A 144,179-nucleotide genomic window follows, 5' to 3' on the forward strand; every position below is an offset into this window, starting at 1 on the left:
TCCAGTCTAGCGTTTCTCATGATGTACTCTGCATATAAGTTAAATAAGCAGGGTGATAATATACAGCCTTGACATACTCCTTTTCCTATTTGGAACCAGTCTGTTGTTCCATGTCCAGTTCTAACTGTTGCTTCCTGACCTGCATACAGATTTCTCAAGAGGCAGGTCAGGTGGTCTGGTATTCCCATCTCTTTCAGAATTTTCCACAGTTTATTGTGATCCACACAGTCAAAGGCTTTGGCATAGTCAATAAAGCAGGAATAGATGTTTTTCTGGAACTCTCTTGCTTTTTCCATGATCCAGAGGATGTTGGCAATTTGGTCTCTGGTGCCTCTGCCTTTTCTAAAAGCAGCTTGAACATCAGGAAGTTCACGGTTCACATATTGCTGAAGCCTGGCTTGGAGAATTTTGAGCATGACTTTACTAGCATGTGAGATAAGTGCAATTGTGCATCATTTTGAGCATTCTTTGGCATTGCCTTTCTTTGGGATTAGAATGAAAACTGACCTTTCCCAGTCCTGTGGCCACTGCTAAGTTTTCCAAATGTGCTGGCATATTGAGTGCAGCACTTTCACAGCATCATCTTTCAGGATTTGAAAGAGCTCAACTGGAATTCCATCACCTCCACTAGCTTTGTTCGTAGTGATGCTTTCTAAGGCCCACTTGACTTCACATTCCAGGATGTCTGGCTCTAGGTCAGTGATCACACCATTGTGAAGTAATGCTCAAAATTTTCCAAGCCAGGCTTCAGCAGTATGTGAACCATGAACTTTAAGATGTTCAAGCTGGTTTTAGAAAAGGCAGAGGCACCAGAGACCAAATTGCCAACATCCTCTGGATCATGGAAAAAGCAAGAGAGTTCCAGAAAAACATCTATTCCTGCTTTATTGACTATGCCAAAGCCTTTGACTGTGTGGATCACAATAAACTGTGGAAAATTCTGAAACAGATAGGAATACCAGACCACCTGACCTGCCTCTTGAGAAACTTGTATGCAGGTCAGGAAGCAACAGTTAGAACTGGACATGGAACAACAGACTGGTTCCAAATAGGAAAAGGAGTACGTCAAGGCTGTATATTGTCACCCTGTTTATTTAACTTATATTCAGAGTACATCATGAGAAACGCTAGACTGGAAGAAACACAAGCTGGAATCAAGATTGCCAGGAGAAATATCAATAACCTCAGATATGCAGATGACACCACTCTTATGGCAGAAAGTGAAGAGGAACTAAAGAGCCTCTTGATGAAAGTGAAAGAGGAGAGTGAAAAAGTTGGCTTAAAGCTCAACATTCAGAAAACGAAGATCATGGCATCTGGTCCCATCACTTCATGGCAAATAGATGGGGAAACAGTGGAAACAGTGTCAGACTTTATTTTTGGGGGCTCCAAAATCACTGCAGATGGTGACTGCAGCCATGAAAGTAAAAGACGCTTACTCCTTGGAAGGAAAGTTATGACCAACCTAGATAGCATATTGAAAAGCAGAGATATTACTTTGCCAACAAAGGTCCGTCTAGTCAAGGTTTTCCCAGTGGTCATGTATGGATGTGAGAGTTGGACTGTGAAGAAAGCGGAGTGCCAAAGAATTGATGCTTTTGAACTGTGGTGTTGGAGAAGACTCTTGAGAGTCCCTTGGACTGCAAGGAGATCCAACCAGTCCATTCTGAAGGAGATCAGCCCTGGGATTTCTTTGGAAGGACTGATGCTAAAGCTGAAACTCCAATACTTGGGCCACTTCATGCGAAGGGTGACTCATTGCAAAAGACTCTGATGCTGGGAGGGATTGACGGCAGGAGGAGAAGGGGATGAGAGGATGAGACGGCTGGATGGCATCACTGACTCGATGGACGTGAGTCTGAGTGAACTCCGGGAGTTGGTGATGGACAGGGAGGCCTGGCGTGCTGTGATTCACGGGGTCTCAAAGAGTAGGACACGACTGAGCGCCTGAACTGAACTGAACTGAACCCCACCTCCCTCACCGCCCAGGGGCCTTCCTGTAAGGATTTGATGCCTCAGGTGTGTTCCCACGATACAGGGCGACGCCATGTTTCGCGCACAACTTTGCCTCCTGCTCCGCCGTTCCCTGACTTCAGTCAGCGCTGGGCTGAAGAGGCCGTACCTTCAGTCCGCCAGCCGGTGGCGTGGAGGCCGGGCGACAGGTGCCCGGTGCCCAGCGGAGGAGCCGGGGACGACGAGGGCGAGCTGCCGAGGGACGGCTGAACCCCTCTCTTCCCACAAACACCAGAGGAAGAGGATTCTGGCAAGAGTGACAGCTTGAGGTACTCTGAAGCCGCCTCGGAGCCCGCGACGTGCAGGACTCAGGCAGCATCCAGAAACCTGCCGGAGAGAGCGGTCTCGCGCGCCGCGGGGTTTGGACGCGCTCCTTTTCCGCCACCTATCGGTGACCGCGGCTCATTGCAGTTTCCAAAGCTAACCCCGACTCCCCTGTGATGAGGACCAATGCAGGATGAGGACCAAGCCAGGAAAACTGAAACCATTCAAGGCACATTTTTCTGCCTTCTGATTAATATAGATTTATTGAGCCCGCGGGGGAAAATACATATTCTTAAAATCTATATGGTTTATAGTGAAGTCGGTCAGTCGTGTCCGACTCTTTGTGACCCCTTGGACTGTAGCCCACCAGGCTCCTCCGTCCATGGGATTCTCCAGGCAAGAATATTGGAGTGGGTTACCATTTCCTTGTCCAGGGGATCTTCCCAACCTAGGGATCGAACCCAGGTTTCCCTCATTGCAGACAGACGCTTTAACCTCTGAGCCACCAGGGTAGCCCAATATGGTCTATGCTGCTGCTGCTGCTAAGTCGCTTCAGTCATGTCCGACTCTGTGCGACCCCAGAGACGGCAGCCCACCAGGCTCCCCCGTCCCTGGGATTCTCCAGGCAAGAACACTGGAGTGGGTTGCCATTTCCTTCTCCAATGCACGAAAGTGAAAAGTGAAAGTGAAGTCGCTCAGTCGTGTCCGACTCCTAGTGACCCCATGGACTGCAGCCTACCAGGCTCCTGCGTCCATGGGATTTTCCAGGCAAGAGTACTGGAGTGGGGTGCCATTGCCTTCTCCAATATGGTCTATGATACTGGGTAAATTAACTCTGAGTTTCAGCTACCAAAATAATTATATTTGGGGTTAAGAGATAGGCAGAGTTTTATCTTCTTTCTTACAATTAGGTTAATGCTTTAGAATGCTGCTGCTGCTGCCGCTAAGTCGCTTCAGTCGTGTCCAACTCTGTGCGACCCCACAGACGGCAGCCCACCAGGCTCCGCCGTCCCTGGGATTCCCCAGGCAAGAATGCTGGAGAGGGTTGCCATTTCCTTCTCCAATGCGTGAAAGTGAAGTTGCTCAGTCATGTCCGACTCTTAGCGCCCCCATGGACTGCAGCCTACCAGGCTCCTCCATCCATGGGATTTTCCAGGCAAGAGTACTGGAATGGGGTGCCTTCTCCATGCTTTAGAATACATATGTGTATTAAGTGTTCTTTGTTGTTGCTCTTTTCAGAAAAATGAAGGGATGTTAAAAAGAGAAATAGTATAATAAGACTTGCAAGCAAGAAAGTGTGTAATGTGTGCAGAATTAACAGAGAGCTCCGTGGGGAACAAACTAGTGCAAACATAGCATGAGAGATTGTCCGTATGTTGTAGGGGTCTGTTCCTTAGCTGGAAGATTGATGAGGTCCTACCAAAAGCCAAACCGTTCATATCCTTTAAGTCAGTAATCCAACTTCAAGAATTCTATCCCAAGAAAAGAATCCAAAAATATGAAAAAAGTAAAATGGATGAGAGTCTTCATAAGATTAGATAGTGTTCAGCAAGAGAAGAGTTAGTTCTTGTTCATTCAGAATATGGAGTATTGCAGGCATTAAAATTATTTTAACACATAGCAAAATAAAAAATGTATACCCAATAAAATAGAAATATTGAATAAAACCGGAAAAAATATTTAAAATAGTAGAACTGAGTTAGAGGGTGGATTTAGAGTCTACAATACTATGTATACTAATGTTTGTTTTCTTAATTACATAATAAATACAGGAATGCTTTCTTGTTAATACATTTAAACTACGCAAAAGTATATTAATCAAGAAATGAAGGATCCTGTTACCTGCCTTCTCCTAGCTTGTCTGCTCCCTGTTAATAGACTGATGTAAAGCTCTCTAAATCTTCGTTAGGGTCACACACACACACACATTCATGTACACATTACTATATGTAGTGGCTTATTTTTAAGAAATTTTTTTTGGCCATGTGACTTGTGGGATCTTTGATCCCCAACCAGGGATCAAACCCGTACCCCCTATAGTGAAGCATGGAGTTCTAACCCCTGGACAACCAGGGAATTCCCTGTAGTGCTATTTTAACATAAAACTCATAATATTGTATTCTTTGCAAGTTGATTCTTTTTAAAATCTGTATCATAAGTCTTTCTGAATCAATAATATATCTTTACCTCATTGTTTTTAATCACTCTTAGTATGATTTACTCTGATACATTTAATTATGTCACAATTGATACTTATTTCTTCTCATTTTTAAAATGTTAAATAATTTTGCAAATGAGCCTTCTTGTAAACTTATCCTGGTACACCTTATTAATGAATTTAAGCTTCTTCTAATTCATTCATTGGCCACTTGTATATCCTTAGAAAATTTCCTATTCATATTTCTTACGTTTTTCTATTTCATTGTTTACATTTTAATAATTTATTTGTTGGGGTTCTTTATGAATTTTAGATTTTTATTGGGATTTAACTGTATTTAGAGATTTGTACAACATAAAATATTTCCATCCGGACAATAATATACTTTCCCATTTGTTCTAGTTTTCTTTTATATCCCTTGACAAAATATTACTGTTTTCTTTAGATCTTATTCACTTCTTGTTGGAATGTATATTACATAAGGAAGACATTTTCAATGGCTATAGAACTGAAATCATTTTTAGTTACTAGCTCTAGTTGAAATCACAGCAGTTTCTTAAAGCTATAATGGTCTGTCAAATAACTCAAAGAAGTATAATTATTAGCCTACAATTTACTTGTAAACAAGGGACATCAATTAACAGGTTTTTTTCATGTCTTAACACACATCCTTTCTTTGGCAAGTTACTTATTACCTGGCAGTAAACAAGGAGGCCAGGTGGGTATCCAGCCTTGGGCATCAAAGAAAATAATTCTAGTTACTTAATGGTCCTTCAAAATCTTTATGTGTTTAAACTGTGACGTCTTCAGGACAGGATGTCTCTACCACGTCTATATGTATCCTTTCTTCTGCACCTCCACCTGCAGCAGGCCAGGTCTCAGCATTCCCTCACTAGAATGTCTCAGATACTTAACAGATGTTGAAATTAAGTGGTCGATAGTAAATTTTTTCAAAAGCAAGTTGGAGCATGATAAACTGATCTTAAAATTCTGAAGAGATATACAAGAATAGGCTTGAATGTGTTTTTTTGGCTTATCGTTTACTTACTGAGAAGGGTGTTTTCAATTATCTTTGAGTTGAATTTATGTATTTCCTCTTTTAGTTATGTCATTCTTTTATACATTTGGAGGCTTTTATTATGTGCATATACAAATTTTTATAGCTTCCTGATTCACTAAAACTTGTAACATGATGAGGTATTCATCCTTGTCTGATGTTAGAAACCTATGCCATCTTTTTAATGAGAATTTTCATGGTATGTATTTCCTCTGTTTTTTTCTTTCAAGCTTTTAGTGTACTTATCTTTTAAGTATATGTCTTGTTAGCAGTGTTTTTTTTTAATCCAGTCTGTCAATCTTTTAATGACAGCATTTAATTCATTTACATTTAATGCAATTATTGATATAATCTACTACCTTGATTTTTGCTTTTGATTGTCCCATTTAAGCTATTTTTTCTTTAATTGATTTCTTTCACAGGTAATTTTTTAAATGATTTCATTTTTCCTTTACGACCTTTGTGGTTATGCATTCTTTTATAGTTCCTTAAGTGATTATCCTAATTACCCCAGAGATAACAAAATATCTTCTTATCAGGTGCATGTCAGTTATCAATTTATTGGCTTTCAACTTCAAGTCCACTCTCTATTGCCAGCTATGCAAAAAAGAATTATTTCTCCTTTGCTAGGCTTCCCTCGTGGCTCAATGGTAAAGAATCCACCTGCCAATGCAGGATATGCAGGTTCTATCCCTGGGTCGGGAAGATACTCTAGAGAAGGAAATGGCAACCCACTCCAATAATCTTGCCTGGGAATTCCCATGGACAGAGGAACCTGGCAGGCTACAGTCCATTGGGTCACAAAAGTCTGGACGCAACTTAGCAAGGAAACGACAGCTAGTATGAAGTTAAGCTTTGTCTGTAGAGGGCACTAGAGGAGCACTAGAGAAGGAAGTGGATTTCAGTTCCTTCGTTTCTTCAGAGTTGGGCTCCTGAAATACGAGATGAGCAACAGCTCCCAGCTGCTAGCTGTTACCCTGGTACCCTCTAAAGTGGCTTTAGGATTGTGTAGTCTGCAAGTCACCTCCCTAAAGATGGCTTTCCCAGCATTCCCTTGAATGGCTCTGAGCTTGTTTCAAGGCATTCGGCTTGTTAGCCTTTCTTGGCAGGAACAGATGCCTATCCATTCAGTTCAGTTCAGTTCAGTTCAGTCGCTCAGTCGTGTCCGACTCTTTGCGACCCCGTGAACCACAGCATGCCAGGCCTCCCTGTCCATCACCAACTCCCGGAGTCCACCCAAACCCATGTCCATTGAGTCGGTAATGCCATCCAACCATTTCATCCTCTGTCGTCCCTTTTTCCTCCTGCCCTCTCCATGTCATAAAGAAAACCAGCCCCTAGTGCCAAGATTATCTCTGTGGGTTTCCGTTTTCTCCTGATGTTGATAGCAGTGGAGATGGTGGAAAGTGGTTATACTCTGGGTATTTTTTGAAAGTAAAGGTGATGGGATCTGCTGATGCAGTGGATGTTAGGGCAAAGTATAAAGAATGATTTCATAGTTTGGAAGTCATGGAAATGAGATCTGAGATATGAGAGAGGGAAAGAGGGCAGGTAGGGTAGAAAAATGACAGAAGAGGGTGATGTGGACACAACTAGAAAAGAATCTAAGATGACTAAGAAGAGAAGTGAGGACATGCAGGGTCAATGGACTAAAGGTCTTATAATATCAAAGAATTGCTGGAGTCAGGGTATCAGAAGATGATAGCTAGGAAGACAGCATGAAAATAAAGATAGGCTTGGTGTTAAGAAAACATCCATATTTTAAAATAATCTTTTATTTGCTCATCATACACATTTTATCATATATTCATATACTGATACACATTACATTTATTTTTCAGTAATAATTGAAAAATTTACTATATAGCGTAAATCACAAAACATAGGTAGAATGTATGAAGTGAATCAGAGACATCAAATATCATATTATTATCTTTGTAAGAAGTAGATAATCATGAGATTTAAGGAGAATCTTAAATCTTAATCCTCAGAATTAAAGAGGTAGTAAACACAATTAGGAAATCAGTTTTGATGTTCAGATCAATGAGAGGTTTTTGTGTGCTGGAAACATCAATATTAAAATAGAAACGTAGTCAACAATCACATATTCCTAGAGATAGTGTGATAATCACAGGAAAATCATCAAAAACTACAGACATTAACAGAAACAGATAAATTAGTTGTGGATTTTAACCATTGCAACAGTGTTTTCAAGTGTTCAGAAGAGGACTTCTTAATTTTTTCAAGATATAGGTCTTGACTGTTGATTATCCTATTGACCTTGAAAGATTTTTGTCTATAGGACTCACTTTATCATTAGCTAGTGTTCATGTATTTTATTCAAAGATACCACTATTTGTTAGAATTTATAATATACATTAAGTAATAAATTTTGTCACTGAACCAAAATTATTTCAGTCCCAATGAAATTTTACATCTTGGGTAGCCTCTGCAGCCTTGTTTTGGTAAATATATGATTTCAATGAAACTTTTTCAAAAACTGAAAACAGCTCATGAACGCTTCTTACTCAGTTATATTCATGGACTCTATCTGGGGAGTCAAGCTATTAGGGAACAAAATGTATGTTTACATTTTTTTAAAGTTCCATTTTAACCTTTTATCTTTCTTATTTTCTTCTTATAGCCTTTCATTTATCTATTTCTCTCCTTTCTTCTCTTCTTCTAACCCAACATCTGCTCCCCCACCCTTTCTTTTCCTTGTCTTCTAGGAAACCTTTTCTCCTCCTGTTCTACTTCTTCTGTACTTGGATTTACATCTCCTGTTGTCTTTATTTTCCATAGAGAATTTGTTCCTATTGCATTCATGGGTTCTTTTACATAAAATTATGGACAGAATAATTAAAATATTAATAATCTGGCTATGTAGTGATCCAAAAACATAAGATATGTGAACATTTCACAAACACAATATTTGATTATCCATTGCTGATGTCAATAAGGCATAGTCTCTTTGGTATAAGCTTCATGTTCAAGATACAGCATCAATGAATACTTGAATTTTTCATGTAGCTTAGTATCCCTGTGAATTAAAGATATTACTAATGAACAGCAGTATGAAACTCTTTTCAATATTTTTTAAGTTTTTATTGCACTGAGGTGAATTTTTATTTTTAGTTTTTAGTTCAGGTTATATAGTCTATGATGCTTTAAGGTAAGCGAGACTCTAAAGCTGGGCAGTAAACTGAAATGACTCTCCTCCAAACTTTTTATAGATTGGCCCTATGAATGGTTATAGTCCCATAATTCTCCTGTTTCTTTCATAAGGCTGTTATGGTCAACGTTTATTGTACACTTACCATGCGTCACTCACTCTTCTAGAAGGACCTGAGGAATACGACATAACCCCATGAGATAGGTGCTATTATTATGTTCACTTCATAGATGAAAATCTGAGACACAGATTCCCCAAAGGTCACAAAGTAGGTGACAGAACGAAGATTTTAATTCAAGTGGTCAGTTTCCAAGTCTCATGTGTTGACCACCATAGGCCTGCTTCCTTGATAAGGCAACTTGGAAATGCACGCATCAACCTCCCGACAGCTGAGATCTTCATCTCTGCTCCCTTTCATTATACAGATGTCCTTTCACCTATCTTTATTCAGATCTGCTCCATCAGCAAGACCTTGGACTTGGCAATCCCTCATTCAGCTGCCTCCTTACCTTGAACACTTCCCACTTTTTCACAACTACAGAACCTCCTCAGCATCCCCATTGAACCTCCTGACTCTTTGTTCTCCAGGGCCATTCATGCCTCATTCCTGCTTTCCCTTCCTTCTTTACCACACCAGGAGGACCTGCCATCATTCTAATTCATCTTATATTTTACAACCTTTTAACTTTACTCACTCCTTCTGTCTGGATTATTCTATCATCTCTCCCTCCATTTCAGCATATTAAAAATATTCCCCAACCTTCAAATGCCAAAAACAAATGTGATGGGATGGAAATAAATGTGTCTCCCAGATCCACAAGCTGCTTTACCTGGGAGATCTCAGGTCCTCTCTACCCACAGTACATCAGGAAGGACTTCCAGTCAGGTGGTGTTAGGGGGAGTTTTATTTGAAAATGGTTCCAAAACCTGTGAAAGGGATAAAGCAGAAAAATATGTTTTGGAAACGTCCATGCCCATTGTTTTGCCAAGATCTGTCTGGTACCTGGTACTCTGCTCTCCCTGAGACAGCATTTGTTGTACTGTTTCAGATATTCGTGTAGTTTCACATTTCCAGTACATTGAATGCAGTCCCTTAAAATGTGACAACTGTGTCTTATTTTTATTTGTCTGTGATAGGCCTTGCTTTAAGGAATTAGCATATGTAAAATATAGATTTGTATTCTATACACAAAAGCATTAGGACCCAGTATTGGTGAGGGTGCAGGTAAGCAGGCTGGTACACTATTTCTGGGAAGGTGAGCTGGCTTCCTCAGAACAATCTGGCAGATGCATCAAAAGTCTTCAAGCTGCGTGTGTGTTGGATACTAGCAGCTGCACTCCTAGGAATTTATCCTAAGAAACCACTATGAAAGTATGCACGCCACATCAACAAGTTTATTTGCCAAAACATCATTTCAAATAATGAAAAGTTAGAAACTTACAGGGTGCATCAAAGATTGTTCAGTAAACACGTAGGTACAAAAGTATATATAGTACCGTCCTATTTTTATTTTTAAAAAAAGTGCCTGTGATGAAAGATTAACTAGATGTGTGTGTGTTAGTCGTTCAGTCGTGTCTGACTGTTTGTGACCCCATGGACTGTATAGTCCATGGAATTCTCCAGGCTAGAATACTGGAGCGGTTTGCCATTTCCTTTTCCAAAAGGAACTAGATACCAAAATACAAATTGCCTCTCTGGATGGTGGGGTCATTTGTTGTTTTAACTGTTTTTTGTTAAGGAGGGTTTTTTTTTTAAACATTAAAAAAAAAAATTCCTGCAGTAGATATGTATTGGTTTTATGACCAGAAAAATATTTAATAAACTCATAAATCCCATTTTGAGAACAACAAAGATAAATTGGGCTGTGACTGCTTTCCAAGATTTATTATGGAATTCTCTTACACTTACACTTCTCTTACATTTATGACCTGTGTTATCAAAACAATATAACAAAATAGTCTTCAGCATCAGTATCCCAGAAACTTCCAAGTGAAAGTGAAAGACTCTCAGTCGTGTCCGACTCTTTGCAACCCCATGGACTGTATAGTCCATAGAATTCTCCAGGCTAGAATACTGGAGTGGGTAGCCTTTCTCTTCTCTAGGGGATCTTCCCAACCCAAGATGGCATTATTTTTTTAAAGAGAAGTAACCTTCAAATCTCCACCAAAATTGCTACATTTCCTTTTTTTCCAGAACAAGAAGTATAAGTGCTGCTGAAAATGAGCAAAACTTGGAATGTTTTTTAGCAGGTAAAATGTTTGAGGTTGATCTATGTGTCCCAACACTAGGGACCCCAAAGATAAATGAATGAGTAACAATGCAAAGTATATATGTACTAGGATGACATTAAAGAACAACAGCAACAATAACCTCCCCTCCCCAACTATGTGGGATGTTTTATTGAGAACAAATGAAATTACTGAAGTGCTGATGCACTCAGAAATAGGCCTGGGATGATACACATTGTAGTCTGATCAAGTGTTACCTGGGAGAGTGGGTGGAGGGGACAGCAGAAAACAGATACAGTTTTTGGGGAGGTGTGGGCAGGATAGGTTTATTTCTTTTTATGAAAAATCACTTCAAAACATTCAAAAAGAAATAAAAAAGAAAATTCAAGACATGCCTGTGCTTTCGAGCTCAAGGCAGAAACTAGATAGTAGGCTTTGCTTGTTTAAAATTAAATTCCTGAACTTTTCAGAAGGTCAGTGGTAATGATAAGAAAGTATTCTCCCTCTTGCTGTTTATTTTTGTAAATATGAAGATAGCAAGTGGGCCTTCCTGACCCTTAGCTCAGCTAGTCCAACAATAGTCTCAAAGACATATACAGTTTTGCAGTGAGAAACTTGCACGGTTTTAAAGTGTAAGCAGGTAGAGATTCAGAGGGCCATTCCCTTAACCAACTAGCTCACCAAAGTCATGCTCAGAGCTGGGCACTGACAAAATTGTGACATGGAAAATGATTGTTTTCAATGATCAAGTCTTTGCACATAAACAGCCCCTCCTTGTTCCTGTCTCGGCCAGGCACACCCTTTCTCTCTTATAATGCCCTTCCCTTTCCTGTACCAAGAACCACTTTTAAAAGAGACTGAAACACATTTGCATGAATGTAGAAACAGTGACTCTTTAAAATGTTATTTTCCTAACCAGATTCGCTTTTCAACAGATTAACAAAGAAATAAAGCGCTGCTGGTGGAATCGCCCACATCCATCAAAATTTGGGTGCAGAGTCAGCCACTGACTCTGCTTATACCCACAGCATCCTCTGCAGTGGCCTAGGGCACGGCAGGCATTTTCAGACTTACAGATGATGGTATATATCAGGATCTCGCTGGAGCCGGGTTTGGAATCCTATATACAGGTCGTCCCAGAGCAGACCATTCTTCACCACGTGTCTGATGACGTCAACCCGGCTCCGAATCTGAAACAGATAGGGAACAACTAGCAGGAGCGCCCCAGCCAGCACAGAGCTGGTATCGGTATCAACCCCTTGTGTCCCTGAAAGAGGCAGCTGTCTATAAGGCAGGGCTCTGAGAAGTCAAGGAGAAGAGCCTACTGAAGTTGACATCACAGGCTGAGGTAAGTGGGGAGAGGACATCTGAGTGCAGCAGAAATTGAAGGAAAGAAAATAGGAAGTGTATCCGGAGCTGGGGGAGCAGAGTAGAGGGGAGCAGAGTGACAGAGAGCACAGACAGAATCAGATTGCTGGGCTCAAATCCATGGTCTAGCTGTGTGATCCTGGCCACCATTCCGTGCCTCAGTTTCCTCTTCTATAAAATGGAGATAATAGACCATCCCTCAGGGGACCATGGTGAAGATTCACTGAGTCAATGTACATAAAATGTGTAAAACAAGGCCTGCCACTGAGCAAGAGTACCTTAATTCAGTGGCCAAGGCCCTTACCTTTCAAGAATCCCAACTCCTGACACAGGATCTGTTGACTAGTCAAAAGTGCCCAGGGTTAGGAGACAAGCAGAGATGGTTTTGAGTCTCAGGTCAGCACTTACTAATCATGTGACCTTAACCTTGCTAAGCCTCGGTCTCCTGTGTTACTGTTGTGAGAAAAAAAGAGATATTTATGAAATAAAAAAAAAAGCATGAAGTAGTGTGATGGGAAGTTACTAAGGTTGGACATGGTTTTAACACTTCATTAGCATCCTTTTTCAGTATCCGGCATCACATTTTTTCTCCTGACAAATATGCTAATGCCAGTACAGGCAACTTTATCATAAATGACAGAACGATCAGAAGACTGGTGTTTGGGTTTATTTCTCTTTCCCACACCATTTTGACAAAACAGTGACATCCACTGTGAACTGACAAGGCAAACACAGGTCAAAGGATCTCTTATTTGGCCAACAGAGACTCCGAAACATGACTGTGCAGCTTGTCAAGTTGAGGACTGCCCAGCTAAGGTGCAGTATCAAAACCAAATTCCTTGCAGTGGAGGAGAGAAGGTCTTTCGTGATCTTTCAAACTAGAGACAAGCACGTGGAAGAATCAGGCAGGCTTTGAGAAATGTTTGGACTATAAAATGGAAAGGTCTTGGTGGTTTGATTAGATCTGGGAATGAGGAGAAAGGGAAAAGGTGAAAAGCTCGGCTTCTAGCTGGAGTCACTGGTGGGTTGGGAAGAGGGGGCGGAGGCACTAACATTGCCAATGATCAGACAGAAAACAAGAAAGAGCAGTTTTAAGAGAACAACGACGTGTTGAATTTTGAACAATGAGGTACAAGGATTTGGAAATCCAGGTGATATTATCCAGTAGGCAATTAACTCTAATGAATCCAAAGCTAGACAGTGTTGGTGGGAGCTGGGCAAAGTCTGGGCAGGACATACAGGTTTTTGGAGCCATTAGCAGAGAAGTGGTGCTAGCAAATGTGTTCACCCAGATACAGGCTTGAGAAGATGAGTGGGTTGAGCACAGAACCCTGATGGAAAACAGGAGATGTAAGTGGTGGCTGGAGAAAGAGACCCCCAAAGAATACAGAAGAAGAGAAGTTAGGAGGCCTAGTGTCACTGGAGCTGAGAAAGGACTTCTACTTCAAAATGATGGACAGATCCCATGCATAACCTGCCTTCCACCCACTTCTGGATGCAACTGAAGTTGCTGACAAAGCAACTACACAGGTATGAGCCGCCACAATGAAGAAAAAGTGAAGTGAGTCATTGGCAGGAGATTTCAACTAATGAATGTGAACGTGGAAAGCAGCTAGGTGAGTGGCATTAAAGAACAGGCCAGAGGCTGCAGAATCCAGGAGAGTATGAGAAAGGACATTCGGATTTGGAACGAGAAGAGGTAGGTACTGTGGATAACAGCAGGGACACAAAGCACAAAATTAGGTATATGAAACAGTGAGCACCCACTTCCCTAGGCTTACACATGGTTCCAGGGCCAAATACCTTCAGACAGTTCTCTGACGAAATGGAATCAACTTTACAGGAAGAATGAAGGCAGGGAGTGTATTTGTGATGCCTTATCACAAATACAAGGACCTCCACATTTTGATATTTAGGAGCCCCTCAGCCTAATAGCTGGCTCCTCACCTTCATAAACTTAAATGAGTGCTCCCTTGTCCACATACAATCTAGGTTATAGTTCATAGCCTACTCCCTTTTAAAAAACCGAATTGGCCTTCCACATTTATAAATCTAGATATTTCACATGAAAATCCAGATATCCAAGTTTTCTGGAAAATTCAGAGGATCAGCTGGAGCTCAGTAGGGGCTCCTCCCTTCCCATGCTTTCCACTTGACCCAGTCCTCACTCAACTCTACCTAGTTAAAGATCTGCCTGGGGTCCATCTGTGAGCATTTAAGCATGTAACCCCCACCTTCAAGTAAAGCCTGCTGGATAATAGGTCTTACCCATATACAGAGAGCCCTGAGTCAGCTTGAAAAGGTCTTTTTTTTTTTTTGGTAAATATAGACTAATCCCTTGATTCTTAAAAGTCACCACAGTGGAAGGAAGGTCAGCCTGGGATAAGCAGCAGTGCATGCAGCTAGAAGCCAAAGGAGCAATGCCTTCAGGCGTCCGTGGAAAGTGACTGCCACCCAGCATTGTATGTTCAGCAAGCTGTTGTGCAAGATTAGGCAGGAAAATACTTAAAGAGTAGCTCCTGTGCAAACTTTCTTCAGCAGATACCTAAGCAGAAAATACCACAAAGGAGGAAAGCAAAGAAGTGAAGACATGGGTGGGGTCTAGAAGAGGCTGAGGGAGGTCACAGGGTGACAGATTGGCAGCAGACCTAGAGAGGAGCCCATCCAGCCCAGAGCAGGAGCTCCTGAGAGCGCTAGGAGCCAGGCATCTAGGAAAGATGGAGAGTTGGCATGATAGAAAATACATTCATGTGTTTGAAAGGTAGTGAATGCCTCCCCTCCAAAAAAGGCAATATGAGAAGGCTCCAAGTGGCAAGAGATGGAGCTCTTCCAAGGATAACCTATTTAAACAAACCTCAACATACAGAAATATCACTAATATCCTGAGATATAAAAGCACTTGAGTCAAAACAGGGACCACCATGTATGTGGCAGGCACGACGATTTGCCCCATGGTGTGGCAAGTCTCCTCATTTGTATTAAAGAGAGCTGTTGCTAGCTGTATTCAACAGAAGCAATGTGAAAAGCTGTAAAAACAAGCCTTTTTTTTTTTTTTTCAATGATGTATTTTAAGGGAACTTGTGATTTTAAAAATTCCAAAGAAAAATCTCCCTGATGGTTAACAGATACCTTAATTTATAAGTTTCGTTAAGTTCAGATTTAAGAAGCAATGCAGTGGCTAAATACACAGACTCTGCAGTTAGACCCCTTGCTGCTAAAGCCTTCAGCATGATTTACAAGCTGTATGACCTTGGGCAGATTATTGAACCTCTCGGCATGGCATTTTCCTCATCTGTAGGGGAGTATAGTAATATTGATTCATATCATGGTTGTTATATTAAATGACTTAATATTTATGAATCTGTGTTATGTATGTGTTTGGTAAAAAAAAAAAGCAATAAAATATCAGGTTCATTTTGCTTAAGATCAGTGTTTCATGTAGTGTTTTCCTATGTGTGAAAACTCAGTTTTTTAAAACCCCCAAAGCAAGCAGTAGATTATCGGTTTTACCAAAGTTTCATCATAGGATTCTCTTCAACAGCAAGTACTAAACATAAAAATACAAATTCAATTATTAAAATGTAGTTTAAGAACAGGCCTATTATATAAAGGTACATTTGCTGCTGCTGCTAAGTCACTTCAGTCATGTCCCACTCTGTGCAACCCCATAGACGGCAGCCCACCAGGCTCCCCCGTCCCTGGGATTCTCCAGGCAAGAACACTGGAGTGGGTTGCCATTTCCTTTTCCAATGAATGAAAGTAAAAAGTGAAAGTGAAGGTAACTCTATAATTAAGGCATTACACATTTATATGGCACATGTTTAATATGCTTAAGGGCAGACTATACACCCTCCTAATTTATTTAGTGATTCTTACATGTACATAGAATTTAAAATTATAATCCATGCTCATATATATTATGTCATTTGACTATCATAAAAACATTATAAAGTACGAAGAAGCCCCACAGAAGGGGGAGAAAAAAAAAAAAAGACTTGAATGGGGATTCAAAGGCTCATAGTCAGTAATCCTAATCAGCAGGGGTAGGGAACCCATACCAGTCTTGACATTGTGTCCAAAGCCCCAGCTCTTAACATCATGCCTGACTTGGGCTAGGTATCTGCTAAAAGTTGGAACTCAAAATATGCATTGGTTTATGTTGACAGTTTTCTGTAGAAAGCCACCAACAGGGTTTGTTTGCGGAAGGAGACATTGCTGGAGAAAAGGTAAAGGGGCAGACAAAGATCAATGCTTGCAGGTCTGCTAACAGCACAGGCGGGCCAGCTGTTTGGAAGGAAGCAGGTAGAAAAGCCAGTCTTTGCAAATGACTCAAAAAGAAGCAAGTATGGAGTTTAGTTAAAAATATTCTTTCAATACCGGCATATTAGTTGTGACAAATGTAGCATGTTAAAGTAGTATGTTAACATTCTCTGTAGTATCCCTGTGACTTTACTGTAAATCTAAAGTTACTCCAAATTTTTTTTGGAGTAAATTTAAAAATTTATTTATTTAGGAAGGAAGGAAAGAAGGAAGGAAGGAGCATTTCCACTGGTGTTGCTGCTTACTTCCTCATATGGATGTTCCCGGCTTGGTCTTTCTTTTGGAAAGGATAAATCTAGAAAGTCAACCAAATAGTCATATCCTCCAGGAAAAGGGCTGAAGTCTTCATCTGTCTCAATCATCTGTGCAAATGACAACATGGTAAAGGGAAGAAGCATATCAATCTGGTTGTCAAGATCCTCAAAAAATTCTAGAATGTGCAAGCAAATGATAGCAATCAAGTGGAGTAAATATAAAAAGAGGCTTGCCTCTCTGTCTCCTGCTCTCCCTATCACTCTACGTGGCTCTCTAACTCTCTCTTCTCTTTCCTGAATTGAATTCTAATCCTACTCTTCTACACTAGCAAAACTGCTTCATGTCACTAACTTCATTCAAATTTACAGAGAAGGTTATCACTGTCTTAGATATATGTATAATTAGTATACTTAGTAATTAGTAAGTATAATTAGTAATGAGCTATCAAATACCACTGTAGTTTGCAGGCTAAAAGATAAATAAAACGTGGACTGTTTCTCACCATCACCTAGCAGCCAAACATAAAGAGTGTCACTGAAAATTCCAAATATTTTCTCTTTTTCACATTAATCACTCAACTGAAAATCTCATTTAGACCAAAGTTTGTCAGGTCTTCAGGTTTCAATTTTCTAAAAAAATATTTGGGAGCTAATAGAGGCATCAATATTTCATTTTGCTAAGTGAGGACTTAAAACAAATTCTTACATCTACTATTCTTTTATTTCATTAAAGGAAGAATGCTTTCATGCCTCAAAAATAGAAAGGACTAATCTTGGAAGCCTGGCATGCTGCAGTCTATGGGGTCGACAATTTGGCAACTGAACAACAATCTTGGAATAATGACAATTCATCCCAAGAAAAGAGAGTTGACATCTTTGTAACAATACTCACGTGCATACTCATACTTGTTTCATTACTGACCAGCAAAAAGTTTGCACAGCCTGGCACTGACCCTTGGGTAGGTTTTTAGGACTTACTGATTTTGAGAATGCTAAGTATTGTGTGCTACCAAGTATTAATGTTCAGGGGTTGAAAGGTAAACTTGAAACTAGTCCTCACCCCGAGGGTAACCAATCTTTGTTTCCAAGGGTATAATGTTGTCCATTTCCTGATGTGTTCCCTAAACTTTGCTCCCCATGCACAAATTCAGGCACTAAATATAAGTGGGATAAAATATACAGATAAGTGCTGCAGGGATTTCCAGCCCATTTCAGACCTCCTCTTTCTCTTTGACCCCCTGCTTTTCAGGACATATTTTGTTTTTGGATACATCCTCAGTTTTCTGGTGACCAGCTTACAGCATGAACCACTTGAGCCTATAAGCTCTCTGTGTATGTGTCACGGCTAATTTAAGTTCCAGGCTGACCCTGTGGTTGGTGCACCTCACTCCTTACCACGGCTGCAGATAAGAATTACCCACTTCCTGCTGCTACAGGACACCACCTCTCTGGTGGGATCCACCTGCAAGTTTCACAGTTTAAGTAGCTTTTTCCGCCATACAACCACAACACCGCAAAATATCGACAAAACAAAAGCAACTAACACAGGGTGATGGGAAGAAAAAGAATCCTCCCAAAGAGAAACTGAGCTGGACCTCAGACTGCTTCCTACGAAAACATTTTCAAAAAGGGATTGTTTAAGCACATTGTCCCATCGATTCTCTGTGAGGCAAATGGTAGGACTTAAAAAATGCTTATTGAGAAACAAATTGGAATACGAAGGGGTTTTCATATACTTCTATAATACAGGAAAGCAAAGACAAATGGCACTTCATAAGCATACCCTGACCACCAGGTTATAATCCTTAAATCCAGCCCAAGTGAAGTACTCTTTCATCCAGGATGAGTGACGAAATATTTCATCTCCTACAGCAGCATTCAAGATTTTCAAATATGGTCCAAAGTCCCAGGAATCCTTGTAAATTTTAGTCCCCTCCGGAGGCTCAATGATGCCTTTGCTTAAAGACAAAAAGATGAGAGAAGAAGGAAAGAAGACAGCAATAAATAAGGAAGGAAGACAAAAGTTAGCACTTCAATTTCAGCAGTCAATCAGAGGAGCAGCTTTTCGATCATTCAGGTGGTACCCAGGGGTCCCACAGAAGTGCCTTGGGGGACACCTCCCCAGCCTTAATGAGAATAGCTCCTGTTAATTGTTTAGTGTGATGGCTCTCGAAGTCAATACATTTAAAGATAAAAGTCCTTGTCTGGAAAAAAAAAATTGGAAAGCCACTGATGTGGACCCTTTCAGCTCAAATCACTAAATTATGGGAATGTTGAATATAATATGGTCATGTTGATTTTGTAGAAGCCTGCTCACACCTGCCCTGCCCCCCCCCACCTCCACTAGAATATAAGTTTGATGAGAGCAGCATCCGTGATTGGCACACAGAAAGTGTTAGTCGTGTCCACCTCTTTGCTACTCCATGGACTATAGCCTGCCAGGCTCCTCTGGCCATGGGATTTCCCAGGTAAGAATACTGGAGTGGGTTGCCATTCCCTTCTCCAGGGGATCTTCCTGACCCAGGGATTGAACCCTGGTCTCCTGCTTTGCATGCAGATTCTTTATTGTCTGAACCACCAAGGAAGCCCAGCCATAGAAGGGGTCCCACAAACATTTGTTGAACATAGGAATGACTTTAGCCTGTCCTAGAGATATACCCATAATTTTGTGTCTCTAATATATGGTCATCTTTCTGTACTAATCAAAGCTGACAGGGCAACTCTACCTGGAAACCCAGTCAGCAATATGGATGACAGTTCTCTGACATTCCTAAACCTGTCCATCCAATGTGAGGATGGATCATTGCATGGGACATGGAAACTCGAATCCAGGCAATAGAATAGAATGTGATCAGGATGAGGGAATGGTGATGAGGAAATGGGCACCTGGCTGGTAGAGATTAGGCAACTCTGTGGCACTTCTCAAAACAACACTTTTAGTCCATTGTTTGACCAAAGCTAGAAATGCACTGGTTTTGGTAATAAATTACTTGTCAAATCCTACAGTTTCTAACTTTTAAATGAATCTCAAATTTGCTTCCTCAACTCCTCGCCTCATCTCAGTTTATAGCCTCACTAATCTCTTGCTAGCTAGAGCCTCAGCCTCCCAGTTGGCCTTCCTGACTCCAGTTTTTCCCACTGTGGCCTCTTCCCCCAGGAAATGCTCCTCTGCAAACTGAAATGGGTTTTTAAAAAAAAAAAACAAAACAATGCAGTAATGTTCCTTTCTCACTTTATAACTTTCTCAAGCTCTCCTTACTCACAGGCAAGTTCCTTGGACTGTTTTGCAAATTCTTTCTAGCCCTGGCTGGATACGGAATTCCTGTCTCACCCTTTCCTTCCCCTTTCACTTACCGCCCCTACACTGGGGTGGATTTGACTTCATGAGGGAAGGACCTCTTCACAGCTGTTTGCCTGTACCTACTATGATGCCAGGTTTATAGAAGGAGCTCAGTAAGTCCTTTCTGAATGAATGGCATACTATTCACTTACTCAAAGAAAATATATTTACTAACACAACATTGTAAATCTACTATATTTTCAATAGAAACATTTTTTTAGAAAACAAACAAAAAAACAAACTATCTGCATTCACCAAACTCATGACATTATTTGCACCTCCCTTCTCCAGCACGTGCCAGAATCTCAATCTCTCTCACTCTCTTAATTACTTTCTGAAACCTCCTCCTGGTTTCTAAGGCACAAATGCCTTCCTGGACACATTTACTGTTCTCTCCTGCCCCCTCCCACCCTCACAAGAAGGCAGAGTTAAGCACTTAGTCTCCCTATATCCCTTACTCTGTGTCTTACAATTGAGAATCCAACAATAATCAATCCTCTTGTTACCCAGGATGCTTAGGTGTGACTTGATGATACAAATGCAGATTCCTGGGCTCTGCCTCCTATCTACCCAATCAGAACCTTAGAGGGTGGAACCCAAGGAGCTGCAGTTATCCAAGTGACTGGAGTTATTCTGATGTGCTTTCAAGTTTGAGAATTATTACCATAGAAGACATTTAGGGAACTGGAGAGAGAGGATGGAGAATTCTGCAAATGCCAAAAGCCAGACTCTTGAATGCCCTGCTAAAACCTGAAATAATTAAAAACTTCTCTCACCCCTGATCTAGAGAATACAAACTGCTTTTACCCTTGACATACGGGGAGATTCTAAGGAATTTTAAGCAGGGAAGGGGACAGAGTTTTACATTAAAAAAAAGTATCTTTGGCAGCAAGGCAGAGTAGGGACTTTCAAACTCCTTGCCTGTGATCCCAGTAAGAATTCTATTTTACATCAGGACTCCCACATACCATGGGCACCTGTGAGACAAAAGTTTCCTGAAATAATACTATCCCTTGGTATGTGTATTTGGGCAATGTACTCAGGTCTATTTGATTTTACTCTATTACATTTTTAAAAAATCCTGGTTGTGGTTAATGCCACTGATTTTTCAACCCACCAGTGGATTGTGAGCAGTATAGGATCAGGATGTGCTGAAGAATGGATCAGAGGAGAGGTTCAGGGGCCACTGCAGGAATCTAGGTGAAAAATTGTGAGAGGCTAAAGTCACAACGGAAGAACAAGAGTAATGGATTTGTAAGAGATTTATGCAGCAGAATTGACTAGATGTGGCAACCAGTTGGGTATGGGAGGTTACAAAAGGTCATAATCAGCTGCCTGCACGACTCGTGCCAACTTTGCAAAGGTAAGGCCCAAGAGAGGGGTGTGCTTTTGGTGTGTCCAGATTTCCAACACATTTAGTCCATTTCTAAATAAAGGTGAGGAACTAACAGTTTCATTTGGCTCAAAACAAGTATTTGTAAGGGGCTTCCTAGTGGCACAGTGGTAAAGCATTCCCTGGGTTGGGAAGATCCCCTGGAGAAGGAACTAGCAACCCACTTCAGTATTCTTGCCTGGAAAATTCCATAGACAGAGGAACCTGACGGGCTACAGTCCATGGTGCTGCAAAGAGTTAGACGTGATGGAGCAACTGAGCACACATGCAAGTATTTGAAAAATCTAGGCCTGAGACATCAAGGTTCCTGAACGGCACTCCCAGTGCGCTGTTTCCTGTTCAAATGTACAGTCTATGGAATTGGCAGTTGGGTAGACTGGTTCCAAATAGGAAAAGGAACATGTCAAGGCTGCATATTGTCACCTGCTTATTTAACTTATATGCAGAGTACATCATGAGAAACGCTGGGCTGGAAGAATCACAAGCTGGAATCAAGATTGCCGGGAGAAATATCAATAACCTCATATATGCAGATGACACCACCCTTATGGCAGAAAGTGAAGAACTAAAGAGCCTCTTGATGAAAGTGAAAGTGGAGAGTGAAAATGTTGGCTTAAAGCTCAACATTCAGAAAACGAAGATCATGGCATCTGGTCCCATCACTTCATGGCAAATAGATGGGGAAACAGTGGAAACAGTGTCAGACTTTATTTGGGGGGCTCCAAAATCACTGCAGATGGTGACTGCAGCCATGAAATTAAAAGACGCTTATTGCTTGGAAGGAAAGTTATGACTAACCTAGATAGCATATTGAAAAGCAGAGACATTACTTTGCCAACAAAGGTCCATCTAGTCAAGGCTATGGTTTTTCCAGTGGTCATGTATGGATGTGAGAGTTGGACTGTGAAGAAAGCTGAGTGCCAAAGAATTGATGCTTTTGAACTTTGGTATTGGAGAAGGCTCTTGAGAGTCCCTTGGACTGCAAGGATATCCAAACAGTCCATTCTAAAGGAGATCAGCCCTGTGATTTCTTTGGAAGGAATGATGCTAAAGCTGAAACTCCAATACTTTGGCCACCTCATGCGGAGAGTTGACTCATTGGAAAAGACTCTGATGCTGGGAGGGATTGGGGGCAGGCAGAAAAGGGGATGACAGGGGATGAGATGGCTGGATGGCATCACCAACTTGATGGACGTGAGTTTGAGTGAACTCCGGGAGATGGTGATGGACAGGGAGGCCTGGTGTGCTGCGATTCATGGGGTCGCAAAGAGTCGGACACGACTGAGCGACTGAACTGAACTGAACTGAACTGAATTAATGCTCATATTAAAACTAACTCTCAGGCTCATTGTTTTTCACTTTGAGCTGTATCAATTATCTTTCAAAGAAAAAACTTCCTTACTCTTTATCTTCAAGGAAGGTTCTGAGATGAGGAAAACACTTGGGTTAACTATTATATAGGATGAGAAAATTATTTATAGTACTGAGAAAAAAATTCAATCTTTTATCCCCTAGATTTGAAAGATACTTATTTAATAGTTTTTTATTTGAATGGTAAGACTTCTATTTTAAAAAGTGATGTGTGGATATTAATTCATGACAAGTTCAGGATGCTACTCAAAAAAAAACCACAAAACAAAAAGCCTTAATATTCCTACAAATCGGGACCTACCAAGAGGCCATAAGTATGTCCTTTATTTTCTCGTAAAATTGAAAAAAAAAAATCCCTGAATCATTTTTATTCTCTATTAAGTATTTAAGCCAAACCTGTCTGTTGGATCCTTTAGCATCCTTCCCAGATCAAGAGTGGCTCCAGGTCGCGGTGTCCATGTTAACACATCAGAATTTTTCTTGATAAGATTGTTGAGTTCATCTGGGTCATTTTTGATGTTTGTTTCCTTAATGTACCTGAGAAATAAGGACATTCCCATGTCAGAAAGTTTATTCTCAGTTGAAATTCTGATTAGAACAATGACAGAATTTTTATTTGTTTCTTCTTCTTTCATACTTCCCAATCCCCCTCTACTTACCTCAGGAAAAATAAAGACTATATTTAGGCTAATGTTCCTAATTAGGGAAGAGCTGTTAGTCAAAGAAGGTTGCACTTATAGCTTGTTTTTAAGTAATAATCACATAGTGATTGGAATTGAAGTTAGATAGAGTGAGATTATTATAAAGGGGTGGGAATAGCACACTCATATTTAATTTTTCCCAGTTTTTTTTAAATTGAGGTATAGTTATTTACTGTGGTGTTGGAGAAGACTCTTGAGAGTCCCTTGGACTGCAAGGAGATCCAACCAGTCCATTCTGAAGGAGATCAGCCCTGGGATTTCTTTGGAAGGAATGATGGCTAAAGCTGAAACTCCAGTACTTTGGCCACCTCATGCGAAGAGTTGACTCATTGGAAAAGACTCTGATGCTGGGAGGGATTGGGGGCAGGAGGAGAAGGGGATGACAGAGGATGAGACGGCTGGATGGCACCACTGACTTGATGGACTGAGTCTCAGTGAACTCCAGGAGTTGGTAATGGACAGGGAGGCCTGGCGTGCTGCGATTCATTGGGTCGCAAAGAGTCGGACACGACTGAGCGACTGATCTGATCTGATAGTTATTTATAATAGTGTGTTAGTTTCAGGTGTATAGAATATTGGCTTGTTTTATTGTATTTAATATTAATTAAATATGGTGGTGGTGGCAATTTAGTCGCTAAGTTGTGTCTGACTCTTGCAACCTCATGGACTGTAGCCTGCCAGTCTCCTCTATCCATGGGATTCTCCAGGCAAGAATACTGGAGGAGCCTCTTCCCAGCTTTAGGAGAAAGTCTGATAAATCTTTCCAACCCCTTCCACCATGTAAGTTTATATTAAAAAAGATAGGCATCTATGAACCACGTAGCAGGCCCTCAGTAGACACTAAGTCTGCCAGCACATTGATCTTAGACTTTCCAGGCTTCAGATGTGTGAGAAATGAATTTCTGTGTTTTATAAACCCCCCCCCCCAAAAGTCTTTCCAATTAAAACCATTAAAATCCACTGGTTAGAAAACAGCACACACACATCCACGGTCATAGCCCCTCCTGAGATCTAGTTTCTCATTGTGTTATTGATCAGAGCTGAGTATCTCCCAAATTTAATTACAAACCACAGTCTTTCTGGAAAAGTTCTAAGTCATCAATTTCAATGTTATTTGGGAAGGTAATCGTGGTGGTGCTGGAGTCAAAAAAGAGAGATTCAGAGAAACAGGCTTTGTCACTGTATGTCATCAGACATGGGTGACCCAAGCATTTTTGTTAAAGGGAATTTTACTTTCTTGGCGACCTAGACTGGATAGATATTTTCAGCCAGATATACAGACATATGTAAGCACTGCAATTTCATAGCTCCAAGGTGACTTACATTATTTATGATCTTGGGATCAATTTTGCAGACATGAGTAAAGATGTCTGTCCAGCCAAAGATGTCTAAGTACTTCCTTCCTGCACACGTGACTGTCCTTCCACTGGCAGAGCCCTCAGTTTGAGGCAGTGTCACCTCTTGGTCTCATTTTCTCCCTACCTCTCATCTCAAAATGATTCATTACCTGGTTTCCTTGCCTCCTGAGAAACATGCCACTATCAGATTACTCTTCCTAAAACACAATGTGTGGTGTTCACAAAATTCTTTAACTTCTTTGTCTCCACCTCTAAAATAATAATAAAATTAATACACACTCAGATGCCACCCTCTGAGGGGTATTGTGAGTACCAAGGGTAACATTTGCCAACCACTAATACCAGAACAATGGCTTGTAATCACTTTAAATGCCAGCATCATGTTAAGTGGTCAAGTGTCCCCATTGGTAAGAAACCATCATATCCAGTTCTTCAGGTTCTCACAATGCAACTTCCTTGATATTTCTAGAATCTGAATTCTCTTCTCAGTCTCCAATGTTTTTCATCAATCCTTCGAGATTGTTGTATGATTTTCAAACTGGTCTCCAGGATCGACATTCCTATCTCCCTTCCCACCATACCTACAGCCTAACCTCCCTGGTGCACATCTGATCATGTCTCTGCTCATCAGACCCCTTTACTGGGTTGCTCATTCTTAAGGATCAATCCAAGTCATGTTTGAGTGGCACATAGTGGTGTTCACTGTCTGGTCCCCTCTGTTCCCTCCTCCCCGCTTCCTCAAACACCTGCCTCCATCCCCTACCCTGAACTGCAGTCACTCATCTCAGCATCTTTCTATCTTTGTTGGTCAGGGTTTACTCATACTTCAAAACTTTGTTTCAATCATCCCATCCATAGTTTCCAACAGTCATTTTCGGACTCCCACCTCTATCCCACTGCCTTCAGAACATGCATGTACCACAGCATTTACCATTCTACATTATCACTGTTTTTCTCTTCCAACTCTGAAGACAATCATTTCATGCCTGGTTCTCCAGCACCAAGAACATGCTGCTCAATAGATGAATGAATGAATGATCAACAATATTGATCAAAAGAAATTATTATTTAGCGTTAGACCAGTCTATCTGAAAACATTTGGAAGATGTGAGACAGCTACATAATATCAACAAGAAGTAATAAAGGGAACACATCAGCAATAGGACATACTAATTGATAAGACACATGTAGCTATGTCACCAGACAACATAGAACTTCAAAATGAAAGCAGTCAGGTTTTAGTGATGAGACACATGAAGCCCAGAAAAAAAAAAAAAAAAATTGGTCCTAATAAGTGGTAGTAGGGAAGAGCCTAAACTCCATGAACACTATTTCTCCTATTGTACTCTGAAGCCTCAGTTGATGAGAAATTATGGTCAGTACTTACAGGATTTTGCCATAAAAATGAATCTCAAGGACTATTTCTTTACTACCCGACAAATTTACAGATAAATGTACTCTGAGTAGAATGACACAAGCATTCCCTGTCTGCTTATGGGAAGTCCCTGCCCTTTGTACACAAAATGCTCTAGTTACTGATCATAACGGGGATCTTATGGCACTGGAGTTTGCTCATAAAGACACTATTTTCATTAACGGCTGAGTAACTGTGTGATGAAATAGGTGCTCTGTATAACTGACAGAATCTTGTAAAAAAATTAAAATATAACATTTTAACATTTAAAATAATAAAGCTATGCTTCAAGATTTACTAAATGAATAAATTGTATATTTTGTTTCTTTCAAAGGGTTGTGACTCATATAAAATGTGCATATATTAAGATATGCGTTGTCTTACAAATATGATCTAAATAAACATATAGCTTTAATTAACATGGCTGAGGTGTTAAGAATAACTGTTTAGGTTTTTTAATTTTTAAGATTACTTAGATCCAATTTTTGGAGTGCTTGGGGTGATCAACTCTACGAATTTTAACAGATGTGTAGATCTGTGCAACTACCACCGCAGTCAGGACACAGAGCAGTTCTCTCTGCTCTATACTCTGTTCTCTCAAAACTCCCTCGTGTTGGCCCGTCAGTCAAACTCTCCCCTCAGCCCAGCCCTTGGCAACCACCAATCTGCTCTCCATCCAGTAGTTTTGCCTTTTCTGGAATGTCATATAAGTGGAATCACACCATTTGTAATCTTTTGAGGCTGACTTCTTTCGCTTAGCATGATGCCTTTGAGATTCGTCTATGTTGTTGTATATATCAACAGCTATCTATTTTGTATTGCATTTATAGTGTGGATATACTATGGCTTGTTTATCCATTCACCTGTTGAAGGATATTTGAGTTGATCTGGTAATTATGAATAGAACTACCATTAATATTTGTGTGTAGTTTTTGTGTTCGATAAAAGTTTAGTTTCTCTAGGGTAATTACCCATGAATGGAACTTCTGGATTGTATGATAAATGTGTATTTAAAGAAACAGTCAAACTGATTTCCAGATAGCTGTATCATTTTGAATTCTCAACAGCAATGTCTGAGAAGTCTTATTGTTCTGTATCTTTGTCATAATTGGATAGTGGTAATCTTTCATTAAATTTTATTAATTTTCATTCTTATTTATTAATTTTAATTTTATTGATTTTAATGATATTAAGATTTTATTAATAACTTTTATTACTTTTAATTCTTATTTCATTGCAGTTTTAATCTGTATTCTCTAATGGCTGATGATATAGGCACATCATTTCTTATGCCTATTTGCATCAATATATCTTCTTTGGTGAAATATCTATTTAAATATTTTGCCCATTTATTTTTTAGTTCTTTGCTTCCTTACACTGAATTTTGAAAGTTAATTATATATTTTAAACACAAATTGTTAATCAGATATATGACTTGCAAACATTTTCTCACAGTCTGCAGCTTGTCATTTTACTCCCTTAGTAGTGTCTTTCACAGAGTAAACATTTTAATTTTGATAAAGCCCAACATATTAAAATTTTCACTGAACTGATTGTGCTTTGGTGTCATATCTAAGAAGCCTTTGCTTAACCCAAGCTCATGCAGATTTTCTCCTATATCTTCCTCTGAAAGTTTCATAGTTTTATATTTACATTTTTATTTATGACCCATTTAGACTTATTTTGGGGGATACAGTGTGGGGTTTACACTGAGGTTCATTTTTTGAACATGAATGTCCAATTGTTCAAATAACATTCATTGAAAAGACTATCCTTTCCCTGTTGAATGGTTTTTGTACCTTTGTCAAAAATCAAATGGCTATATGTAGGTGGGTCTATTTTCAGGTTCTATTTCACTGACCTATGTGTTTATCCCCTCATCAATATCATGCTGTCTTGATTTCTGTAGTTTTATAGTGAGTCTTACAATTGGGTAGTGTGGTTCCTCCACAAGTGTCCCTCTAGAGTCATTTTCCTTTTATCTGTATAACTTTCTTTGGCATTTCTCTTAAAGGAGCTCTTCTTGTAATGAATTGTCTTCGTTTTCCTTTCATCTGGGAATGTTTTTATCTTACCTTCATTCTTGAAGGATATTTTCATTGGATATAGAATCTGTGTTGACCGTTCTTTTTTTCCTTGCTGCTGCTGCTGCTGCTAAGTCGCTTCAGTCGTGTCCGACTCTGTGCGACCCCAGAGACGGCAGCCCACCAGGCTCCCCTGTCCCTGGGATTCTCCAGGCAAGAACACTGGAGCATTTCCTTCTCCATTTCCTTCTCCAATGCACGAAAGTGAAAAGTGAAAGTGAAGTTGCTCAGTCGAGTCTGACTCCTAGCGACCCCATGGACTGCAGCCTACCAGGCTCCTCTGTCCATGGGATTTTCCAGGCAAGAGTACTGGAGTGGGGTGCCATTGCCTTCCTCGGTTAGCACTTCAAAAATACTATTTTACTACCTGCTAGTCTTCATAGTTGATGACTAGAAATCCAGTTACTTGAATTCTTCCATGAATACAATGCATTCTTTTTCTCTGCCCGTATTTCTGTTTTTCCACAGATACAGACTGTCTCTCTACCTTTCTAAGCCACCCGGTCCATTCTTAACCTTTCAGGCAAAGATCCCTTTTTTGGATCCCCTGCAAAACAGTTATTTTCTTCTCACATTTTCCATAATAGATTAAAACACTTCAAATGTCTGTTATTTTATCTAATTCCTCTTCTCTGGTCAAGCCTTAGACCAAAAGGTCATCCCTAAGGATGCTTAACTTATCTGCCTTCAGACTATAAGGTTTAAGATGAAACACATAACATGAAGCCAAATAAGGAAATCCTCTGGGTCTTGGATTCATTTTGATATTTGGCAAAACTAATACAATTATGTAAAGTTTAAAAATAAAATAAAATTAAAAAATAAATAAATAAATAAATTCAAGCTCAGAAATACTTCCTCACTGTCCTGACTTTAATATTCTCCGGTGTCATGTGATAAACATCTCTATCAATTTTTACTTTTCCCTTGAGTGACCCATAGCTTAGAACATGAAAGTAATAGAATGACACCCTGTTTCACCTTCTCCAGCAGACTCTCTCAGATTGATCTTGGACATGCTTTCTCTTTACATCTTTTAACAGATGCTCATCACTGTTCAAGACAGTGTGGAGTGCAAAATATCACCACAGTCCAGTTCCTCAGTTCTTGGGTATTTCCATATAGTGTGATGTGTGAGAGCTGTAAATGGCAGCAAAATCTTTGTCTCTGCTCCTTTTCCCATTGTTTAAAGGACAGAACTGATGTTCAGCCAGGAGGCATAATAGTTGCTAAAATATTGAAATGGTTCAGTGCCATTTGGTTCAGAGCTGCCTCTCTGACTGTCCTTCTTGCTCTTCCAGTCATCTGACCCTCCCCTGGGATCTCCTGGCCCTTTCTCCTGACACCAAGCAATCAGAACAGATACCAGGTAATGCTGGATCAGGTCTAGAGACTCTGCTCCTCCAAACTTCATGTGACCATTAAAATGAAAACCTTCAAACATTCTCAAAGAAAACTCACTGGCCTCCAAAAAATACACTTGAAAAACAAGATCTAGAAGTTATGCTGCTGCAAGAGAAATCCTTTCAGACACTCAAAAATGAGACTATAACTTGATAATGATACAGTCTCTATTCTGAGATATAGTGTGGTGTAGAGAAAAGAGCTCCAGAGCTAAGCACACCAGGATTCATTTCTTAACTCCAGTGTTTCCAACAGAGTGATTTGGGCAAATCTCTTAGCCCCTGAGTTTCAACCAACTTGAATAGGCATAATGATACCTACCTTACAGTGTCATTGAGAAAACTAAACGACTTGATTAAATGCCCCAGTTCAATTTCTAGTGTATACTGAATACATATAACTTGCCTTTATCCTTTCCAGGATCCTTCTGGACAAAAATCTATCTGGATTAACTCGAGCTGCCAAGCATTGCTTTCATTCATGCTCTCTGTTCTCAGGCAGCCTGTTAAATAAACTCCAGATTTCTACCAATTATTCTCTCTCATTCCGTGTTGCATTTACAACTAAATCATTCATCCCAGAATACATTAACTCGTGTGTAAATACGTTATACAAAATGTCCAGCCATACTTGTCTGAGGGGTGGGATTCCACAAAATACCCAGCAAAGGGGCAATAAATTCGGGGTTGTAGGTCCTTCACCAGCCGAGCCTTGTAGTTCAGGAGTTTCTTCCTTTCTGTTTTAATGAACTGGGCTTTCCATTCCTCTGGAATGACAGTGTTTGGATTAGTCTCCTCTGTTCAGAAATCAGAGAAAAACAGAAGCTCTAGTAGAGAAATCTTTCAGGAGATAAAAATTGACAGCTGACACTCAGATGTAGACCAAAACTCTTTGTCATTAGTGGTTTTATTATGCAAATCTCATTTGGTTACTAGGAAAACGTTCCTGAACTAGCCAAAGACACTGAACCCTCTCCTTGTTTATGGCAATTCATGTGGACCTAGCTGAATACACAGGGTGGCACGTATAGTTGTACCTTGCATGTATGTACGTTTTAAGAGCACTGTAATTCTTGTATTGCTTAATGCTCTTCTAACATGGAAATGGCTTTGCTATCTGGGTGGATTATAAATGCAAAGCACGTTTGTTACACCCTGGGGGTGTGCAGTGGTCAAGGGTCTGGATGTTGGAGTCAGTTAAGACTTAGGGTCAAAACGCAGCTCCACTACTTAAATTCTTTATGTTTGTTTTCTCCTCTGTGAAATGGAATCGTGATACCTACCTCACAGCTTGTTCATTTGCTCATTCATTCATTTGCTCAATATTTATTGAGCACCTACTATGAGCCCACATGGTTCAAGGCATGGAGAATATAATGATGAACAAGAAAAAGCAGTTCCTTGCTCTCATGGAGCAGTCATTCTAGTGAAAGATGCAAATAATAAATAAGTAAATAAGTTTATTTCAAATAGTGATGAACTAGGAAGGAGGTAAAATAGGACCATGGGATAGAGAGTGGCTGGGGTGAGGAGGTGGGTATTAGACAGGGCAGTTAGTGGAGATGACATTGGAGTCATAGAATACAGACAAACATGGAAGAGGTATTGGCCACTGTGTGGAGGTCAGGGGTAAGAGCACTTCAGGCAGTGGAAACAGCACATGCAAAGACCAGGGCATGGATGTGCTTGGTGTATCGAGTCTAAGGAACAAAAAGCAAGCCAGTATGGGCTGACATTGGTCAAGCAATGGGGATACAGACAGTAAAGGAAGTTGAGAATTTAGGCAGGGCCCAGAGCATGTGGGATACTGTGTCAGGAAACTGCTCCTCCTGCTACTGCTATGAACATCTGTTGAACACAGACAAGGAGACAGAAAAAAAAAAATTATCCATAAGCTATACCTGATCACTATTAACATTTAATTATTAATGTTCTGGTATATTCCAGACCTTCTTAAATATATGTGCACATGCAAACACACACATACACATACTCACATAAGAATGACATTCTGGGACTTCCCTGGTGGCTCAGTGGTAAAGAATCCTCCTGCTAATGCAGGGGACACAGGTTTGATCCCTGGTCCAGGAAGATCCCACATGCTGTGGAGCAACTAAGTCTGTGCACCATAACTACCGAGCCAGCACTCTAGAGCCCAAGAGCTACAACTACTGAGCCAAAGCACCGCAACTACTGAAGTCCCCATGCCTAGAGCCCATGCTCTGCAATAGGAGAGGCCACCACAATGAGAAGCCCATGCACCGAAACTAGAGAGTAGCCCCAACTCACAGCAACTAGAGAAAGGCCACGCACAGCAACGAAGACAGTACAGCCAAAAATCAAATAAATAAATCTTTAAAAAAAGGATGGAATTCTGCTAGCTACCTTTAGTAGGTATATGTTGCCTCCCCAGTCACATTGTTAACCCACTAAGGACAGCACCTCCCCTCTTTGTCTCACATGGTGACACATTCTGGGAAGCAATGAATACAGACTTAAGAGAAGAAAGGAAGGAACTGTACAAGGCTTTCTTCATAGTGCAAGTAGGGCATTTCTGCCACATCATTAAACAGGGATCGCTTATAAAACATATGCATTTATTAAGTGAACATATATTAAGCACTTTCAATGCTAGTACTGAGCAAAAGTGTGAACAAAATGTACCAATTACACACCCTCCCCCATCCCAAACCTAGCACTACACTTAGACCCAGAGCAGAAGTGCTTCTTCCTTGGATTGCACATTTTTTCTAGCTTTGAGATAAAACTGATGTGTAATTTTACATAAGTTTAAAGTACACACCACGGGGATTTCATTGCATGCATGCATGCCTAATGATTACCACAATAAGGTTAGCTTATTATCTCCATCACCTCGTTACCATTTTCCATGTGTTAGAACACATAAGATCTGCTCTTTTAGCAACTTTCAAGTACAGAGCACAATGGTGTTAACTGTAGTCACTATGCTGTACATCACACCCCCAGAACATATTCACCTTATAACTGGAAGTTTATACTCTTTGACCACTATTTACCTATTTTCCCTGCTCCCCAGACCCCCCATAACCCCATACTTTAGAGGGGCTTCCTTTGCCCCATCCCTCCCAGTATGAGCATTCCACCAAACCAAGGGCATATGCCTACCTCAAGGTGCCCACACTCTATTCTGAACCTCATACCAAGAGCATTTAAGCCTGGATTACCAATGTCAGACTCTTCCTGTTCTGCTCTATGGTCTACATCAGGAATCCAATTGATCCAAATGATTCTTTTTCTTGACTTATCCTGAGATGCTCCCTAATCCCCTTAGTGTTTCTTTCATGCCCCATCAGCACACTTTGAGCCGGGAACTTTAGTCTGTAATCTGTGATTTGCAAGTCTGGTTTCCCAGGAAGATTGTAAGCTTCTTGCTGGGAAGACACATGTTTTAGTTATCTTTGTATTGATTTGCAAAGCATTTAGCAAAGTGCCATGCCTGCTCCCTGGCATCACTTTGAAATAAAGTATTACCAGTAAACTTTCCACCACTGAAAGTCATCGGAAAGCCTGATGCTCCTCCAGCAAAATCACTCATCATTAAATCAACCTTCATAGGCAGCCTTCCTCCATTGGGTCTGGTGCAATCCACTGTATTGAGTATCTTATGACCTGTGGAAAAATTACGCAGCATAAATACTCAAGGTGAAATCTTGAACACCATAGTTTGAAATCCTAGGCCAACAAAATCAAACTCCTCCTGACTGATTTGGTTGGTTCTGGATGAGGATAATAATCTTGATTTCCTTCAAGATCACAGACAGACTACTTTCCTTAGCCAACTATCTTCAGATGTTGAGCTCAAATGATGCGGGGCGGGGTGGTGGGGGGGAATAACCAAATCAACACAAATCTCTCAACCTTTTGGAAATTCTATTTAATGACTGTTGGGGTAAAGCCATCTCTTCTCACATGAAAAGCAGAAGTGTATGATTACATTACATTATAATATATGTCAATATGAAAGTAAAACACTTAATAAAGACAGTTTTGAAGATGTTCAGTTCAGTTAAGTTCAGTTGCTCAGTCGTGTCCGACTCTTTGCGATCCCATGAATTGCAGCACACCAGGCCTCCCTGTCCATCACCTATAGGGGTAATATAGAGTATCTCTTCCCTTATGAAAAAAATCGTTGCACCTGTCACCACACAGAGTATGTTACTGCTAATTTTTTCTCTGAGTGACAGATTTTCTGAGATTATCTCAGTGACAGTCCATTTTCCTAGGACAGGGATAGAACATACTATATCTTATGGAAAATGAAGATGGAAGAAGAAGATGAAGATAGGATGGAACTTTGGATAGCTATCATTATCCTTCCTACCAAGAGTATGTTTCATTTTTCATTGCTGATGAAAATAAGAGAATACCTTTGTATTCCACGATAATGCAAGTGTCCATTTCAGGATGAATGCCATCCATCAAGATCATGAATCGGAGATTTTTGTCTACCTGGAATTTAACAATAAAACCAACCACTGTTTATGTCAGTTTGGCTTTTTGTTCAATATTTGAGTAAATGATCATCTCTTCTGGAAAGAAATCCCTTTTATTCAGAATTGGATTTATTATCCAGTAAACTCATGCCATTGATTTATGGAGAGAAAAGCCACCTTTTATTTTAGCCCAAATAGAGATTTATACAGTAATACATACTTACATAGTACTACATATGGAAAAAGTAAGCCATTGTTTCTTCAGTATTAAAGCAACTACCTCACTTAAAATTTACCCCCAGAAAATATAACTGAAAAGTGTGGAAAAAACACTGATATCTGACCTGTTGCCATATTCCAAATGGCACTACATTGATATTAGTCAACTGGACACCACTCTGATTCAGATTCCAAAATACAGGTCTTTCTGTTTTTCCAACATAAATGGGGATATCTGGTCTTCTCCCAGCAAGCTTCTTCAGTGTGGGGTAACTAGGATCAGAAAGATGGGAAGTTTGAAAGGTGAAAAAACTGGATCATCTAGTATCAGAGACAGTTTGCCCCTCACACCAACATGTTGACCAAGAAGCAAGGAACGGAAAAACCAGACCCTCCCAAGTCCAAAAAACAGGGTTTTCCCTCAAGGTTGACTGTAACAATGAGGGGAATTTCCTAGCAGATTCCTCTTTATTGGGTAAACATATCATATACCACAGCATGTACATCAAACCAGGAGTGCAAATTCCATTTTCCATACTGATGCTGCTTTGAGCAAGGGTAGTTCTAACAGAAGGTACAAAGTGGAAAACTTCTGCTGAAGAGGTTTCTGGTAGGTGAAGGTCTCCAGAATCTTCATTTTTTCTCACCTCTCAACCAGCAGCTCCCAATAAAAGAAAGGTCTTGGTCAGAAAATGAGGAGAACCTGTGAATTGCCTGTCATTATGGGTGCTTTTTCAACGGTCAACAGATTGATAGCCACATGGTGGCATGTAGAATGAATGATTTGTCCTTAAGGAGAGTCAGTTACCAGCTAGGCAAGACAGTAAAATTTAGTGTAGAAGAAAATAACATTCACCATTTGGAGTAATTCCAACTCAGTATACAATTAACCATCCGAGCACTTTTGAACATCTTCACAGATTGTCAACTCTCATTTCTGAGTATTCATTACATCAAAGGATTATATGCTAATGTGGGGTGTGGCAAAACATGAATAATAAACAAAAGGCTGTTTAGGTAACTCTTATATATCAATCATGGTCTTAGGCATTTTCACTAGTATTTTATTTATGGTATTTTATTTCTTCTCACCAAAAAAAAAGAAAAAAGCTCTATGTTTTCATTTGTTTTTAATAAATGAGAACACATACTCAGAAATATATGGTTAACAAATAGTAAATTGGTATTCAAATTCAGGTTTTATGATCCTAAACTTAGTGCTTTTTCTACTAGAAGGCAATTTCCACTTAAATGAATATGCTGTCTGGCTTAAGAATCAGACTTGTGCATAGAGTATAATATCAGGTGAAATAAGATATTTAATAATAAGAAAAGCATAAACAAAATCAGCATATCAGCACTTATTAACTATATTTAATAACTACTCATTAACTAATATTCAAGTTCCAGACCTATATTAAATAAGTAGAATCTGGAGGGGAAAAAACCAGTATGTTTTCTTCTTTAAAAGCAAAGGCTTCAAAAAATCAAGGATTCTTTGAATAAGTCTTCAATCTCTGGGTTAACCACTTAAATCTACTTTAAGGGACTTTGGGAGTTAGGATAGGTTATTCTAAAATCAATGTTTATTGCTTTGTGATTTTTAAATTGTTGAAAATTCTCACTGGCATCTATAAATATTATTCATTATGATACTCATGTGTGCTGCTGCTAAGTGGTTTCAGTTGTATCCTTCTTTTTGTGACCCTATGGACTGTGCCTGCCAGGCTTTTCTGTCCATGGGATTCTCCAAGCAAGAATACTGGAGTTGGCTGCCATGCCCTCCTCCAGGGGGTTTTCCAGACCCAGAGATCGAAACCGCATCTCTTACATCACCTACATTGGGAGGCAGGTACTTTATCACTAGCACCATCTGGAAAGCCCAATACTCATGTATTTACATGACAAATCACATTTGTTTGACTAAAGACTGTTTTCTACAGCCCAGTACACTGGGCTTTCCCCCTTGCTTCTCCCTTGGTAGCTCAGATGGTAAAAAGTGCAGGCGACCGGGGTTTGATCCCTGGGAAGATCCCCTGGAGTAGGAAATAGCAAACTACTCCAGGATTCTTGCCTGGAAAATTCCATGAACAGAGGAGCCTGCTGGGCTACAGTCCATGGGGTCACAGAGTCTGACACAACTGAGCAACTGACACACAGGACCATGGACATCTTTTAACATGTACTATAAAGCAATCACTTAGTTTATGTGATACTGTTTTCTCTATACCACCTGCATAAAATTAGTTCCACATGGTGTTCTTACATAATGCATGAACCCAGAACTTTCATAATTCTGCAGTTGTACATCTTTGGTTCCAGAAGCTTGCATGGATCAAAGGTATCATGCAGTCCATAGCAGATTTTTAATCTTAGCACAATATCCCAGTGGGTGATGTTCAGTTTTTGTGTATTGCAGGTAATTTGTTACTAAAGCAGCTAACTACTTAAGCTTTTAGTTTCCTTCAAGAGGAGAGAGAGAACATATTCATGCCTTAGAGATCTCATATGCTTTCAATATACTTTCAATAGAAAAATCAAGGGGCCGGTCAACCAGCAAACATACTTCCCCTCATCATGGACATTTCTATCAAAGAGTCTCCTTCATGTGAACTTTGTCACCTAAAGTCACAGCAAAGAAAAATAAGGTGAAATTGCTTCATGTTAGAACAAGTGGGCAGGACTATATGTTTACATCAGCACCCTAGAAGCTGTGACACAAACTTCTAAATAAGGATGAAGAAGGAGGACCTTGAAATGAAACCAGGGGTTGGAAATCTGACCCCATCTCTTTTGGCAACCGTTCATTTGCAAATGGCTGTGGTTTTATAAATTCAAGCTTCTCTTTTCCCTTCCTGTTGATGATTATAAATTCAAGCTCCTGTTTCTCCTTCCTGTTGATGACCTGGGTCAAAGAAGTTTCAGTTCCTATCCTTAGCATCACACAGCTGTGGTTTTAGTAAAGGATGAAGTGGACTCAGGGTTCAAAAGGTGGGAGCTCATTGTTGTTGAAATGCTATGAATCAAGAGTTGGCAAACCACAGCAACCTGCTGCTATAATCTATGAATGCCTTTTACCTTTTTAAATGGTTGAGAAGGAAATCAAAAGGACAATCCTATCTGGTGATCCATGAAAACTTTATGATATTCACATGTCATTGTCCATAAATCAGATTTATTAGAAGACAATCAGGCTGACTGAAGACCATTTACGGCTGCTCTTGTACTACCACAGCTGAACTAAGTCACTGTAACACCAACCATATGGCTTGTAAAACTGAGAAGAGTTACACCTGTGTACTGGTTCCTGCCATAAAAGTTGAACTGAAAAAGGGAGTCAACATTGATGATCCTTAAACCTAGACTTTTACCAAGTAGCCTGAGGGTGGGAAGTGAGAGCGTGGAGAGTTATTAACTCCTGTCTTACTCCCACAATGGCCCCTTTTGCATTTGTAATGGTATAAAGCATGAAAATATCTTCCCTCATAGCTCAGTCGGTAAAAAATCTGCCTGCAAGGCAGGAGACCTGGGTTGGATTCCTGGGTCCTGGAGAAAGAAATGGCAACCCATTCCAGATTCTTGCGTGGAGAATCCCACCAACAGAGGAGCTTGACAGGCTAGAGTCCATGGGGTCGCAAGAGTCGGACACGACTTAGTGAGTAAACCACCAAAGCATGAAAACACTTTAAACATTATGCTACACAAACATACGCATTTATCCAAGTTAGTTCTCTTCTCACCAGCCCCACTGAATCGGCCTCAAATTGATCAGAGATCACAAAAGAACCTGAAAACCAGTGATGCCGTTACTGCAGCATTTCCTTCAGAGTTCAGTGCTCAGACTTCATTACCTCAGGTGGTCTGAATGCATGTGACTGATGTAAATTAGGTCCGCTTGGCACAGCCTCTCCAGCCAATCAGATGGAGGCTCATGTAGTAACCACCATCCTCGGGCAAAAGCAGGACCCATTAACCAAGGGTCAAACACCATCCTCTTGTCCCCCAGCTTGAGGTCCATGCAGGCATGAGTAAGGTATGTTATCTGTCAGAAGACAGTGAGAATCAGATTACTGAGTCATCGTCAGTCAGCAACAATGAACTGGGCTGGTTAGTGGACAAGTCACATTGGAGAACTTTGCTCCTGAGCATGTTCAGTGAGGTGGGGACCTTTATATAGAAAACAACTCCTGGTACACGTCACTGCTTTGTTAGGAAAGAAATACTTGTGGTGGATTTCAGGTGTCAAACCAATTGATTCATCCAGCTCTACTCTATCTAAATTAGCTCCTAAATGCTTATTTACAGTCTGCACTGCAGAATATCTTTTGCCATCAGTCCTTCAAAGCACAATTTACAAGGAAAGGCCATTAGAGATGTGATGGTAGATACTTAGGGATTTAAATGCCAGACTGGCTGGAAATAGCCACTGAATGAATGATGAATGATTCTTGGTGGGTTTGAGGCAGGAGACAGGTGGGCCCTGGCTGGGCAGCTGGAGTCTGTCCCCTGTGGACAGATATTCCAAGACAAAGATAATAGGAGGAAGGAGGAGAAACTGAGCCCTGTCCAGATAAGAGGTAAAAAGACCACATATTCTTCATTCTTAAGGTCAAGGAGACCTTCCAACTACATGCGCAGAGAGGCTACTCAGAGGTCAAATAGGGAGGGGACACCACCACGTAGTAAGTGATGTGAACCTTCCCATAGGCCTCCTCACTAGAATCCACCTTGGCTAAGACATGCAGGTGCACACATGGGAGGACCCTGAGATGAACCAAACACGACTCAGAACCCGGCAAAGCAAGACGACTGGCCAAAGGAAACCCCAAAGAAATGCCCCATGTAAGTGATTTAAACTACCACAAAGGCATGACTCTTTCTCTCTGAGCCCTCTATCTATTCACATGTACATCTTTCCTCCTAATAAATACTTTATCTGTTTCACTATTTTCCATCTCTTTGTTGAAATTTATTTCTACAAAGCAGACAAACCAGGGCCACTGGCCCTCGTGGTCCAGTGGCTAGGATTCGGCATTCTCACTGCTGCAGCCTGACTTCAATCTCTGGTCGGGGAACTGAGATCCTTCTTCGAGCTGCTGCAGGTGGAGGACACACGACATGGGGCTGGCATAGCCATGCAGCCTGGAGAAACAGGCTTGTGAGACTTTTCTCTTCTAACTTACCTGCTACTCGCTCAGGGAGTCAGGGTCCTCTGAGAATGGCTATAAACAATGACTTAGAAACTGGCACAGACTCGAGGATTCTAAATTAGTGCTTCACTCCCTTCCTATGATCCGGCACACCCATCGGATAAAGGAAAACACCCAGCAGCAGAGGGGGCAGGGTAGAAACTCCAGGGTGAGAGGCCAAAAGCGAGGGTAAAGGAGAGGTCAACAAATCAAATTCAGGTGATTATGCCTGTTCTGGATAGGGTCCCTTTTGCTTCCTCAGAAAAGTAACAGCCCATTTCCACAAGCTTCCCAGATACATCAGAAAAAATCATTTTGGATTGTTTAATTCTCTCAAACTACCAAAGCATTTTCTCTGGAGGAAACTCTTTTAAAGGTAGGAAGTGCACAAGGTTTGTAAAGATCTCAGGGCAACATGCAGAGATAAGACAACTGGTCGTATCATCTGACAGTGATTTGGAATCAAGGGAAATTTCTGAATTTCTTCCATAGTTTTGCATGACTCTCCTTTGGGACCTCTGCTAAAAGTTTTTCTGCTTTGTTTTTTTTTTTTTCCTGGATATATTTCCTTGTGCTGCTGCTGCTGCTGCTAAGTTGCTTCAGTCATGTCTGACTCTGTGCGACCCCACAGACGGCAGCCCACCAGGCTTCTCTGTCCCTGGGATTCTCCAGGCAAGAGTACTGGAGTGGGTTGCCATTTCCTTCTCCAATGCATGAAAGTGAAAAGTGAAAGTGAAATCACTCAGTCGTGCCCAACTCTTAGCAACCCCATGGACTGCAGCCTACCAGGCTCCTCCATCCATGGGATTTGCCAGGCAAGAGTACTGGAGTGGGTTGCCATTGCCTTTTCCGATATTACCTTGTAATCCCTGCCAAATTCTGGGTGTTTCTAAAAAATTTGCTCAAGAGTTCAGGATAACTATACTATTAGTCCTAAGTAGCCACATCCAAGAATATTCAAGGTAATATAATATATATATATGTGTGTGTGTGTGTGTGTGTATCTTAGTTTTATTTTTATTTTTAAGATAATTATAATTTAATGTTTCCTTACCTGAACTTCCCCAAAAGCCAAATCTTCAGGAGATCTGGGCTCTGAATCCCAGGGGTTAGGAGGATTCAGTTCTAGAAGCAAAAGTTCATTTTCTTCACTCTCTTCCACAACTAGAACCAAAGGGGAACAAATTTGAATTAATAACAACAACAAAATTATGTTTAAAAAGCATCACTGAAATAGAAGTGTATGGCTCAGATACTCAGAGTACAAAAATCAAAGGAAATCAGAAACAAAAAGCAATGCTAATTTAGGTCAAGCAATATCTACTGAGATGAGGGCTGAAGACTGACACCCATTCATTTCTTTTTTTCATACTACATTTATGGAGCTGATGGAATTTCAGGCATGTCAGGGATGTTTTATGTCTTAAGCTGAGTGCTGGGCACATGGTGGTTTATTATTTTTATATCTTTTAAATACTGTTTAAGAATTTAATAGAAGCACATTAATTAGCATTTTCCTAATAAGAATTATCAACTTATTTAATAGCAAAACACAACTGGCTTTCTTAATAAAATCAGAAATACACGAAGGACATTTAATATCACCACTATTATTAAACTGTGTCCTTGAAAATGCAAGCAATACAATAAAGACACATTTTATTATTATTTTCAGGCTATATCATTGCTGGGAAACAGTGTCACGAAATAGAAAGAGTGCTGGATTTGGAAACATTAGGGTGGGGATTGTGAGTGAGATGCTTATTATCAACATCCTGGGCTGCAGTTTCCTGATCATAAAATAGAGTTATGACACATACTTCATAGAGTTGTTGTAGACAGTAAACAATATAAGAGATCCAACAGTGTCTAGCACTATGCCTGGCACAAAGAAAGCATTTAATCAATAATAATATTATTATAGCAATTCTTTTATCTTTCAAGAATGAAGAGTTAAAGAGAAAGCTCAGTATTGACAAGACTATATACTATTAATAACAAATATCAACTCAAAAGTATAAAGTATTATGGTAGATTCTCAGAAAACTGCATTGATACCCACTCGTAAAGATTTTCCTTCTTTAGAATTGTTCTCTCTTAAGAAAAGCAGGAAAAGAAATATGTGTGCTCAGTTGCTCAGTCATGTCTAACTCTTTGTGACCCCATGAACTGTAGCCCACCACGCTCCTGTGTCCATGGGATTTTCTAGGCAAGAATACTGGAGTGGATCGCTACTTCCTACTCCAGGGGACCTTCCCAACCCAGGGATTGAACCCATGTTTCCTGCATCTCCTGCATTGGGAGGTGGATTCTTTACCACTATTGCAACCTGGGAAACCCTAGTTATTAAGTAACAGTTATTAAACAGCTTTAATATTCTAAGAGAGGGTGAAAAAGGAAGGGCTATCTAACAACGGTGCTGTGCAACTGGTTATTTAAGTATTCTAGTTTATTATCTAGTTTATTAAAGACACAATGAGAAGCTTCCAAGTGGCTAAAAATAGAATATCAAAGGGAGGACTTCTAAATTTAATAGCAATGGAAATAATTCCAGTGGAAAATCTGAATATATACAAATGTAAGATGAAAAAGTTCTACCACCAATGAAAACTGGCAAACATGTTTGGAAAATATATTAGCATTATACTTGAGAAACAAGCTTAATTTAAAACAACAGTGATGCTATTTTTTGATTCAAATGAGAAAAGTCTGAAAAACTAAGAATGCCTCAAGCTGGTAAAATATGAGGAGAAAGGAAAGCTTATTAACTAGTTAGTAGGAACAAAAACTGGGTCATTCTAAAAAATGGACTGTAATGCAATACATACTAAAGAATGGATGAATGAATAATGGACTCATTTATTCATTTAGGACCTCAAGTAAAGAGGACGAGGTTAACCGTATTTTTTAGTTCATGACACATTATACTCAGTTCAGGCAAAGCTACTTATTTATTTACTTATTCCCTTTATCTGTTTCTCATTGTTATTTCTCTCTCCTCTCCTACAGGATTATCATTTAAATGCTCATGCAAAGTATGCATTATATTTTATGTGTGCATTTTAATTCATATAAATGGTACTGGGTCTCCAGTCTGTTTCTTACTCTTTTTCACTCAATATTCTGTTTTTAAGATTCTTTCATGTTGCCACGTGTACATCTAGTCCACTTTCTCTAACTGTAACTTAGTATTCTGTGGTTCACCACAGTTTACTGATTTATCCTCCTTGACTCCATCACCACAAGATTTCTCCGGTGCATACACAGAAGCGAGACTGTTGGATCACGGTGTATGGTCCATAAACCTCCTCTGACTAGTCACTGTTGGATTATTCTCTAGCATAGCTGCACCGGCCACATCTCCGCCACATGCATGAAGATTTTTATATCTTTATATCTCTGACAACATTTGGCAGTTCCTTGGTTTATTTTTACAAATAAAAAAACCCTACAGTAACATCTCATTGCTTTGGTTAGCAGTTTTCCGATAATTAACGAATTTAAGCATATTTTCATATGCTTATTTACCTTTGGGGATTCATCTGTAAAATGCTAGTTGATATCCGTTCTTCATTTTTGTATTGAGCTTCCTATCCTTTCTTGTCAATTTGCTTTACTTAAGAGAATGGAAACCCACTCCAGTATTCTTGCCTGGGAAATCCTCTGGACAGAGGAGCCTGGGGGGTTACAGTCCATGGGGTCACAAAGAATCGGACAGGACTGAGTGACTAACCCCTTTCGCTTTCTTCTTATATGCTAGAACATATTCTCCTGTTGGTTGTAAATATTGAAAAATAATCACCCAAACTATTATATGTCTTTGTCGTGTCCTCCATTTAGCAGAAATCTTCAGTACTGATGAATTCATATTTACCAGGGTTTTGTGTGTGTGTGTAGGCGGGGGATTGCCTTTTGAGCTGTACTTTTGAAATGCTGTTTGTCAGGAAGTCACCAATCTCTAGGTCACAAAGATATTCTATACTTCTTCCATTACTTTTACGGTCTTACCTTTCTCATTTAGGGTATTAGTCCCTGTGGAGCCCATCTTTACGTTAAGGTGTACAAAATGTTAAATATGGGTAAATACATTAATTGGGTGTATGTGTGAAAGTCGCTCAGTCATGTCCAACTCTTTGCAACCCCATGACTGTAGCCCATTAGGCTCCTCTGTCCATGGAATTCTCCAGGCAATATGCTAGAGTGGGTTGCCATTTCCTTCTCCAGGGGATCTCCCTGATCCAGGGATCAAACCCGGGTCTCCCACATTGCAGGCAGACTCTTTACTGTCTGAGCCACCAGGGAAGCTCCCCCCAAAATAATTACTCATACCCTTTTGCCAGTAATGCAACTATCTTACAAAAATAACTCCAAAAACAGAGAAGTTCTTAAGCATAAAGATCACAGTTTTGGTTTTGAAGGCAAAAAAAAAAAAAAAAAAATCTGTGAACAGCATAAATGTAAACAGCAGAGAACTGGCTAAATAAATTAATATTTAATGTAAGCATACTTAAAAGTATGTATATACAGAATCTGACATATTAACAAGACAAAAACAGGATATAAAAATAATAGAGTTAATTATAATTAGTTATAAAAGTATGCCTAAAAAAATGACTGAAGATGGAGCTAGATTGAAAATCAACAAAGAAACAGAAGACTTGAACAACACTATAAACCAACCAGACCCAACAGATAACACTCCCCCCAAATACAGAATACACATTCTTATCAGGTACATGTGAAATATCTCCACGAATCAGTACAAACCATATGTTAGGCCATAAAACAAATGTCAATAAATTTAAAAGTTTCAAGTCATATAAAGTATGTTCCCTGACCACAATGAAATGAATTTAGATACCAATAAGAGAAGAAAGTTGGAAAATTCAGAAATATGTAGAAACAAACAATATACTTCTAAATACAAATGGTTTAAAGAAGAAAATCACAAGAGAAGTTAGAAAATACTTTGAGACAAATAAAAATGAAAATATGACATGCTGAAACTTATGGAATGCAGCTAAAACAGTATAGTGCATACAATGAAATTTATACCAGTACACATCTGTAATTAAAAAGATCTCAAGTAAAAAACCTAACCTTCCATCTCATTAAATTAGAAAAAGAGGCATAAACTAAACCCAAAACAAACAAAAGAAAGGAAATATTTAAAAGAGTTAAAATGAACAGAATTGATACTAGAAAAATAAGAAAAAATGAAAACAGGAATATGCTCTTTGAAAAGATTAACAAAATTTTCAAACCTTCAGCTAGACTAATAAAAGAGAGAAAGGGCTCAAATTACTAAAATCAAGAATGAAAAAGGGGATGTTACTATCAACTTTACAGAATAAAAAAGAATACAAGGAAATATTATGATTATTATACATCAACGAATTGATAACCCAGATGGAATGAGAAATTCTTTGGAAGAAACAAATTAACAAAACTGATGAGAAGAAATAGAATATCTGAGAAGACCCATAACAAATAACAGATTTAATTAGTAAACAAAAACCTTCACAAACATTAGTCTAAGCCTAGATAGCTTCACTGGTGAATCTGACCTAATGACTAAAGAAGAACCAACACCAATACTTCACAAACTCTTCCAATAAATAGAAGAGGAGGGAACACTTCCTAACTTACTTTATGAGGGCAATCTTATTACCCTGATCCCAGGACCAGACAAAGACATCTCACAAAAGGAAAACTACAGACCAATGTTCCTGACAAATTTTGTTGTTGTTTAGCTGCTCAGCCGTGTCTGACTCTGTGACCCCACGGACTGCAGCCCGCCGGGCTCCTCTTTCCTGCCTAGGAAAGAATATGGGAATAGGTTGCCATTTCCTACTCCAGGTGGTCTTCCTGACCCAGGGATCAAACACGTGTCTCCTGCATTGGCAGGCAGATTATTTACCATTGAGTCATCTGGGTGGGAGTCCTTACAAACATAGGCATAAAAATCCTTAACCAAATATTAGCAAATACAGTTTAGCAATATAAAAAAGAATTGTAGCCATGACTAAGTGGGGTTTATGCCAGCTTGGTTCAATACAGAAAAAACCACAGAGGCATAAAATAGATTATTGATTGCCAGGGGCTGAAGAAGAGGGGAATGGGAGTGACTGCTAATAGTTATAAGGTTTCTTTTGGTGATGATGAGAATGTTCTGGAATTAGAGAGTGGTGGTAATGGCTCAATATATGAAAATATTAAAAACCATTGAGCTGCATACTCTAAAAGGGTGAATTTTATAGTACATGAATTATATCTCAATTAAAAAAAGGAGGAGAAGGCTGGGGAGAGAGAGGAAGGGGACCTCGGTGACAACTGGAAGAAAAGATACCTAAATAGAGGTTGTCTTGAGGTGATGGGAGTTTAGGTGAGCATCTTCTTCCTTCTACTTTCCTGACTTCTACCTTTTTAATGATGATCATATCCCGTGAAAGAGGACGGCTTGGTCTCATGTGAACTGAGATTATTCAGTTTTATGATTATTATAAATAACAATTGTTTGTGGTAGGGAATCACTACAGCATTGGTAGCACTGGACTGAAAAGTGGACTCGGTTAAAATTTTCCACTCTCTCCGCATTTCCTCCCTGGGGCAAAAGCTGAAAACTTCAGTGCGTCTTGTTACCACCTGCCCTCCACTGGCCTGCTGTCACCTCTGGCCAGAAACCCTCTACATCAGTTTCCACATTCGGTCTATGTTCCATTTGATCAACTTTCTGCTGAGTGGGAAATCCCTTCCTCTTGCTCCAAAGGTCCAAGTCACAGGGGAGATATGTGGATTATTTAAGACGTACATAAAAAAAAAAAGTCTTTTTTTTTAATTGGAGTATAATTGCTTTACAATGTCATTCTAGTTTCTGCTGTACAATGAAGTAAATCAGCTAGAGGGATATATATACACACATATATCTGTTACTATATATATACATCTCCCCTCCCTCTTGGACCTCCTTCCCACCCCACCTCCAATCCACCCTTCTAGGTCATTGCAGAGCATCAAGCTGAGCTCCCTGTGCTAAAGAGCAGCTTCCCACTAGCTGTCTATTCCAAAAGACTTAGAGGTTTTGTAAAAGCCCTTAAGCAGCTATAAATTTCTGGGTTACATACTCATTAAGTTGATAGTCTATTGTCCTCTAACTTACACAGTTTAATAGTTTCAACCTTTGCTTCTAACCTGTTTTCTGCCAAATGAATTTAAGAGTATTTGTATAGTGCCTGTTACTAGCTTCTGTTAACAAGCAGTCTGCAGGTTTCCTAAGCTAGCTCAACAGACATGGAGTGGAGCTTACTGGCAAAAGAAGCTAGAGGTCCAGGCATCCTTTTGAGGGATGGGGGAGGATGCACTTGCCGTCAAAGGAATTAGCAACTTACCCCAGAATAAGCTGCTGTCACATCTCTTTGGGGGTGATTGGGAAAGGACATGCACTTCAGTGACACCTCTGCTCTAGGAACTGGGAGAACGCCTTGGCAGGCCATACCCTTCTTTAAAAAATGATTAAATGATTAATGGAGTTGGTCTCACCAAGACATCTGGACAACAGTGGCCCTAGTATCCTATCCCACGTACAATAATTTGAGCCTGAAAAAGATGTTGAGCTGGTGTAAACGCAGTTTCCAGTCTGGAGGTCCAGGCAGGAAGCCCTCCATTTAGCTCCCTTCACAGATAACCAGTGTTAAGACTGCCCTCATCCACACTGCTTATGCATATATATTTCTCATAATTGTGTCATACTATATGTAACATTTATAATCTGCTTTTTTGCTTTATCTATCAAAATCTCTATTTTAATTCCTTCAATAGTATCACTTTTAAGACACAGTGGAATTATTTTTAATGTTTTGATTGTTTTCAATTTTTCTCTTTAGATAATATTGCTATGATGAACATTTTCATACCTATATCTTTTGACACATCAAGGATTATCAAGACCTTAGGACACAGCCTCGGATGTGGAATTGCTGGGTCAAAGGGATGCATATTTTTCAGTGTGTTAGGAAACTCAGTGGAGAGTTTTAAGCAGGGGAATGACATGAATTAATTTTGATTTTTAAAATATCAGCCTTGTATACCTGAAGGGCTCCCCTGGTGGCTCAGACAGTAAAGAATCCACCTGCAATGAAGAAGACCTGGGTTCGATCTCTGAGCTGGGAAGATCCCCTGGAGGAGGGCATGCAACCCACTCCAGTATTCTTGTATAAAGAATTCCATGGACAGAGGAGCCTGGCAGGCTACAGTCCATGGCGTCACAAAGAGTTGGACATGTTTGAGCAACTAAGCACAACACAGCACAGCATACCTGAAACTAACACAACATTGTAAATCAACTCTACTCCAATATAAGATAAATATTAAATTAAAAATATATACCAATCTGGGTGCTATAAGCAGAATGAACTGCAGGAAGCAAGCACAGAAGCAGGGAGTCCAGTCATGCAGACAAAAGATGACTCTTATCCATCTTTGATTCTCTTAATACCCAGGACAACGGTTTACACCTGGCATGATCTCATCAAATGCTTACTGAACAAATGAATGAATGAACCAAGGGACCTTCTGAAGAAATTCTGTTTAGAATTTTCAGCGTTAACTATTTTTAAAAGACTTAATGTCCACAGGTTAAAATCAGAATGTAACCAAAGCTTCAAGTGAAATTGGAAACAAGTTGACAAGAAGGTCCCCAATAATAGTGACAGCAGAAAACATTGATCAATATGGAAGGTATTTACCTAGTTCATCTTGGCAGAAGCTGCCTGGAGGGTTGATATACTTCATGGTGCTCACATCCAACTTCCAGTTGTGTTTTGTGCATCTAACAGACCTGGATGAAAAATTGTCCTTAGGTTTATGAAATGGTGTAAATAAAAATTAATCTTATTGGGCTTACATGCATTACAAACAACTACAGTTGGTTGAACACAAAATTCATGAGAGGAAAACTATTAATAGATAAAGCTCAAATATCCAAGGAAATATAGACTGATCATCAGTAGGTAATTTTAAAAGTGAAGATAGGGCTTCCCTGGTGGTTCAGTGTTAAAGAATCCGTCTGCCAATGCAGGAGACACAAGTTCAATCACGGATCTGGGAAGATCCCACATGCTGAGGAGCAGCTAAGCCTGTGTACTGCAACTATTGAACCTGTGCTCTAGAGCCCAGGAGCCGCAAATACTGAGCCCGTGTGCAGCAACTACTGAAGTCCAAACGCTCTAGAGCCTGTGTTCCACGACAAGAGAAGCCATCACAATGAGAAGCCTGCACAGCAAGAGGGTAGCCCTACTCCCTGCAACGAGAGAAAGCTGCTCAGCAACCAAGACCCAGCATTAAAAAATAATAACAAATAAATTATTTTAAAAATTGTTTAAAAAACAGTGAAGATAAATGGCACATCACAAAATAATACATATTAGAGATCAACAGAGCCATCAGAATAAAGTCACCTTTAGGGATAGCTCTCATAAAAAAGCTAAGTTGGTTAAGAGCCAAGTGAGGCCAATATGAGGATAGAATGTAGGGATAAAGACAAATCTATGATTTATGATCACTCTACAAACCTTGGTCCCTATTATAGTGTACCAAACCTAAGTTCAACTCGAATTAGTTTAAGATTTCAGAGCATGGTTGCCAAAATACAGGATGGCAGTTAAATATGAATTTCAGATAAATAACAATTTAAAAATATGTCTCACACAATATTTGACATACACTGGAAATTCCTCATTTATCTGCAATGTAATTGAGTGTTCTGCATTTTTATTTGCTAATTCTGGCGACCCTGTTTCAGAATGACAGCTAGATTGCAGCAAAGTAGGAGGCTTAGTGATTTCTTTTCCATTTCTTATCAAACTGTGAAGGGGTTATGGTGATAGAAAATGAGGTATAAACGTTCCATTTCCTCTCTACCTTGGTGGTGGTTTTGTAGCAGTTAAAGATTTAAAAAGAAAAAAACCACAAATGTCTCAAATCAGAAACATCAGATTTCTTAAACTAACTGTCTATTTTAACTTCTATATCGGTAAATTACACGAATTTTCCCAAGCTTCATTATATCAAGAATTTTTCATGCCCTTTTCTAGTAACAAGGCAAAAAAATGTATTCCATGCTTCAATTTAAGGAGGATTATTCTGTAACATCTACTCTCTCATCAATGAGTAGCCAACAGCCTTTCAAAATTTGAGGACATTCCAAATCCAACTATTCAGCATGCAGGTCAATAAATGGGAAGCATGGCAGGGTCTTAACTGTCATGGGCAGCAGGCAGACAGGAGGAAGGTGACAGCTCCAGGCACTAAGAGGTTGTGAAAAGCTATTAAATTTGAGAAATGAGAACCACAGCTTATGAGAGTTGCTGATCTTGGTTATGTGTGAAGAAGAAAAACGGCTGAGGTAGGGAGGGTAGAGGAGGTAGCTCATTACTCTTAAGTGTCTCCTTGTAGAGAGATTCCTCAGGCGGACTGCTGCACAGAGCACCTGGGGAGAAGCAATCAAATTTGGAGCAATGGATGCGGGACTACAGGGTGTGAGTTACTCTGAGGATGGACTTGACAGTGCCAGCTCCAGGTTAGCCTGACAACAGTAGGGTGAAACGAGGATCAACCACCCCAAAGGCTTTGCATGGAGGAGAGAAAGGCCAGTCTGGGGCAAAGTGATCACTCTGTTAGGATAATCAAGCCAGATTCAAGAACAAGCTGAATTCCTATAAATAATCTCATTCCTAAGCTGTACCAGAAGCTCAAGACAGAGTAATAATCGTAAAGGTAATTGACGTGTATTGAGTGCCTATCGTATGACAGATATTGTTTTGAGTGTTTTTTTTGTGTTGGAAATCACTTAATCCTCTGAGCAGCCAGACAGAACAGGTAATACTCTCATTTTCACTCTATAAAGGAGAAGACCAAGGTCCAGAAAGGCTAAGAAACTTGTCCATGTTCACAGGGCTGATAAGTGGTAAGGCCAGGTTTCTGAAGAGGGCAGATTGTGATGAAAGATCATGCTGCTAATCACAAAGCTACACTCCCTCCAATGGCTGGCTACGTGAGCTCCATGGTGAAAGCCCATTGAGGAGAGAGGAAAAGCAAAGGCCCCAAACCGCAACAGTCAGAAGACCTCAAGGTCCCAGAGTGCCCACAGAAGCTCACTAGTGACAGAACAAGCCATGGCTGAGGTTTCCCTGGGCTAAATCCACTGAGAAGATGGAAGGGACTCAAAGCAGGGCTGTCAGCAAAGAACCATGAGGGTCTCCGAGAGTAGAGTTGCTGCTCAAAGTATATCCCATACAATACTTGGAACCTATCTATGCTAAAAATATATTCATTGTTTACCTGAAATGTAGATTTCTGTTTGCCTTCTGTTTGCCTAATCTAGCAATCCCATCAGAGGAGCCAAACAGGAGACAGGTGTCAACACTGTTTCAGTCCTGAAACTAAGAATGTAGTGAAGCAAATCTGTATGCAGGTGTAAGAATATTCTAGACTTGGGTAATGGTCATCTATACAATTCTAGCAGGGAGCTCTTAGACAATTACCCAGCTCCTCTGAATCCACCTGCACGAAACCGCCCACAGATGACCTGAGAAATCAAATCAACAACAGTAGAAGACAAGTCTGATGTGAGAGTGGCTAAAAAGCACCCAGGTCAAGTCAGGCTGAAAAGAAGCTTGGAAAAGTGGGGTCAGCCACTCATTCATTGCCAGTGTTGAGCATCAGGCTGACAGAGCATCCCCTCTCCACTACCTTCCCTGTCTCTGCCAGGGTGTGCTGCTATCTCTTCGACTGTCACTGAAAACAAGACAAAGCAAAACAAAAATCCACAGCAATCCTGCCCTGGTATTGTCCCTGAACTGGAGAGGGAGGTCATCTATATGTAGTCTTAATCAACGGATGGAGGAGGAGGGGTAGCAGCACCAGTTTTCCAAGAAATGATCAGAAGCGCCTCTGTTCAGAGCAGGTACAGTTGGGGCTCTGCCATGTGGGGTTTTTAATCACTGCAAGGTGGTCAGGGAAAGTCTATCTGCTCCCCAGCAGAGTTTGGACTAGGGCCTGCTCCATTCATACTTCTGGGAGAGCAGGAAAGGAAACTCCAAAGAGGCTTGAGTCTTGGAACATAAAAGCTATCACGCACACTCAACCCTTCACTCACATACACAGACCCACATACCTTAGAAATGTCACTGTTTATCAAGCTAGGAATCCATTTGCAATTAGAGTTCTTGAGAGAGAATGGGAAATTAAGTCAAGGTCAGAATGTTTTGAGATCAGAGAGATAAGTTACAAAGTTGCTAGAAGAAACAATTTGTCAGTTGTTTCACTTGATTTCCACACTTCTGGCCAAATCTAATTATAAGAAGGGTCAGTGGGGGAGGGGGATGATTTGGGAGAATGGCATTAAAACATGTATAATATCATATAAGAAATGAATCACCAGTCCAGGTTCGATGCAGGATACAGGAAGCTTGGGGCTGGTGCACTGGGATGGACCCAAAGGGATGGTATGGGGAGGGAGGTGGGAGGGGGGTTCAGGTTGGGGAACACGTGTACACCCGTGGCAGATGCATGTTGATGTATGGCAAAACCAATACAATATTGTAAAGTAAAAAAAATAAATAAATAAAATAAATAAAAAATAAATAAATAAAAAAAAGAAGGGTCACCAGAGAAAAAGCAGAATGACTCACGGTACCTTCCATCTAAATCCTCGATATCTTTTATGAACAGGCCTCCTTGGTGCTTGCACGTATTCTTGCATGCTCGCAGGAAGCTCTTACTCTTATACAAGATGTAATCTTTGCCAGTGCTCTTATTTCGAACAAAATTGATTCCTTCCTTGAGATTGGCGACTTCAGCAGGGGAGAGACACAAGAGGAGCTCAGCTGTTTGTTCGATGCTGTGAAAAGGCAAACGTTTTGAGAGGAAACAGAGACATTGTCAGGTTTTAAGAGAGAACAGTTTGGCAATGGCAGTCAAAACCTCTTTTTTTTCTTAAGATACTATTTAAGGCCAGCCTTCCAAGTACCTGGGCTGAGTGGCAGCTGACGGTGAACTTTCTCCCCTCCTTTAAATGCCCATCCTACTTGTCGAGGGTTGATTCCCGCCTTCCCAGGAAAGTAATGCCTCCCTCACTTGCCTGCCCATAGTCTGTCGTTGCCTCTCCCTGGGTATTTCAGAAGAATGGCAGCTGTCACTTCAGCTTCTGTGGCTCATTCACTCCCCCTAAGGCAGAAGTCTGCGTGGAGAAAGAGGATGTACACTCAGCTCAGTATTTCTGTTGGTGACGTCTCCTCCTTAAATGAGTTTCTTTCAGAAGCCGAATTCTATAGTTAGCTTCAATAACTGCTCCTCACCTTCACGCTTTCACATCAGGACCTCCTCTCTTTGCCCACCGAGAGTCACTCTTTAGGTTCAAAAGTAACTCAATCACTGCTCCTTGGTTAAAGCTTCCAAGCCCGCCACCCACCCCCAGGTCAAATCTAACGTTTCTTTCTTTTTTTACTTTCTAGAAAACATGAAATTTATTCTTTCTTTTAGGGCATAGCCATCATCTCATATAGATACAAAATTAAAGATGTGATGAGAACTCTTAGGACTTACTCAACAGCTTTCATATATAATATACAGGAGTGTTAGTTATGGGGCTTCCCAGGTGGCGCTAGTGGTAAAGAACCCACCTGCCAATGCAGGAGACATAAGAGATACAGGTTCTACTCCTGGGTCGGGAAGATCCCCCGAGGAGGGCATGGCAACCCACCCCAGTATTCTTGCCTGGAGAATCCCCATGGATGGAAGAGCCTGACAGGCTATAGTCCATAGGGTCACAAAGAGTTGGACATGACTGAAGTGACTTAGCACGCACACACACAATATTAGTTATGTTTATCTGATTGTACATTACATTCCCAGAACTTATCTTACAATTGGAAGTTTGTACCTTTTGCTAACTTTCATTCAGTTCCCCTTCCCTCCACATCCTGCCCCTGATAACTACCAATCTGATCTCTTTTTCTATGAGTTTATTTTTAAAGTATAATTGACCTCTAACAGTTATGTTAGTTCCTGGTACACAATATACTGATTGATATTTCCATACATTTTAAATGATCACTATGATAAGCCTAGCACTGTAAGTCTAGCACTTCTTAACGTGTATTTACTGTAGAACATTATATCCTGGTACCTGTGTACCATCCTACTTACTTGTACATAGATGCTTTTAAAAACACTCTCTCTACTTTTCTCTCCCCACAACTTAGCAGACTGCCTATCTTTAAGAGCTAGCTGAAGACTGAACCAATTGCACCTCATCTGAGTCATTTATAAAAAGCTCCAGCAGAAAATGAAGCATTTAATCTTTCATATTTTTTCAGGGAAACTACAAATGTTACATTTCTCAAATTCCAGTCTTTAAACAAACTCTCTTTATGATGCAACTCTGAATCATAGTGGAATATAATTTTTGTGAAGAGGGACTTCAAAATAACTTAGCATATCCATGGTATGAAATCTGGATGCATGTTTAATTCTATATTCCACCCCAAACCAAAAGTGGTCAAAATTCTTTTCATATCTTAAATTAAAATTGATTTGATTTTCATGTACATTTTTGGCACTTTCATTTCTGGAAGCAAAATCTGCAGATTTCTTAAAGAGGAAATTAAATAATATTATAAAAATACCATAACAGGAAATAACAGAGAAGTTACTTCTAAGTTTCAGCTAATAAGGCAGAATTCTAACTGAGAATTACCCTTCTTCAAAATGGATTCTCATTGTCACTTCTGTCCCAAATTCCTGGTAATTCTGTTCATAGTAGACTTGAAATGTTTCCAAATATATGTTTTAAATGTATTTGATAGAAAGGAATCCATGATAAGCCCCATGAAGTTCTTTTATCTTTATTGTTCTGAGTGCAAATATACAACACAAGTCAAAGCAAATCCTGAGGCAATTTCTGGAATAATCAACCCAAACATGTAAAAAGAAAATCTTTCTAAATATTTTGTTTTACTTGATTGAATGAACCAATTAGCCAAAGTTCTCTGCTAGATAATAAGGGTTTCATCAACTGTATAAGACAAGTTGAACTAACTACACCTTTATTAATTCCTTGAGAACATCTACTGGAATCTAAAGCAAAATTTTAACATGTGCAGTCCTACATACATGGTTTTATATTTCTTCCTTTTTTTTTTTTTTAAAGAATCTACCTCCCTTTGGTTCCTTTTTAAAAAATATTTATTTATTTTGTATTTGGCTGCATCTGGTCTGAGTTGCAGCAGGCAGGATCTTCATCACATCACGCAGGACCCTTTGCTCTGGTGCACTGACACTCTAGCTGCAGCGAGCGGGCTCAGTAGCTGCAGTGAGCAAGCTAAGTAGTTGTGGCACTCAGGCTTAGTTGCTCTGCAGCATGGGGGACCTTAGTTCCCTGAGCAGGGATCAAACCTGTGCTCCCTGCATTGCAGGGCAGATTCTTAACCACTGGACCACCCCTTTATGTATTTTTTTTAATGGTTGCTGCTGCTGCTGCTGCTAAGTCGCTTCAGTCGTGTCCGACTCTGTGCGACCCCATAGACGGCAGCCCACCAGGGTCGCACGTCCCTGGGATTCTCCAGGCAAGAATACTGGAGTGGGTTGCTATTTCCTTCTCCAGTGCATTAAAGTGAAAAGTCAAAGTGAAGTCGCTCAGTCGTGTCTGACTCTTAGTGACCCCATGGACTGCAGCCCACCAGGCTCCTCCATCCATAGGATTTTCCAGGCAAGAGTGCTGGAGTGGGGTGCCATGGGCTTCTCCTTTAATGGTTAGTTTTCCCCAAAAGTTGATTTTTAAAGCTATTATTAATGAGTTGGATTCCATTAAAGTCAGGAAAGTAAAATTATAGTAAATTCTGCTTTGGGTATAAATAAAATATTTAAACTAAGATGATGGGCATTGTAGTACACCTACTTTTCAACATTTCAATATTTTTTTCAAACACTTCAACGTGTGTGAAAAATAATCACTAAACACACATAAAAACATTTATATAGGGACACACATTTTTTTCCTTTTGCTTCAAACTTGGTGGTGTGGCATCCTGCTTTTAAAATTTTGATATTTTCTTTCTCATGAAATTTTAGCTTTGGTGTTGACTTCTTAAATATTATTTTAATGATATTCATCTTGATTATATTCATCTATAAAGCCAAGAATCTTCCAGAAGGTTAAGCTCTGAGAAAAAGAGCTAGAGGAAGAAAAGGCAACTCATTCAGAACTGTCAATCTATAAATGACTTTGTTACCATAATTTTTAAATTAGATTCATATTTTTTATAATTTTATTTATTTATTTTCGGCTGTGCTGAGTTTTCATTGCTGCGTGGGATTCTTCTGTAGTTGTGGCAAGCACAGGCTGCTCTCTTGTAGTGGAAGGGCTTCTCATTGCGGGGGCTTCTCTTCGTGGACCACGGACTCTAGAGAGAGAGCTTCAGTAGCTGCAGTATCAGGGCGCAGTAGCTGCAGCTCCTAGGCTCCAGAGAACAGGCTCAATAGTTGAGAAAAACTGGCTTAGCTGCTCCACGGCATGTGGAATCTTCCTGGATAGGGGATCAAACCCATGTCTCCTGTACTGGCAGGCAGATTCTCCATTGCTGAGCCACCAGGAAAGCCCTGAGCTTTGTTTTCTGTGGGAAGATGTTCAATATTCTGTTCACAGGGATGTAAACTGCATGAATGCTGAGCTATAAAATGTCTGTCACATGGTAGTAAATACCTCATGAATGAAGGAATACACTCCCAAGAAGGCACTATGTCCTCCATTTGGACAAAGAGTGTGAGAATGCTTCCAAAAGTCACAGATTAAAGAAAAGAAAATTACTGGCTCACGTAAGTTTTAAAAAGTAACTTGGAGTAATTCCCTGGTGGTCCAGTAGTTAGAACTCAGCATTCTCACTGCCAGGGTCCCAAGTTTGATCCCTAGTCAGGGAACTAAGATCCCACATGCTGCATGGCATGATCTAAAAAAAAGGAAGTCTCATACTCAAAATGCTTTGGGAACCAAGGACCTAGCAGAAGAATGTCAGACTGCAAGCTTCATATGGAAATCTTTTATCATTGCATTTTCTGTTAGGTACTTCATAAATATTTGTTGAACCAATAACATGAAATAGTCAAGATTGCAAATGGCCTTCAAGCTGTTCCAGAAGTCAAAATGAGAAATTGAGAGACAGTAAATTCTCATGAGGCTGTATGAGTAGACAAAATCAGGCCAAATATGAAGAAATATTAGAGAAAAATTATTCCAGTTATTTTAGAATAATGGGTTCTAATCTAAGCTGTTCAATAAAGAGTCATCAGCTTACACCGTTCCCTTAAGACCCCACATTGCATGTTTCATTACAAACGGCCATAGAAACAGTGGGTGTTAACCAGAAAGCACACTGAAAATAAGATAAAATTTATGATCTTGCCTTTATTCACAACCACTCAGGGTCCACAACTAGATATGCTGTGCAGTTTGGGTTCCCCACTCCATAGGGAAGACATATCAGGGTTGGGAGAGGTCCTGAGAAATGAGATCATAGTTATGAACTAGATGGAAGGGAATCAGCAATTCTGACACTTCTATACACATACACTAGAATTGCACCATTAAATACATGGATAACAATGGCGAGAGCCAGCTTTCTCATGGTTGGAGTGGGACTTATAGATAAGCAAGGGGAGGAAGCTAGAATAACCCATGTGGTAATGGAATACTTAGAAATAAACATATAGCCTTGGATGTGAACATTAAAAAAGAAAAGCTAAAAAGCATCCATCTCAAAAAACATTAAAGAACAATAAAATAATGGAAAGAAAGTAAGAGAATTATAAAACAGAAGCTCTACAGAGACAGGATCAACAAAGGCAAAAGATAATGGAACCACCAAGAAAGTGAAGAGACAATACACAAACCAGGAGAAGATGTTTGCAAATTACGTATGTAATAAGGATCAGATATCACGAGTTTATTTTTTAAAAACTCTTAAAAGTCAATAACAAAACAAAGGAATTAGGAATGGTAAAGGAGTCCATATACCCAACTGATGCAGAGTTCCAGAGAATAGCAAGGAGAGATAAGAAAGCCTTCTTAAGTGAACAATGCCAAGTAATAGAGGAAAACAATAGAATGGGATAGACTATCCAATTAAAATAAATTAATTAATTTAAAAAAAAGAATGGGACAGACTAGCGATCTCTTCAAGAAAACTGGAGATATCAAGGGAATATTTCATGCAAGGATAGACACAATAAAGGACAGACATGGTAAGGACCTAATAGAAGCAGAGGAGATTAAGGAAAGGTGGCAAGAATACACAGAAGAACTTTACAAAAAAGGTCTTAATAACCCAGATAACCATGACAGTATGGTCACTCACCTAGAGCCAGACTTTCTGGAATGTGAAGTCAAGTGGGTCTTAGAAAGCATTACTACCAACAAAGCTAATGGAGGTGATAGAATTCCAGCTAACCTATTTAAAATCCTAAAAGATGATGCTGTTAAAGTGCTGCACTCAATATGTCAGCAAATTTGGAAAACTCAGCAGTGGTCACAGGACTGGAAACAATCAGTTTTCATTTCAATCCCAAAGAAAGGCAATGCCCAAGGATGTTCAAGTGAAAGTGAAAGTCACTCAGTCAGGACTATACAGCCCATGGAATTCTCCAGGCCAGAATACTAGAGTGGGTAGCCTTTCTTTCTTTACTGGATATTCCCAACCCAGGGATTAAACCCAGGTCTCCCACATTGCAGGCAGATTCTTTACCAGCTGAGCCACGAGGGAAGCCCAAGAATATTCAAACTACCGTACAGTTGTGCTCATTTCACGTGCTACCAAGGTAATGCTTAAAACCCTTCAAGCTAGGCTTCACCAGTAAGTGAACTAAGAACTTCCAGATGAACAAGCTAGGTTTTAAGGAGGCAGAGGAACCAGAGATCAGATTGCCAACATTCGTTGAAGCATAGAGAAAGCAAGGGAATTCCAGAAAAACATCTCCTTCCGCTTCATTGACTATGCTAAAGCCTTTGACTATGTGGATCACAACAAACTGGAAAATTCTCAAAGAGATGGGAATACCAGACCACCTTACTGTCTCCTGAAAAATCTGTATGCAGGTCAAGATGCAACAGTTAGAACTAGACATGGAACAGCTGACTGGTTCAAAATGGGGAAAGCAGTATGACAAGGCTGTATATTGTCAACCTGATTTTTTAACATATGCAGAGTACATCATGCAAAATGCTGGGCTGGATGAATACAAGTTGGAATCAAGTTTGCCAGGAGAAATATGAACTAACATCATATATGCAGATGATGGCAGAAAGCATAGGGACTCTAATGACAGAAAGCAAAGAGGAACTAAAGAGCCTCTTGATGAAGGTGAAAAAGGAGAGTGAAAAGGCTGGCTTAAAACTCAATATTAAAAAACTAAGACCATGGCATCCAGTCCCATCACTTCATGGAAAATAGATGGAGAAAAATTGGAAGCAGTGACAGATTTTATTTTCTTGGGTTTCAAAATCACTGTGGATGGTGATTTTCACCATGAAATTAAAAAACACTTGCTCCTTGGAAGGAAAACTATGACAAAGCTAGACAGCATATTAAAAAGCAGACATATCACTTTGCAAACAAAGGTCCATATAGACAAAGCTATGATTTTTCCAGTAGTCATGTATGGATGTGAGAACTCAACCATAAAAAAGGCTGAGTCTCGAAGAATTGGTGTCCTGAAATTGTGGAGATGGAGAAGATGCTTGAGAGTCTCTTGGACTGCAAGGGGATCAAACCAGTCAATCCTAAAGGAAATCAACCCTAAATATTCATTGGAAGGACTGATTCTGAAGCTGAAGTTCCAATGCTTTGGCCACCTGATGCAAACAGACAGCTCACTAGAAAAGATCCTGATGCTGGGAAAGACTGAAGGCAAAAGGAGAAGATGGTGGCAGAGGATGATATAGTTAGATAGCATCACTGACTCAATGGATCTGAATTTGAACAAACCCCGGGAGATAGTAGAAGGATGGGGAAGCCTGGCAAGCTGCAGTCCATAGTGTTGCAAAGAGTCAGACATGACTTAGCAACTCAGCAACAACAAAGGATTTGAACAGACATTTCTGCAAAGAAGATATATGAATGGTCAGTAGCATTCATGAACAGAAGCTCCACATCATTAGTCAAGTCGTGCTTAGTCACTCAGTCCTGTCTGACTTGGCAACACCATGGACTGTAGCCTACTAGGCTCCTCTGTCCATGGGAATTCTCCAAGCAAGAATACTGCAGTGGGTTGCCATGCCCTACTCCAGGGGATCTTCCCAACTCAGAGATTCAACCCAGGTCTCCTGCATTGCAGGCAAATTCTTTACCGGCTGAGCCAATAGGGAAGGCCATTAGTCAAGAGGCAGATGAAAATCAAAACTAAGATGAGTTAACATTTCACATCCATTAGGATGCCTACTATAAATATAGGCAGTAATAGGGCTTCCCTGGTAGCTCAGACGGTGAAGCGTCTGCCTGCAGTGCGGGAGACCCGGGTTCGATTCCTGGGTTGGGAAGATCCCCTGGAGAAGGAAATGGCAACCCACTCCGGTACTCTTGCCTGGAAAATTCTGTGGACTGAGGAGCCTGGTAGGCTACAGTCCATGGGGTCACAAAGAGTCGGACACGACTAAGCAACTTCACTTCACTTCACTTCACTTCAGGCAGTAATAAGTATTGGTGAAGATACAGAAAAACAGGAGGCAACATCTTTTGCTGGATGAAACTTTTGAAAACAGTTTTGCAGATTGTCAACATGTTAAACATGTAGTGTCTGTAGGATCCAACAGTTCAACTTCCATAGGTCTCTACCCCAAAGAATTGAAAACATGTCCACATAAAAACTTGTACATGAAAGTTCAGTTCAGAAATAACTGAATAATAACTGAATAATAAAGTTAAATAATAATAACTGAATAATAAAGTTCAGCTTAGAAAGTTCAGAAATAACCAAAATATGAAATAACTCAAATTCCATCAACTGATTAGTGAATAAATAAAATATGCATGTCTACACAGTGGAATACAGTTGACCCTTGAACAATGTGAGGGTTAGAGGTGCTGACACTCTGAGCAGTTAAAAGTCTGCACATAACTTCAGTCCACCTTCCATACCCACAGTCCACAGCCAAAGATTCAACCAACCATGGAGCATTAGTACTGTATGTACTACTTTAAAAATCTGCCTATTAGTAGACTGCTGCTGCTGCTGCTGCTGCTGCTAAGTCGCTTCAGTCGTGTCCGACTCTGTGCGACCCCATAGACGGCAGCCCACCAGGCTCTCCCGTCCCTGGGATTCTCCAGGCAAAAACACCGGAGTGGGTTGCCATTTCCTTCTCCAAATGCATGAAAGTGAAAAGTGAAAGTGAAGATGCTCAGCCATGTCTGACCCTTAGCGACCCCATGGACTGCAGCCTATCAGGCTCCTCTGCCCATGGGATTTTCCAGGCAAGAGTACTGGAGTGGGTCGCCATTGCCTTCTCCGATAAGTAGACTAGAGCAGTTCAAACCTACGTTGTTCAAGGATCAAATGTACCACTAGGTAATAAAAAAGGAGTGAAGTAGTGATACTTGCTACACCAGAAATAAACCTAAAAAAATCTTGCTAAGTGAAAAAGCCAGATACAAAAACCACATATCATATAATTCCATTTACATTAAATGTCCAGAATGTGCATACCTATAGAGATACGAAGTAGACTGATGGTTAGCAAGGATGGGTACATATGTGAATGGGAAATGGGAAGAGGCTGATAACTGGGCATTCTTTTGGGGGAGTGATGGAGAGTCATAATTTAGATTGTGGAAAATAGCTGCACAACTCTACCAGTATACTAAAGATCACTGACTGTATAATTATATCAGGCCAATTTCATGGTACTGAAGTGAAGTGCTAGTTGCCCAGTCATGTCTGACTCTTTGCAACCCCATGGATTGTAGCCCAGCAGGCTCCTCTGTCCATGGAATTCTCTAGTCAAGAATACTGAGGGTATTTCCCTCAGTGGAAATGGCTAGAGGGTAGCCATTTCCCTCTCCAGGGGATCTTCCAGAGCCAGGGACTGAACCTAGGTCTCTTGCATTGCAGGCAGATTCTTTACTGTCTGAGCCACCAGGGAAGGCCCATGTACCTAAATCATGTATCATGATATAGCTTTAGACATGAGTGTGCACATGTCTGCTGTGCATAGACAGTTTCATAAAATTTTATTCCATACATACATTTGTGTTAAGTTCAGTTCAGTTGCTCAGTCATGTCCGACTCTTTGCGACCCCATGAATCACAGCACGCCAGGTCTCCCTGTCCATCACCAACTCCTGGAGTTCACTCACACTCATCCATTGAGTCGGTGATGCCATCCAGCCATCTCATCCTCTGTCGTCCCCTTCTCCTCCTGCCCCCAATCCCTCCCAGAATCAGTCTTTTCCAATGAGTCAACTCTTCGCATGAGGTGGCCAAAGTACTAGAGTTTCAGCTTTAGCATCATTTCTTCCAAAGAACACCCAGGGCTGATCTCCTTTAGAATGGACTGGTTTGATCTCCTTGGAGTCCAAGGGACTCTCAAGAGTCTTCTCCAGCACCACAGTTCAAAAGCATCAATTCTTTGGTGCTCAGCTTTCTTCACAGTCCAACTCTCACATCCATACATGACCACTGGAGAAACCATAGCCTTGACTAGACGGACCTTTGTTGGCAAAGTAATCTCTCTGCTTTTCAATATGCTATCTAGGTTGGTTATAACTTTTCTTCCAAGGAGTAACCATCTTTTAATTTCATGGCTGCAGTCACCATCTGCAGTGATTTTGGAGCCCCCCAAAATAAAGTCTGACACTGTTTTCCCATCTATTTCCAATGAAGTGATGAGACCAGATGCCATGATCTTCGTTTTGTGAATGTTGAGCTTTAAGCCAACTTTTTCACTCTCCTCTTTCACTGCATAGCTACCACTAAAATCAAGACATCTTGATTTTACCACTTCCATCAAGACCAAGGAACTTGCTGGATATAACTCCCAAGGACTGGCCTTTACAGTCATACCCCACTATCGCCTCTGCTCTGGCAATCTCTGATTTGTCCTCTACCCTTATAATGTGATCATTTCACAAATGATATATAAATGGAACCCTACGGCATTAAATTGACTTTTAAACTCTCCAACTCCCTCCCATAAAAAATTACAGCTCAGCCTTGAATGCTCTCCAGCTAGTTCTCTCTCACCTCCTGTTTACAGCCGGACATACTTTCTGTGGTGCTAGTTTCTACACACCTCACAGCTTATTAGTTTTCATCCGACATTTCTGATCATTCTTATATTTCCATTGTAGACTCATCTTTCCTTTGTATACCTGGTCATGAAACATTGTAGCTCCTAAAAGCTCAATTCTTTTCTTTTTTAAATTTATTGTTGGCTGTGCTGGGCCTTCACTGAAGCGAGCGGGGGCTGCTCTCTAGTTGCGGTGTGTGGGCTTCTCGCTGAGGTGACTTCTCCTGTTGCAGAGCGTGAGCTCTAGGCTCAGGGGCTTCAGTAGTCGTGGCACTCAGGCTTAGCAGCTCCAAGGCATGTGAAATCTTCCTGGACCAGGAATCAAACCATTGGACTTTAACCACTGGACCACCAGTGAAATCCAAGGCTCAGTTCTGCACCTTCCTCATTTAACATTTTCCCCCTAAGGAATCATCCACTCCCATGACTCCGGAACACAATGACTCTCATATGAACAGGCCTGATCCAGGAAGCCATATCTGTAGAACTAACTGCCTTTTACACATATACATTCAGTTCAGTTCAGTTCAGTCGCTCAGTCGTGTCCGACTCTCTGCAACCCCATGAAACGCAGCACGCCAGGCCTCCCTGTCCATCACCAACTCCTGGAGTTCACTCAGACTCACGTCCATCGAGTCAGTGATGCCATCCAGCCATCTCATCCTCTGGCATCCCCTTTTCCTCCTGCCCCCAATCCCTCCCAGCATCAGAGTGTTTTCCAATGAGTCAACTCTTCACATGAGGTGGCCAAAGTACTGGAGTTTCAGCTTTAGCATCATTCCTTCCAAAGAAATCACAGGGCTGATCTCCTTCAGAATGGACTGGTGGATCTCCTTGCAGTCTAAGGGACTCTCGAGAGTTTTCTCCAACACAACAGTTCAAAAGCATCAATTCTTTGGTGCTCAGCCTTCTTCACAGTCCAACTCTCACATCCATACATGACCACTGGAAAAACCATAGCCTTGACTGGATGCACCTTTGTTGGCAAAGTAATGTCTCTGCTTTTGAATATGCTATCTAGGTTGGTCATAACTTTCCTTCCAAGGAGTAAGTGTCTTTTAATTTCATGGCTGCAGTCACCATCTGCAGTGATTTTGGAGCCCCCAAATAAAGTCTGACACTGTTTCCACTGTTTCCCCATCTATTTCCCATGAAGTGATGGGACAGGATGCCATGATCTTTGTTTTCTGAATGTTGAGTTTTAAGCCAACTTTTTCACTCTCGTCTTTCACCTTCACCAAGAGGCTTTTTAGTTCCTCTTCACTTTCTGCCATAAGGGTGGTGTCATCTGCTTATCTGAGGTTATTGATATTTCTCCTGGCAATCTTGATTCCAGCTTGTGCTTCTTCCAGCGCAGCATTTCTCATGATGTACTCTGCATATAAGTTAAATAAGCAGGGTGACAATATACAGCCTTGACGTACTCCTTTTCCTATTTGGAACCAGTCTGTTGTTCCATGTCCAGTTCTAACTGTTGCTTTCTGACCTGCATACAAATTTCTCAAGACCCAGGTCAGGTGGTCTGGTATTCCCATCTCTTTCAGAATTTTCCACAGTTGATTGTGATCCACACAGTCAAAGGCTTTGGCATAGTCAATAAAGCAGAAATAGATGTTTTTCTGGAACTCTCTTGCTTTTTTGATCATCCAGCGGATGTTGGCAATTTGGTCTCTGGTTCCTCTGCTTTTTCTAAAACCAGCTTGAACATCTGGAAGTTCACAGTTCATGTATTGCTGAAGCCTGGCTTGGAGAATTTTGAGCATTACTTTACTAGCGTGTGAGATGAGTGCAATTGTGCAGTAGTTTGAGCATTCTTTGGCATTGCCTTTCTTTGGGATTGGAATGAAAACTGACCTTTTCCAGTCCTGTGGCCACTGCTGAGTTTTCCAAATTTGCTGGCATATTGAGTGCAGCACTTTCAAAGCATCATCTTTCAGGATTTGAAAGAGCTCAAATCCTGTATGCCCCCAAATTAGGTGACAGTCAGCAGAAGGAAGGAACCCAGCCTGTGTGAGTTTGCCTTGCACCCCTAGAGTCTACCACACATGAGGATTCCAATGAATATTATTTGTCAAAAGAATAAATGAATATTCCAATTACTGGCTCACAGTGATTCCTAGAAAACCTTATTTTTTTTAATAACCTGGAACTTACACATGTCATTATGCCTAGAATATCTTTAGAATAGGTTCATATTTTCTTAGAAACTAGCATGTACCCAAATATAACATTGGCATTCTAAAAATTAACTATCCTACAGACAGTATGTCCATTGTGACTAGGTGGCGATAAAGTTTATGTGGGTTACAGTTGATATTTCCCTATAGAATCAAGTTGTAAAAGGCAATTAAGTTCTACTCCAGCTCATAAAATCCTGTCCATGCCCTGAATATTCAGCATTTTATTCTTAGGAGCTATAAAACAGAGTGTCCTTTTGAGCCATGATATCAGGGTATTTTATTCCAGAGCACCCTACAACTCCAAATCTTGAGTCCTCCATACTTTTTCACCTCTGAATCCTTAGTATTTCTTTTGGTGCTAAAGCTTTCTGAGGACTGGGAAAGCAGTCTGGTAAGATAGCTAAGTAAGATACTAGCAGAAGGAAAATTCAAAAGACAAGATTGATTGGCAGCCAGAGGGAAAAATAAGGGCAATCTATAGAAAAGGAGATGTCACCAGAGACGGGGTTGGGTGAAGTGGACAGGGCTTGGAGAGAGGGCACCCTGGCAGATAACCATCCAGGGCAAGCAGGGTGTGGGCAAGGCAAGCTCGATACCTAAATAACTGGGCAATCTGTGAATTAGATGTTCCTGGGATGGTGCATACTATATCCACAAAAATGGTCTTAACATCATGAACTCCACCCCACCCTCACCCTCAACCACGAGCTCTCAGTTCTTGTACCTTTTCATCAGACAAAGACAAACTATCAAAATTATCAATCCTAAATTCAGTAGGAAAACAATTTTAAATTGTACCTTTGTTCCAGTCCAGGTAGAAAGAGGCCAAACAGCTCCTTAGAGAAAGAAGAAACAGTGAGATTGAAATCTTCTTTTGAATGATGTTTAGAATTTCTAGAGTGGCTGCAGTTTGGAAATCTCAATTTGCTTAGGAACAGACTTGATTTGATTTCTTCGGAGCCAGAAAACCTTTTCAAAAGCAATTATGAGAGCACAGCTGGCCAGTCAAACTTCTGGAAGTATGAGCACTCAGCAGATGTGAAATTCACCTGTCATGTTAATATATCTGCCATTATCTCTGTTACTGTTTTGGTCCCACCCATACAGCTTAGTTACGGTAAACTCCTCATTCCTTGCCAACACCAGGATGTGAAATGTGGAGTACGTGTCAATAGAGGGTGAGGGCGGGCAGGTATGCTTTATAGACCTATGAGTGGGGTGAAGAAGGAAACGCATTGTAGAAGAATTAATATCCCTACCCAAACTTCCTTAACTCTTTTGAAAGTGCGTCAGCCCATCTCATATGCACAGTGTTTTCTTTTGTGTTAATATTTATTCGGCTGCACCATGCCCTCCTATCAGCATGCAGGATCTTCACTTGTGGCATGTGAATTCTTAGTTGCAACATGTGGGATCTAGTTTCCTGACCAGGGATTGAACCTGGGCCCCCTGCATTGGGAGTGTGGAGTTTTAGCCACTGGACCACCAGGGAAGTCCCCACGATGTATTTTTAATGCAATAAGAATAACTGCTTCATTAGAAATGGAAAAGTTCTGTGTAGAATATTTCCCATTAGGATGCAGACAGCAGAAGGTTGGTATAGAGTGCAGAGGGTGTAGAGTGTAGAGTGAAGTCCCTATACTCCTCTGTATAGAGTGCTTGCAATGATGTATAATGATGTCTTCCCTTCTCCTAGCAGCCAAGAGTTTCATGAGCAGGAGCCTGCTTTTGTAGATAACCCTGTGATTTCAGGAGCTCTCCTGGTGGCTCAGACTAATCCAACTACAATGCGAGAGACCTGGGTTTGATCCCTGGTTGGGAAGATCCCCTGGAGAAGCAAATGGCTACCCACTCCAGTATTCTTGCCTGGAGAATTCCATGGACAGAGGAGCCTGGCAGGCTACAGCCCATGAGGTCTCAGAGTTGGAGACTACTGTGATTTTCATTTTCTCTTTTTGTGGTTTCAGAGGGCTTCCCAGGGGGCGCTAGTGGTAAAGAGCCCACCTGCCAATGCAGGAGACATAGAGATGTGGGTTTGATCCCTGGGTCAGGAAGATCCCCTGGAGAAGGGAATGGCAACCCACTCCAGTGTTCTTGTTTGGAGAATCTCATGGACAGAGAAGCCTGGCAAACTATAGTCCATAGGGTCGCAAAGTCAGACACAACTGAAGCCACTTAACATAACAACCCTTCCCTTAGAGCCCCAACCAGGGTCAATTCGGGGTCCAATCCTGGATCTCCTGAGAAATTTGTGGTTCTCTTCTTGGTTCATTGTCCTTTATTTGACAAATGTCCTCTCCTTTGTCTGATCACTATTCCATCTCTAGTAAACAGGCTTTATGTGGTTCTTTGAGTGAGTGAGTGGTTCTTTAAACAAGTACAAAAAAGTGAAGGACACTGACGTTTTATCTGCCCATCAAGTTTTTTGTTGTTTTGTTGTTGTTGTTTAAAAGTTTTAATTTTATATTGTAGTATAGCTGATTACGAATGTTTTGATAATTTCAGGTGCACAGCAAAGTGACTCAGCCATACAGATGCATGTATTCATTCTCCTCCATCTTCTCTCCCATCCAGGCTGCCACGTAACATTGAGCAGAGTTCCCTGTACTCTCCAGTAGGACCCTGTTGGTTATCCATTTTAAACATAGCAGAGTATACATGTCAATCCCAACTCCCTATCTCTTCCTCCCATTCTTCCCTGCCCTCCCTCTTCGCCTGGCAGCCGTTAATTCATTCTCTAAGTCTGTGAGCCTGTTTCTGTTTTGTAAATAAGTTTATTTGTATCATTTCTTAAGTTCTACATGTAAGGAATTTCATACAATATTTCTCCTTTTCTTTATGACTTACTTCACTCAGCATGACAATCTCTAGGATCATCCATGTCACTGCAGGCGTGCATGCTAAGTCTCTTCAGTCACGTCTGACTCTTTGTGACCCTATGGACTGCACCCTGCCAGGCTTCTCTCCATGGTATTCTCCAGGCAAGAATACTGGAGTGGGTTGCCATGCTCTCCTCCAGGGGATCTTCCCAACCCAGAGATCAAACCCGCATTTCTTATGTCTCTTGCTTTGGCAGAGAGTTCTTTTATCAGTAGGGCCATCTAGGAAGCCCACATGTTGCTGCAAATGGCATTATTTAATCCTTCTTAATGACTAATATTCCATTGTGTGTATATATATATGTGAAAGTGAAAGTGGCTCAGTCATGTCTGACTCCATGGACTATACAGTACATGGAATTCTCTGGGACAGAATACTGGAGTGGGTAGCCTTTCCCTTCTCCAGGAGATCTTCCCAACCCAGGGATTGAACCCAGGTCTCCCGCATTGCAGGCGGATTCTTTACCAGTTGAGCCACTAGGGAAGCCCAAGAATACTGGAGTAGGTAGCCTATCCCACTCCATATATACCTCTTCTTTATCCATTCCTCTGTCAATGCTTCTCATCTTGTTTTAAAAACTCATATCATGTCCTTCTCCTTCACAAAAATCACCTACGCCACTTCTCATAGATTTATACTTTCTTCTGAATTCCTAAGGAATTCTGTACCTCACAATTTGCACTTTTGAAAAAAGTAATACAAGTTCTCTAAATATTTCCTCTGTGTTGGTCTTGTCTATTAGATTGTAAGCTAATGGAGCGCGGAGACTGTGACTTAGGACTTGTATTCAAAACAGTGCTTACAATAATGTATAAGCAAACTCAGTAGCAAATTCCCTGTAAAGTAGCAAGAGGCTAGTTTTAACCACACCTCTCCTAGTAGGAGAAATGTCTCTTAATAGGATAAAAGAAGAAAGGGCTTCTATATAAGCCAATTCTTTTAGTTAACACCTCATCCTGAAAGTACTATTTTCTTTCCCAAATCAAGAAGGTCTCTCAAATTCTTTCTTCTCTTGTTCTAGAAGACATCACATGATATTTTTTGAACTGAGATATAACATATAGTAAGATGCACTAATCTTGAATGTACATAGCTATATACCCATGTAACAACCTCCACATCAAGTTATAGAACATTTCTAGTGCTCCAGCAAACTCTACTCAATTCTAGTACTCTAGTACTCCAGTCAATACCCAAACAGTAACCACTCTTCTAACCTCTATCACCATAGGTTAGTTGTGCCTACTATTACCTTTTATACAAATGGAATCAATAGTCATATATCTGACCTTTTCTCCCACCATTATGACTATAAGTTTTATCCAGATTGTTATACACATGAGTGGAGCGTTCCTTTTCCTTGCTGTTCAGTATCCCATAGTGTAAATACACTACATTTTCTTTATCCTACTATTGTTAGATATTTGGATTTCTTCTTGTCTTGGCTATTTGGGTAAATATGCTATAAACATTCTTGTGCATACCTTTGGTGTACATAAGCACTCATCTCTGGAGTGGCATTTCTGGATCAAATGGTACATATACATTAAATTTTGGTAGACACTATCAACCAAAATTTCCCACTGAAGCTGTAGCAATTTACACTCCCCGTAGCAAATGCAAAAGAATTCCTGTTGCACTGTCACAACTTTTTGCATCAGACATTTTTGCAGTGTTTTTTAGTGTGTGATTAAACAATCAGATGTTGCTGGTTGCACATTAAGCAAGTATGAACCCGTGTGATCGGTTTATAAGCCCTAACATAACCATATGGACAACTCAAGTCAGCTGGCACCCAGAGGTATAATCTAAGGAATAGATGCATCAGGTAGACAAAAGAGGACAGATGGTAATGAGTCTGTTATGTACTCCTGGCCACTAGTGATTCAGATATCTGAGAGAGGAGCAATAGCTAGTTCATGTTATAACAGCACCCTCTAGGGTTCATGTTTTATTGCTGGAGGTTGTATGGTTGTATATTTATTACACGCTTAATAAATTCTATATAAGCCTCACTTACGGAAAGGAAGCGGGAAACCACCAGAAAAAACTGAAATATGACATGCACAGTTGCTGAGGGAAACCACACCAACTGCCAAGAGGAAGTCAGACTCCTGCTTAGAAATAAGAGAAATCAAGAACGGTGGGGAAAAGTCAGCAATTTGCTCAACAAATTGAGCAATTAGAGCACAGACATCTCTCCCCAAGATGGATTTTGTAGAAGAAACAAGAAAGGACTTAGACCTTTTTCATTAGTATGTTGAGGCACAAAATTGTCAGTTTAATAGCAGTGTCAACTTAAAAAATATTCACAACCTCAAAGTTGAGAGTTAGACTTTCTTCAGTGAGAATTTTTAGGATTTCAAGCGCAGGAGGCAGCATTTCAAGTAAACCCTAAGAGAACTGCTCTGAGGAAGTGACGGGGGAATCAGATTATACAGAAGCTTTGCAACAACGGTGTGGTAGTCTGAACATTGAAAGATATTGTTTTTTTTTTTTCTTTCTTTCTTTTTTAAATATAAATTTATTTATTTTAATTGGAGGTTAATTACTTTACAATATTGTATTGGTTTTGCCATACATCAACATGAATCCACCACAGGTATACACATGTTTCCCATCCTGAACCCCCCTCCCACCTCCCTCCCATACCATCCCTCTGAGTCGTCCCAGTGCACCAGCCCCAAGCATCCTGTATCCTGCATCGAAACTGGACTGGCGACTTGTTTCATATATGATATTATACAGGTTTCAATGCCATTCTCCCAAATCATCCCACCCTCGCCCTCTCCCACAGAGTCCAAAAAACTGTTCTATACATCAGTGTCTCTTTTGCTGTTTTGCATACAGGGTTATCGTTACCATCTTTCTAAATTCCATATATACACGTTAGTATACTGTATTGGTGTTTTTCTTTCTGGCTTACTTCATTCACTCTCACTGCTGGGCATACACGCCGAGGAAACCAGAATTGAAAGAGATACGTGTACCCCAGTGTTCATCGCAGCACTGTTTATAATAGCCAGGACATGGAAGCAACCTAGATGTCCATAAGCAGATGAATGGATAAGAAAGCTGTGGTACATATACACAATGGAGTATTACTCAGCCATTAAAAAGAATACATTTGAATCAGTTCTAATGAGGTGGATGAAAATTGGAGCCTATTATACAGAGTGAAAGCTATTGTTAACTAAAGGAAAACCAAATATCTCAAGTTGAGGAATTTAGCACTTTTCTATGTATGGGAAGGTGCACGAGTCTGGGCTTACTGAAATCATTCCTCTGATATGTACCTCACCCATCTGGAGCCAGTATCCTGTGTTTTCATATCCTGAGTTTTGTCAGGGCTCACTGTAGAGTGTGGTTGCAGTCTGATGGCTGCTAGATGGAAGATATTCTTTCCTTCCTGAGTTTCCACAGGGCTCACCAGCTCACCATCAGTGGTGGCTGCTATGACTAATGACTGTAACATCCTATGTTTACTGACATGGAAGGAAATATTCCATATATCATTAGGAACCTGAATTCAATCCACTGAATATTCTTAAGGAGAGAACAGATTTGTTGTATTGTATTGTATTATTCAGTCACTAAGTCATGACTGAGCGACTGAATGACTGAACAACAACAAAAATTCAGTCAGTAAGTCATATCTGACTCTCTGCAACCCCACGGACTGCAGCACAAAAGGCTCCTCTGTCCTCCACTATCTCCTGGAGTTTGCTCAAATTCCAATCCATTGAGTCAGTTATGCTATCTAACCACCACATCCTCTGTCACCACCTTCCTCTTTTGCCTTCAATCTTTGCCAGCATCAACGTCTTTTCCAGTGAGCCAGCTCTTCCCATCAGGTGACCAAAGTATTGGAGCTTCAGTTTCAGCATTGGACCTTCCAGTGAATATTCAGGGTTGATCTCCTTTAGGATTGACTGGTTTGAGCTCCTTGTAGTCCAAGGAAGTCTCAAGAGTCTTCTCCAGCACCACAATTCAAAGGCATCACTTTTTCAGTGCTCATCCTTCATTTTGGTCCAACTCTCACATCCATACACAACTACTGGAAAAACCATAGCTTTGACTATATGGACCTTTGTCAGTAAAGTGGTGTCTCTGTTTTTAAATACTCTGTCTAGGTTTGTCATAGCTTTCCTTCCAAGGAGCAAGCGTCTTTGAATTTCATAGCTGCAGTCACCATCCACCATGATTTTGGAGCCTAAGAAAATAAAGTCTGTCACTGCTTTCACTTTCCCCCCATCTATTTGCCATGAGGTGATGGGACTGGATGCCATGATCTTAGTTTTTTAATATTGAGTTTTAAGCCAGCTTTTTCACTCTCCTCTTTCACCCCCATTAAGAGGCTCTTTAGTTCCTCTTCCCTTTCTGCCATTCAGTTCAGTTCAGTTCAGTTGCTCAGTCGTATCCAACTCTTTGTGACCCCATGAACTGCAGCACGCCAGGCCTCACTGTCCATCACCAACTCCTGGAGTCTAAACTCATGTCCATTGAGTTGAGGATGCCATCCAATCATCTCATTCTCTGCCGTCCCCTTCTCCTCCTGCCTTCAATCTTTCCCAGCATCAGGGTCTCTTCCAATGAGTCCGTTCTTCGCATCAGGTAGCCAAAGTATTGGAGCTTCAGCGTCAGCATCAGTCCTCCCAATGAATATTCAGGACTTATTTCCTTTAGGATGGACTGGTTGGATCTCCTTGCAGTCCAAGGGACTCTCAAGAGTCTTTTCCAACACCACAGTTCAAAAGCATCAATCTGCATATCTGATGTGATAGTTCTCCTGGCAATCTGGATCCCAGCTTGTGATTCATCCAGTCCTGCATTTCACATTATATACTCTGCATAGAAGTTAAATAATCAGAGTGATAATATACAGCTTTCTCACATTCCTTTCCCAATTTTGAACCGATCAGCTGTTCCATGTCCTGTTCTAACTGTTGCTTCTTGACCCACATACAGATTTCTCAAGAGACAGGTAAGGTGGTCTTGTACTCCCATCTTTTTAAGAATTTTCCAGTTTGTTGTGATCCACACAGTCAAAGGCTTTAGCATTGTCAGTGAAGCAGAAGTAGAGGTTTTCTGGGAACTCCCTTGCTCTTTCTACAATCCAACAAATGTTGGAAATTTGATCTTTGGCTCCTCTGCCTTTTCTAAATCCAGCTTGTATATTTGGAAGTTCTCAGTTCACGTACTGTGGAAGCCTAGCTTGAAGGATTTTGAGCATTACCTTGGTAGCACGTGAAATGAGTACAATTGTATGGTGGTTTGAACATTCTTTGGCATTGCCTTTCTTTGGGACTGAAATGAAAACTGATTTTTCCAGTCCTGTGGCCACTGCTGGGTTTTCCAAATTTGCTGACATAGTGAGTGCAACATTTTAACAGGATTGTCTTTTAGGATTTTAAATAGCTCAGCTGGAATTCCATCACCTCCACTAGCTTTGTTGGTAGTAATGCTATAATGCTTCCTAAGGGCCACTTGACTTCACACTCCAGGATGTCTGGTTCTAGATAAGTGACCACACCATCGTGGTTATCCAGATCATTGAGACCTTTTTTGTATAGTTCTTCGGTATATTCTTGCCACGTCTTCTTAATTTCTGGTTCTGTTAATGTCCTTACTGTTTCTGTCCTTTATCATGCCCATCCCTGCAAGAAATGTTCCCTTGATATCTCCAGTTTTCTTGAAGAGATCTCTAGTCTTTCCCATTCTATTGTTTTCCCCTATTTCTTTGCACTGTTCACTTATGAAGGATTTCTTACCTCTCCTTGCTATTCTCTGGAACTCTGCATTCAGTTGGATATAGTCTTTCCCTTTCTTTCTTGCTTTTCACTTCTCTCCTTTCCTCAGCTATTTGTAAAGCCTCCTCAGACAACCACCTCGCCTTCTTGCATTTCTTTTCCTTTGGGATGCTTTTGGTCACTGCCTCCTGTATAATATTACAAACCTTTGTCCAGAGCTTTTCAGGCACTCTGTGTAGCAGATCTAATCCCTTGAATCTATTCTTCATGCCCACTGTATAATCATAAGGTGTTTGATTTAGGTTTGGCCCAGGTGGTAACAGGTTTGGCAGCACTTTTTTCACTTATGTATTGACAAAGAAACAAAGGAAACTGGATACAAAAGAAGGGAAATTCTTTGGCTGTGTTATATTGGAGAATGCTCAGATTCCTTAAAAGAAAAGTAATTCTATTTTTTTTCTCAACGAAAAAATAATATGTTTATTGGAGAAAATTCAGAAATTACAGATAAAAAGAAAATTAAAGCCACCAATAATTTCACCACCCAAAATTAAATAACATTAACATTCTGATATATATTCTTTTCTCTTTCTATGTGTTGATATATATCTGTATATGTATATAAGTATATGAATATACGTGTATATATATGTATTTCTACATACAATAAGAAAGATCATATCACTTACACTATTTGTAACCTGATTTTTCTCTATCCTGAACATTGTGCTATATCATTAAATGATATTCCCCAATTAAAAAAAGGAAGAAGTTCTTAAACTAGCACAAACAGGTGAAAGTGGGTGGTAATAAGAGAGACAGGATGGTGGGGGTCATTCAGGAGGACATGACCACCCGTTGATCCTCGAGCTGGATGGGCAACAGGAAGTTCATTGCCCTTTCCCCTCCTTAAAAACATGTTTGCCCACCATTCCTGAAGTGGGAGCTGTTTCAAGTCTGTAGCCTCAAGACAGTAGGGTGTTGAGACCATCTGGACTGAATACATGACTGAACCCGGTCATATTGGTTCGATGAAAACCCTCTGTAACAGAACACGCTATTCCCCCAAAGAAGCCCTCCAGCGTTCTGTAGTGGAAGATTCGTAATCTCCCGGCACTCACTCACACAATACCCTTTGTCTCTATACATACTTTAAATTTCTGGTGGGCAGGTTTGGAGACCTACTCATCAGGTATGGAATTGGGAATTAGACATTTTATTTAATCTCCAAGGACAGGGTGACATTCAGGAAGATGAGTAAATAAAACAGGAGGTATGAAAAAGGGGGGCAATAAGAGAACAAAAAGTTCAAAAATAAATAAAACCATGAGTGTTCAGACAAAACAAAATAAGGAGTGGCTTTAAGTAGCAGCATAATATGTCAAAAACCAAATCTAAAATCTGTGACAGAGGAAATCAATTTAAGGAATCTAAAATAACTAAAATAGAGAATAGAGTGAAAGAGAAAGAGAAAGTGAGAGAGAAAAAATATGAAAAAATATCAGGAAGAAAAACCAGTGATAACTAATTTCTGTATAACAGGAAGTCCAGAAGGAGAAAAGACAATAAATGAAAAAGAAATAATCAAGGAAAGAATAGAACTTCTCTGAACTGAAGAAAAAGTTGATTTCATATTTAAAGAATCTAACGATTTCAGGAATACTGAAAAAAGGCATCCTATAGATAATCCGATGAAATTTACAGATGATAAAAAAAAATACTTAAATCCTACAAGCTTCCACACCATGCTCCTACCCTACCCTACTCCCTCCACCAAAAGTCACCCCCATATTGAGAACCAGACAGGGAAAAGAAACCTGCTGACATCCGTCCTCTAATTTGCAAACTGAATGCCAGGGAACCACCTGGAAGCATATTTACACAATTTTGAGGGAGAATTCTACAGCCTACCTGTAATCCAAGCAAGGTGATAAAATAGAGATTTTTAGACTTGCAAGGACTTAGAATATTCACTTTTCAACTATGCCTTCAGAAAATCAGTTCCACAGTACCCTAGTTCTCACAGCCTCAAACTCTTTGGTGAAAATCTCCTTTATAATAGAACACTCCATTCCCTAAAGAAGACCTCCAGCCTTCTCTAGTGGAAGATTCGTTATCTCCCCTAGCTCACCCACACAACACCCTTTGTCTCTAGGCCTCAAGTCACTGTCCTAATAAAAACTTCCCTGGGATGTCCCTGGTGGTTCAGTAGCTAAGACTCCGCGCTCCCAGTACAGGAAGCCCAGGTTCTATCCCGGCCCGGGAACTAGATCGCACGTGCCAAAACAAAGAGTTTGCATGCTGCAACTACAGACCCTCTGTGCCACAAATAAGACCCAGTGCAGCCAAATAAATAAATGTATGTTCAAAACAAAACAAACAAACAAAAACCTCCCTGAGATGATAACATTTTTCACCAACTATCCTCTCTCTCTTTTTCCCCATCTGCCAAGTTTCTTGCTACCCTTCTTTCTCCTCTCAGTTCTCTAACTTTCTTCTTCCCCCATGGCATCTGGCTTTTCCCACCAATCCACTAGGACAAAGGCCATCAGTAGCTTCCACACTGTGAAGGGCAATGAGCAGTTGTCAGTCTTATTTCATTATTACCTTGACCTCATTATTACCTTGACCTCATTACTACACCCAGTACTGCTGCCTACCTCCTTCTTGAAACTACTATTCTCTAGAAATTTGAGAATGAAATACATTCTCTCCTGGGTCTCCATTACACTCTGCTTTTGTTTTGTTCTAGCTCTCTTTGGTTTGATTTGTTTTTCTCCTTCTTTTCTACCTGACCTTAAACGCTCCTGTTTTCCAAGCTCCCTTACCTTACTGATGGTCCCACTCATTTGTTTCCAGACAGCAAAACCTGAAGTAGAAGGGGGGATTTGCTGTGAGGATCCAGCAAATCTCAAAGAACCCTTCTTCTCATGTCAGGATAGGGGAAAACACATGTCCCACTTCTTGTGTTTCCATGGCACACAAGAGAAAGGAAAAAGACTAATCTGAATAACCAGACACTGGCATTTGCAAGATCAAGTTCACGAGTGGGCAAGACCACCGAGGAATGGGCCAGTGACGAGGGGAGGCCTGGGGTCCTTTTCTAGCCTACTGGCTGGACTCAGAATCCCCTCCGCAAGACCAGTAATATCTCCACAGACACATTGGGATGTGCGAGTCCTCTAGCAGAAACCCAGGATAAAGACTAAGGACCCTGCATAAGCCTCTGTCCTCAGGAATGTTCTGCAATCTGGCTTTTATCAAAAAAGTCTATACTGGGATTTATAGAGTACTTGTACTGAGTAATAAAATCATTCTGTTTCTCCATTTGCAAGGAGGTCTTTATGTGTATGCTCCATTTGCTAGAACCTAAAGAACTCTCTCCCCGAATAGTATCAGTGAAACTTGAATTCATTCTAAGACTGTGAGCATTCTAGATTATGAGGTCCAAAAGTCAAGCAGTATCTTCTTTTTATTTCCAATATATGGAAAGAAGAACCTAGGCCAGGGGCACTCTGTAAATTTTAATAATACTGGTTCAACAAACAGATCCTCAGCATATTCCCTTCTTAGAAGTATTAACTAGTTTGCTTCTGTAACCAAATCCATATGTCTTTTTCATCCTGCTTCCATTTTCCCTTCCTACAGAACACTAAAGTGCCACTTCCATTTCCTTTTCTCATTCCTAGGAGAAAGTCACATAAATATCAAACATTTTGAAATTTCAGGAAAACAAATAAATATGGGATAACATTTGCTCATCAATGTTAATGTCATCCCTGCCAGTACAGAAGAATCATTCTAATATAATTGCTTCACTTGAATTAGTTTAACGTCTCAATTTGTACAAGACGTAAGAGAAAATGGATGGAGGAACATTAGAGGTCAGCTATTTGTTGTTCCATTCATAGTCTGAGCAAACAGTTACACCCCAGTGGTGAAAACAGGACTCCAAAGGAGCAAGGGTTGTTGCTTTTCCTAAAGGTTCCTGTGCAATCCTGCTGTTGGATTTTTCTTCTTTTCTGGACCAAGGAGAAAACCAAGATGGAGGGAGTTCATTTTTTTAGCTATTCCTGATTTGTGTGTTATCGGTTGCTCTTGATCTCCCTTTGATTAATTTCAGCTGAGGCCTTCCCATCAGCTGTAAACCCAAATTATTAGCCTCACAACTGCCAGACAACTCGGCCATTCCACAGCTCTTGGCCATTTAAACAATTCTATTTCAGAAGCCCACTTTCAACTTGATCCCAATCCTTTAAATGTCAAGGCGTTTAGTCTGTACCCTTAAAGGAAAACATCTGTGGTCTTCCTACCACACAGGACTCACAGTTCAGCTAAACATGCACAGGGAAACTTTGGGTGGTGAATCTTAGACTGAGTGCTAGAGATAGAAAATCAAGGAAAGGGAATTCCCTGGCAGTCCAGTGGTTAAGACTCCTCGCTTTCACTGCTGAGGGCACAGTTCAATCCCTGGTCAGGAAACTAAGATCCCACTAAATGCAGCCAAAAAAAGAAACAAACAAACAAAGAAGGTACATTCCCTGATTTTCAGGAGTTCACAGCCTAGTGAAAGAGACAGACATCTAATTGGAAAATGTCAGCAAAATTTGACAAGAGACCAACTCCTCCACCTTGGCTCCAGAATTCCTCCTGCAATCCATAATCCCAGGAACCTTTGGCTTTGTCCTTTTCTCTCCTAACGCTTCCACTCTCCCCTCTACCTGCTACTCCATTTTAGCATTTATGTATATTTATGTATATACAGGGCTTCCCTGGTGGCTCAAGTGGTAAGGAATCCGCATGCAATGCAGGAGACTGGGGTTCGATCCCTGGGTCAGGAAGATCCCCTGGAGGAGGAAATGGCAACCCACCCCGGTGTTCTTGCCTGAAAAATCCCATGGACAGAGGAGCCTGGTGGGCTATGGTCCATAGGGCTGCAAAGAGTCAGACACAACTGAGCACAAACACATACATACATGTGTATATGCAAGCCTCTCCTAGTTTGAAAAGTATTCATTCTTAACTCACCAAGTATCTCCTAGCAATGATTCTCTTCACTTTCACAGCCAAAACAGTGAAAAATAGTACTCACTCACTGTTTCTGATCCTCCTTTCTCTTTACTTTCCATTGGCCCCTTGAGCCACCCCATATGAATTTTACCCCCTTCACTCCGTCTTAAGGCAGCGATATCTTCCACATCATGAAATCCAAACAATGCTTTTCAGTCATCCCTTTACTGGATAGCTCAGCTCCAACTGACAATGTTCTCCTGTTTGAAACATGCTGCTCTCCTTTTGGTCTTCACAGAATCACTCTTGCCTTTTTGTCCCCCCTCCTCCCTCAATTTCTAAGAAACATCAAGGCCTGTCACCTCCAAATGAGCAGAGTGCCCTGGTCCAAGCCCATATTGTTCTCATCCAACTGCAGCAGGAACATCCTAACTAAGCTTTCTGCCACTTCTCTTGCCAAGCTGCCTTCAACTTACTTGCTACATTACAACCAAAAGAGCTTTGTAAATGTCAGATTTAATTTTGTCTCATTTCTGTCTTAAACTCTGAATGATTTCCAACTTCTTTGAGGATAAAGTCCAAAATACTTAGTATGACTAATAACTTGCATCCTGGTCAGACTTGTGCCTGCCTCTCCAGTCTTTTCTCCTACCACTCTCTTCCCTCTCTCCACTCTGGACAGTTTAACCTTACTGTTCTTTTAATGTTCAGTGGACATTTTCTCTTTCAACTGTTCCCTCTGCTTGAATGTCCTCCTTCATCATCTTTGCCTAACTCCAATTCAGGTTTCACTTTAAATGTTACTTCATCTAGAAATTTCTGATACCCACAGATCCAGTTAAAACCCCATGTTATATCCTACAGTGGGACTTCCCTGGTGTTCTAGGGATTAAGAATCCACCTGCCTGCAGGGGACATGGGTTTCATCCCTGGTTGGGGAGGATCCCACATGACTTAGGGCAACCAAGCCAGTGCACTACATCAACTGAGCCCACACATGCTGCAACCACTGAAGCCTAGAGCCGTGCTCTGCAACAAGAGAAGCCGCCGCAATAAGAAGCCCATGAATGGCAACTGGAGAGTAGCCCCTGCTCCCCACAACTGGAGAACATCTGCGCACAGCAAGGAAGCCTCAGCGTAGCACTCCCCAAATTAAATAAATAATAATTTTTAAAAATATATCCTATAACATGCAGAACGTTGCACTTCTCCTTAATATCCAGCACACCTATTATTATTTATTCAAAAATCTGTCTTCATCCCTCAATATTAAGCTAAGTCAAAGCAGGGGTCATGCTTGCCTGTCCGTTGCTGTATCCCTAACACCTAGAATGGTGCATATTTTTGAATGCTGTAAAAATAACAAACAGGGACACTAAGCCTGTCCTCAGAGGGAAAAGATGGCCAGTTCAGTTCAGTTGCTCAGTCGTGTCTGACTCTTCCCAACCCCATGGACTGCAGCACACCAGGTTTCCTTGTCCATCACCAACTCCCAGAGCTTGCTCATACTCATGTCCATTGAGTCAGCGATATGATCTAACCATTTCATCCTCTGTCATCCCCTTCTCCTGCCTTCAATCTTTCACAGCATCAGGGTCTTTTCTAATGAGTCAGTTCTTCGCATCAGGTGGCCAAACTATTGGAGCTTCAGCTTCAGCATCAGTCCTTCCAATGGATATTCAGGACTGATTTCCTTTAGGATGGGCTGGTTGGATCTCCTTGCAGTCCAAGGGACTCTCAAGAGTCTTCTCCAACACCACAGTTCAAAAGCATCAATTCTTCAGCACTCAGCTTTCTTTATGGTCCAACTCTTACATCCATACATGACTACTGGAAAAACCATAGCTTTGACTAGATGGACCTTTGTCGGCAGAGTAATGTCTCTGCTTGTTAATATGCTGTCTAGGTTTGTCCTCTTAGGGAAATGAGGGCCAAGACACTTCTAAATCTATATTACTATAATTTCTAGGGGAAATTCAGTCAAAACCAGAAGAAGGGTTTATAGAAAGAGCTGGATGTTTGTGAAGGGTGAGAATATTTGTGGAAAACAGCTAAGGAGAGCAAATGGTTTTAAGAAAACCATTGTTATTCTGAAGTTTTATAATATAAAATACATCTCCAGTGTGGCAATATCCAATAACTCTGGCCAGTAGTATGGGTATATTTGTTATATTAGATAAACTCAGGGCACATATTTTGAGCTAAACAGATGTATGACAGGACAGACATAAACAAGAGTTTCCAGGATGAAAAACAAAAAAGAATTTCTGGGATGAGACATTTGGTGTTAGTTCATTCCACAAATCTACCAAGCCTGGACCTATTAATAGAATCAAGGCATTATACAAAAATTTGATCTAGAGAAAAAGAGATCTACAAAAGTTAAAAAACATAGATGCTTAGAGCTGAGACCTTACAGTATCCAGTACAACCCTCCTGCTCTTCCTCCTCCCATACTGGATGGGGTTAAGTCACTTTCCTACAGTTTGGTGCACAGTTAGTGGCAAATTTGGTAATGGAAACCCAGTTTCTATATCCATGAAACTGAGTTCTTTCTGATTCTTGACTCAAAAAACTCAAATATTATGGAATTTATAAGCCTTCTCCAAACTATGTCCTGAAAAAGGTTTTCTGGAAACCCTTGCCTTCCTCTAACCTGATCCTGGTTCACCAAGTAGCATCCCCTGCATAGAGAGACCTGTTAGGTCACCTCACCACCCATACTGCTGAAAGACTCAAGAGATGGTAAGAGGAGCAACTGAAGAACTCTGAGGACCTCCTCGACATCACGTCATAAAGGAGAACTCAAGGAGTGTTTCTTCTATGATATTGTTCTCATCTTTCTTTTCTGAGTTCTGGGACAATCAGTTTCCTTGCTGTCACAGAATATTTGGAGAACATCTCGTGTTTTAAAAACTTATTCATTATGATCCAGCAACTCAGTTCATAGGTATACATCCAAAAAGCAGGGACTCATACAGATATTTGCATACTAATGTTCTTAGCAGCATTATTCACAACAGCCACAAGGTGGAAACTACCTGAGTTCATCCACAGATAAGCTAAGTAGAAGGTGGTATATATACAATGCAATATTATTCAGTCATTAGAAAGAAATGAAATTCTGATACATGCTACCACATGGGTGCAACTTGAAAACATTATGCTAAGTGAAATAAGCCAGACACAAAAGGACACATATTGTACAATTTCAATTAGATGAAACACTGTAAAACAGAGGTACCAAAGACTGGAGGGTAGGAAGTTATTGTTTAATGGGTACATAGCTTCTGTTTGAGTTGATAAAAAAGATATTGCTTAATGAATACATAGTTTCTGTTTGGGTTGATGAAAATGTTCCAGAATAGTAGTGATTGTTACACAACCCTGCAAATGTACTTAAGGCCACTGAGTGTACACTTAAAAACAGATAAGATTGTGAATTTTATGTTTTACATGTATTTTGCCACAATAAAAAAATTATTCAATGAAGCTCTCAGTTCCAGTCAAGATGAAATCTAAAACATGTTTAAGCAACCAAAGGAAGGTACACAAAGAGAAACCAAGGAGCAAAAATCAGAGGAAACAAACAAAACAAAAACTAGAATGCAATATAGAAGCTCTAACAAGTTAATAATTACTTTTGGGACTTCCTGGCAGTCCACAGGTTGGGAATCCGTGCTTATACTGTAGGGTGCACAGGTTCAAGGGGCAAGGTTCTATCCCTGCTTGGGGAACTAAGATCCCACAAGCCATGTGGGTGGCACAGCCAAACAAACAAGCAAAAAACACACAAACAAGAAACAAAAACAAACAGAAAACAATTACCTTAAATATAAGTAGTTCAAATACAGTAATTACAAGACAGAAATTGGCAAAGGGAATGAAAAGCCATGAATCAACAATATGCTATCTGTAAGAAATTCATTTCAGATACAATACAGGAGAGGTTTCCCTGGTGGCTTGTGGTACGAGAATCTGCTTGCCAAAGCAGGAGATACAGGTTCGATCCCTCACCTGGAAAGATCTCCTGGAGAAGGAAATGGTAACCCACTCCAGCATTACTGCTTGGGAAATGCCACGGACGGAGGAGCCTAGCAGGCCATATTCCATGGGGTCGCAAGAGCCAGATACAACTTAGGGACTAAACAACTACAATACAGGAAGTGGAAAATAAAAGGACAAGAAAAGATACACTACTACCCGTTAAACAAAAAGAGCAAGATTTGATTATGTTAATGTTGATGTAACCAGTAATCATAAATTTTGAGCCACACCTCAAATATTCAACCTGTGGATTAAAAAGTTAAAACTTAAGGCTAAATGGATTCCTATTCCTATTTTCCAAACAAGCCAACATCAATAAAGCACATTACCTTATTCAGTTTCCCTCTTAATAAAGCAACAGGCGTGCCCTCTTCCCGCGATGCATCAAGATTGGAACATACCCGGAGGAGGACACACGTTCTCTTCCTCTGTTGTGACACCTGGCTTCTGTGCACTTGAATGCTGCCATATTGAGCCCTACTACCTACACGCATGCTGTGCTGGTAGCTGCAGACTCGCCAGAATTGACTGGATCATCATCACTGTGTGTGCTGGGGAATGGAGCTGGACAGTACCTTAAAGGAGAGTGATGACACAGACCTGCCCTGCTGTCGATGGAGAGAAGAGCAAGTTGAAGGAAATCATCTTTTTTTTCAAGTTGCAGAACTGTAGCCCTAAGAAGCAGAAGTTTGCATTTAGTTTTTTGAGTTCTTCTTCTCCTTCAAGTTCAAGACCAGAGTTTCTTGAACTGACCCCCTGATCTGATGCACAGGGCCAGGGGCATCTAGCACGTGAAGATAAGAGCACTGTTTCTCAGGTCTGAGAACTTAGGCTCCTCCCCCTTGATGCTGTGAAGACTGTAGCTCTGGGTTTTATCTCTATTCCTTCTGAGGCCTGTTTCATTTCTAGTTTCCAAACCGCCTAGAACCGTATTTCTTATGTAAACATGGAGAAGCAGGATTTTCCGTTTGGAAAGGGTAGATGTTGGATACTGTAACTATAATTTCCAGGATCAGAAATTCAAGTCAAGTTATAAGGGGAAAAAAAAAAAAACAAACACCAAAAACCTGATGCATACATTCTTTCAGAACTAAATTGAATGAAGAATATGTGACACTGACCACTACTTAAAGAATACCACTTGCAAGAAATGTGGCTATCCTGTTCAAACGGTTGGGTCTTGCATCAGATTTGACCTCATTTGTAGCCACTTATCTTCCTGGTGACCACCCTAAGTATTGAGAAAGCACCAAGAAGAACATACTAACTTTATGTAGGGTCAGATTTAGGTCAGTAAAGGTCATAATAAATATAAGCGAAATCATTTTTCTTAAGATATTTACTTCCAGGGCAGCTACAATAAATGAAAGATATATGATTTAAAAGCTACTAGAACTAGACTCTAGGGAGATAAATGTGTGATCCCCTCATTGTTTCAGCAGGTCCAATCTTATATTACATTTTTTGGGGGTGTATGCAGCCGAGTCTTTGCTGCCCCATGGACTTAGCCCGCCAGGCTCCTCTGTCCATGGGACTTCCTAGGCAAGAATCCTAGAGCAGATTGCTATGCTCTCCTCCGGCGGATCTTCCCAACCCAGGGATCAAACCTGTGTCTTGTCTCTTACGTCTCCAGCATTGGCAGATAGGTTCTTTACCACTAGCACCACCTGGGAAGCCCATATTACATTTTTCTGTGTGTGGGGGAAATATCTAACCAAGTATCTTCCATTTTGGAAACTGAAAGAATGAGTTCCCAGGAATTAGGGAAAGTGGTACGTTTGTATTTCCGAAGATGTCAGCACCTTCCCACGTGGCTGTTCTCACAAGGTGATTGACATTCCTCTCACGGAGATTTGTGTTCCCTCCGCTGGCATCTGGGTGGGAGCTTGGGACTGCTCCAAACAATGGAGCATATGACAGATTGGTGCTTCGTGGCTTCTGAAGCTGGATCTAAAATCATACAGCTTCCACCTGGCCCACTCCTTGGAGCCTGTCCTTGGAATCCAGTCACCACATTAGGAAGAAGCCTGGGCCACATGAAGGAACGACATGCAGGTGTCTGGCCACTCCAGCTGAGGACTCAGGCTCCATCCACCCTGGGCATGTGAGGGAGTGAGCTTTCCAAGGGCTCCATCCCTTCATCCCACCCCTGCTCAAGTCTTCCATCTGAGACTCCAGAGAGCACGTTGCAGAAACAAGCTGCCCCTGCCGCTGTGTATTAACTGAGAATGCCTGACCACAGAGCCTGACCTATAGGCTCTGTGAGCATAATAAATGACTGTTTTCATTACTGGGGAAAAATAGTACTCAAGTGATGCTTAAATTAAGTTTCTGTTAGTATAAAAGGAAAACCTTACAGATCTTGTCAGGCTAGGAGGCTACAGACACACAGCAGTAGCCCCACACAGTCCAATTAGAGAAAATTTACACAGAAGAAATAAAACACATGGAATCCCCCAACTCGCACTGCGGGGACTACCAGGGCCAGGTAGAAATGGTCTGCACCCACCATGGCAAACATGCAGCCAAGAAGGGCCAGCTTCTGAGAGAAGTCTGGATTCACAAAAGAAAGGACTTGACCTCACACCAAAGATATATCCACGTGACACATTTAGGTTGTTGCAAATATAGGTTAACCTATGGAATACTTGGGTTCTTTTGACAATAGGAAATGAATGACAGGATTTCTAGGTCCAAGAAGCAGAAGAGGGAGAATGCATGCTGAGAGCCTGCGTCCACACTGAAGGTCAAAGTCTGCACGTGGAAGGCCCTGGAACAGTCTTGAAGTGCTTCTGTACACCCAGAATGCTAGCACCAGCCAAAAGCCGTGCTGCCCCTTTGCAGATGGCTCTGCTCAGCTCAGCCTGGCAGAAGGGGATGGGTACCCAGGCCATCCAGATTTGTCTCCCAACAGATTTAAAGAGAAGGGAAAATCTCCCCTAACCTTCTCCTCTGCCCTCCTCCCATCAATTAAAGCAAGATTGAGTTATTTCTCACTCTTCAGTTTGACAGAATTTTAAAGATGAATATTATTCACTGTTGATGAGCACATTGGGAAAGGTGTATGCACATAATAGTCACAGGGGTATAAACTGGTAGCTTTGGGGGGAAATTTGACAGTATCTAGCAAATTTTAAATGTGAGTATCATTTGATTCAGCAATTCTGCTTCAAGTATGATTTTTATTTAAAGAAGTGCTTCAGCATTTGTACAAAAAAAATGTCTGTTGAAAACAAAGTATTAAAAATACCAATAGAGGAATGAGCAAATAAATTAGGGCACATCTTTCTGTGAATACGGCAATTAGACATAAAGTAGATTTATGCGTGGGGCTTCCCAGGTGGCTCTAATAATAAAGAACTCACCTGCCAATGCAGGAGATGTAAGAGATGCAGGTTTGATCCCTGGGTCAGGAAGATCCCCTACAGGAGAGCATGGTATCCTACTCCACTATTCTTGCCTGGAGAATCTTAGGGGCAGAGGAGCCTGGCAGGCTACAGTTCTGCTGCTGCTGCTAAGTTGCTTCAGCCGTGTCCAACTCTGTGTGACGCCATAGATGGCAGCCCACCAGACTCCCACTTCCCTGGGATTCTCCAGGCAAGAACACTGGAGTGGGTTGCCATTTCCTTCTCCAATGCATGAAAAGGAAAAATGAAAGTGAAGTCACTCAGTCATGTCCAACTCTTCTCGACTCCATGGACTGCAGCCTACCAGGATCCTCCATCCATGGGATTTTCCAGGCAAGAGTACTGGAGTGGGGTGCCATTGTCTTTTCCAAGGCTACAGTTCATAGGGTCGCAAAGAGTCAGACACAACTGAAGCAACTTAGAGCCCGCACACATGCCGACTTATGGGTACCAACATAAACAGGGCTGTACAACACATTGTTCATTTACTTCTTTTGATTTGGAGTGTGCAAAAAAAATCCTACTTATAATTCAGTTCAGTTCAGTTCAGTCGCTCAGTCGTGTCTGACTCTTTGCACCCCATGGACTACAATATGCCAGGCCTCCCTGTTCATCACCAACTCTTGGAGCTTACTCAAACTCATGTCCATTGAGTCAGTGATGCCATCCAACCATATCATCCTCTATCATCCCCTTCTCCTCCCACCTTCAATCTTTCCCAGCATTAGGGTCTTTTCCAATGAGTCAGTTCTTCACATCAGGTGGCCAGAGTATTGGAGCTTCAGCTTCAGCATCAGTCCTTCCAATGAATATTCAGGACTGATTTCCTTTAGGATAGACTGGTTGGATCTCCTTGCAGTCCAAGGGACTCTCAAGAGTCTTGTCCAACACCATTGTTCAAAAGCATCAATTCTTCGGCACTCAGCTTTCTTTATAGTCCAACTCTTATAATTACTTTGCTTTAAAATTAGTATCCACTTTATTAATGCTACAAAATTGCTACACTATTGCTGGGAGTGAAATATGTTTGCTCACCACCAGATGAAGCCTGGAACATATTGATTACAAATGAATTTCCAGAAACTCTTTCAATCTAGTACATTATAGTTACTCAAGAACTGTTTAATCAGTGAATGAAACAGTCAGGCCAGCAGCACCAAGGTTCCTCCCAGATCTAGTTACTTCCTGGATTCTACCTAGAGAAAAAACTGTTCTTATAAAGCAGTCATGATAATACCGCTGCTGCTGCTGCTGCTGCTAAGTCGCTTCAGTCGTGTCCGACTCTGTGCGACCCCATAGACGGCAGCCGACCAGGCTCCCCCGTCACTGGGGTTCTCCAGGCAAGAACACTGGAATGGGTTGCCATTTCTCATTCCAATGGATGAAAGTGAAAGTGAAGTCCCTCAGTCGTGTCCGACTCTTAGCGACCCCACGGACTGCAGCCCACCAGGGTCCTCCATCCAAGGGATTTTCCAGGCAAGAGTGCTACCATGCTGATAAATAAAATGTGCAAAATTGAGTCCTAAGTTATAATTTGCTGTACAAATTCCAGGAGCTATTTTGTGTTTGGTCTTCACTGGATAAAAATTCTCTGTCAAGTTCAGAGTCACTCTGGGAAGTTGCAGAGAGCCTTATTTCAATTGTTTATGTAAGAAGAGAGAAGGGGCATGAAGGACTAGGAGGAAGGGTCAAACAATAAAAACACTGGACAGTTGAAGATGAAGAGGAGGCTGATGACAAATGCCAAGTCTGAATGCTAGTTATGTAAAAAAAAAGAAAATAGTAATGGTAATAGTCAGGAAAGGCTTTACATATGTATAAAGTGCTAACCAAACACTGCATTTAATCCTTATAACCAGGAAACTCTTGAAGTTGAGAGAGGCCCCCAGAGATCTTCTATGCCACTTCTCTCACCTGACTGGTTGATTTAGTTGCTAAGTCGTGTCCAACTCTTGTGACCCCATGGACTCTAGCCTTCCAGGTTCCTGTGTCCATGGGATTTCCCAGCAAGAATACTGAAGTGAGTTGCTATTTCCTTCTCCAGTCTCACCTGATTATTATTCCTTACTTATGCTTTAAGGGAAACAATTGTAGGCTTTTCAAAATTACTGGAGCAGAAAGAGCCTCCAAACTTGGTTATAAGCTTCTTAGAGCTGCCATAACTAAGCATGACAAACTGGGTAGCTTAGGATAACAGAAATGTAAGCTTTCACAGGTCTAGAAGCCAGAAGTCTTAAATCAAGGTATCAACAGGTTGGTTCCTTCTGAGGGCTGTAAGAAGAATCTGTTCCTGCCTCTTAGCTTCAGTGCTGGCAATCCTTGGCAGCTCCTGGCTCATAGATTGTCACTTCAGTCTCTGCCTCCATCTTTAAATTACCTTCTTCTGTTTCTCCTCTTCTCTTCTGCGTGCTTTTCTGTTCTTATAAAGACATCTGCCATTGGATTCAGAGTCAGGTCTACCCAGATAACCCAGGATAATCTCACCTTAAAATTCGTCACTTAATTGTATCAACAAAAACCCTTTTCCCATATAAAGTCACATTCAGAGGTTCTGACTAGACATATCTTTGGATGGTGGGGCAACCAACCAACTCAACACAGCGTGTTTGTGTGATTTTACTTTTGGAAGAAGGCTTCTAGAAGAGAAATATATTCTAAAGGGAAGTCAAAGATAAAGCTTTTTTAAAAATTCACTTTTCCTAGGCAGTTCCTAGTAAATGGTTTGTAGTATTCTCTTCAAAACGTTCTAATGTTCTCTTTCAAAACTGTTCCAAGCTAAAAAGTTACTAAAACAGTTACCACATACTAAAAGCCTTTCACCCTCCCAACTTTTATTTATGAAAATCAATTAAAGAAAACAAAATTTCTCAATTGTAGTGTCCTGAGAAATATAATTACCTGAGAGGGAAGAACGCATAAATGAGCAGCCTAAGAGAGTTTGATGTGCTACCCACTAAATTTAGATTCTCTTTCCAGTGAGATGGTGAGTTAAATACTGAAAGGACCCTCGTGCTGAAAACAACTAAAAACAGATAAAAACCTTAAAAGAGTCAATGAGCTGTCACAGAAGAAGTAAGCGCTTCTCAAACCAAGGACTGAGCAATATCGAGGGAGCACTATCTCCAGCCATTTACCAGACAAGAGGGGAAGGGGAAACGAAGATTCAGCTTTGAAGTCATAGCCTCAAAAAGGCTCCAGAGACACAGCCCAGAGCCTGCCCAACCTGAGGGATCTAATACATCTTCTCCCCAAAAGTTGGTATCCCAGTGGGTTAAACCATCAATTTAGAAAGGAGAGAAAAAAAAAAAAATAGAACTCGACTTTCATCAATATTTTCGGCCTAAATTCACACTACCTGGGAGAACTGGAGAAGAATTTAATTTTCAGTGATCCTAGACTAGAAGTTCTCATAAACCTGGAAGAAGCAAATGAAGACCCTCTAGACAGGACTCCACTTCTAATGCAACTGAAGACGATTCCTTCAGGTAAAATTCCAAAGCATCGAACAGTCCGTAGTACAAAAGAACTCAACTTTCAAAGCACGATAAGCCAACGCAACACCATAAAAAGGTCCATAGTAGTATCATTAATTCAATTCTATGAACTGAAACATGTCTCTCCCCATATGTCACCTACGCCTAAAAGAGGTTTCAGGCAAATTCTAACCAAGAGAACACTGACAGAGCCACACTGACAATAGAAAAAGAATAAGCAATAAACATTGCCAGAGATATAAACGGTTCAGTTCATCAGAAACCATCTGAGCCTCCAGGGAAGCCGCTTCAGAAATCTTAGTAAGTTAAATTTGCATGCACTCCTAACAGCCTCAAGAATACTGACAAATTCTAAGGAGTAAAAAGCAAGTTCAAAACCAAAATAGACGTGTAAATACTTCCTCGGTACCTGAGAGCATAAGCAGATAAATGCATTTTAGCAATTGTCGCGAGTGCGCAGGCGCAGCCGGCGGCGCGCTGAAGGCTCTGACGCGCCGGCAGCGAGCGAGCGAGCGAGGCCTTCTCACCTGCTGCACCTGACGAAGAGTGTGCGGGAGGCGGGCGGGGGGCCTGAGCGGAGGCGCCCCCGGAGACGCAGGCACAGCAGGAGTCTGGCTGCACTCGGAGGGGCGGGAGGGAGAGGCACCAGAGTTGAGGGAAGAGAAAATAGGCTCCACCAGAGAGAGGTGCCTGGCTGGGAACCGCGTGGGGACAAGGGGTACCTCCTGGGCGCGGCCCAGGGGTCAGGACTGGTACTCGGGAACGGTTCCTGCCCTCCAGTTATCTCGGGAAAGGCTCCTCCCCGCCGCGTCACTGACTACTGACGACTCGAGGACATCTGGGAACCCGCCCCGCACCCTCCGCCAGGCGGAAGGTCCCCGGGGCCTCCCGCGCGCACGGGGCGCTCCCTGCCCCCACTCTCTCTCCACCCGGGGCTGCTTTTCCCTCGAGGGGAAGCAGGAACTTAGCTCCGATCATGGCTGGTCTTCAGAAAGAATTTTATCCTAATGATGGTACCTGTGCAGCTTCCAGACTCGCTAGAGCCACGGTCAGAAAACTGGTAGCCTCCAAAGGTGCATGTTCGGGTATGTCAGCGGGGAAAGTTAGTAAGGATGAGGAGGGTTTGAATAGTGCAATTTAGAAACCTGACCTAATGAATGTATATACCTACATATGGCCAGTCAGCACGTGGAAAAGTGCTCAGCACCATTCGTTATCAGAGAAACGTGAATTAAAACCCCAAACGAGTAGGAGATGAAAGTATCAAGAATGATTGATGTAATTCCACTTCTGGTCAAGATGGAATAGTAGGGACCGGGTTTACCCTCTTGTTTGAAACAATCAAGAAATAGAAAATAATTAATATATATATGTACACATATATACAGATGTATATCCTCTATAGCATACATAATGTGATATTTTAGATATTATATATAATATTGTATGCAGTGTCTCTATTCATATATAATGCTGCTATATCATGTATAACATACAAAATTCTACATATTATTTATGATATATAATACATACTTTTATATATTGACTCTATATGATATGTATAACATGTATCATTTATAACACACCACTCAACAACTAAAGAATACACATTATTTTCCTGCACATTTGTAACAGTTACCTAGATGATTATACAAAGGTTGAATCTCAGCTAATTTCAAAGGGATAATGTTACACAGAAAAATAATATTGTATATGTTATAATGCAACCTAGCTCAGAATCAAAACCAAAACATTTACTTTTGGAAATTAAGAAACAAATATGTGTGTGCTATATTGAAGTGAAAAGTGAAAGTGTTAGTTGCTCAGTCGTGTCCGAGTCTTTGCCACCCCATGGCCTGTAGCCTGCCAGGCTCCTCCGTCCACGGAATTCTCCAGGCAAGAATACTAGAGTGGGTTGCCATTTCCTTCTCCAGAGGATTTTCCTGACCCAGGGATGGAACCCAGGTTTTTTGCATTGCGGACAGATTCTTTACCATCTGAGCCACAGGGAAGCCCCCTGGTGCTACGCTGGTCAAAAGTAAATCACAATATATGAGAAAATATTTAGAAGTAGGTTTGAATGAAAATGTACGCAACAAACATGCAGGATTCATTGAAGCAACATTTAAAGGTAAATGTTGACAGTGGAAAAGAGGAAAGTGTGAAATATAATGAGCTAAATACGAATTCCAGAAAGTTAGAAAAAGAACTGCAAAATAAACAGGAAAAAAAAGAGAAAATAAAGAGCAGAATTTAATATGATGGAAAATTAACATACAATTGAGATAACCTATTTAAAATAATCTATTCAGAAATTAATTCTTTGAAAAGATCAAAACAAAATTCAAAAATACCTAGTAATATTATTGGTCAAGAAAAAAAAGACGTAAGTCACCATTACAGGTAAGAAAGAGGATATACTATAGATACTGCAGACATTAAAAAGATAGCATAATATACAAATCTTTGGGGCTCCCCTGATGACTCAATATTAAAGAATCTGCTGCCAATGCAGGAGACATGGGTTCAATCCCTGGTCCAGGAAGAGCCCACATGCCACGGAGCAACTAAGCCCATGTGCCATAACTATTGAGCCTGCACTCCAGAGGCCAGGAACCGCAACTGTTGAGTCCACATACTTCAGTTACTGAAGCCTGCAGGCCCTAGAGCTTGTGCTCTGCAACAGAGGAAGCCACCTCAATGAGTAGACTACACACCACTACTAGAGAGTAGCTCCCACTTGCCACAAGGAAAGAAAAGCCTGCACAGCAACAAAGACCCAGCACAGCAAAAAATAAATAAAACTATTAAAATCTTTGTACCAATAAATATAAATGTATAGATTCAATGGATAAAGTCCTAGAATGATATTACATCTAGTATATTCCATCAAAAGTTAATTATGAACACTAAAATAGCAAGGGTAGGAAGACTCAGTTCTTAAGGTATCAATTCTCCCAACTGATCTGTTGATGCAATAGATTCAATGCATTTCCAATGATAATCTCACTAAGGTTTTGTGTAGGAATTGACAAGTTTATTCTAAGATGTATATGGAAATACCAACAACCTAAATAGCCAAAGCAATCTTCAAAAAGAAGAATAAAGTTGTAGGACTTACACCATTTGACTTCAAAGCTTTTAATAAAGCTCCAGAATCAAGACTGGTGCTAGTAAAGGATTGAAAGATTAGGTTGATGGAACACAATGGAAGCCATTTGTTATTTTTCAACAAATGGTACGGAAGGAGCTGAGTGCTCATGCATGCTCCGTCACTTCAGTCATGTCCAACTCTTTGTGACCCCTGTGGACAAAAGCCCTCCATGCTCCTCTGTCTATGGGGTTCTCCAGGCAAGAATACTGGAGTGGGTTGCCATGCCCTCCTCCAGGGGATCTTCCTGACCTAGGGATTGAACTCATGTCTCTTAACGTCTCATGCAATGGGTTCTTTACCACTAGCACCAACTGGGAAGCCCAGAGTGCTCATATGAGGGAAAGAATTAACCTTTATCCATATCTCACATCATACACAAAAATTAATTTGAGATGAAACATAGTCCTAATCTTAATAAACTATGAAAGCACAGAAAATAACTTTAGGACTTGGAAGCACACAAAGATTTTTTAGAAATGGCACAGAAAGCATACCATATGAACAAGAAATTAACAAAGTAGACTTTATCAAAAAATTTTTAAACTTCTGCTTAGCGAGATATAGCAAACTCTAGCTGTGAGAGAATATTTGCAAAACACATATCTGATGAAAAATTCATGTCCATAATATACAACTCAAGAATTCCTACAACTCAAGAATAAAAAGATAAGGAATCCATTAAAAAAAAAAAACAGGCAAAAGATTTGAATGGACATTTCATCAGAAAAGATAAATCAAGGGCTAATGAGCACATGAAACAGTGCCCAACATCACAAGTCTTCAGAGAAAGGCAAATCAAAACCAAAAATGAGTAAGAAACAAAAGCATCAAGAATGTCTCATATATTTCCACTTCTGGAAGATGAAGTAATAGGACCCAGATTTACCCTCTTGTTTGAAATAATCAAAAGTAAAGGATAAAATATATGAAAGAACAATCAGATAACAAAGAATGGTGGTCTCCAAGAAAGAGTAAACAGACAACGTAAGTCAAATGACTTCTCCAGCATATTGTTCAGAGAATTTCCTGGTCACAGAGAAGGAAAGGGATACCTTTTCAAAAGTCTCCCAGTGTTTGGGAAATAGCTGTGGGTCTGGAGAGTTTGGGGCAGCATCCCAAACCTTAGCACTTAGAAGGTTTCCAAAAATGTCTGTGGAATTAAACTGCTAACTCTCAGTAATACATTTCAACAGGTCAGAATCAACTGTGTACCAAGCACTTGGAGCCATTAATGTCCCCTGACCCCCCTCCCCCCACCACCCCACCCCATAGACAAAGTGTTACTTAGGAAAAGTTTAAGTGGGAGCCTCTCTGTAGTCTTCAAATGCTCACCACCATTTCCAACACTGCCTACCCCAGCCCCAACAGTGCTTCCCAACCCCCATCCCCACCAGCTTCAATGTGCTCCTCCTAGCCTGCCATCCCCAAGCCCGGAGGTTTTTTCTTACCGCTGTGTGTGTCAGTCGCTCAGTTGTGTCTCACTCTGTGCAACCCCATGGGCTGTAGCCCACCAGGCTCCTCTGTCCAGTGGGATTTTCCAGGCAAGAATACTGGAGTGGGTTGCCATTCCCTTCTCCAGGGGATCTTCCCAACCAAAGGATCAAACCTGAGTCTCCCATATTGCAGGCAGATTCTTTACCATCTGAATCATCAGGGAAACCCAATATGTGATAAGCTATGAATAAAGTGCTTTTACCCCTGGAGCTCGCTCCAACATCTTTCCTCTCTTGGCATAATGTATTTTGTCTGGTAATTGAAATTTCCCGAAGACACATCTTAACCCAAGAAGAGCTGCAGTGGTAGAAATTTCTACTATTCATGGATACAAGAGGGGAAGAGTTTGGAGCAAGCAAATCCTGACCATGCTCCTTAAATCTCACCTTCTTTTTCCTCTATGCCCACCCCTGAGAAGACTCTTAAATTGAATATTCAGAGCACCTCAGAGAGTATTTCACCAAGGTAAAATGCCCAGTGTGTTTGGGGAAGGAATGATAGGAAGCAGGTAAGAATATAGAGATTTCATTCAGCAAATATTAATTGGTTCCTACATACTGGGTACTGTTCTAGGTTTTGAGGATAAAGCAATGAACAAATGCTTTTGTTCCCTTTACATTAGTGGCCCTCAACATTTCCCCACCATAGAAATAATTTACCCTAGAACTTTGAGTTTATGCTCTCAACAAGATCCCCAGATTATTTTGATTATCAGCTAGTTTGAGGAAACACTACTGAAGCAGCAAGTTGAGATGGTCCTTATTAATTAAAAGAAAGCAACCTGTACTATCCCCTGCTGTTGACTTTTAGAAAACAGTTTTGTTAACTATCTAGGTGCTACTTTTTCTTCACATATTATACATGCATCCAGGACCTGTCTGAGGCAAATGTGAAGTGGATGATGTTGGCCTTTAGTGTCCTCCCACTTTCCTCCCAAACACCCAGAGGTCTCCTGATATGCCCAGGACTTGTGTAATCAGGTGCCACCTGCAAATTTCCAGTATTTATTAATCCCCTCATGACCTGACCCTCAATTATATTTGAGACTATAACATGTATCGAGGACTTTTGATAAACCAATGTGTTCTTACTGATTTACAATTATTTTACCATGTAATCATAAGAATTACTCTATACAGTAGGTGTGATTATCTTTGTTTTGTAGGTGAAGAACATGAGACTCAGGGATAGCATCTGTTTCCACTTTATTCACTGAAGGACCTTCACCTCTTTTTTTTATTTTTAAAATTTATTAATTTTTAATTGAAGGATAATTGCTTTACAGTATTGTGTTGGTTGCTGCCAAACAGCAACATGAATCACCCATAGGTGTACCTATGTCCCGGACCTTCACCGCCTCAGTTTCCACATCTGTGGGCTTCTCTGATAGCTCAGTTGGTAAAAAAGCCACCTGCAATATAGGAGACCCCAGTTTGATTCCTGAGTCAGGAAGATCCACTGGAGAAGGGAAAGGCTACCCACTCCAGTATTCTTGGACTTCCCTTGTAGCTCAGCTGGTAAAGAATCTGCCTGCAATACAGGAGACCTGGGTTCAATCCCTGAGTTGCAAAGATCCCCTGGAGAAGGGAAAGGATACCTACTCCAGTATTCTGGCCTGGAGAATTCTGTACAGTCCACGGGGTTGCAAAGAGTTGGACACGACTGAGCAACTTTCACTTTTCCACATCTGTAGCAGTGAAATATTCTACCATGCCTGCTTCACATAGGTTGTGGAGTTACTGAGCTTATGGATACAAAGCTCCTACTATTGCATTTGCCACAGAGCAGCCTTTTAATATATGATCATCAGTAGCAGTCCCATAGCTACCTACATACCCTGCTTTGTTTTTCTTCAAAATTTGTATCAGTATTTGACATTATATGTTTGTATATCATTATCTCTCTATCCCACTAGATCATAAACTCCTTAATAGAAGGAATTTTGCTTTGTTCACCTCTCTTCACGGGGCTTATAATAACACATGGCTCCTAGGAAGCACCACAAATATTTATTGAAAGAATGGTTGTTATGGCCATAATTACCTCTGTCACACCTCACTGCACACACAGTAGCTGCCCTTTAAATGCTTGCTATGGGGTTTGCCGCAAACAAAAACAAAAGCATTTACCATCATACTATACTGCCTCCCACTACGGGTAAATTGAATGAATAAGTGACCTCCTGACTGAGATAACATATTTGAAGACACAGATCACAAAAACAAAGGGAGGCTCTTATATAAATTTGTCACAAATTATATTGTGTCCTTTCTACCCTGGCTTCTATGAACAAAGGTTGAATGCCACAGACATGCAAGAAAGAGTAAGTAACATAAGCACATTTCCCCCCCTTAAATTGTTATATGGTGTCCCCAAACCCTGTTAGATCTGGCCATTTGGGTAGGTAAATTATAGAGCCTCCGAGTGGGTGGGGAGTCTCTGGCTCTAGTCCTTGGTTTGGTTTCCCTTGGCTCTACACTCATTTTCCAAAGTCAATTTATGCCTCATTAATATGATCTATTTGATTTTGTATATGACTCAGAACTATATCATCACAAAGCTTCAAAAAATGCATCAGAATTTTACATGTCAAAACATATGATACTCTTTCATTTCAGGAACTATTATAAAAATGCTTTTGCTACTTTAAGGAACTGGGTATTTGTGATCATCTGAGCTAAGTTAATAGACACAAAAAGAAATTTTTTTTCTTAAACTTTATATAATATAAAAGTACATATATATTTATTGTTAAAAGAAAAGACTATAAGAGTATTTAAGAAGAAATCAAATTTCCTCTGCTCCATCCTTGTCATTCTATCCCTAGAGGCAGCCACCAATGACCATTTGGTAGTTATCTTTCTAAACACTGTGAAAAACAGACTTGCCTTGATCTACTGTCTTCCTTTGTGAGATATGGCACTAAAGAGCCACTTAAAAATTATAACCATTCTTTTTAAAAATGTTATACTATTGAGAATCTCAAATACACACAACAATAGACAAAATAATATGACCTCTCATGTACCCATTACCTAGCACAACAATCATCAACCCACAGCCAACCCATGGTCCTGGCCAAACTCCCGTTCATTTCTCTCTATCCAGGATTTTTTAAAATAAATCCCGTATATCCATGTATTTATATATAAATCTCTAAAAGCAATGACCCTTTTTAAATAAAACTGTATGCTGATATTACATCTGCAATATTCCTCAATAGTATTAAATAGTCAGTGTTCAAATTTCCAATTGTCTCATAACTGTCATAAATGGAGTTTTTTTAGCATTAAAAAATTTCAGGATCTAAACAAGCTTCCTGTATTATGATTGGCTGATATATCTTTTTAAGTCTCTTTTCATTAGTAGACTCCCTTCAATTTCCTTTGCCTTAAAAATTTGTTTGTAGAAGAAACTATGTTTTTTGATCCTCAGAGTTTTACACCATCTGACTCTTGCAGATTGCATCCCCATGGAATAATTTAACATGTCCTCTGCCTTCTTATGTATTTCCTTTAGTTGACTCTAGAGGTTTGATTAGGTTCAAGTTCAGTGTTTCTCTTGAGTGTTGCATAAGGCAAAGCTTTGTTTCTTCTATTAGGATGCTCATGATGTCAGACTTGCTTTTTTTTCATTGTTTATTGAAGCAATTTAATATACTAATGTGCACTATGAATCACCCAGAAAGAAAGGATACTGTGTTCCACATTCCCCAAACTTATTTAAGATGAAAATAATTTTTGGCATCACAGCTAATAGAGACAGAATTTAACACAGCACACTTTGAGAAATGTTGCCCTATATTAACTGATGAAAGCTTTTCCCCTCCGGAGAAGTCAGACTCAGTCTTTTTGTAATGTCTCCAACCTTTGATGTTCAGTTTGGAGAAGGAAAAGGCAACCTACTCCAGTATTCTTGCCTGGGAAATCCCATGGACAGAGGAGCCTGGAAGGTTACAGTCCATGGGGTCGCAAGAGTCGGACACAACTTAGTGACTAAACCACCACCACTGTGATTCATTATTTTATTAGGATGTGCAAGATGGAGTCCTGCCATTCCTTTTTTAAAATAAGTTAACTATAATCCTTTTGTAAGATGTTTCCCTTTATTGACTAGTTACCTAACTGTATAGTCTGTAAATGAAAGGGAGGATAAATGCTTGATTCTTTCCCCAATCCTCCAATTTCTTTTTAGTACCGTTTGAATTCATTGAGTTAACATATTTGATGAATTTAAATCCACAGTGTTAATGCTCAAATCAGTTCATTTTGGCCAGTGGGGCTATCTTCAGATTGACTTCTGTGAGTCATTTTGAGATGATCCCAATGGAATTTGACAGCTCCTTACTTCTTGTATGATAAGATATTCCACATTTATCTGGTAGATTTCCTGCTCCGGATTTCAAATCAGCTATTTCTCCTAAAAGCTTTGGCTTCTTTTGTTGGAAATAAGTGTCTGGAAACCACAATTCAGGTGCTAGAGCTATGACCACTTTTAAAAGATGTCAATTTGCTCACATGTTTTGGATGTTGCAAAGAGCTTTTGCAAGCTGTATATAGTCCTAAAAACACTTGCTTGTTTAAGAATGAATTATCTAATATAAAGAAAAAAGAATTTTTTAATTAAATAAAAAAGGAAGAAAAAAATGAATTATCTGAATCTCCTGCTTCTTTTTTTTAAGATATAGCTCTTTTATTTTTAACTTTTTATTTTATATTGGAATATAGCTGATTTACAATGTTGTGATAGTTTCAGGTATACAGCAAAGTGAATCAGTCATACATATACATGTATCTATTGGTTCCAAATAGGAAAAGGAATTCGTCAAGGCTGTATATTGTCACCCTGTTTATTTAACTTATATGCAGAGTACATCATGAGAAACGCTGGACTGGAAGAAACACAAGCGGGAATGAAGATTGCCGGGAGAAATATCAATAACCTCAGATATGCAGATGACAGCACCCTTGTGGCAGATAGTGAAGAGGAACTCAAAAGCCTCTTGATGAAAGTGAAAGTGGAGAGTGAAAAAGTTGGCTTAAAGCTCAACATTCAGAAAACGAAGATCATGGCATCCGGTCCCACCACTTCATGGGAAATAGATGGGGAAACAGTGGAGACAGTGTCAGACTTTATTTTTTTGGGCTCCAAAATCACTACAGATGGTGACTGCAGCCATGAAATTAAAAGACGCTTCCTCCTTGGAAGAAAAGTTATGACCAACCTAGATAGCATATTCAAAAGCAGAGACATTACTTTGCCAACAAAGGTTCGTCTAGTCAAGGCTATGGTTTTTCCTGTGGTCATGTATGAATGGGAGAGTTGGACTGTGAAGAAGGCTGAGCGCCGTAGAATTGATGCTTTTGAATTGTGGTGTTGGAGAAGACTCTTGAGGGTCCCTTGGACTGCAAGGAGATCCAACCAGTCCATTCTGAAGGAGATCAGCCCTGGGATTTCTTTGGAAGGAATGATGCTAAAGCTGAAACTCCAGTACTTGGGCCACCTCATGCGAAGAGTTGACTCATTGGAAAAGACTCTGATGCTGGGAGGGATTGGGGGCAGGAGGAGAAGGGGACGACAGAGGATGAGATGGCTGGATGGCATCACTGACTCGATGGACGTGAGTCTCAGTGAACTCCGGGAGTTGGTGATGGACAGGGAGGCCTGGCGTGCTGCGATTCATGGGGTCGCAAGGAGTCGGACACGACTGAGCGACTGATCTGATCTGATTTGATTCCTTTTCAAATTCTTTTCCTATTTAGGTTGTTTCATAATATTGAACAGCCTTCCTTGTGCTATACAGTAGATCCTTGTTGGTTATCCACTTTGTTTATTTTTGAAATAATTTTATTTGTTTATTTAATTTTTACTATGCTGGGTCTTTTGCTTCTTGGGCTTTTCTATAGTTGCAGGCAGCGGGGCCTACTCTCCAGTTGTGGTGCACGGGCTCCTCACTGCGATGGCTTTTCTTGTTGTGGAGCACGGGCTCTAGAGCACAGGCTCAATAGTTGAGGCACACAGGTTTAGTTACTCCACGGCACTTGGGATTTTTCCGAATCAGGGATCAAACCCATGTCTACTGCATTTGCAGGCAGGTTCTTTACCAGTGGGTCACCAGGGAAGCCCTATCCATTTTAAATATAGCAGTGTGTACATGTTGATCACAAACTCCCTAACTATCCCTTCCCCCATTGCTTCTTATAATTGCTAAATGTATCTGTGTCCTTTCTGAAGCTCACAGTTTTAGAACCATAACCGGTATTAGACCCAGTTTGTAGCTTCCTAGTCACTCAGAATATATACATTGGATGAGAAAAATCAGGCTTTAAGTGCTGAAAGAAACTACCAAAAATGAATTTCAGAAATCTGAGGAGAAATAGGTGCATTATTAGATAAATCAGTAGTCTCTGAGGTCATGATTTTAATAGGTTTAACAGGTTTTAATAGGTTTAATTTTCTTGGCTGTTGAGTTCATATTGGTTCAGTCACTCAGTCGTGTCCGACTCTTTGCAACCCCATGGACTGCAGCACACAAGGCTTCCCTATCCATCACCAACTCCAAGAGCTTACTCAAACTCATGTCCATCGAGTCAGTGATGCCATCCAACCATCTCATCCTCTGTCATCCCCTTCTCCTCCTGCCTTCAATCTTTCCCAACATCAGAGTCTTTTCCAGTGAGTCAGTTCTTTGCATCAGGTGGCCAAAGTATTGGAGTTTCAGCTTCAGCATCAGTCCTTCCAATGAATATTCAAGACTAATTTCCTTTGAGATTGACTGGTTGGATCTCCCTGCAGTCCAAGGGACTCTCAAGAATCTTCTCCAACACCACAGCTCAAAAGCATAAGCTCTCAGCTTTGTTTATAGTCCAACTCTCACATCCATACATGACTACGGGAAAAACCATAGCTTTGACTAGACAGAACTTTGTCAGTAATGTCTCTGCTTCTTTTTTTAAAATTTATTTATTTTTTATCGAAGGATAATTGGTTTACAGAATTTTGCTATTTTCTGTCAAACCTCAACATGAATCAGCCATAGGTATACATATATCCCCTCCCTTTTGAAACTCCTTCCCATCTCCCTCCCCATTCCACCCCTCTAGGTTAATACTATTTGAGTTTCCTAAGCCATACAGCATATTCCGTTGGCTATCTATTTTACATATGGTAATGGGAGTTTCTATGTTACTCTTTCCATACATCTCACCCTCTCCTTCCCTCCCCATGTCCATAAGTGTATTCTCTATATCTGTTTCTCCATTGTTGCCCTGTAAATAAACTCTTCAGTACCATTTTTCTAGATTCCGTATATGCCGAGGTCCAGCCCTGGCTGATCCAGGGTATTCGAAGGAGAGATGGCGTCAGCGACTATTTAAATATTCATCAAAGACATAAAGAGTAATAGAATGAGGATAGCTCAGTAGGAAAATTTAGTGGAAAAAAGAGGCTGAGTAGCTTGGTTTACGCGGAAAATCAATATAACCTGTGACACCAGGTTAGCACTGACCACGGAGGCCACAGGCACCCTCTCAAATAGTGGAAGGTGCCCCACCTTAGACACCTTCTCGAGTGGGTCTTAAAAGCCCAGGCAAATAAACGGTCTCAGAGGACCTCCGCGCTCCAGATGGAAACTTCAGCCGGAATGTGAAAAGAAAGAATGACATGGGGAGACCAAGCTTTGGTGAGCAAGGCCCGTAACTTTAGGGGTTTTTATACCCTAAGTTACACATAGAGGATAATAGGGGATGCAAAGTCAGCAGTCTTTGATCCTTATCAAAAACTGGGGTTTCTTTCCTGCAAATTTATCGTATACAAATGGTTTGGGTGATTTACATCATCTTCTGGCCAGAAGGCCTATTAACATTTTTTGACTCTTGACAAAGGTTTGTCAACCGTAAGCCTTATTTTCTCTAAGAGTAATTATTTTAAGGTTTGGCGCCATCTTCCAAAGGTGTTAGATAAAATTGCATTCCTATAGGGCAGATGTGTAATGGGTTTACAACAAAGGAAAGAATTTATTACCTTAAGGGTCTAAAGTTGCTAACACCAAGGCCACTACTTATCTTTTCTACATACCAACTATATTAATTAATACACATTCAAGGATACAATACAAGGGATGTGGAAACTTGTCAGCAAGCATTGGCTCATCAATGAAATCTTTTACTAGTTTTATTCTGACAGTTTCTAACTCTCTGAGAGGCTCTAAGCTATTTGAATATCTTAAACTTCCCGTGCCTCTCGAGGCTGGGAGACTGTAAACAATCGTATGCATAGCTGTAGGAGTCCGGGTAAACTTGTCAGGGGAGTTAGAGAGCTATCTGAGGGGTCTGGATTTAAACACTCCTAATGACATTATAGGGAAAGCACAAGGTCTTTCATTGAGGATTTTTCATTTTGTCACTTAACATTCTCCAGTCTTGTAAATTGTTAGTAGTCTGTTTTTTATGTGTCTTTAATTTTTTATCCTTACTGCTGTCCCAGAGCAGGAATTTGGAAGCTGGCCTTGCCTTTCTAGCTTTCCAGTTTTTGCTTCTCCGATCCTATCTTTTTGGGAACTTATGTCCTAATCACCACTCCTGGGAAACACACTTTTCCCATTCTGTGTGTTATGTTTGTCTTTTGTTTCTTTGTCTTGTGTTTTTTGTTACTTTTTTCCCCCTTTGTTACTTTTGTTTCCAGGTACATGTGTCATAGTTTAGGGAAAGGAAGAGTGTGGGGATGGACAGGATAGATGGTGAAGGCTCTGCTCATGACTAATGTCTTCTCCCTGTTTTTTTCCCCTCCCATCTCTTCTGTCAGAAACTAGTGTGTTTCTGTTCCTCTTCTGTTCCTCAAGCCCCCACTCTCCTCCTCTTCTCTTCCTTTATTCTGCACTAACCCATCCGGAGACCCTTCCCCTTCTCCTGCCGGCTCAGTTATGGCGGAGAACGATGTGGACAATGAGCTCTTGGATTATGAAGATGATGAGGTGGAGATGGCAGCTGGGGGAGATGGGGCTGAGGCCCCTGCCAAGAAGGATGTCAAGGGCTCCTATGTCTCCATCCACAGCTCTGGCTTTCGTGACTTCTTGCTCAAGCCAGAGTTGCTCCGGGCCATTGTTGACTGTGGCTTTGAGCATCCATCAGAAGGTAAATTTCCTGTTGGGCAAAGAGTACTCATTGGCACTTTAAGGATACAAGAAAACAGATAATAGCCATGGTCCCTTACAGATTTGTGTTTAGCGTAGATCAGGAAATAAGTACCAGAACCTATTTCAGCAGTAAAAGATGTTTGTACAGGTTAGTCTTTGTTCATGATAGTATGTAAGTGCTAGTGATTTCAGAGCAACTTAGAGTGGCTTTTCTCCTTGTCTCCTTGTTTTAAATTTTGTCTTTTAATTTAAAGTTTCCAAAGAGGAGCTGGTTGGACCCTTGGACCAAGTCAACTCTGGTCTCTGCAAACCTTTATTGCTGGTCTAAAGATAGCTGGCTTTTGGGTCAAATACCAAGTTCTTCCCTGGTAGCTCAGATGGTAAAGCGTCTGCCTGCAATTTGGGAGACTGGGTTCAATCCCTGAGTCGGGAAAATCCCCTGGAGAAGGAAATGGCAACCCACTCCAATACTCTTGCCTGGAAAATCCCATGGGTGGAGGAGCCTGGCAGTCTACAATCCATGGGGTCGCAAAGAGTCGGACACGACTGAGCAACTTCACTTTCACTTTACATTTGCCCAGGAACTTTATTAATTGGAGCTGTAAGTTAACTCTTTGTCAGAAAGAGCGAGATGGTGGTGGGGGACAGCCCCCAGTAAAGTCAGAGGTGAGAGCACAAAGCAATAAAGTAGGCAGACTCTGTTTTTTGGGGGGTAGATGCTCGAGAATATCCAGGGAGACTCCTGAGGGTCAATCCCGCCTTTGCGTATGCCGAGCCTCCTTCCTCACGACCTTTGCCACAGTGGAGTGCCTCTTGCCAGCTCCCAGCACATATATATGCATTAGAATATGGTATTTATCTTTCTCTTTCTGACTCACTTCACTCTGTATGGGAGAAGGCAATGGCACCCCACTCCAGTATGATAGGTTCTAGGTTCATCCACCTCAGTAGAACTGACTCAAATGCATTCTTTTCTATGACTATTATTCAGCCAAAAAAAAAGTCTCTGCTTTTTAATATAGTGTCTAGGTTTGTCATAGTATGTTTGTTTAAAAAGCAACCACTTGACAGGCCTAGACTCTATTTTTAAAGGAGCACTTCTGCAAAAAGATACAAGTCTTAATTTCCTACTTCAGATCATCTTCACTTGAACATTTCAACCTAAAATAATTGTCTAATAGAGACAAACAAGGGTGAGGCAGGTCTGAGGGCTTGGCAGGGGTGGGGCAGGGATGGAATGACGGCTGGTTGAGAGATATGAAGCCTTTGGTTGGTGGGTGGGGAAACACATGCAAAGGATGTGCCTGTGAAGTTGCAGATAGGCCCTGGGCAGTTTGGAGGGGTAGGATCTGAAGTACAGGCCACAGTAAGAAGCTGATTCAGTTGAGAGGTGGATCTGGCTGTTGCTGGGACAGGGAAGGGATGTAAAAAAATTAGCCTTTCTTCCTCTGTCTCCCCCTCCTTCCTCTTGTAACTTTCTCTGAATTTTGCTCCCTCAAGCCCCATCTTTCTCTGTTTCTTACAATAGCTTCTTTCTCCAAGAATATTTAAGCAACCATCATTTGGAATAAAAGAATGAGAATTTTTGCTTGCTAATGGGAAAACCCAACACTGGCTACCTCCACCAAATGAGCTATTGTGAAGAAATGGATAGCTCTACAAATCAATAAGAAGCTAAGAGAACTTGCCTTGGAAACTGGCAGGACCCTAGGTAGCTCTGGGAGCCAAAAAGAACTAAAGGATCTGTTTCCTGGCAGGAATGCTCTTCCGGGATGTCTGGGATAAACCAGTTGTCAGAATCTCAAAAGAGAGTTTGCTCTGCCAAGATCATGAGAGAAAGTGAGAGAGAGCCCATTGGAATTACTCTCCCATCAAGGCTACACATGATAGGGGAGAAGTGCTTGAAATTGGCTGTCCTGTTAGGAAGAGGGAATGAATGCTAGTTAGTCAAAAAAAAAAAAAAAAAAAAAAAAAGATGACTTTTTAAACTCAAAGATATTGACTTATTATCATTTCTTTGGAAAATGAATATGAAAAGTGTTAATATTATATCCACACTATCATGCTGCAACTTTTTTTTGTTAGTTTCTTTTTTTTTAATTGGAGGATAATTGAGTTACAAGGTTGTGTTGATATCTGCCATGCAACAACTCAGATCAGTCATAACTATTACTTTTAATCTATGTGCCAAGAATTATGTCATTCATAGTCAGTGTTTCTCTTTTTTACAGCAAAGCTGTAAGTTTGGCAAGATGTTCTGCCTGTAACTGATACTCAGAGAGGTTAAATGTGACATTACAGGTAGTAACTGGCAGAGATGAGATTTGGATCCAGATCTACCGACCAAACAAATCACTGTTCCATGCTGTTTGACGCTCCCACCGACCCACGCCTCCACCTGACCTGCCTCTTGATATATCTGTATGCGGGTCAGGAAGCAACAGTCAGAACTAGACATGGAACAACAGACTGGTTCCAAATCGGGAAAGGAGTACGTCAAGTCTGTATATTGTCACCATGCTTATTTAACTTCTATGAAGAGTACATCATGAGAAATGCTGGGCTGGATGAAGCACAAGCTGGAATCAAGATTACCAGGAGAAATAATAACGCCAGATAGCAGGTGACACCACCCTTGTGGCAGAAAGCAAAGAAGAACTAAAGAGCCTCTTGATGAAAGTGAAAGAGAAGAGTGAAAAAGTTGGCTTAAAACTCAACATTCAGAAAACTAAGACCATGCATGGCATCTGGTCCCATCACTTCATGGGAAATAGATGGGGAAACAGTGGAAACAGTGACAGATTTTATTATTTTGGGCTCCAAAATCACTGCACATGGTGACTGCAGCCATGATTGCTCTTTGGAAGCAAAGACGCTTGATCCTTAGAAGAAAAGCTATGACCAACCTAGACAGCATATTAAAAAGCAGAGACATTACTTTCTCAACAAAGGTCCATCTGGTCAAAGTTATGGTTTTTCCAGTAGTCATGTATGGATGTGAAAGTTGGACTATAAAGAAAGCTGAGCACTGAAGAATTGATGCTGTTGAACTGTGGTGTTGGAGAAGACTCTTGAGAGTCCCTTGGACAGCAAGGAGATCCAACCAGTCCATCCTAAAGAAAATCTGTCCTGAATATTCATTGGAAGGACTGATGCTGAAGCTGAAACTCCAATACTTTGGCCACCTGATGCAAAGAGCTGACTCATTTGAAAAGACCCTGATGTTGGGAAGGATTGAAGGCAGGAGGAGAAAACGATGAGATGGTTGGATGGCATCACCAACTCAATGGACATGAGTTTGCGTAAACTCCGGGAGTTGGTGATGGACAGGGAGGCCTGGCATGCTGCAGTCCGTGGGGTCTCAAAGAGTTGGACACGACTGAGCGACTGAACTGACTGACTGCAATATTAATTTGGGCATGTTTATTTCTCATTCATTGTTATTACTGCAGATTCTTGGTTATTCAAATTTTGTGACCTCTTACTTGAATTTTTAAAGGCAATGCTTTCTCTTTATTTAAAATCAGTCTTTTAAAATTAAAAGCTTATGTCCTGGATTGCTTTCATTTCCTCCCATGAGTCAGTGACCTTAAGAATAAAAGGTTCCATACCCCTGGACTAAGGCCAGGGGAATAAAATTCCATTATTAGTACCAGTCAACTCTGATAAAGCACCCTTTCCTCACCCTCACATCCTTTCACAACTTTTTTCTGCCCATACAGACATAATTAGTCATCAAGGCCTAGTTGTTTTTTTCAACTTCTTACAGAAAATTTCACAATATACAATAGTAGAAAGAATGATACCATCAATTCCCTTGACCCAACTTATATAATTTACTCATACACCCTCACACATGCACATTTATAGGCAATTATTTAAAAAAAAAACTTTTTTAATTGAAGGATAATTACTTTACAGAATTTTGTGGTTTTCTGTTATACATCAACAAGAATCAGCCTTAAGCACACCCTGTCCCCTCCCTTTTGAACCTCCTTCCCATCCCTCTCCCCATCCCAACCTTCATCCTGTCACAGAGTCCCTGTTTGAGTTCCCTGAGTCATACAGCAAATTCCCATTGGCTATCTATTTTATATATGGTATTGTAAATTTCCATGTTACTCTCTCCATACCTCTTACCTTCTCCCTCCTTCCCTCCCCCATGTCCATAGGTTTGTTCTCTATGTCCGTTTCTCCATTCCTGCCCTGAAAATAAATTTATTGGTACCATCTTTCTAGATTCCATATATATGCATTAGTATATGATATTTATCTTCCTCTTTCTGACTTACTTCACTCTGTATAATAGGCTCTAGGTTTGTCCACCTCATTAGAACTGACTCAGATATGTTCCTTTTTATGGCTGAATAGTATTCCATTGTATATATGTACCATAACTTCTTTATCCATTCATCTGTTGATGGACATCTAGGTTGCTTCCGTGTTCTAGATATTGTAAAGAGTGCTGCAATGAACATTGTGGTACATGTGTTTTTTCCATTTTGGTTTCCTCAGTGTATATGCCTAGGAGTGGCATTACTGCCACTGGGTCATATGGTGGTTTTATCCCTAGCTTTTTAAGGAATCTCCATACTGTCTTCTATAGCAGCTGTACCAATCTGCAATCCCACCAACAGTGTAAAAAGGTTCCCTTTTCTCCACACCCTTTTCAGGATTTATTGTTGGTAGACTTTTTGATGATGGCCATTCTGACTAGTATGAGGTGGTATCTCATTGTAGTTTTGATTTGCATTTCTCTAATAATGAGTGGTGTTGAGCATCTTTTCATGTGCTTGTCAGCCATCTGTATGTCTTCTTTGGCGGAATGTCTGTTTAGGTCTTTTTCTCATTTTTTTGATTAGGTTGTTTGTTTTTCTTGTATTGAGTTGTAGGAGCTGCTTGTATATTTTGGAAATTAATTCTTTGTCAGTTGTTTCCTTTGCTGTTATTTTCTCCCATCCTGAGGATTGTCTTTTCACCTTGTCTGTAGTTTCCTTTGCTGTGAAAAAGCTTTTAAGTTTAATTAGGTCTCACTTGTTTATTTTTGTTTTTATTCTGTAGGAGGTAGATCATAGAAGATCTTGCTTTGATTTATGTCATCAAGTTTTCTGCCTATGTTTTCCTCTAAGTTTTATAGTTTCTGGTCTACATTTAGGTCTTTAATCCATTTTGAGTTTATCTTTGTGTGTGGTGTTATGAAGTGTTTTAATTTCATTCTTTTGCACAAAGCTGTCCAGTTTTGCCAGCACCACTTATCAAAGAGATGATCTTTGCCCCATTGTATATTCTTGTATGGACAATTCTTTCCTCCCCAGCTGGATGATTCTGAAGCTAACTCCAGACGTCATGATTTTTATCTTCAAGGATCTCAGTATGTATCTCTGAAACATGAGGATTCTAATCAACATAATTATAACATCATGACCAAATCTAATGCATTTGTTTAAAATTCCTTAATATCAAGTATCCAGACGGTAGTCAAATTCCCCCAGTTGTCTCATATATATTCTGGGTCAAATCAGGATCCAAACCAGGCCAAATTTTTGAGGAGACATCAATCACTGTACAACCTTTTACAATCTCAATTTTGTTTGAACACAACTTTTTTCATTTCAGTTTTCTTTTAGAAATCAGATTCTGATTGGCTGGCAGTCTAAGCTTGCCTGACCTTGAATTTGCCCTTGGAGGCAAGTTGCATGAGTCAAGCTCTCTCAGCCCACATCTCCAGGTTAAGTAAGTCTATCTCTCAATTTAGTTAAGAGAAAAACGCCAGACTTTTCTTTATATTTTTCCCTTTTTCATGCCTTTATCATTTCTCCTAATGGAGTAAAGAAAGCAGGAATTGTTCTCTGAAATATAGCGTTTACTGGGACTTCGCTGGCAGCCCAATGGTAAAGACACCACACTGACAGTGCAGGGTCACAGGTTTGATTCTTGATCGGAGAACTGGGATCCCACATCCTGTATGGTGCAGTGAAAAGACTTCTTAAGAATTTAAAAATAAAATGTAGAATTTACTTATGGGAACCCTGTCTATAATAACTTCGCCTTACACCTAATCCAAATGTTGATCAGAAGGGGCTTGGTTAAATAGGCTATGGCATGTCCAAACAATGGGAGGCCAACTCTCATTTTAAAATATGAGGTTGCCCTACGTGGAATGACATGGAAATGCCAAGTGCCAAGATATATTAGTGAATGAACATGAAACAATATGGGTAATGTGATCCACTTTTTCCTTCAAATTGTGTGTGTCTGTATACCCATAAAGAAAGCTAAAAGTATAAGCACTAGATCTTGGAGGGAAGATGTAAAATTATGGAGGAATTTCGCTCTCTATTTTTTATATTTTTGTATCATTCAAATGCTTTTAACAGTAAGTGTGTATTAGCTTTATAATGTGAAAAAGTACAAGTTGAAATATCATGTATATATCTTATGTACATATTATGAAAGTGAAAGTGCAAGTTGCTCAGTGGTGTCTGACTCTTTGCAAGCCCACAGACCCATCAGGCCCCTGTGTCCATGGAATTCTCCCAGCAAGAATACTGGAGTGGGTTGCCATGCCCTTCTCCAGGGGATCCTCCCAACCCAGGGATCAAATCTGGATCTCCTGCATTGCAGGCAGATTCTTTACTGTCTGAGCCATCTGGGAAGCCCATACGTATTGTGAATATTTTCTATTCATAATGTATGAAATATGAATATTAGAAATATAATGCATATATTGTATATAAGATAATATATAAATATAGTTCCTTCTTTCTGTAATCTTTCTTCAATATCATGAATAATTTAGATTTTTCTCTACCATAGATACACTATTTTTTCAACTATGAGAATATTTGAAGATACAACTCAGTAGTCTTCCTTTAATCATGGCAACAGTATTAAACCATGATTCTGTGCCAAATACTGAGGTAAATTGTAGACACATTATCTCATTTAATCTCTGGAATAATTATTTGATATAAATATTGTTATCTACATTTTACATGTAAAGATAGTGAAAGTTTAATTGGCAAAGTTACTTGCTCAAGTCATAGTTGAGGTCCTTATCTCACACTTTTCCGTTCTAAAGTCTATAACCTCACCCCCTGGAGCACACTGATCTTACCTTAATAAGTGTAATAAATTAAAGACAATGACAATTCTCCAAAATGCAAGGCCATCATCTTCTCATGCTCCTCTTATACTTTTCTTTTTATCTATTTATTTGGCTGTGCTGATCTTTGTTGCTGTGCATGGGCTCTCTCTAGTTGCAGGAAGTGGGGATACCCTCTAGTTGAGGTGCGTGGGCTTCTCTTTGTGGTGGCTTCTCTTGTTGCTGAGCATGGGCTTTAGTAAGTAGCAGGTGGCTCAGTAGTTATGGCACACGGGCTTTGTTGCCCCAAGGCATGTCGGATCTTCCCAGACCAGGGATCAAACCTGGGTCTCTGGCATTGGCAGGCAGATTCTTAACCACTGGACCACACCATGAAATCCCACAACATGAAGTCCCTCATGCTTCTTTTATATAAGCCTAATAGATCTTCCAACTGTGTCGGAAGATCTCAAGACCACGCCCACATTTGATCATTTGTTAGGAGGACTACAGGACTCAGCATATATTTGACCTTCTGGCCATGATTTATTACAGTGAAAGAAGGCAAAGCAAAATCAGCAAAAGAAAAAGGTACTTGAGGCGACATCCAAGGGGACCAGGCACAAGCTTTCAGTCCTCTCTCAAGGCAGTCCCTTAGGATGCACCTACCCCCAGCAGCAAGCTGTGATGACACAGATGAACTGTTCCCAAACAAGAAAGCTTATTAGAGAGTCAGCACCCAGGGTTTTTATTGGAGGCTGGTCACATAGGTACCCCCTGTTTGGTATATAGCCAGATTTCAGACTCCCAGAAGAAAATCAGGTGTTTGATGTAAACCATACTGTTAGTACAAATGGTTTGGGCTCAGTGAGCCCATCTTACCAGTTAACCATGGGAACCCTTCCCAAATTTAAATTCCCAATTGCTAGCCAAGGGCCAGCCTCGTAAGTCAGCTTGTCAAAAGATGCTGTTCAGACTTGTTAATTCTATTCTGCACAGCCATGAAACAATTAGGAGTCAAATGCACAATAAGAATAAAGTTACATCAGCAACCTCCAGTCTACTTTTATGATGAAAATGGAGAAGCCAATCAATACCCCTTTTCAGGAAATCACATTTTCCCTCCAGAAACCTGAGAATACAGTGCAGAACCCTACAGTCACAGGCCAGGCAGCCCTTTGACATCCACTTTCTGTGGACAAAGGCATGGAAGTTCTTGTCCCTTTCTTCACTTTCCACATTTTTCTTCATCTTCCAAGAAATTTTAGAAAGCATTTTTCCTATGACAATAGCAGTACCCATTCAATTGCTCAACATAAGGAAGGTCTTTGAAAAGCGATTTGTTTTTGAGCTTCTCGGTCACTATTATAACCTCTTTGACAGCCACTTACAAATCAGGTGACATATACAAAGAATGCAGGCTGAAAAAGAACTTATCCAAGTACCTGTTCACTCAGAAGGTACTGTCCCTCCCAGGTTAGTTTGCCATACACACTAGGGAAACTCTAACTTTACTTTTAGGGTAACCTTTGCCCTATTTTTTTTTTACATGAATTATTACACTTTATACATCCAGGCACCCAAGATATTATGTATGGTGTCAATTAAGGATATGCTATCTTATGTATGTTATGTGTTCAGAGGTCAGCAATTTGAGGACTGCCCAAACACTAGACCAATTTGTCCTGTCCAAATGGAGTTCTTTCCTTGTTTACAATTCAGTCTCCACCGAAAATGATGGAAATGGAGGGTTGGGAGACTGCTGCACTTAAAAAATCTGAGTTAAAAACTTTTAAATTCAGCTCAGCTCTGGTATCATTTACGCATGTCTTACTTAGATACATGGAAGGCTATATTTCCTTCTTCACCCTCAAACCAACTTGTTATAGCCATAACAAGTCAGATGTTTGCCTCTTTGGGTTTGGAAATCATTGAAGTTACACATCTGCTAGTATATCCCTTCCGAGTGATATAACTCTGGATAACATAATATTTGCATAAAAATAAACAATACATTTGGGGGCTTTATGTGTTTTTATCAGATCAGATCAGATCAGATCAGTCGCTCAGTCATGTCTGACTCTTTGCGACCCCATGAATCGCAGCACGCCAGGCCTCCCTGTCCATCACCAACTCCCGGAGTTCACTCAGACTCACGTCCATCGAGTCAGTGATGCCATCCAGCCATCTCATCCTCTGTCATCCCCTTCTCCTCCTGCCCCCAATCCCTCCCAGCATCAGAGTCTTTTCCAATGAGTCAACTCTTCGCATGAGGTGGCCAAAGTACTGGAGTTTCAGCTTTAGCATCATTCCTTCCAAAGAAATCCCAGGGCTGATCTCCTTCAGAATGGACTGGTTGGATCTCCTTGCAGTCCAAGAGACTCTCAAGAGTCTTCTCCAACACCACAGTTCAAAAGCATCAATTCTTTGGTGCTCAGCCTTCTTCACAGTCCAACTCTCCCATCCATACATGACCACAGGAAAAACCATAGCCTTGACTAGGTGGACCTTTGTTGGCAAAGTAATGTCTCTGCTTTTGAATATGCTATCTAGGTTGGTCATAACTTTCCTTCCAAGGAGGAAGCATCTTTTAATTTCATGGCTGCAGTCACCATCTGTAGTGATTTTGGAGCACAGAAAAATAAAGTCTGACACTGTTTCCACTGTTTCCCCATCTATTTCCCATGAAATGGTGGGACGGGATGCCATGATCTTCATTGTCTGAATGTTGAGCTTTAAGCCAACTTTTTCACTCTCCACTGTCACTTTCATCAAGAGGCTTTTGAATTCCTCTTCACTTTCTGCCACAAGGGTGCTGTCATCTGCATATCTGAGGTTATTGATATTTCTCCCAGCAATCTTGATTCCAGCTTGTGCTTCTTCCAGCCCAGCGTTTCTCATGATGTACTCTGCATAGAAGTTAAATAAGTAGGGTGACAATATACAGCCTTGATGAACTCCTTTTCCTATTTGGAACCACTCTGTTGTTCCATGTCCAGTTCTAACTGTTGCTTCCTGACCTGCATACAAATTTCTCAAGAGGCAGATCAGGTGGTCCGATATTCCCATCTCTTTCAGAATTTTCCACAGTTGATTGTGATCCACACAGTCAAAGGCTTTGGCATAGTCAATAAAATAGAAATAGATGTTTTTCTGGAACTCTCTTGCTTTTTCCATGATCCAGTGGATGTTGGCAGTTTGATCTCTGGTTCCTCTGCCTTTTCTAAAACCAGCTTGAAATTTTAGCAAATATGTTAGACAATGTTCTTTCTCTCTGTTTTAAAGTGTGTATAATATATCTGTACTTGCATTGAATCAAAGATATTCAACTACACTCAATAGATATGTAATTTCTACCTATGAGTAACTGGGAACTAGCATATCAAAAATCTTCCATAAAAACTTTGTCTACTGTTTTCTTGATTCATTCTGTGATCACGTAGTGCTTATGACATCTCTTTAACTAACTAATAGTTTATCTCCTCCTTTTTTATTTAACACATCAGACCTTTGTCTGTTCTCCATCAAAGTTCCCCTAAAGGGACTTCCCTGGCGGTCCAGTGGTTAAGACTTTGAAGGCAGTGTGGGTTTGATCCCTGGTCACACAATTAAGATCCCACATGCCTTGCAGCCAAAAAATCAAAACATAAAACTGAACCTATATTGTAACAAATTCAATAAAGACCTTAAAAAATAGTCCACAACAACAATAAGTTCCCTATAAGCAATGACTATATTTTTATTAATCTCTGTATTGAGCCAGATATGGGAAAGATAGCTGGTATTTATAAACCTTTTATTGACTGGGTGAATGGGTAAATAAATGAATAGGTTGTAAATGCCTGAAGAATATGAGCTACCTATTCCAGTATCTTCCACATAGTGTTTACTAGATAAATATTTGTGATCCTAAAGGGGAATCTGAGTACTGTTGCAAAACTAGACAAGTGGGTGTGCCTTGCTGCTTCTCCAGAACTATAATTACTTGTGAACTATAAGTAATTATAATTACTTGTGAACTATAATTCACAAGTAATACTCATTTCTTAGAGATACATGCCAAAAGATTTATGAATGAAAAGACTTTGGTGTTTATGACTTGCTTCAAAATAATCAGGGAAAATGGGGCACAACACACAACTAAAACAAGACTAACCAAGAATTGATATAAAGTTGAAGTTTAGCATATGTTTGAAGGTTTTCATAATAAAGTTTCATAGTGAACTTTGCCTGAGATACAGCTAACATGTTTATGTATCCATGCCAGTTTGTTAATTTTTTTCTGGGAAAAAAAGATTCTATTTACTGATTACCTAGATAGCAAATCTTTGTCAAGCTTTCTGGCAACTTTTTAACATCTTTATTTGGATAATTCCCCACCATTTGAATCCTTGACTTCCCAGCATAGAAACCAGAACTCACTTTTCCAGACTCCTTTGTGGCTGGGATACACACACACACACACACACACACAGGACTTAGAGTCTGTCAATCAGGAATTCCCAGAAAAATCACCAGTTCAGAAGAGTGACATGAATAAGGAGATTCCAGAAAGAATTATTTCTGACAAGAGTGGTGTGGAGGCATTCGGCCTACAGAGGCAGAACTGACCAGGAGCCCAGCAGTTGCATCTTCTGTCCAGAGCTGTGTCCAGTCTCTGAAGTGTTCAGCATTATAATCTGGGCATTGTTCCTGGTTCCTTAACCTCCATGTCTGACTCTCTGGCCCTCCTAGACACTAATATGTTTTAACAAATTTCTGTACTGCTTGTACTAACTAAAGTAAGTTTGCAACTAAATTCTCCAACTGAAATATCTACCTTATATTAAGTATCTGATATCTGGTATCTCATTGAAGCTGGAAGTAACCTATTGAGATTTGAAAAGAGGGTAGGGGAATATTACAAAAAACCTTGTTGGAATGTATCAGATATACCAAGGGAGTCCTTAAATGTCACTTAGAAAAGGAAGAGGGGGAGCTATAAAGTCGGTGGAGGATAGTTTGAATTTTCTCAGGACTTTTTCAACCAACATAGAGGAAGCAAAAAAGAATGGCAGCTGTGGCCAAGCACAATTATTCTAGAATGCCTCTGCAAAGTATAAACAACCTACCTTTGGCTACCAATGGGCATGGCTAGCTCAGGTCCCTACCTCTCCCTAATGAGAAGTTTCTGTGTGAGCAGGCCCAGCCCACCTACATAAAAATCAAGAGTCCACACTCCCCTTTCCCATGGTAGAAATACATCTACAGACCACTGTGGAAAGTCATACCAACCACCTACACTCATCAACCTTAAATATAGATGAGCTTTCATTTTAAACATAAATGAGCCCCTGTAGGAGGCAGAATAATGGCCCCCAAACATATCTATGTTCTAATCCCCTGGGGAACTATGAATAAATTCGCTTCTATGGCAAAGGGAGGGCCTTCCCTGGCGGCTCAGTGATAATCTGCTTGCCAATGCAGGGTACACTGGTTCAAAGTCTGGATCAGAAAGATCCCCTGGATAAGGAAATGGCAACCCACTCCTGTATTCTTGCCTGGGAAATCCCATGGACAGAGGAGACTGGTGGGCTACAGTCCATGGGGTCACAAAAGAGCTGGACATGACTTGGCGACTGAACAACAACAAATGGCAAAAGGGAACTAAAGTTGCAGATGAAATTAAGGTCCATTGACCATAAGATAGGGCAATTATTCTAGATTGTCCAGGTGGGTTCAGTGGAATCACAAGGATCCATAAATATTGGAAGAGAGAAGCAGAAGAGGAGTCCAGAGTGATGGGATGCAAGGTGAACTTTACAAGCTGTTGCTGGCTTTGCTGAAAGAGGAAAGGGCCAGGAGCCAAGAAATGTGGGGCAATCTCTGAAGCTAGAAAAAGCAAAGGAACAGATTCTCTTCCAGAGCCTTAAGAAAGGAACACAGTCTTGCTAACAGCTGGATTTTATTCCAGGGAGCTTCATGTTGTACTTCTAATCTGTAAAACTGTGAGATAGTAAATCTGTGTTGTTTTAAGCTACTAAATTTGTGTTAACTTGTTACACCAACCAAAGAAATGTAATATAGCCCCCGAGGATGAAAACCATGAGTGTGGGAGACTGAACATGATCAATAAACAAATGCCAACTTGAAGAATTCTGATCTGAGAGATAGACATGTAAGAAGTGCCCCTGAATGGATGGATGTTAGCTTGGATACTGCTGCTGCTGGTGCTGCTAAGTCGCATCAGTCGTGTCCTACTCTGTGACCCTATAGACAGCAGCCCACCAGGCTCGTCTGCCCCTGGAACTCTCCAGGCAAGAACACTGGAGTGGGTTGCCATTTCCTTCTCCAATGCATGAAAGTGAAAAGTGAAAGTGAAGTCGCTTAGTCATGTCCGACTCTTAGCGACCCCACGGACTGTAGCCTACTAGGCTCCTCTGTCCATGGGATTCTCCAGGCAAGAGTACTGGAGTGGGTTGCCATTACCATGCTAACAAACACAAAAGCCAGCTAAGAAAAGACCTGGCATGGACACTTAACAGGTTATGACATCTTAGATTACCAGCCTCTCTAAATAAAGTGAGGGCGACAGAGGATGAGATGGCTGGATGGCATCACCGATTCAATGGACGTGAACTTGGGCGAACTCTAGGAGATAGTGAGGGACAGGGAAGCCTGGCATACTGCAGTCCACAGGGTTGCGAAACATTGGAAACAACTTGGTGACTGAACAACAACAACAACAACAGTATCTGCTCTGGTTAATGCAGCGTTGATAGGATTAAATGAAGTGGTATAAATGTCTATACAGAAAGAGTTAAACAAGTTATTTTTAAATTATTATTGCTATCTGTGACCACAGTAATGGGGGGACCACCTAAGCCATAATAGACCTTCTGTCCATAATATCTAAGTGACATTATCACAGTGGATACTGGACATTCAATAAATATTATCGAGGCTATACGGTCCGATGTTTAAGAGCACTGGCAATAGGCTAAGACAGACCTGAATTCTGCCTCTGTATGCCATTAGGTGATTACTCAACCTCCTTATCTGTAAAATGTGAATAATGGAGTTATAAGAATGAAGATGAGATAATGTCAATAAAGCTTTTGGCACAAGGCCTAGGATCCACTGGGGACTCAGCTTAATGGTAGCACTCATTATTAATAATGAGCTCTTATTACTACATCTACCACTTTCTTTTCATCTACCACTTTTGAACACTTAAATAATTTTTACCTGTATTATTTCGTTTGATTATCAAAGTCTCCCTTGGGAAGAAGCATAGCAAGTTTATATCCATTTTACATATACCAAAAATAATGCACAGAAAAGAAACCTACTTCTCTGGAGGGAATGAATACAAAGATTGGTTTCACCTGAAAAGATTCAAAGGGAACTGCAATAGCTAAAATAATCCAGGAATGAATTTCCTATTGTTCACACCAATAATTCTAGAAGACTAGGAGGAAATGAATAATAAACATAATAAAAAATGTTTTATAATATCATTCATACCTCTAACATGCTACAGGAGGATTTTGGTAAATTTTTTTAAAGCCAGACTTAAGAAGTGGAACTAATCTGTTTAGGCCTCGAGAAGTCAAATGAGGAAAAAATTGTCTGCCAAAAGTCTTGTATTTGGTGAGAGTTTAGACAACAAACCATGATGGAAACTATAAAAGGAGTTGCAGCCATTACAAAACCAACCTTTGTATGTGGTCTTCATTATCCATGGGAAAAGCAAAGGAGGGAAATAAGATGGTTTGATTAGTGTTTTGCCCCCATAGCCAGGTCAGACTACTGATTTACACATCAGGACTGCTACAGACCTCCAGCAGAGGTTCCTCTGGCTTTGCCCTGCCCAGGCAGAGTTCACCATCTTTCGGGCCCTAAAGGTGGCTTAAAACTCAACAGTCAAAAAATGAAGATCATGGCATCCGGTTCCATCACTTCATGGCAAATAGATGGGGGGAAAAATGGAACCAGTGACAGACTTTATTTTCTTGGGCTCCAAAATCAATGCAGACAATGACTGCAGCCATGATATTAAAAGACACTTGCTCCTTGGAAGAAAATTATGACAAACCTAAACAGCATATTAAAAAGCAGAGACATCACTTTGCCAACAAACGTCTGTATAGTCAAAGCTATGGTTTTTCCAATAATTGTGTGTGGATGTGAGAGTTGGATACTATAAAGAAGTCTGAGTGCCAAAGAATTGATGCTTTCGAACTGTAGTGCTGGTGTAGACTCTTGAGAGTCCCTTGAACAGCAAGGAAATCAAACCAGTCCATCCTAAAGGAAATCCGTCCTGAATATTCATTGGAAGGACTGATTCTGAAACTGAAGTTCCAATACTTTGGCCACCTGATGCGAAGAATCGACTCATTGTAAAAGACCCTGATGCTGGGAAAGATTGAAGGCAGGAGGAGAAGGGGATGACAGAGGATAAGATGGTTGGATGGCATCATTGATTCAGTGGACATGAGTTTGAGCAAACTCTGGGACATAGTGAAGGACAGGGAGGCCTGGCATGCTGCAGTCCATGGGGTCGCAAAGAGTTGGACATGACTGAGCAACTATACAACAACTTGCAATAAGAAATTTGGAATGTGGTTCAGTGGCTCCTCCCATGACCTCATAGGAAAGTTTCAGTGAGTTTCTTGCTTTTCGTCAACTAAAAACAATGCAAATGAAACAACAAGAAAAGTTTTGCAAGAAAAGAATGAGCTGTGTTGGGAAGAGGTTACTTTTTCTAAGTTTTTTACCACTGAGATGGAAAATGGACACAGCCTATGTCAGCCAGCTCCTGGATGTGATACTGATGATGTTTTCCTTCTTTCTTTTCCTCTTTCTTCCCTGCTCTTTCCCTTTCTCCATTTCTTGTCTTCCTACCTTTCTTTTTTCTTTTTTTCCTTGTCTTCCTTCCTCCCTTTCTCTCAGTTCCCTGACCAGGGATTGAACCCAGGCCATGGCAGTGAAAGGGCTGAGTCCTAATCACTGTACTGCCAGGGAATTCCCCTCCTTCCCTTTCTCAGTGAGCAAACTCAGCACTCTCTCAACCATTAGAACTCAGGTCAAGCCCAGTCATCTTACCTGGGAAGTTTTTTTAGCACCTGGTGACTTAGCACACACGCATACATACATCTCTATTAGTTGTCTCAGTGGTAAAGAATCTGCCTTCAGTGCAAAAGATTCTGGTTCAATCCCTGGATAGGGAATCCCCTGGAGCATGAACTGGCAACCCATTCCAGTATTCTTGCCTGGGAAATCCCATGAACAGAGGAACCTGGTGGGCTATGGTCCATGAGGTCACAAAGAGCTGGACACAACTGAGCACCCATGCACACATGCATGAAAGCAGTAATTGGCAAGATAATACTGTGCCGAATAGGAAATGGTAATGACCTAAAACATGAGTCAATTGGTCCAGCTGAGGAAATAAACAAGATGCTTTCTGGAGATCATGTAAGGTTCTTTCCATAGTATAATAATGGTGACTCAGACAAGAGTAGGAAAAATGTAAATCTTGATTTTGAAGATATCAAACATATGCAATGTAATAAGGAATTTTTCTGAAGTGACTTTCTGGTGAAGATGTTATCTGTTGACATTAAAGGAAATCCTGACTTACATCCAAGATTTCTTTTTTATTATTATTGAAGGATAATTACTTTACAGAATTTTGTTGTTTTCTGTCAAACCTCAGCATAAATCAGCCATAGGTACACACATATCCTCTCCCTCTTGAACTTCCCTCCTATCTCCCTCCCCATCCCACCCTTCTAGGTGGACACAGAGCCCCTGTCTGAGTTTCCTGAGCCACACATCAAATTCCCATCGGCTATCTATTTTACATATGGTAATATAAGTTTCCATGTTACTCTTTCCATACATCTCACCTTCTCCTCCCTTCTCCCCATGTCCATAAGTCTATTCTCTATGTCTGTTTCTCCATTGCTGCCCTGTAAATAAATTCTTCAGTACCATTTTTCTAGATTCTATGCACATTTGAATACAATATTTATCTTTCTCTTTCTGACTTACTTCACTCTGTATAATAGATTCTAGGTTCATCCACCTCATCAGACCTGACTCAAATGCATTCCTTTTTATGGCTAAGTAATATTCCATTGTGTATATGTACCACAACTTCTTTATCTGTTCATCTGTCGATGGACATCTAGGTTGCTTCCATGTTCTAGCTATTGTAAAGAGTGCTGCAATGAAAAATGGGATACACATGTATTTTTCAATTTTGGTTTCCTCAGGGTATATGCCTAAGAATGGGATTGCTGGATCATATGGTAGTTTTATTCCTAGATTTTTAAGGAATCTCCATACTGTCTTCTATAGTGTTGTACCAATTTATATTCCCACCAATAGTGCAAGAGCATTACCTTTTCTCCACACCCTCTCCAGCATTTATTGTTTGTAGACTTTTTGATGATGGCCATTCTGGCCGGTGTGAGGTGATATCTCACTGTGGTTTTGATTTGCCTTTGATTTGCTCACATAATGAGCAATGTTGAGCATCTTTTCATGTGTTTGTTAGCCATCTGTATGTCTTCTTTGGAGAAATGTCTGTTTAGGTCTTTTTCCCACTTTTTGATTGGGTTTATTTTTTTGGCATTGAGTTGTATGAGCTGCTTGATTATTTTGGAAATTAATCCTTTGTCAGTTGTCTCATTTGCTATTATTGTCTCCCATTCTGAGGGTTGTCTTTTTGCCTTGCTTATAGTTTCCTTTGCTGTGCAAATGCTTTGAAGTTTAATCAGGTCCCACTTGTTTACTTTTGTTTTTATTTCCATTACTCTAGGAGGTGGGTCATAGAGGATCTTACTTTGATTAATGTCATCGAGTGTTCTGCCTATGTCTTCCTCTAAGAGTTTTATAGTTTCTGATCTTATATTTATGTCTTTAATCCATTTTGAGTTTATCTTTGTGTATGGTGTTAGGAAGTGTTCTAATTTCATTCTTTTACATATAGCTGTCCAGTTTTCCCAGCACCATTTATTGAAGAGGCTGTCTTTGCCCTATTGTATATTCTTGCTTCCTTTGTCAAAAATAAGGTAACCATAGGTGCATCGGTTTATTTCTGGGCTTTCTATTTTGTTCCATTGATGCATATTTTTGTTTTTGTGCCAGTACCATACTGTCTTGATGACTAGCTTTGTAGTATAATCTGAAGTCAGGAAGGTTGATTCCTCCCTCTGCATTGTTCTTTCTCAAGGCTGCTTTGGCTATTCGGGGTCTTTTGTGTTTCCATATGAATTCTGAAATTTTTTGTTCTAGTTCCATGAAAAGTGCCATTGGTAATTTGATAGGGATCACATTGAATCTGTAGATTGCATTTGGTAGTATAGTCATTTTCACAATATTGATTCTTCCTACCCAGGAACATGGAATATCTCTCCTTCTGTTTATGTTATCTTTGATTTATTTCATCAGTGTCTTATAATTTTCTGTGTATAGTTCTTTTGTCTCCATAGGTAAGTTTATTCCTGATATTTAATTCTTTTTGTTGCAATGGTGAATGGGATTGATTCCTTAATTTCTCTTTCTGATTTTTCATTGTTAGTATATAGAAATGGACGTGATTTCTGTGTATTGATTTTGTATCCTGCAACTTTGCTAATTTACTAATTAGCTCTAGTAATTTTCTGATACTACCTTTAGGATTTTCTATGTACAGTATCATATCATCTGCCTACAGTGAGAGCTTTACTTCTTTTCTGATCTGGATTCCTTTTATTTCTTTTTCTTCTCTGATTGCTGTATCCAGAACTATGTTGAATAATAGTGGTGAAAGTGGATACCTTTGTCTTGTTCCTGATCTTAGGGGGAATGCTTTCAGTTTTTCACCATTGAGAATAATGTTTGCTATAGAGTTATCATATATGGCCTTTACTATGTTGAGGTAGTTTCCTATGCCCATTTTTTGAAGAGTTTTAATCATAAATGGGTGCTGAATTTTGTCAAAATCTTTTTCTGCATCTATTGAGATGATCATATGGTTTTTATCTTTCAATTTGTTAATATGGTGTATCATATTGTTTGATTTGGGTATATTGAAGAATCCTTGCATTCCTGGAATAAACCCAACTTGATCATTGTGTATGAGCTTTCTGATGGGTCTTTTTTTGTATCCATTCAGGCAGTCTGTGTCTTTTGGTTGGAGCATTTAATCCATTTACATTTAAAGTAATTATTGATATATGTGTTCCTATTGCCATTTTCTTAATTGTTCGAGACTGATTTTGTAGATCTTTTTTCTTCTCTTGTATTTCTTGACTATATAAGTCCATTTAACATTTGTTTTAAAGCTGGTTTGGTGGTACTGAATTCTCTAACTTTTGCTTGTCTGAAAAGCTTTTTATTTCTCTATTCAACTTTGAATGAGATCCTTGCCAGGTACAGTCATCTTGATTGTAGATTTTTCCCTTTGAATACTTTAATATATCCTGCCATTCTCTTCTGGCCCACAGAGTTTCTCCTGAAAGATCAGCTGTTAAGCGTATGGGGTTTCCCTTGTATGTTACTTGTTCCTTCTCCCTTGCTGCTTTTAATATTCTTTCTTTGTGTTTAGTCTTTGTTAGTTTTATTAGTATGTGTCTTGATGTGTTTCTCCTTGGGTTTATCCCGTATGGGATTCTTTGTGTCTCTTGGACTTGATTGAATATTTCCTTTTCCATGTTGGGGAAATTTTCAACTATAATCTCTTCAAAGATTATCTCATACACTTTCTTTTTCTCTTCTTCTTCTGGGACCCCTATAATCTGATTGTTGGTGCATTTGATATTGTCCCAGGGGTCTCTGAGACTATCCTCAGTTCTTTTCATTCTTTTTACTTTATTCTGCTCTTCAGAAGTTATTTCCACCATTTTATCTTCCACCTCAATGATTCATTCTTCTGCTTCAGATATTCTGCTATTGATTCCTTCTAGAAATACCAAGGGAACATTTCATGCAAAGATGGGCTCGATAAAGGACAGAAATGATATGGACCTGACAGAAGCAGAAGATATTAAGAAGAGGTGGCAAGAATATCCAGATGAACTGTACAAAAAAGAGCTTCACGACCCAGATACTCAAGATAGTGTGATCACTCACCTAGAGCCAGACATCCTGGAATGTGAAGTCAAGTGGGCCTTAGAAAGTATCACTACAAACAAAGCTAGTGGAGGTGATAGAATTCCAGTTGAGCTATTCCAAATCCTAAAAGATGATGCTATGAAAGTGCTGCACTCAATATGCCAGCAAATTTGGAAAACTCAGCAGTGGCCACAGGACTGGGAAAGGTCAGTTTTCATTCCAATCCCAGAGAAAGGCAATGCCAAAGAATGCTGGAACTACCGCAAAATTGCACTCATCTCACACATGAGTAACTTAATGCTCAAAATTCTCCAAGTCAGGCTTCAGCAATACATGAACCATGAACTTCCAGATGTTCAAGCTGGTTTTAGAAAAGGCAGAGGAACCAGAGATCAAATTGCCAACATCCTCTGGATCATGGAAAAAGCAAGAGAGTTCCAGAAAAACATCTATTTCTGCTTTATTGATTATGCCAAAGCCTTTGACTGTGTGGATCACAATCAACTGTGGAAAATTCTGAAAGAGATGGGAATACTGGACCACCTGATCTGCCTCTTGAGAAATTTGTATGCAGGTCAGGAAGCAACAGTTAGAACTGGACATGGAACAACAGACTGGTTCCAAATAGGAAAAGGAGTACACCAAAGCTGTATATTGTCACCCTGCTTATTTAACCTATATGCAGAGTACATCATCAGAAACGCTGGGCTGGAAGAAGCACAAGCTGGAATCAAGATTGCTGGGAGAAATATCAATAACCTCAGATATGCAGATGACAGCACCCTTGTGGCAGAAAGTGAAGAGGAACTCAAAAGCCTCTTGATGAAAGTGAAAGAGGGGAGTGAAGAAGTGGCTTAAAGCTCAACATTCAGAAAACTAAGATCATGGCATGTGGTCCCACCACTTCATGGGAAATAGATGGGGAAACAGTGGAAACAGTGTCAGACTTTATTTTGGGGGGCTCCAAAATCACTGCAGATGGCTGTTGTAGCCATGAAATTAAAAGATGCTTACTGCTTGGAAGGAAAGTTATGACTAACCTAGATAGCATATTAAAAAGCAGAGACATTACTTTGCCAACAAAGGTCCGTCTAGTCAAGGCTATGGTTTTTCCTGTGGTCATGTATGGATGTGAGAGTTGGACTGTGAAGAAAGCTGAGTGCCAAAGAATTGATGCTTTTGAGCTGTGGTGTTGGAGAAGACTGTTGAGAGTCCCTTGGACTGCAAGGAGATCCAAGTCCATTCTAAAGGAGATCAGTCCTGGGTGTTATTTGGAAGGAATGATGCTAAAGCTGAAACTCCAATACTTTGGCTACCTCATGCGAAGAATTGACTCATTGGAAGAGGAATTGACTCAGGAGGAGAAGGGGACGACAGAGGATGAGATGGCTGGATGGCATCACCGACTCGATGGACTTGAGTTTGAGTGAACTCTGGGAGTTGGTGATGGACAGGGAGGCCTGGCATGCTGCAATTCATGGGGTCACAGAGTCAGATATGACTGAGCAACTGAACTGAACTGAGTATTTTTAATTTCAGTAATTGTGTTGTTTGTCTCTGCATGTTTACTCTTTAATTCTTCTAGGTCTTTGTTCATTGATTCTTGCATTTTCTCCATTTTGTCTTCAAGGTTTTTGATCATCTTTACTATCATTATTCTGAATACTTTTTCAGGTAGTTTGCCTATTTCCTCTTCATTTATTTGGACTTCTAAGCTAAGACACTGAAAGATGAACTCCCCAGGTCAGTAGGTGCCCAATATGCTACTGGAGATCAGTGGAGAAATAACTCCAGAAAGAATGAAGGGATGGAGCCAAAGCAAAAACAATACCTAGCTGTGGATGTGACTGGTGATAGAAACAAGGTCCGATGCTGTAAAGAGCATTATTGCATAGGAACCTGGAATGTTAGGTCCATGAATCAAGCAAATTGGAAGTGGTCAAACAGGAGATGACAACAGTGAACGTTGACATTCTAGGAATCAGCGAACTAAAATGGACTGGAATGGGTGAATATAACTCAGATGACCATTATATCTACTACTGCAGGCAGGAATCCCTCAGAAGAAATGGAGTACCCATCATGGTCAACAAAAAAGTCTGAAATGCAGTACTTGGATGCAATCTCTAAAATGACAGAATGATCTCTGTTCCTTTCCAAGGCAAACCATTCAATATCACGGTAATCCAAGCCTATGCCCCAACCAGTAATGCTGAAGAAGCTGAAGTTGAACAGTTCTATAAAGACCTACAAGACCTTTTAAATCTAACACCCAAAAAAGATGTCTTTTTCATTATAGGGGACTGGAATGCAAAAGTAGGAAGTCAGGAAACACCTGGAGTAACAGGCAAATTTGGCCTTGGAGTATGAAATGAAGCAGGGCAAAGGCTAATAGAGTTTTGCCAAGAGAACGCACTGGTCATAGCAAACACCCTCTTCCAACAACACAAGAGAAGACTCTACACATGGACATCACCAGATGGTCAACACCGAAATCAGATTGATTATATTCTTTGCAGCCAAAGATGGAGAAGCTCTATACAGACAGCAAAAACAAGACCAGGAGCTGACTGTGGCTCAGATCATGAACTCCTTATTGCCAAATTCAGACTTAAATTGAAGAAAGTAGGGAAAACCACGAGACCATTCAGGTATGACCTAAATCAAATCCCTTATGATTATACAGTGGAAGTGAGAAATAGATTTAAGGGCCTAGATCTGATAGACAGAGTTCCTGATGAACTATGGATGGAGGTTCATGACATTGTACAGGAGACAGGGATTAAGAGCATCCCCATGGAAAAGAAATGCAAAAAAGTAAAATGGCTGTCTGAGGAGGCCTTACAAATAGCTGTGAAAAAAGGGAAGTGAAGAGCAAAGGAGAAAAGGAAAGATATAAGCATCTGAATGCAGAGTTCCAAAGAATAGCAAGGAGAGATAAGAAAGCCTTCCTCAGTGATCATGCAAAGAAATAGAGGAAAACAACAGAATGGGAATGACTAGAGATCTCTTCAAGAAAATTAGAAATACCAAGGGAATATTTCATGCAAAGATGGGCTTGATAAAGGACAGAAATGGTATGGACCAAAGAAGAAGCAGAAGATATAAGAAGAGGTGGTAAGAATACACAGAAGAACTGTAGAAAATAGATCTTCATGACCCAGATACTCATGATGGTGTGATCACTCACCTAGAGCAGATATCCTGGAATGTGGGGTCAAGTGGGCCTTAGAAAGCATTACTACAAACAAAGTTAGTGGAGGTGATAGAATTCCAGTTGAGCTATTCCAAATCCTGAAAGATGATGCTGTGAAAGTGCTGCACTTAATATGCCAGCAAATTTGGAAAACTCAGCAGTGGCCACAGGACTGGGAAAGGTCAGTTTTCATTCCAATCCCAAAGCAAGGCAATGCCAAAGAATGCTCAAACTACCACACAATTGCACTCATCTCACACACGAGTAAAGTAATGCTCAAAATTCTCCAAGCCAGGCTTCAGCAATATATGAACCATGAACTTCCTGATGTTTAAGCTGGTTTTAGAAAAGCAAAGGAACCAGAGATCAAATTGCCAACATCCGCTGGGTCATCAAAAAAGCAAGAGAGTTCCAGAAAAACACCTATTTCTGCTTTATTGATTATGCCAAAGCCTTTGACTGTGTGGATCACAATCAACTGTGGAAAATTCTGAAAGAGATGGGAATACCAGACCACCTGATCTGCCTTTTGAGAAATTTGTATGCAGGTCAGGAAGCAATAGTTAGAACTGGACATGGAAAAATAGACTGGTTCCAAATAGGAAAAGGAGTACATCAAGGCTGTATATTGTCACCCTGTTTATTTAACTTCTATGCAGAGTACATCATGAGAAACGCTGGACTGGAAGAAACACAAGCTGGAATCAAGATTGCTGGGAGAAATATCAATAACCTCAGATATGCAGATGACACCACCCTTAAGGCAGAAAGTGAAGAGGAACTCAAAAGCCTCTTGATGAAGGTGAAAGTTGAGAGTGAAGAAGTGGCTTAAAGCTCAACATTCAGAAAACTAAGATCATGGTATCTGGTCCCATCACTTCATGGGAAATAGATGGGAAAACAGTGGAAACAGTGGCTGACTTTATTTTTCTGGGCTCCAAAATCACTGCAGATGGTGACTGCAGCCATGAAATTAAAAGACGCTTACTCCTTGGAAGGAAAGTTATGACCAACCTAGATAGCATATCCAAAAGCAGAGACATTACTTTGCCAACAAAGGTTCGTCTAGTCAAGGCTATGGTTTTTCCTGTGGTCATGTATGGATGTGAGAGTTGGACTGTGAAGAAGGCTGAGTGCTGAAGAATTGATGCTTTTGAACTGTGGTGTTGGAGAAGACTCTTGAGAGTCCCTTGGACTACAAGGAGATCCAACCAGTCCATTCTGAAGGAGATCAGCCCTGGGATTTCTTTGGAAGGAATGATGCTAAAGCTGAAACTCCAGTACTTTGGCCACCTCATGCGAAGAGTTGACTCATTGGAAAAGACGGATGCTGGGAGGGATTGGGGGCAAGAGGAGAAGAAGACGACAGAGGATGAGATGGCTGGATGGCATCACTGACTCGATGGACATGAGTCTGAGTGAACTCCGGGAGTTGGTGATGGACAGGGAGGCCTGGCGTGCTGCGATTCATGGGGTCGCAAAGAGTCGGATACGACTGAGCGACTGACCTGATCTGATCTGATTTGAGGTCTCTAAGTGCTTCCTTGAACAAAATAGCCATAGCACAATAGTTTTTATCTGCTCCTGAAAGGTTATATTAGGGTGCTTGTGTCCTTTTGAATTAAGCTTTGAATTTAGCACAGGAAGCTCAGCTCAGCTACTCTATGATGACCCAGAGGGGTGGATGGGAGGTGGGGGGGATGAAGGTCCAAAGGGGAGGGGATACATGTACACCTAGAGCCGATTCACTTCATTGTACAGCAGAAACTGTTACCGAGTCCAGGCTGACTCAGCTCACTGCAGGAGAGGCCAACGAATCCGAGAGAGAAGGGGTTGAGATAAGGAACAGATTTTAATTGGGGAGCTGGCTGACTTGAAGATACCAGGCTAGTGCCTCAAAATAACCATCTTGTCAGGGCCTGATTGCCAGGTTCTTTGATACATCAGAGATGAGGGCCAAGATTCTTTTTATAAGTGTACCTTAGTGTACTCAGATCACCAGCAACAACAATCTTTGAGCCTCAAGTCGAGCTGCAGGATAGCTAGTTCAGCCAGCACCAAAAAGGTGGGACCACAGCACTGATTCAGAAAATGAGGCAGAAAAAAATTCATGGCAGGCTTGCAGATTGGCTGTCTAACCAATCTTTGCCTTTCTGTTGTCCCCAGCAAGACCTACAACAGCCTTTCAGACTTCCACAGCAGGAATCAGAATTTCCCTACAAATCTAAGCTTAAAGCTCTGCCTTCTATGTTGATGTTTGGCAGAAACCAACACAATTCTGTAACGCAATTACCCTTCAATTAAAAAATACATTAATTAAAAGAAACAAATAGAATTAAAAAAAAAAAAGAACTATGCCTTTTACACAGAACTTTATTCTCTGAAATCAGTCCATGCTACCCCAGCATTCTAAGTTTACCCCACTGGAATTTCCTGTAGGAAGTTTTGAAGCGTCACCCAACTTCTAACTAACAAGATTTGGTCCATTGCTTATAGGTTTCTATATGCTATTAGATCATAATAACATATCATTATTAGATATATTATTAGATCAGTCATTAGATCATTGGCTATAATCTTTAGATCACTGTCATGTCATGACATGTCGACCATATCATTAGATCAGTGATAGCCAGAAACTCAACTTCAGACTCACCGACATTTAAAAAGTTTCAGACTGGAGGAGTTTTAAGTGAAACATATCTAGCTGAGTTAAATAGTGTAAATAACGCACAGACTGTCATGCTCAGGCTATCACTAAGGACGCTGACACATCACATTTTAACCGTCACACATTTTCAGCCTCTATTATCCATCAGGGATCAGGCATTTTCCAGAATGATATCCAGTGAATATCTCTTGCTCCAAACCCAATTTTCATCTTGGCTTTGGAATGCTGCTTAAGTAAGATTGCAAAATGATAAAACTGAATGTTTGATGCCAAAAAGTTCAAAGGGAGGCATTGTTACACCCTGCTTTTATTGTCATTCCAAACCAAACTGTAATTTTTTATCTTAAAAGACAATTCAAAAAATCTAGTATGTATGTTGTTGTTGTTGTGTTAATTGCTCAGTCGTGTTCAACTCTGTGACCCCATGGACTGTAGCCCACCAGGCTCCTCTGTCCATGGGATTCTCTGGGCAAGAACACTGGAGTGGGTAGCCATTCCCTTCTCCATGGGATCTTTCTGACCCAGAGATCGAACCTGGGTCTCCTGAATTGCAGGCAGATTATTCACCATCTGAGACACTGGGAGGCCTCAAATAGGAATACATCAGCATTAAAATAGAAACTATGCTGCTTCAAATAGTAATGTACTGCATTTCACCTTATTCTGAGCATCACATCATATGACATTATTTTTTGAGGGTAAAAATGAGCATGTCAGATGCCTCTAAATAAGACAAAACTTTCTGTTTTATTTCAAAATTTTCTCAAATTTAAATTCGTTGTATCAGACTAATGTACCTTCCCAGTCCTTCGGTACAAATTTTTGTCATTTCTGCGATAGTTCACCTTTAACCCATGAATATTTGGGAATTCAGTTTTAAGTTTCCAAACATTTAGATTATATCATCTTTTTATTGCTTATTTTCTGATGTTATTATTGAAATATGACCAGATAATATGGTTTATATAACAAAATTCTCAAAATTAAGTACTCTGAAATGTGGGTACCTGATTACAATCTTTTAAATTTTTATTATTCATACATGGATTTAAGGTATTTCGAGTGATGACTAACTACCTCTGGAGTGTAAAAAAGAATACATACACCTGCCCACATAATATTTCTTGATAATGGAATGCTACATTGTACATTATAGTCCGCATAACACAGAGCCTGGTTCATATCCTGCAAGAAGAGAATTCTTTCCCTAGCTCTATGCTTTTCTTTCCATACATATTACTGGGGTTCTAGTACCTCGACCAATGATATGTGCCTCAAACCTTAATCTGTTAAGTAGATTTATAAATATTTTATGTTAGGTTCCTAAAATGTAACATTACTGAATTACACAAAGAAGATTAAAATTTTATTTGTGACTCTTATGTTTATGTAAAAGTTTTCTTATTTCCCCCAGGACAATTCTGCTTGATTTCTATTGTCTTAGTGCTTTATTGATAACAACTCTTTTCATGTCATTCTGACTAGTAATCAGGTCTGGAAAACATAATATTTGATAATTCTAGTAAATAGAGTAATAAAATGAAAAAAAAAAAAGACTTCTTGGTTGTAAGTTCTCTTTTGCCTACTTCTAATTTGAGAGGCCTTTTTCTTTCTTTCTCTTGTTCTTTAAAATCCCGTTCTCTTTTTATTCCCATTTTAGTACATTTTCTGGCTAAATTCACTTAGGTCTTAAAGAAGCATGTCTAGTTCTGAGTTCAAAGCTTTTCTTATTCTGAGGATCCTCTGAGTTCCTCTGAGGATGCATTTTTCTTTCGACTGCTCAAAGAACAAGAAGCTCTTCTTTTACTTTCTTCCTCAAGGAATCATGTGTGTGTGCTATGCTCAGTCATGTCCAACTCTTTGCAGCCCGATGGACTGTAGGTTCCTCTGTTCATGGCATTTCCCAGGCAAGAATCCTGGAGTGGATTGCCATTTCCTTCTCCAGGGGATCTTCCCAACCCAGGGATCGAACCCTGTCTCCTGCATTGACAGGCAGTTTCTTTACCACCGCTCCACCTGGGAAGCTCCAAGGAAGTGTATGCTTTCTCAATATCTTCTCCTAAGTATGTGCTGAAGAAAACCCAGCATGTGTGTAGCTCTGTACTCACAGGCCACTGGGTGTCAGTCCTGAGCCATATGTAGGGGTGTGGGTGGGGGTCCAGGGAACCAGAGAGTGAGGGATAAATAACGTTTAAGGAAAGAACATAAGTCATAAGATCAATAATTTTTGACCAAAGTAGGTGAGAGAAACCATAGGAAGAGTCAGAAGAAAATACAATTGTCATCATCACGAGTTTGAAAAAATTGCTCAAGGTGCTTGAATTAAGCTGGTACCAAAGAATCCTACCTTCCCCCTTTGTTATTACCAAGGTAAGCATGGTCCACGGAGAAGGCAATGGCACCCCACTCCAGTACTCTTGCCTGAAAAATCCCATGGATGGAGGAGCCTGGTAGGCTGCAGTCCATGCGGTCACTAAGAGTTGGGCACGACTGAGCAACTTCACTTTCACTTTTCACTTTCATGCATTGGAGAAGGAAATGGCAACCCACTCCAGTGTTCTTGCCTGGAGAATCCCAGGGACGGGGGAACCTGATGGGCTGCCGTCTACAGGATCGCACAGAGTCGGACACGACTGAAGTGACTTAGCAGCAGCAGCAGCAGCAAGCATGGTCCAAAGTGAGCTGAGAGCCCACCAAGGGTGACTCTCCATGCCAAGGGGGCTGCTGCACTGGCTCATCACTTGTTTGCCAGGATTTCAAAACAAAGCCCCAGAACTGAGCTCTCATCAGTCAGCCCCCCAGGCTGTCCTGCTCTATAAGTCCTTAACCGTGGATCAGCGCTGCACTCCCACTGATCTGCTTCCAGAACTTACTGACAGCACTGCTGGAGAGAAGTACAGCCATGGGAATTAGCGTTTTCACAGATGTATAATTTTTAGTCTCATCAGTCAGTTCAGTTCAGTTGCTCAGTCATGTCTGACTCTTCACACCCCATGGACTGCAGCACCCGAGGCTTCCCTGTCCATCACCAACTCGCAGAGCTTGCTCAAACTCATGTCCATCAAGGCAGTGATGCCATCCAACCACCTCATCCTTTGTCGTCCCCTTCTCCTCCTGCCTTCAGTCTTTCCCAGCATCAGGGTCTTTTCCAAGGAGTCCGCTCTTCGCATCAGGTAGCCAAAGTATTGGAGCTTCAGTTTCAGCATCAGTCCTTCCAGTGAATATTCAGGGTTTATTTCCTTTAGGATTGACTGGTTTGATCTCCTTGCAGTCCAAGGGACTCTCAAGAGTCTTCTCCAACACCACAGGTCAAAAGCATCAATTCTTCAGTGCTTAGCTTTCTTTATGGTCCATCTCTCACATTCATGCATGACTACTGGAAAAACCATATCTTTGACTAGAACCTTTGTTGGCAAAGTAATGTCTCTGCTTTTTAATATGCTGTCTAGATTTGTCATAGCTTTTCTTCCAAGGAGAAAGTGTCTTTTAGTTTCATGGCAGGATTCTCAGTTCAGCTTGTCAGTCCCTTTCCCTAAGAATCTCTCTTTCTCTCTCTCTTTTCTCTCTTTCTCTTTCCCTCTCCATCCCCCTCAGGTCAGTATCCCAAACCTTCAGCTCTCTGTCTCTCCTAGAATATCTCAGTCCCACAGAAACTATTGAGTCCACAAATCTTCATTTCCTCTCTCTCCCATCCCACCCTGCATAAATATGCTGCAACCTGTACAGGCTCATCTTCATTCTCACCGATTCTCACCTCCTGCCCGACGAATGATAAGAAATAAGGCAGCTGCCCTCCCATCTCCTCCAAGTGTCTCCCACCACTTCACTCCATGTCTCCATCTCCGCATCCCTATAAACCCTCAATCCCCAGATTACTAATGTAATGGGATAGAGAATAGTTGGATTCTCTTAGGAAATGGCCTGAAAGTTCCTGTTGAGAATTTGTTAGCAAAATCAGTGGGTAAGCCCATAGCGGTTGCAGCTGAGACTTACAGGGGATCGACTGTGGGAGCATTGCTCTGCTCTAGATGAGGAAAGTCATTCCTTGCTATAAAGGAAAAGGAGCAAGTTGGGGAGGGTACAGGAGGAGTCACCTGGATGGCAGAAGGCACAGATTTGCAGTTAAGCCCTCTCTGGGAGCACCTCCAATTTTCCTGTAAGTTTTTTAACTTATGACTTTTTGATTATATAGATTACTAGTAATGGGAATATGTGTTATCTCTTTTGAAACTAGGGAAAGGGTTAAGATTTCCAGTGAGGTGACATGGGATAGACCTGAGACTACATGTATGGATGCACAGGTGGACAGAAGCATGAAGGAGCAAGCTCTCAGGTCACTGAAATCAGGGCAGGAAGCCCTGGACAGTGACTTTGGACCAGGTTTATCTAAATCTCTCAGAGGCTGGGAGGTCCCAGCCAATGTTAACTTGTTCAAGTTTCTCCCATTCAAAACAAAAGCTTCTTCTCCCTGAGCCCTTTGTAGTTCCTTTCCTCTTTCTCCTTCTCTCCTTATCCAGTCTTTTGGAGATATGGTCTATGTTTGTGATGGCAGCTTCACCATCTTCTGTTAACTTCTCAATCCTGTGCTCTCTGGAAATGTTCTAACCAAGGTTGTAGATGACGTCCTCGTGGAGAACATTCTCAGTGCTTAGCTTACAGGACGTCTCTTCCACAGGAGGAACCACTGATAACTTTCTTGGTATCTTCTTTCATTTTCTGACCTTTCCTCTGGCCTTCTCCATGGGCTGCTCTTCTTCTTTATAGCTTAAATGTTGGCCTTGGCATCTGAGGGGCTGCAGTTCAACCAGCACCCAGAAGGATTCTTATGTTGCTCATTAGTTGATGGGAAAGGAGTGTGTTGAATTGAATTTGACTACACTTGAGTCATAAAGTGGATTGTGTGAAAAAGAAAGGAAAAGTTTGTGGAACCCAATAAGCATTAGGAAAGGGGATCGAGAATATTATTTTCTAATATTTATTTTTATTATTTATTTATTTGGTTGCACCGTCTTAATTGCAGCACATGGAATCTTCATGGTGATGTGTTGAGTACTGAGTTTAGTTGCAGTACATGGGATCTAGTTCCCTGACCAGGGATCAAACCCAGGCCCCCTGCATTGGGAGTGCAGATTCTTAGTCCCTGGACCACCAGGGAAGTCCCCTGTTGAGGATATTCTTGAGAATACTATTCTAAAAATGCAAGGACACAAAGTAGGTATGGAACCCAAATTGCAATACATAGAGAGAAGGTGATATTGTGAGAGAGCAGATGCAAGTGTTCAGAGACAGGAGAAATAATGTTATAAAAATGAAACTGTTTTTGGATAATTTAATAGAAGGTAAAGTAGCTGCTTGACAAAAAAGAAAACTGGAAGCACTGTGCTATATAAATTCTGTTTGGAATGTGTTATGCAGCCATTTATCATAACCCATCAGGATCATTGAAATACAAATGGTGTCCTTTTTATTAGCTCTGGTAGGCTTCAGCTTCAAAAAACATTCAGATTGTGTTTGCACTACATCCTAACAGGAAAATCAATCAGTTCGCTAGATGAACATTTGCAGTGAAACACAGTAGAGCTACCAGGTGTAAAATGTACCCGGTTTGTTAGACCAGATTTTCCTTCCCTGTAGATATATGACTCTTTTTTGGGGAAAGGTCTGTCCTTATTCAGCTTTCATTCATTTGACTACAGTAGCATTTCACTGCAATCCTATTTGTTCTCAGCATTTAGGGTAAAAAAAGTTCCATCTTGCAATATGTTCAAGAAAATGAATCCAAGAAACTGCCAGAAGAACTAAATGACAACGTTTTCATACCTGTTCTAAAGCCCCATGGTCTCCAGTATGGTAGCCATAGCCAGTGTGTCTACTTAAATGTAAATTAATGAAAATTTAATAAAATAAAAAAAATTCAGTTCTCCAGTTGCACCAGCCACCCTTCAAGTGTTCAGTTGTCACACGTGACTGCTTTATTGAAGCGTACAGATATAGAGCATTTTATTATTGCAGAAAATTCTACTGGGCAGTATTGCCCTAGACACACAAACACACACCATAGTTATCAATCAAGAAAGCAGAGCCAAGAGACCCTGGACCCAGGAGAAGCACCACCACCCTGGTACTCCAGGTGGTAAAGCCAATGACACCAGGAGCAGCAGAGCACCAACGACTCTGGAGACACAAGCAGCGATGAGGAGGGCACACTTCTGACAGGTGGTGGACCGTGGGAAGTGTAGACTCTCGATTATAAGGAGGCAGCGCAGGTAAGAGGAAGACAGAACTTGTGCTGTAGTACCACCTACTGGAAAATAAAAGAAAGGCCTCTAATGGCACCCCACTCCAGAACTCTTGCCTGGAAAAATCCCACGGATGGAGGAGCCTGGAAGGCTGCAGTCCATGGGACCGCTGAGAGTCAGACACGGCTGAGCGACTTCACTTTCACTTTTCACTTTCATCTGTTGGAGAAGGAAACGGCAACCCACTCCAGTGTTCTTGCCTTGAAAATCCCAGGGACGGGGGAGCCTGGTGGGCTGCCATCTATGGGGTCGCACAGAGTCGGACACGACTGAAGCGACTTAGCAGCAGCAGCAATGTTAAAAAAAAAAAAAATCTTCACCGCTACTGGTGAAGAACCTGCCTGCCAATGCAAGAAACATTTAGAAAGATGGTAATGATGACCCTATATGCGAGACAGCAAAAGAGACACAGATGTAAAGAACAGACTTTTGGACTCTGTGGGAGGTGAGGGTGGGATGATTTGAGAGAATAGCATTGAAACATGTATATTATCATATGTGAAATAGATCACCAGTCCAGGTTCGATGCATGAGACAGGGCACTCAGGGCTGGTGCACTGGGAGGACCCTGAGGGATGGGATAGGGAGGGAGGTGAGTAGGGAGTTCAGGATGGGGAACACATGTACACCCATGGCTGATTCATGTGAATGTATGGCAAAAAGAACTACAATATTGTAAAGTAATTAGCCTCCAATTAAAATAAATTAATTAATTCAAAACAACAACAACAACAACAAAAAGTCAATTCACTGTGGTCTAGCAGGAAAAACACATCATTTTCTCTTCCTGTTAAGAAAGAAAGGGAAAAGTTCTTTAAAATGAGTGGCATTTCGTGCAAACAGGCACAAACAGTAGCCTGTCACATGCACATCACATCCCTTTGGCATCACTAGGCTTTATGTCTGTCAATTTTCAATCACAAGGAAAAAACGCAATAAATCTTTTTATACAAACCACAAAATGTGTAGAAGTGAGGGGAATAAAGCTGTTGAAATTTCAACAACAACAACATAAAATGTAAGAGATGCAGGTTTGAACCCTGGGTCAAGATGATCCCCCGGAGGAGGAAATGGCAATATTCTTGCCTGGAGAATCCCATGGACAGAGGAGGCTGGAGGGCTATGGTCCATAGGGTCACAAGAGTGGGACACGACTGAAGCGTGCTTTTACTGCTGAGGCCTGGGTTGGAGAAGTAAGAGTCCACAAATTGTGCAATGTGGCCAAAAAAAAAAAAAAAGAAAGAAAGGTATTCACTACTTCAGATGTGCTGGCAGAGAAACAACTCATCAAGCATCACGAAGAACCACAGTAAAAGTATATAACAAAAAAGAAAATGATGATCTTCCAGAAACCAAACTTAAGGTCACAGAATGTTGTGATCTATCTGGAAATTCAAAATAGCTGTCATGAAGAAACTCAACAAACTACAAGAAAACTCAGGAAGGCAGTTCAGTGAGTGCAGGAATGAAATTAATGAACAGAAGAACTACTTTACCAAAGTGATTGAAACTAAAACAGGACCAACAGAAATTCTGGAGTTGAAGAACTCAACAAGATGAAAAATGCATTAGAAAGTTTTGGAAACAGAGCAGATGATATGGAAGAGAGAACTGGAAAAGATAGAAATCTAAAAATGATACAGGTAGAAGGGGAAAGAGAACTGAGATCTTAAAAAGTAAGGAAATTCTACGGGAATGATCCAACCCTTTTAGGGCAGTATTAGGATAATAGGTACTCAGAGATGAGCGGGAAAAGGGTGCAGAGAATTTATTTAAAGAAATAATCACTGAGGACCTCCCAAACCTAGAGAAGGAACAGGATATATAAGTTCATGAAGCTAAAAGAACTAGTTACCTCAATGCAAAAAGACGTTCTCCAAGACAAATTATATCAAAACTGTCAAAAGTCAATGACCAAGAATGAATTTTAAAGGCAGCTGGGGAAAAGGGTGATAACCCACAAAGGAACCCCAATTAGGCTGTATGCAGATTTCTTAGCAGAAACTCTATAAGCCAGGAGAGGATGAAGTGGCCTTCTCAAAATACAGAAAGATCCTGGAAACCAACAGAAATCCAGGAACCCAAACCCAGGACAGAACAATTCCCTTGACCGCATATAGTGGAGAATAAGTATTTATTGCTAGAATGTGCTGCATGGAATTTGTGATACATACAGTCATGCTTGAGTTAAGAGTTTAGGAAATTGTACCTAGTTCTCCTCCCATGATATATGTTTGGTTACTGTCAGTGAATGGCAGTAACATAAAATTTATGAAATCCTGAATTAAGGAGCGCCCACCCCCTTCCTCGCCAGTGAGAATCATGACCTGCTCAGCGGACAGTAGTTGGAATTCTAGTGCCCAGAATGCACACAGACTAGTAAAACAGCATAAACCCACTTAAGCACCTACTTAAATCAGAATCATCTGGGGAGGTTGTTAGACACACAAATATTTAGGATCCATTCCACAGCCACTGACTCTGGGTTTAAGGATCTGCTTGTCAGCAACTTCCCCAGATGGCTGAGAGACAAACAACCCCATGGGCAGGGCTTATATTTCATAACAAGTAAACAAGAGCATCCCCTCTAAAAAAGATCCTAGATTCCTGACCTTTCTAAAAGGGATGAGCAGGAGCCTCTGCCCTGGATCCTGCCCTTAAGGCTCCAAGAGCCCCAGAGCTGATCTCTAAAGGTCTAGGTCTTAAGCTAGACCCTGGATTTTCCCAAATAGGTGGAAAAAAACATGCTTCCTCCAGGACCTTGGGATGACCACATGGAGGCCCCAAGAGCTCCAGTCTTCAGATTTTAACTCTACCCCCACAAAGGAACTCCATGGCTAGAATGCTGGGGAGATGACCCAGCCCTCCCCACCATCCTGCATAATGGGAATGCCCTCTAAGACCCTAAATACCCCTGCAGACATATTACTGAAAATGCTCAGGGATGGAAGGACCTACCTCAAATGCTGGGGAACAAGGCTTGCTATGGAGTTCTTTGTTGTTGTTGTTGTTGTTTTTTTAACTTATTTATTTGACTGTACCAGGTCTTAGTTGTGGTGCTCAGGAGTTTAGTTGTTGCATGTGGGGTCTAGTTCTCTGACCAGGGATCAAATCTGGGCCCCCTTTACTGGGGGGCTCCAAATCTTAGCCACTGGACCACCAGGGAATCCCTGGAGTTCATTCTTTAAGATGGATATGACAGGGGCATCTACTTGCCTGCCTTTTCTATATCCTTGAGGGAGCCACTGGCCTGCACCCCTCAGACATCTGAAACCTCAAAAGTGTGTTGAATGTTTTTATAGTAAAGGAAATAGTTAAACCTCTTAGTTAAAAATAAACAGATAATAAACCAATGTCAGTTTCTTAGTTTTGACAAATACTCTATGCGTAGGGTCAGGCCACCCAAGATGGCTGTTCTTTTGCTCTCTGTACATCCCCTGCCCAACCAGCACCTCCTTAACCGACACTCCATTCACTTGACTGACCTTTCTACACACTTGCCCTTGTCCCATCTAATGGCTATTCTAGCTTTAGATCAGAGCTCTTCACTATGCTTATCAAAGGGGTGGTGAGGGGCGTGCCCCTCTGCTGGTTTCTCTGGTAACTGATGAGCCAAGATGATGTCAGTTCCCCCCATAACTGGTAACCTCCCCCCACCACCCCACTCCAAGACTACTACCACGTCCTGTCCAGCCATCTGCTACACACAATGGGGTATTGCTCCAGGACTTTGCTTCAGACTTGTAAGCTCCTCCATCCACTAAACCAGTGATGTCTCTGATGTTCACTCTGGGCTCTGTCTTTGGTCTTGAAGTTGGGCAAGTACAGGGCTTGTAGGCCTGGGGTTGGGGGGTGGGGGTGCGTGGCAGCCCAACACCATGGTAATGTAAGATGTCAACAGTGAGGGGAAATGGGTGAGAAGTATAGGAGAACTCTCTCCCTTTGCAGTTTTAAATTATTCTAAACTAAAAGTTTGTTAAAAATAGATGGAAACCACCTGCTAGAGCCTGCAGGGCTCCATTTGGGCCTGTCTTAGATCCCAGCCCTTCTACAGGGTCTGGCCTCTCTGACAGAGGCTCAGCTGACATGACCTGAAGATTCTCTCATTCCATCATCCCTTAGGATGGTGTCTCAGCCCTGCTCTCCTAGTGGGCTGGGTGGGACTTCTTATAAAAACCTCTACTAAAACCTTGCTACCAGCCCATCCAAGCCACATCCAGCAGTTTCTTCCAACCCTGCACCCCCAGCCCGATCTCCTGAGAAACCACTGTATTATTTCCATCTAGCTGAGATCATAAGGTTGAAATGGTATGGAATTAATTTGTCTGTATCTACGATTTGGCTTGAAATGTATTTCCTCTATTGATATTCCTTGCATATGTACCTCCTATAAAAATTACATAAGACACTGTGAGTGGGAATGGAAAAGAAAGAAAATTGGGAGGGGTCACCAGCTTTACTTGAAATACTTTTAAAGGGCACATTTTAACTTGTAGGGGTTGGCCAGGGATGAGAGTGGATTTTTTAAAACCATGTTTTTAACCAGCATGCTTATTTTAGGTGGTAACCGTTCAGAGGGACAATTTTTAAAAAATTTACAGTGAGCCTTGGGCCCTTTTGAAACTCCCAGTTAAAAGAATATGAAGGAAGTAGGGGGAAATGTTCTCTTCGTGAGGTACTCTGAATGGAGTACATTGTGTGAGGCAAAAAGAAAACTTCATTTGGGTAAGATTCTAATTGTATTCTTCCATATCACCCCAGAGAAGTTGACAACCTGTATTTTACTCCTCAAAAAAAGAAAAGGCTTAACTCTTTCCTGTGCGGAACTCAGGAGTGTCTAAAAGCACAGTGGAATGAAATGTTTCCTTTTTATTTTTTCTTTTGAAAACATTAACCCACTGTTTATTCCGAAAGTGTGATGTGGCCTGCAGGATCCCGGAACACTGACTGACCATTTATTTATCAGATATATTAAGCATGCAAAGCTAGGAACTGTTCTCGCCTGGAGCTTTGCAAGGTGTGGCCCTTGCAATGTTCCATCTAGAAGCATGGTACGTATTAACATACCGTCAGAATGAGGCAGCTGAGGGTAATTTTTCTTTCCAACCCACCACCAGACATTTGGTCATGTCTGGAGGCAATTTTGACAGTCGAAGCTGCAGTTGGGGGTGGGGATGGGGAATGAAGCTGCTGGCATCTAGTGTGTAGAGGTCAGGGATGCTGCTAAACAGCCTACCATGCATGAAACAGCCCCAGTGGCAAAGTATCCCATCCACGGTGTCAATAGTGCCAAGGTAGAGGTGGTGCAGTGGTAAAGAACCCACCTGACAATGCCCAGAGACACAAGAGACACGGGTTTGATCCCTGGGTCAGGAAAATACCCCTGGAGGAAATGGCAACCCCCTCCAGTATTCTTACTGGGAAATTCTATGGACAGAGAAGCCTGGAGGGCTATAGTCCATGGGGTCAAAAAGAGTCAGACACAACTGAGCACTCACATGCACAGAGCAATGCAAAAGTTTCTTCAAGGTTGAACAAATATTATAATTACATTATAATGGTATTAGTCTAGAGCTCTGAGTCGGATACTAGTCAGGTGCTCCAGAGGAGCAAAGAAGGAAAGACCACGTCCACCTAGGGTAATCAGAGAAGGTTTCAAGCCTTCAAGTGGATTTTCTGTGGTTCAGTTCAGTCGCTCAGTCATGTCCGATTCTTTGCGACCCCATGAACTGCAGCACGCCAGGCCTCCCTGTCCATCACCAACTCCTGGAGTCCACCCAAACCCATGTCCATTGAGTCGGTGATGCCATCCAATCATCTCATCCTCTGTCGTCCCCTTCTCCTCCTGCCTTCAATCTTTCCCAGCATCAGAGTCTTTTCAAATGAGTTAGCTCTTCGCATCAGGTGGCCAAAGTACTGGAGTTTCAGCTTCAACATCAGTCCTTCCAATGAACACCCAGGACTGATCTTCTTTAGGATGGACTGGTTGGATCTTCTTGCAGTCCAAGGGACTCTCAGGAGTCTTCTCCAACACCACAATTCAAAAGCATCAATTCTTCTGTGCTCAGCTTTCTTTATAATCCAACTCTCACATCCATACATGACCACTGGAAAAACCATAGCCTTGACTAGACGGATCTTTGTGGACAAAGTAACGTCTCTGCTTTTTAATATGCTGTCTAGGTTGGTCATAACTTTCATTCCACGAAGTAAGTGTCTTTTAATTTCATGGCTGCAGTCAACATCTGCAGTGATTTTGGAGCCCCCAAAAATAAAGTCTGACACTGTTTCCACTGTTTCCCCATCTATTTCCCATGAAGTGACGGGACCAGATGCCATGATCTTCGTTTTCTGAATGTTGAGCTTTAAGCCAAATTTTTCACTCTCCTCTTTCACTTTCATCAAGAGGCTCTTTAGTTCTTCACTTTCTGCCATAAGGGTGGTGTCATCTGCATATCAGAGGTTATTGATATTTCTCCCAGCAATCTTGATTTCAGCTTGTGCTTCTTCCAGCCCAGCGTTTCTCATGATGTACTCTGCATAGAAGTTAAATAAGTAGGGTGACAATATACAGCCTTGACGTATTCCTTTTCCTATTTGGAACCAGTCTGTTGTTCCATGTCCAGTTCTAACTGTTGCTTCCTGACCTGCATATAGGTTTCTCAAGAGGCAGGTCAGGTGGTCTGGCATTCCCATCTCTTTCAGAATTTTCCACAGTTAATTGTGATCCACACAGTCAGTGGCTTTGGCATAATCAATAAAGCAGAAATAGATGTTTTTCTGGAACTCTCTTGCTTTTTCAATGATCGAGCTGATGTTGGCAATTTGATCTCTGGTTCCTCTGCCTTTTCTAAAACCAGCTTGAACATCTGGAAGTTCACGGTTCATGTATTGCTGAAGCCTGGCTTGGAGAATTTTGAGCATTACTTTACTAGTGTGTGAGATGAGTGCAATTGTGTGGTAGTTCGAGCATTCTTTGGCATTGCCTTTCTTTGGGATTGGAATGAAAACTGACCTTTTCCAGTCCTGTGGCCACTGCTGAGTTTTCCAAATTTGCTGGCATATTGAGTGCAGCACTTTCACAGCATCATCTTTTAGGGTTTGAAATAACTCAACTGGAATTCCATCACCTCCACTAGCTTTGTTTGTAGTGATGCTTCCTAAGGCCCACTTGACGTGGTTCAGGGTACCTTATTTCTCCTAAGTTTTTGGGCCATCTAGAGTCCCTAAATCTTGTATTTCTGTATTTCAGGCAGTAAGTACCTGGTGAAAAATCCTTGCTTGGCCAAATAATTTGATTCTCTGTGCTGGAAAGTGATAGGATTCATTCAGAAGCCCCAAGCTTCCTCCTGGCTTGGAGTAAGTGACAATTCTTTCTCTGACTCTCTACTTGATGACTCCAAATCCCATAAAACATGATTCTCTGTCTTCTGTAGTTAATGTGTTCCTATATCTGTCTCTCCCAACATGGAAATACAGCATTTTGCTTATAATTTCAAGGGATCCAAGGTCCCCAGAAACCCATCTCTGAACCTCTCTAAGGGTGCATGGGACCCAGAATAAAATATTTTGCTCCAAAGTTTATGGAGCAACAAAATCTACTGTGTCTATGAGAGCCCTTGGAACCTAAGCCAGATGTTATTTCCAAAATAACAAACAAGCTCTTTCTCACATGCCACACTCATCTGTCTCTTGTTTTTCTATCATTGAATTATGTTTGATTTCACTACTGCTGCTTCACTGAAAGCTCATCTCATGACTTGCCAAAATCCAGCTCCCATAGGAGATGTTCTAACCCACAAGGATGGCTTTCTCTCAATCCTAGAGAATATTTTTGGTGGGTTCCCTTAAGCTAAGGGAACTGCTAGTGAGTGTGTCTGTGAAGTCCTAGAGGAGGGGATCTTTGCTTGAAGGAGCTTAAGAAAGACCATCAGCAAAGTCTGCTGTCGGTACACAAAATTTTGCTTCAGGGAGCACAAAAAATAGTCTGACTCTACCCACAAGAGACGTACCAGGAACTGCATTGCTACTGTGAACAGTGCCTGAAGACGCAGTCAATGGGTCAGCTGCAGTGCACACATGCTCAGTTGTGTCCGACTCTTTGCGACCCCATGGACTCAATGGACATGAGTCCGCACAAACTCCAGGAAATAGTGAAGGACCAGGAGGCCTGGCAAAGCACT

The 144,179-nt window shown here is 40.8% G+C and overlaps 1 protein-coding gene and 1 long non-coding RNA gene across 3 annotated transcripts; one reads left to right on the forward strand and one right to left on the reverse strand.

The window, feature by feature from the left end:
* Positions 1-7,300: 7,300 nt before the first annotated feature.
* LOC129645527 (cytidine monophosphate-N-acetylneuraminic acid hydroxylase) lies at positions 7,301-66,357 on the reverse strand. 2 transcript variants are annotated; one of them, XM_055570800.1, is made up of 16 exons: positions 66,090-66,357; positions 52,921-53,019; positions 52,477-52,680; positions 48,527-48,618; positions 40,837-40,946; positions 38,445-38,635; positions 34,719-34,866; positions 34,309-34,390; positions 33,413-33,550; positions 30,531-30,666; positions 23,336-23,476; positions 18,619-18,793; positions 16,827-16,943; positions 11,968-12,083; positions 9,495-9,591; positions 7,301-8,532 (listed from the first exon to the last, which is right to left on the reverse strand). In XM_055570800.1, the coding sequence occupies exons 2-15, from the start codon at positions 52,926-52,928 to the stop codon at positions 9,516-9,518; spliced, it is 1,734 nt and encodes a 577-aa protein (XP_055426775.1). In that variant the 5' UTR covers positions 52,929-53,019; positions 66,090-66,357; the 3' UTR covers positions 7,301-8,532; positions 9,495-9,515. The 2 variants fall into 2 exon arrangements, with proteins under 2 accessions (XP_055426775.1, XP_055426774.1); XM_055570799.1 differs by having other exon boundaries at positions 30,531-30,696.
* On the forward strand, positions 38,453-39,767 carry LOC129645528 (uncharacterized). Its single transcript, XR_008711425.1, has 3 exons — positions 38,453-38,626; positions 39,301-39,435; positions 39,577-39,767. It is a non-coding gene; the product is annotated as an uncharacterized LOC129645528 (long non-coding RNA).
* Positions 66,358-144,179: the final 77,822 nt, after the last annotated feature.

Source organism: Bubalus kerabau, chromosome 3 (assembly GCF_029407905.1).
Source record: "Bubalus kerabau isolate K-KA32 ecotype Philippines breed swamp buffalo chromosome 3, PCC_UOA_SB_1v2, whole genome shotgun sequence".
NCBI classification, from domain to species: Eukaryota; Metazoa; Chordata; class Mammalia; order Artiodactyla; family Bovidae; genus Bubalus; species Bubalus kerabau.

Coding starts and splice junctions, on each gene's coding strand:
- LOC129645527 (XM_055570799.1), bottom strand. Junction 38,636..40,836: donor TGGCTTTTGGGGAAGTTCAG/GTAAGGAAACAT, acceptor GTCTTCTGACAG/ATAACATACCTTACTCATGC. Junction 34,867..38,444: donor ATGCATTCAGACCACCTGAG/GTAATGAAGTCT, acceptor TTCTGATCCTAG/TTACCCCACACTGAAGAAGC.